Here is a 144,179-nt window from a genome sequence, read left to right as displayed (position 1 = left end):
GCCAAGGGGCTTAAGCGTCTGGGTTGCCTGGGAACCTAGCGCCTGGCGCCAAGGGGCTTAAGCGTCTGGGTTGCCTAGGGTCCCAGAGCCCCCAGCAGCCCCTCCCCTCTTATGTCACTACATATGCAAAGGCGAAAGCATACGTCCATAGATTAATTGGCGAAATTATGCAACAAGATTAGCGAAGCTTTCTCTGATTAACTGCCATTGCGTGTATCGGCACCATCACGCTTGGAATACATTATAATCAGATGGTAAAGTAGTTGGAACGTGCCAACTACTGCCTAAAGCACGTTCCAACTACTGTCTAAAGCACGTTCCAAATCATTGAATGACTGTACTGTATATGAAGGTACAGTATAGATTCCCGCAGCTAAACAAAACACGCCACCACAGAAAACAGGAACGACAGCAATTACTCATGTTGTAAAGTTAATAGCATAGCTGTGCTATGTGGTGGACAACAGCGCATTACAGCAAAATCATGTGTACTGTACGTCTATGCTCCCTTGTCTATGCCCTCACCTTCAACAACCTGCACTAACCATCATGGTGAAGTACAGTAAAAAAAACACGATCCTCATCCAGCAGTGCAATGAAACAGTGCCGTGCATGTGCAAAAGCACCGTTTAATAATTGTTAAATACAATAAAATAACGTTCAGCAAAACTACTGCACTTCCTCATTTTCGAGAATGGTATATATATCAGTTACCCTGCACACACTTCCTGCTCATTGCATCAGTTGTGCTGTGGAAGAATCTATATTTCTGATCAAGGTATGTAAACGCATTTTCTATTTCACCTGAAAACAGCATGACATGTTACTATTGCATTTTCTAGGCCTCAAATTTCCAACCACTCCGTTATACAATGGATTGTCGAATGCCATGTTAAAGATAGTCAGTACATCCCTTTCATTGATATTAATACATGAATTGTCAAAAAATACTTTCTTGCTTATACATCAAGGCAGCAATAAAACAACGTTGTGTATGTATGATTAACTGCTTTCGCACCAGACGTAGCCAACCATGCTACTCGGAGGTGCCCAATAAATCCTTACCGAATCTCAATGCTCTTAGTCATAAGTCTGAATTTGCATCTAATTAAGCATTGCCATCTGTGTTTGCGTGAAATCAATATATTTCTACCATGAACCGAAGATATTGTGTTGAACTTACTAGAAACGTTTTGATAGACCTGAGATAAGAAATATGTGGTCTGTGGATAAGGTGTCAACCCTACATGTAAATGGATTATTTACTGAAACCTAGGGGCCACTGAGACCTGAAGTCTCCATTTCAAGGAATAAATGGGTAAACTATTTGACTAATTCCTATTTGGAAAATGTTGCATGTGGGTGGAAACCATAATACACACATAAAACACACATACTGTGCACTTATAAGCCGATAGGTTAGAAACACTATTTTATGCTGCCAGCTACTGGCCTCATTATATGGCACCAATTTAGTGGTTTTCCCCAATGGGTGTAATATACAGAAATCATCGCTATGTGCGAGTTCTGGATTGGCGATTTTTGCATATTCGCGATTTACTAAATGTATACTAATTCCATATTCGCGACTTATGTAGACTCGCGGACTCCAGTGTTTGCGAGTTTACGTAGTGCCGGACCACCGACACCTGGGAGGTGCGCGCAGAATGTTGTTACATTTGAAACTGTCTGATAAGATTAAGAAAACCCTCTCAGCTGTCCACTTAGTCCCGCAGTGATCCTGCTCTGAACTCGCTATTGTGCATTTTTTTATGTTTACGTACTTGCTTGTTAACTGCCCTAATCATGGTTCTCAAGCGCCCAATGAGTGGAAAGTGTGTCTGCTGAAAAAAAAGCAGAAGTGATGAGTTTAAGTGAAAAAAGTGTGAAACTAGATATTTGTCAGTGCGTCTGTGGTAAGCGACATTTTGGTATAAACGAATTGACTGTGAGGTCCATTAAAAAGAATGTGAATACAGTCAATGAAAGTGTTGTGTCATCATGGGATCTCCCTTGCCAGTCATAATATAAGAATAGGTTTTACTCTTTCTGGCAATAAAACAGGTGTTAAGATGTTAAAAACGCCAAACAAAAACTTTTTGCAAGGAATCATGTCTGCATTAACCACATATACTTGTGGTGAACATGCAAACAAAATACATGCTCTGGTAGTATATGTATTGTCTTTGAAACTGATTGGTCCACACTAGAGACAACTTTCTTTAGAGCCTAGTCTCAAACAGTGTTAGACCAGAGGACGCCAAAAGGCGAACAGCACAAAGACAATGCACTATCAGGACATTGAGAGCTCAGGACATTGTAGCTGCTCACCCCGAGCTCTCAAAACATGCAAACAACATGCTGTGATAATATATGCATTGCCTTGCAAAAGGTTATCTGGTGTTTTAACATCTTAACACCTGTTTTTTTTGCCAGAAAGTGTAAAAAACAATTCTTATTTTTCAGTCTATGGATTGTCGGCATGTGCCACGACAGTCAGTCAAATTTTCTGGGGATAAAAATCAGGGGGTTCTTCTTCTTCTTTAGTGCTGCCTAACGGCGTGTGCGACTTCACGATGATATTGGTCCCGGTCTAGCACGGCGTGTAGAGTTTGTGCTGTTGTTAATTGTAGCCATGTTTTGATGTTACTAAGCCATGTCGTTTTTGGCCGTCCTGGTCGTTTTTTCCCTTCGATTTTTCCTTCCAGGATTTGCTTTAATAGCTGGTATTTGTGGTCGTTTCGGGCAATGTGGCCTAGGTAGTAACACTTCCTGCTAATGATGGTCTTCAGCAGTTGCCTGTCAGTGCCCATATCTTGCAGAACTTGTGTATTGGTGGTTTTGGCTGTCCATGGGATTTTCAGCATTCTTCGATACAGCCACATCTCGAAAACTTCGAGCCTTTTTGTTGCTGTTGTTGTCAGTGTCCACGTCTCTACTCCGTACAGCAAAATTGACCAGATGTAGCATTTCAGTGTGCGCAGTTTCAGTGATGTACTCAAGTTGCGGTCTGCAAGGAGTGTTTTCCATTTAATAAATGCTTGCCTTGCTTGTTCAATTCTGCTTTTGATTTCGACTTCATGGTTCAACTGATCGTCAATGATTACACGAAGGTATTTAAATCGGTGTACTTGTTCCAATTTTTCGCTGCCCAGCTTGATTGTTATTTCGCTTGTAGTTCGGCTGACCTTCATAACCTTTGTTTTCTTTTTATTAATTCGTAAGCCCCATATTTGACTCTCTGTGGCAACCTCGTCCAAGATTTGTTGTAGGTCTTGTTCTGAATCGGCCAGCAGTGCAGTGTCGTCGGCATACCTGATGTTGTTGATTTATTGTCCATTGACTTTAATACCAATGTTTTTATCTGCTAATGTTCGATCAAAAATCTGCTCCGAATAGATGTTGAAAAGACTGGGTGAAAGTGGGCAGCCCTGTCGTACACCTTTTTGTATTGGTGTTGGGTCTGTCAATTCGTTGTCATATCGGAGTTGGGCTGTTTGCTTCCAATAAAGAGCAATGATGAAGTTGATGTCGTTTTTATCTAGTCCCAGTTGTTTTAATAGAGCTGCTAGTCGGTCGTGGTCGACTGAATCAAAGGCTTTCTCGTAATCTATGAAGCAGATGTACACTTCTTTCTGATGTTCGTAGCATCGCTGTAGTAGTATCTGTAGACAGAAGATTGCTTCTCGTGTGCCTAGTCCTTTTACATGTTTTTTTATGAGCAGCTGTTGGTTATCACTGGGAAGACATGTGAGGGCTGTGTGTTTATGGGAGGGGGGGAGAGACGATGTGGATGTTATTATGTTGAGGGGGAGCGTATGGAACGGAGCGTGGGAAAAGCAATAGCAAGGTGGAAGAGAGGGTGGGAAGATTGGTTTAAGTAAAGTACAGGTGGAATTGGAGATAGGGCAGTAAACAAGGTGTTAAAAGTGAGGTCAAAGGAGTCACGTAAGAGCATGGGGGGAAGGGTAGGTTCAGTTGGATTGAGAAACTTCTAGAAGATAGGTGGGGCTAAGTGGTGAGTGGCGGGAGGGTGAGCAAAGTGCGTGAAGCAGAGACGGACGAGCAGTGAGTTGGGTTGGTAGATTATCGAAGTTAATAAAATATTAAAGTTACCCGAACATACATTTCCAGTCAGGGTGAGCATGTAACACTTTTTTTCTTGTCAACAGTTGCCTCCTACTGTAGACGTAGTTACAGAGGTGGTTGTGCAAGGAGTGTGGACACGTCTCATCTTATCCATATGTTTGAGAAATTGACCCGGGCATCGTGAGTGTGCCTTCGTGCGACAGTTCGCAACACAGCCAATGTTACCCAAGTCACAATAACCATTCCATCCATACGTTATATCTGTCAGACACCGCTGTTGCACAGTGAATACTGTAAGGGCAGGTCAACCGAATGACAGGCCGGGAGCAAGGGATAGGCACAGCTGCAAAGTAACCATATTCACCACTGACACATTATCATATCACTGAGCCATTGGCATGTACATTGTCTGACAAGCCTAAGCTCTAATAATACAAAACACGTTTTCAGCTGGGGGACGTACCCGTAATATCTCTCGCAAATTCCCTTTGAACAGAATGAAGACTGACCTGAAGTGGAGAGACATGAAGTTAATTTTCTTCTTGTGTCTTCTGAATGGTGTGCCCACTGCTGGAAAGCACCCAGAGATTCGTCGCTGGTGGCCCAGCACTCTGCCTTGTGAGGTCAAAGTGTCCCAGAAAACGAACACATCCGATGCGGACATTAAACTCTCCTGCAACAATAGAAATTTATATAACGTGCCAAAGAACATCCCAGCAAACACCACAATATTGATCTTAAGTGACAATAATATCAAGCTGGTTAAACGAGAAAGTTTTTTCGACTGTAAGGTACAGTATTTTATAACATTAACATGCATCTTGTTGTATATGTCGGGTCTTGAAAAATGTATAAAAAATAATACAAATTAAATAAAAATGGAAAAATGCATAATGATTCGAAATTACGTAAATTTATGTAATTATGCACGTAATTTATGCCAAATATGGATGTGCAATTGCAATAAGTTATGCGAATGTATGTGATTATTTTAATGTATGTAGTTACGATAATTAGGTTCGGCTTAATTGCCTAGGGTTGCATTATCAATCGGGATAATACAATGAATTGTATGGAGTTATGCAAGTGTAATGTAATTATGCTAAATTAAGCTCGGCTTCGTTGTCTAGGGTCGTATTATCAATCGGGATAATACAATTATTCTTGCTTTAACATTTACTGATTATGTCTTAGTGTGTTTATGTCAGGTTCTTATAATTAAGATTATTATGCATGGACTTAGGAAGGCACCACTCAGACACTTCTGGGTTAAGCAATTTAAATTTCTAATAAAAAAAAACATAGCATTCTAATATGCGAACTCTTATGCTTGGAATTGTCAACACAGTACTCCTGGAGATGTTATCCTCATTGATCCGTACATTTAACCCTCAATGATTACGTTTGTTAAACTGGGTAACAGAACAATCAATAAATTCCTCAGAGTAACGCGAGCATACGCGGCGATAGGAAAAAGTCCTTAAAATGAATGTAACAATATTTATACAAACAGTAATGAAGGGACCTGTTCCTAAAGAAAGAGTAGTTATCAATTAATTAATTGGCAAGATTATGCAATTAACGAAAACGAATGACTAAAATACTTCTAACAATCGTATTCAGTGTAACTCAACGGGCAGCAATGCTTTTCACGATCAGTTGATATTTAACGCACCACCTTGGAACGGCAACCCTTCTTGAAACACAAAGATAACTTTTTGGAACAATTTTATTAGTCCCGATATGCGTGTTGTGTGCGTGTGTCTTCTTTACCACTTGTTGACTTGGCGGCTTACGCGGTATGGCGTTCCTTGTGCTGAAAATACCTCGGGTTCCCAGCAGGGCCGGTGGGACCGGCGTGTGTGTGTATTAAACACACGGCGCTCTTGCCTGCGCCATTCCTCTTGGCGTTGCAGCTCTCCACTGCTGGTTGAGTTGGCGCGATGCTCGCCGTCGATGGTGCGCGATGATTCCGTCGTCAGATAGCACGCGCAGCTCACCGCTGGTCACCGTTCCTCACTCTTGTCTTGGTTCCCAGCTGGTGCTTGTCGGTGTGTGTGTGGGTCGAACCCACGGCGCTCTCGCTGGCGCTGACACTCCTGCTCACGGGCGGCTGGTCAGGCTCTTTCCCCTGCTCCGTGCTCTCTCCTTGATCGTGCAGCTGCCAGCTTCACATTGACACCCGCCCTTACTTCAGGGCTGCGCTGGCTCGGGCTCTTTCCACTGCTCCGTTCTCTCCCCTTGCTTCCTCCGTGCTCTCTCCTTTATCGTGCTGCTGCCAGCTTCACACGGGCACCGCTGGTGCCTCTCCCGCCCTTACTTCAGGGCTGCGCTGGTTCAGGCTCTTTCCACTGCTCTGTTCTCTCTCCTTTCTCTCTCCTTGCTTTTGCCCTTGGCGTGCAGCTGCCAGCTTCACACGGGCACCCGCTGGTGTCTCTCCCGCCCTCACTTCAGGGCTGCGCTGGCTCAGGCTCTTTCCACTGCTCTCTGCCCTTACTTCAGGGCTTCGCCTTGTCGTTGCTCAAATTTCGTGCTCTTCGCCTTCTTCCAAGAGGGCTTTTGCTGCGAGCTGCTCGTCGCTGGCTGGATCACTCACTCTCAAAACTTGTAAATTGTATTAGCACACCTCTTAGACAACTCTGATAGCTTAGTACTGTACAACTTATCACAATCCCCGATTCTGCAAGCAACTCAAAACATCAGGATAAATATAGAATAAAACTTTCAGCGATACTCTGTCGGTTCATGCCGAACTCAGCTCTTAACAACACATTGTCCCTTCTCTCTACGAGACATGACACCCATGGTTGATCTCGAGGCCATGCCCCGGAGCCTGCCCCTGAATTGCATGATCTCTGTCCATGCTTAAATGTGAAATTCTCTCCCCTCTTTGCACGTCTCTTGCGAAAAAAAACAGATGCCCTCTGTCTCGTTCTCCTCCTAAGGAAAGCTGTCTCAGGTGTGGACCAATCAACTTCAAGGACAGTGCATACATTATCAGAGTTATGTTTTTTGTTTGCATTATGACTGCAGGTATTATGGTCTATGCAAACATGACTCCTTGTAAAAAAGGTGTCAGTTTTGTTTCCAGATAGAAGGGTAAAAAACCAATTATCATATTTTTTACTGGCAAATGAGGTTCCAATAGTGTAAATGCTTACCCCGAGCTCTCATACTCTGATGGTGCATTGTCTTTGAGTTGTGCGCCTTTTGGCGTCATCTAGTTCATTGTCTTTGTGTTGTTCACCAAAAGGCGAACAACACAAAGACAATGAACTATCAGGACATTGAGAGCTCAAAACATTGTAGCTGCTCACCCCGAGCTCTCAATGTCCTGATAGTGCATTGTCTTTGATGTGTTCGCCTTTTGGCACCTTCTGGCAATCCCCGAATGTAAACATAAGCACAAAACTACTTTTTAATGCAGATGTGTTTGGTTGATTTGTTTACCTTCCTTGTATTTGTGTAGTGAGTCCAACTGAGTCGCAGACGTTGTCTTGGGAGCAACACTATTAATTAAGCAACTTCAACCTAACATCACACAATCTACACTCGGGTATCGAATGCCCATCTAACCACGCTACGGCAGAAGTAGACATGGTTCGCTATCCCGGCCCGGACCACAAGCTGGGGCCCGGACCACGTGGCTAGAGGCTTCGTCTCCGCGACGTGGATCTTCTTCACACCAGCACACGAAGAACCCCGAGCTACTCACGGGGCCCCCGTTATATCCCCCTGGGCTAAGGCTGGCTCCGCCCTTCGCCCCGCCCACCTTCCAGATCTCTTGAGCTCTTTCTCGAAGGCTCCCGAGAGCTCTTTTAGACCACGTGACCGCCCAGCAACCCCTGTCCACCAGTGGCGCCCCTCCAATATCCGGTCATGTGTCAGCTGGTCAACCAGGGTATCATGCCCCAACGTAACCCTGGCTGGCTGACTCTCCCTCTCGCTCCCTCACTGGGAGCCCGCACCGCACACTGCTCACGGTGCCTCCACGCTGACCAGCGCTCACCCAAGCCCCGCTAGGGCTGGTACTACACCCCGTAAGCAGGCTACACATACTGTTAACACATTATCCACCATGGCTTCGTAAGCCCGGCACCACACAGTGGCAATCACAGTCACTACATTACCCCCCCCCCCCTCCGTAGCTTCCAGCCGTCTGGCTGCCAACTCTCCCCCAAGGAAGCAACCGACGTACAAATATACAGAACATAACAACAAGTTTGCTCCAACAAACAAAACAACGCAATAAATTACCCAACCCAACTGTACAATATATATACGAAAAAAGAAAAAAAACGAACAAACAACACAATAATCGCACCGAATGAGTCTTTGAACGAAAAAAACAAGCGCACTCTCCGGGCGCTGGCAATCGCGATAGGGCATCAGTGTTCATATACCGAGAACCCTTACGATATGTGACATTGAATGAAAAATCCTGCAGGATTTCGAGCCAGCGTGACAATTGACTGGAGGACTGGTCCACACACAGCACATACTGGAACACCGCGTGATCGGACCGCACCTCGAAGTGTCGCCCGTACAAGTATGGCCGATATTGTTACACAAAAACCACAATGGCCAACAGTTTCTGGCACGTTACGCAGTACCGCTGCTCAGCCGGAAACAGCACCCTGCTGCCATACGCAACCATGTGCTCCACGCCATTTATTACTTGAGATAACACCGCACCAATGCCGGTATTACTGGCGTCCGTGTTCAAAATGAACGGCAACGAAAAGTCGGGATAACGCAGGGGAGGGGCATTAACCAGCCCGTCACGAATAGAGCAGAACGCAGCCTCCTCCTCCTCCCCCCAATTAAAATTTTGGCCCTTTGCTGTCAGGGCGTGGAGAGGTTTAGCTACAGACGCGAACCCCGCGACAAATCGGCAATAAGAGGCAAAGCCGATAAAACTGCACACCTCGCTGGCAGAGGTGGGGGTCGGCCATGTCCGAATGCAAGCAGTTTTCTCGGGGTCCGTCGCAATACCCGATTCGCTTACTATGTGGCCCAAGTATCGAACAGATTTTTGGAGCAGATGACATTTTTGGAGCTTGAATTTCAGGTCGGCCGCATGCATCTTAACGAAAACAGCCCACAGGCAATCCAAATGCTCATCGAACGTGCGGCTGAAAACAATGACATCATCTAAGGAGATTAGGCACGAATCCCACTGGAGGCCAACCAAAACCAATTCCATCAACCTCTGAAAAGTGGCCGGCGCAGAATGGACCCCCATCGGGAGCCGGTTAAACTCGAACAACCCTTGCGGTGTTTGAAAAACTGTCTTGGGCCTTGAGGCCTCGTAAAGCAGCAACTGCCAAAAACCCAACAAAAAGTCAAGGGTGGAAAAGAACCACGCGCCCACCAGAGCATCCAACAAATTCACGACAGAAACTTTGTTAAGCTTTCGGAAATCGACACAAAAACGCAGACTGCCATCAGTGCTTCTTAACAACGACGATCGGAGCACCCCATTGACTGGTGCACGGCGAGATGATATCCGCAGCCAACATTTAATCCACATGCCGCACGAACGTGTTCCTTTTCAGCTGGACTCAGGCAGTAAGGATTCTGCTGAATGGGGGTGGCATTTCCCGTGCCAATATGGTGGCTTAACAGGGACGTGCGACCTATATAAAATTTACTTTCACTAATAATGTCCGAAAACTCCCGCAGGAGCGCTCTCACCTTCACCGTTTGCCCCGTGGATAAATCGCTGCATTCCAAGCATCCATGCCTCATCCACATTCCGAGGTCCATGAGACCGAACACCGACGCCGATATTCCCCACGACATCTGCCTCCGGACATGCCGGAGACGCATGAGCGATCACGAAACCCTCCTGAATGACCGTAGTGTCCGACCCGGCATTAAGGACTTGAATAAACGGTGCCTGGTTCCGGGAGACCAGCGTCTGAGCTGCTACGAGTGACATCCCCCAACTAAGCTTATTCGAGGGACCCAACACAATACCGTCCCCCACAGTGCACGCATCGAGCGGTTTACGTTAATCGAAGGGGCACCAACATTTGCGCACCGGGCGGAATCCAGACCGTTCGGCACGCAAGTGCTTGCACCGCGGCGTTAGCAGAATACATGCAAGTCAGAGATGGAAGAAATGCCATACGCCGTCCCGACGGCAATTCCAAATAGCCTTGGTCGAGACAAATCTACAGGGGAATTTTGCCGAGATAATCAGTCCCCAGCAAGCACGGGACAGCCAGGGCCGTAGAAACCAAAACATGGCCCGACAATGAGACATCGGCAATGCGCAACTCAACAGAAATCCGACCGATTATCCCCAATGATCCGCCGATGGCGGTGAAACACAGAACATCCACCGGCTCCAAAACCCAACACCGGAGGGGCAAAATGTTGTAAATGAGTTCGAAAATAATGGTTGAAGATGCGCCGGTGTCAACAAGCATGCGAACTTCAACCCCCTCAACGAACCCAAGCACGGCCGACGACCCCGCGGTCGCTGCGATCACGCGATGAGCCAGCTCCGACCACTGATCTGGTCGGAGCGGCCACGCCTCGCGAACATACACCAACTCCCCCCGAAACCACGCGCGACCCTGACGCAAATCGGACCCCCCCGATGGGTGAAGTGAACACCGGGGCCAAGTGTGAGGTGTGCCGCGACTCGCCTTAGGAAGCAGGGAGTCGTAGGAAGGTGTACGTCCCAGGGGCCGCCGTCGAGCAACCCGGCAGCCCGACAGGACGTGCCCCAGCAGGCCGCAGTTGTAGCAGGTGACCCGTCCACTGCTGGACTGGGACAAAGCAGACCTCGGCCGCCACTGGTCGTCCCGTCACCGATCTCCATCACCCCGACGATCGCCGCTCCGCTGATGCAGCGAGCACATGGAAGACGCGGAGCACGCCACCAACACCCTGTCATGTTGCAAGGTCTGCTGCACCTGTATGCACTTGGCGATCTTGAGCGAAAACACCTCCCCGTCCTCGGCGGGAAGCAGAGTATGGAGATCCTTGGCGAGTCCCAACATCTTCTCGAGGACTAAGGCGTCAAGGCCATCGTGGAACATTTTCGGGAAGGCGGCATTCGCCAGCGCCAAGGGAACACTTCTGTAGGCGAGAGCCTACTCACCATCCCCTTTTCCGCCTCACGGCAAACTTCTGACGGGTGTTCAACGCCTGCATGAGGGTGGACCTCTTGAACAGCGGAATGGCGAGGAATGTCGCCAAAGCATCATCGTCGAGGGCGGCGGGCAGTGCCTTCAGCGTGTACGACTCCGACCATCCCGCCAAGTCGGCATTTGTGAGAAATCGCCGCTTAAATGCCACCAAATCGCCGCTGTCAGCTACAAATTATTTAATGAAGGGCAGCTGACGGCGGAGCGACTGGATGTTGATCAACGAGGACGTCCCCGCTTCAAGCTTGGCGGGCTCAGCGCTCCCCGCTGGCGGCAAAATGGCGCCCGCTAACGCGGGCAACGGCAATAGCGTTCCTTTTGTGAAATGGCGTCCGAGTCGCCCCGTCCGGACATCTCCACCGCCCCATCCTTCGCCGTCGAGGGTAGGGACCGCATCTCGACGAGAATGGAGGACGCCGCTTGGAGGAGGTCAGAGAGACGGCCGTGCGCGTCCCTGACGAGCTCCTCCAGTGAAGGCGAGGCGCTCCGCGCCCCAACTGCGCCCTGCTCTGCCGGCAGTGCCTCTGCACCTTCCTCGGCGGCCGTGGACAGAATCAGCTTGTCTTCATCATCCGACGCCCGTACATGAACTCTGCGACGCATAAACATGATTCGTCTACCGCTAGCTACAGTTTAGCAAGTTGGCCACTTCCGACACCAGTTGTAGTGAGTCTAACTGAGTCGCAGACATTGTCTTGGGAGCAACACTATTTATTAAGCAACTTCAACCGAACATCACACAATCTACACTCAGGTATTGAATGCCCATCTAACCACGCTACGGCAAAAGTAGACATGGTTCGCTATCCCGGCCCGGACCACAATCTGGGTACCGGACCATGTGGCTAAAGGCTTCTTCTCCCCGACGTGGATCTTCTTCACACCAGCACACGGAGAACTTGGAGCTCCTCACGGGGCCCCCGTTATATCCCCCCTGGGCTGGAGTTGGCTCTGCCCTTCGCCCCGCTCACCTTCCAGATCTCTCGAGTTCTTTCTCAAAGGCTCCCTAGAGCTCTTTTAAACCACATGACCACCCAGCAGCCCCCGTCAACCGGTGGCCCCCCTCCAATATCATCCGGTTACGTGTCAGCAGGTCAACCAGCGAATCATGTCCCAACGTAACCCTGGCTGGCTGACGCTCCCTCTCGCTCCCTCACTGGGAGCCCGCAACGCACACTGCTCGCGGTGCCTCCGTATTGACCAGCGCTCACCCAAGCCCTGCTTGGCCTGGTACTATGCCCCGTAAGCTGGCTACACAAAATGTTAACACATTATCTGCCGTGGCTTTGTAAGCCCGGCACCACACAGTGACAATCACAGTCACTACACTTGTGTTGTGTAGTAACTCTTGACACCAAGCAGGATTGTAGAACCACAAGGAGATGAAACTTCAGGTAAGGGCTTACGCCAGTTTAATAACACTCTTCATACAACTCTGTGTACTGCACACTCACTGACTAGTTACACTCTACACTCGACGCCTACACCCGTTATGGTGCGCGTCAAAACTCTGGCCTGCACGTAGAACTTCTTACAACTATCTACGCCCTGGTACGGCTTCTCTTGCCTACTTCTTCGTCTGCCCCGGGCAGAGGTTCACCCATCACCGCCCGGCGATGAGGTGAGACCTCTACCCCACTAGCCTTTCTTCGGCGGCGGCTGGGGTGTTCCTACGCAGGCTTTCGTTCCTATTCCCATGGCGGCCACTTCATTCTCCCTACGGCAACCCCGCCTTCGTCCCGGTGTCCCCCTTAAGTACCCCGCCGCCTCGAAGACATGACATCATCACATCACGTCATCCCACTCCTCTACATATGATATGACGTCATCCCACTACTCCTCGACACTTGCACCACTATCATGTTTTTGTCCTGTTTGTTGTTGTAACGTTCTGACCTCGTGCCCCTACTGGACATCTGTGAAAAGAGCTGTATAGCTCATCAGATTCCTACGGCAGTATAAATAAATATTCTGATGTATGGGAGTCCAATTATGCAAAATTAACATCTGTAATTTAAAAAAATCGCGTTACCGGTATTTACTTTGATCCACATTGCTCACTGTAGCTCTTAGGTTGCGCGGAAGGTACCACTCACTCAGTGGGTGGACGATACCAACAGTTTCACATGGACTTATACATTTAAACATAAAAACAACCAATAAACATCTAAATAAAATAAGTGCAACTCTTATTGTACAATTATGAACAAATTACAATTTATATCAACAGAATATGGTTACGTTTTATTTGTAAAATTGTGAAATAATGGGATATAATCACCCCTGTGGTTGATAATGGTTTATCCGCGGGTTTTAGCGGAGAAATATTTTAAATATATTTTATTCAATTGTAATTAAACTTTAAAATATACGTCTTAAATATACAAATAATTTTTTTTGGTGTGTTAACATCCCGATTGTAAATGTTGTTTTGACCAATCAACAGGCGTTAAAGAAGGAGCGTTACCACGACACACGCACAAAACTACTAACTTTTATATATAGACGTTTTACATTGACTTAAAACGCAAAGTAGCACTTGCAAACTGACCAGCGGAATTATTTTGTTCAGCCGAGCGATGTAATGAGTCAGCCTCGCACTGGGAATTACTGTGTGCACGCGTACGTGTGTGTAAAAGTGTGAGTGTGTTTTTGTAAATTGTCTATGTTTAAATAGTGTGGTGTACTGTAGCATGGGGTGTAGTGTGGTGTACAGTAGTGTGTGTACTATCGTGTATGTGTGTGCTGTAGAGTGTTGTGTACCGTACCGGTACTGCCTGGACCTTTGTGTAATACAGAAGTCCGGTGGACTGGTTCTAGCTCCAGTCATCATGAGGGGTGGACAGTTTTTCACTCGCGGTAGGAAACTAGCAAACAGCAGGAAGTGGCACTTCTTTTGAACAAAAGAATAAAGGGGGTGTGGGAGCATGGCGGTGAGGTGTGGGAAGCTATAAGTCACAGGCTACTGTGAGCTTGCCTCATCAACAAGAGGTTAGGAATGGTGGTGGTGGTGGTTGCTTACGCCTCCAGCGAAGATGAACATTAGTGGACGGATGCAGACAATGGCGATGAGTCAGACGCCTTCTAAAAACCCCTGTCCCAGGTGCTAGCTAAAGTGGCCCCTCAGGATAAAGTCATCTTGTTAGGTGACTTTAATGCCCGAGTGGGTCATGATGCAGACACTTCTGTCCAGCCCAAGGGCTTGTAATTACAAACATGCTGTTCCGGCATCGGCACATCTACACAAAATCATGGATGCACGCCGGGTGTAAGCAAGACCATCTGCTGGACTATTTAATTATGGACCAGCGGATGCGGGCCCATGTCCTTGACACCAGGACTTACTGTGCAGCTGATCTGACCACTGACCATCGATTTGTCATCTGTAAGATGCGCCTGTCATTTTTTCCACTCCGGTGGTGGGTGTCCATCTAGGACCCCATTCAAACCCACAGTGGCCTGGTCTCAACTATCTTCTTGGTTCTTTCGGTAAAGTCACGTAGAAGGGAAGTCATCTGGCCACATGGCCGGCCTGCTCTAGACCAATTCCTCGACCACATCAATTCCATACACCCAGCCATCAGATTCACCATGGAAGTCGAAAAAGATGGCAAGCTACCCTTTTTGTATGTTCTAATTAAAAGGAGACCTGATGGTTCAATGAGCCATTCTGTCTTCAGGAAAGCCACCCATACGGATGCTTACCTAAACCGGATTCCCACCACCATCCATCCCAGAAGAACTCCCTCATCAAGACTCTATACCATAGAGCCCAATGCATCTCCGACCAGGAACACATTGCCAGTGAACTCAAACACGTGCGCCAAGCTCTTAAGGCTAATGGTTACTCCGACTACACAATCCGCAAAGCCATCACTCCAACCATCAAGAAGGATCCTGTTGAGGAGCCTTTGAAAACCATCACCTTACCCTACATTGCTGGGGGTCACAAAAAAGATCTCCAAAATCCTGATTAAACACAAGATCCAGGTCCGATTCAACACAGTACATAAAATCCGTGATTTGGTCCCGTCTGTAAAAGACGTGGTTCCAGACATACAGTAGCCAGGCGTCTACAAACTAAGTTGGTAGCAGTTACATTGGAGAAACCAAACGACATGTCTCGGACCGCATCCGTGAACATAAAGCAGATCTGAAACACGGTAGGACAAACACCTCAGCCGTGGCAGATCACTGTTACAATTCAGTGGGCTCACATGGCATTGACTTCTCCAAGACAGAGGTTCTCTGCAAGCCATCTGGCTACCATGAGAGATTCGTTCATGAGGCGATCCACATATACAAACACAGAGACAATTTCAACCGAGAAGATGGATTCTGGCTCAGCAATCATTGGAAGAACGTAATAAACCATTTCGGATTTTAACTGATTGTTGTTCACGTTTATGGTGACTTTCAGAATGCAGTCCACTCACTGGCATTGACTGTGTATCTTGTGTTCTCCACAGGGAATGCATTATTTGCTCTGCTGCGGGCCTCCTGCCACCGTTCTCCCATTGACATGTTTCGTGGCTTCTACATACTATTAACATTCCCTCCCTTTGTTAATGCTACCCCCTCCCTCTGATGCTGCTAATCCTGCATAATGCATGGGCATAATATGACTTTGAAACCCCCCCCCCCCGCCCACCTCCTACGCATTTCCCATAAATATGCTAAATTCCTCTTGATATGCAAATTATTTTGTTAAGGCGCTCTTCTTCCACCTCCAACCCAGCTTATATATACGCTCCAAGCTTGGCCGTGTTTCATTCTTCACCTGAAGACGGCTACTTGCGTTGTAGCCGAAACGTCGTGAGAATGATTTTATTGTGTTTTATTTTTATTATTTTATTACTTCCCTTCTACGTGACTTTACCGAAAGAACCAAGAAGATGAATCCCTGCAGTCACGAAAGCTTTAAATCGAAATGGTCTCAACTAGTTGAGGATAGTTGCAAGTATAAGTTTCAACATTGCGTTGCAGCTGGAGTTGGCTGAGGGGAAATGGGTGAGGTTGAGTACTGTGGGTCATGCAGCTGCAACGGCTGTGCTGGGTATGCGATCCAGACCTCCCCAGAGTCCCTGGCTGATGGAGGAGGTATTCTTGCTCGTTGAAAGAAAACGACAGGCCCACTCCCATCGTTTACAACATCCAACATTGGAGAATGAGGAGGCTTATCGCAGCCTTCGCTCCGAGATTCGGAGAGCCATGCGAGAGCCATGTGGTGCTGCAAAGATGAGTGGTGGGCGTGGGTTGCTGAGGAGATGGAATCTGCCTCAGTAGTCCGCAATTAAAAATCACTTTACTTTTCATAAAAAAAGTAACTTGCAGCACCTTACCAATCACCATCCTTAAGGGAAATAATGGTAATCCGATCTCCGACCCTCAGGAACAGGTCTAGGTTTGCAGAACATTTTTGTGAGGCCTTGGGGGAGGGGAATTCCCTCAACCCAGACAACATGGGGCAAGGTGGGGACAACCCTGCTCGGGCTGCGGACCCTCAAATATTAACATAAGTAGCCACTCTTTCTGAATGGTTGGCTGAGGTGCCATCTGTGGACGAAGTGCGAGGAGGGATCCGAAGTCTGAGACCAAGAAAAGCGCCGGGCAGAGACGATCTGCTAAGTGAAATGCTGAGGGAGAGTGGCATCTGTGTGCAGACTGTGCTACATGACATCACAACTGTTTGGACCAGAGGATGGGTTCTGCAGGATTGGAAGCATGCCCTGGTGGTCCGCACAGATTTTAGCTATAGGGGCATCTCTCTTCTAAGTGTGTCAGGAAAAGATTACTCAACATCGCCTTGTCAGGCACCCTGAGGAGAGGCTTGCGGAGCCCCAATGTGGTTTCAGACCAGGGCGGTCCTGAATGGATGCAATATTCTCTGTCCGTCAGCTACAGCAGAGGTGTACGAAATTATCACAATACCTACATCTCTGCTTTATTAACCTAGTCATGGCCTATGATACCATCTACAGACCAGGGCTGTGGGCAGTTATTCGTGCTTTCGGAGTCCCTGACTCTCTGCTCACAATCATTAAGGGCCTTCATAATGGTGGGCAGACCTGGGTAAAGCTACGTGGCCAGGAGTCGGAGCCATTCCGACTCCTGGGATGTCCTCTGGCTCCCACATTTAACATAATCTTTAACCACGTAGTTCGAGAAGCTTTACATGGCTGTACTAGAGGAATTTCCTTCTGGTTCAGCAAGGACGTAGCCATGGAGTCAACATTGGGGGGGACCAAATCTTCCAGGGTGTCTGGGGTCCCAACCCAGAAAAAGATCTAAATTTTTAAACTCACTTCCTGCCTAAAATCTTTAAAAATTCACTAACACATGGGATGGACTTTTTACTAAATTTTTACAATAATGTCTAATAGTGTATTGTATTACATTGCTCTGTTTTGACTTTTTTACCATTTCTTGTTTCATTGTATGTAATGGCAGAGATTAGGGTTTGATAAAGTAAATGTATGCATTGCTTTATATGAAGACAAGTTCAGATATTGTGGCCAAGGTTTAGCACATTTTTGTTTTTATTTACCTAGCATAGCAAAACATTTTATAGCAATATTTTGGGGGGGACATTTTGAGAATATTGGGGGGGATGTCCCCCCCCCAATATATATTATAATTCCAGCGTTGTGGTACAGATACAATGGGAGGCTAATCGATGCCCGGGTGCGGTCGAGAGATGGCTCCCTATTGGTAAACCATGTTACATATTCTGATAATCTGGTGATTGCTGCTCACTCAAAGTCGGAGTTGGAGGCGCTGCTGCTGAACCTGGAGTGTGCCACTAAGAGGAGGAGTTGGAGGCCCTGCTGCTGAGCCTGGAGTGTGCCATTAAGAGGTTTTACCATCAGCCCCACAAAAATAATCACCTGCATGTGTTTTTTGTGCTACCAAACACTCCACCCCCTCAGCTCCCCATCGGTGGTGGAGCAGTTGTGGAGAGAGTGGAGAGTTTTGCATACCTGGGCAGTGTTTATGACCAGTTACGGTTTGACTGCAGAGGTCTCCGAATCAGTCGGGCGGCATTATCTTTTCATGTGCTGCGCAATGCTGTGTGGAAACTACCTAGTCTGTCGCTCTGCACAAAGCTTCGGGTCTTCTCGGCCACAATCATGCCCCCCTTCTCTATGCTTGTGAAACGTAGACCCCTCTAATGGAACATCTGCACCGGTTGAAAACATCCAAGCTGGCATGCCTACAATCCATCCTGGGTTTATCCAGGCTGGATTGTGTAAGGAGCTCAGAAGTCCTTGAAAGATCTGGACACATTCCCGTCAGTGAGCTCCTCTGGCAGGCAAAGCTTCATTGGCTGGGTCATGTGGCCCGCATGCCCAGCCACCGCATGCCCAAGCAGCTTTTGTTTGGCCGCATATAGGAGGCTAAATGGACATAACATGGGCTGGAGAAAAGATGGACTGATGGTGTCGTTGAGGATGTAGAGCTTAGGTGTACTTGCCGACAACTGGTACCAGCGGTGTCAAAATCGGCCTCTATGGAGGAGGCTCGTGATGGACGCTACTGAGCAATTGGAGACAGTCACCCTCCAGCAACAACAGGCGGCAGAGGAGCGACGATCACAACAATGAGCGGAGCGCCGGGCGACTAAAATGCAGCAAATTGACACAGTAGGGGGTACAGCTGGTGCATCTGCCAGTCATCTCAGTCAGCCAACCCATGGCACCTGGGTCTGTCCCGTGACCTGTCAGCGAACCTTCGACACTTCACATGGCCTCAAAGTGCACCTGGCCTGGCACAGGTGCCGTGGTAATGTCACCGTCACTTCGTGGTGAATGCCGGGTATTGTTATTGGTGTATTGTAATCTATAGTGCATTGTGGTTTGTATAGCACAGTGTGTAGTGCACTAGTGTGTACAGTGTGGCGCTGAGTGTGCGTGTGTGTGGTGCATGCTGAATGTGTAAGTATTGCAGGCTATGTGTACGTGTGGGCCGTGGTGGTGTGAGTGGGGGGTGTCTATGTAGATAGATCAGTACGTGCGAGAGGCTAGTAACCCCTCAACCTGGCACTTTCTCTACCAAGCACCATGGTGGAACACCGAAATAAGCTCGTGCTAGAGACCATGGGGACAAGCGTTCGTGATCCCTTGTGGCCAAACTCCATCTGGCAGAACCAGACTGAACCCCCCTCTCAGGGTTCCTCTCGGACAGGGATAGGGAACGTCCGGCCCGCGGGCCGTATAAGGCCCGCAAAATAATTTCGTCTGGCCCTGCCAAGGCAACCGCAGGCGGGACTCGAAATTAAATAAATCTAGGAGCAAACCTGGAAAAGCAGTTGCGAGTAGCAACATCATCAATACCAGCTAACATCACACGCCTCACCAAAGAGAAGCAGTTCCAGCCATCACATTAGGGGTGAGTTATTTAAATGTTTGACCAAATATAACAGGATAATTTTTAAGTTGATAATTTTGTATGGCCCGCGAATGATGTTATAAATATCCAAATGGCCCTTGGCAGAAAAAAGGTTCCCCCACCCCTGCTCTAGGAACAGAAGACTGAGATTGGCCACGTGGAATGTTCGGACTCTGGTTGCGGGGGGGAGGCTGCCACTACTCTGCCGGGAGATGGACCGGTACTGCTTGGACCTCTGTGGAATACAGGAGGTCCGGTGGACCGGTTCTGGATCCAGTCATCATGAGGAGTGGACAGTTCTTCACTCACGTGGCCTCAAAGTGCACCTGGCTTGGCATATGCGCCATGATGATGTCACCTTCACTTAGTGGCGAATGGCGGGTATTAGTGTGGGGAGCGGTAGTGTAGCAGTGAGCATGCTACCCTACAAAAGCGGCGACCCGAATTTGATTCCTGTTCATGGCCAACATCAGTGACGATTATCTGCACCGCCCCTGGGCCTCTCCTAGGTCACTAAGCCTCAAATTAGTACCTGGTGTGTGTAAACATCGCCACTGGGGAGACAAAGGCAGCCGGGCATAGTGCTAGCCATTCACCCCTTGTGTACCATACTGGCCTTAGGCACTGCTTTCTAACAGTACTTACTCAATGGTCTGTTAAGGCTATATGGAGGATCGTTGTCAGGGTGTGTACGCTTGCCCAGTGTGTGTGTGTCTGTCTTTGTGTGTGTGTATTTGTGCTCATGCGGGAATACCCCATGTGTGTGCAATTGTGGTTACTCATTGCGTCCTTTCCGACAAGCAAGCCAGCACCAGGCCTCAAGGTAAGTGAAGATAAAACAGATTTTTTTTTCTATTTATGTTACGTCATTTTATGTTTTATTTACTATACAATATTTTTTGACTGTTACATGCACATGTACAATATTTATTCTTATTTACGAGTTTAACAATGCTTCCCTTTCTTGAACCGTGATACATTTCAAAACACTGACCGTATGGGCATTTAAATACAGTCCGGGGTTCTCCTGGCTGCCATACAGCATGTTGTGACGGGAGACAGCCCTGAGAATCGCATAGCTCTTGGTGCATCACTCTTCCTGCCAAATATTTCTTGTCACATGATGAATAACCATGGGAACTGCTATCTTGGGTTCTTTGGGGTCACTATTCTCCAGTGACCGAGCACTAGGAGTGAATCAATTGTGATATCAAATAGCGTTGCCTGTAGCCATGGCTCCATACATTCTAGCACAAGACAGCAGTGCTCACAAAGGCTTTGTTTCCAACAATATGTTATCTGCTCCCTATGCTGAAGGATCAGGCGTAAGCTGAAGCTCCAGGAATAGGAGCACGGCCTCAGATGTCTGAGCCAAAGGCATTCTTCAGGGTTCAAACATCGAGAAATTACTATTTGCCCCTCCTGGAGTCCTTAAAGCAAAAAATAAGGCAGGAGTCGGTTGAACCAGCCAAGCAAGTCCTTCCACCAAACGAGCAAACTCACAGCATGATAGGCACTGGACGAACTCATTATTTCTGGCCGGGCATGATGGCAGATATTCGCGCATGGTTGGCCTCATGTGTAGAATGTGTGCGGCGGAAACCGCCAGCACACCCGGTCAAAGTTTCCCTACAGCCAATCGAGATTTCGCGGGTCAATGAGTTGGTGGTCCTGGATATATTGGGATACCTACCTTGTAGTGACAGAGGTCACAAATGTCTGCTAGTAGGGGTCGAATATTTCAAGTGGTGGCCGGTGGCGTGGTCCCTGGCAAATCAAACTGCTCAGTCAGTAGCAGAAGCTTTTGTGCATGGATATGTTATGGACAAAGGGGCCCCTTAAAAACTTCTAACAGAACAGCATAGAAACATTTCCTCGAAACTGATACAGGAAGTATGTGACATCCTAGGCACCAAGAAAGTACGCACTTCTCCACACCACCCACAAACCGATGGGATAAATCACACCATCACTTCCATGCTATGTCAGGTGGTCAATGAGACTCAGACGAACTGGCACTTATACATAGGCTGGATCCTGGCGGAATAGCGGCTAGCCCCGCATGCATCGACAAGATACAGCAGTGGGAGACGGTGAGGGAGGCGGCATGAGCCACGGCGGCTTCCGCCCATTCTGTGAATGAACGGGCTATGCCAAAGGGAGTGATGCCCCTAACTTTCATAGTGGAAGATAGTGCATGGCTACACTGCCGACAGGTCCCCTTAGGGACCTCGCCCAAACTGCACCTGTCCGTGGCAGGGTCCTGTGAAGGTCGTGGAGATTCTCAGGCCTCAATGTATACTTGTCCAATTGGGACGCCGGCGATGATATGTACAACCGGTCAAAGCCTACTGCGGACATGCCACTAAACTTGGAAGAGCACCCACTACACTCACCAAAAACTGGTTTACTGCGAACACATACACCTTCACCTCTTCACTCACCATCATCACTGCCGAGGTCGGGGAAGTCACTTTCCGCGACTAACCAACCTCAAGAAGGTTGCCTTCCTTCTCCAAGACCAACGACAAGGTGCAGCAACATCTGACCAAGCCGAACCTAAATGTCCTGGTTACCCGGGCACGGACCCGGGCAATGCTCCCACAGTGATGAACAATCACCGCATGCTAGACCACGGAACCGCAGATGAAAAGGACATTGTTCTTTCGTGCCAGAAGTTGTTCGCTAGTTGCTCGCATGTTACGGTTGGAGGGTCCGGTTGAACCCCTTGTAAGCACCGTCTTGTTTTACGGTTCTTCATTTATTGCTGTCTTAAATTCTGTTCTGCATAAACATACATTCCATACCTATACACAAAGTGACAGGACTCGGGTTGAGTTAGAAATTGCTTGTTATTGACCAACAAAAGTGTTTTTTTCGACTAGCAGGGCTACCCTGAATCCCTTGTATTCACATGGGCTGTGTTTAGTCGAGGACAACTTTTTCTTCGGGTTGGGGGGAGGGGTGATGTATTACTGATACTTACGTGATTCGAGGGTAGAAATACTTGCGTAATCCAAGGGTACAGTGTCAGGAAGACGTCACCGGGAGAGGCGGGGAAATCGGAGTAGGGTGGACGCGTGTGGCATGAGTTCGCGTGGAATAAAGAAACGTGTTGACGAAAGCCTGGTGGACCCTCTACAAATATATACACATGCGGTATTAGAATTAGGGACAATGTTAATTTGGTGAGTTAACTTGTACTGTCTTATTTGAACCATGTTTGTTATATTTGTTTGCAGGGCTCACTGAAGGAGTTGGATCTAAGTGGAAATTGTTGGCGAATGTACCATCAAAACTTACCATCCACTCACTGCAACCATAAATTCACCATTGAAGAAGATGCTTTCGTTGACCTGCTGAATTTAACTTCACTCAGTCTGAATAGAAACAGCCTCATACTCGTTCCCAAAAAGCTGCCACAAAGTCTGAAAACGCTATGGCTGGAATTCAACCACATTACAACTTTAAGCAGCGGAGATTTTTATGGCTTGCACAATCTTCAAAATTTACACTTGTGTTGTAATTGTTACTTGTCAAACGCTTGCTACAAATCGTTCAATATATCACACGATGTTTTTACCCTACCAAATCTCACTTTTCTAGATGTATCTAGTAACAATCTAACAGATGTTAAGCTGAATCTTTCAACAACAATACGAAATCTCGTCATTGGCAACAATGACATTAGGAAATTAAGAAGACAGCATTTCCATGGCATGATGCACTTGGAATCCCTGGATGTGGCCTTGAACTGCCCACGATGCATCACTGCATCCTTCCCCTGCAAACCATGTCCAAACAATGGACCACTAGATATTGACACGTTTATTTTTTCTGACATGCCACTTTTAACCCACATAGACTTAGCTAGCACATCACTCAAGAAGATCCCACCCCTGCTGTTTGAGAACAACACTCACATGACATATTTAGATCTGTCATTTAATTATTTGGGTGGTGAAATTGAAAATGGCATATTTCTAAATTACCTGCAACGAATAGAGCATTTAAATCTATCCTTTAATTATTACTTTCAAAAGTATCCAGTCGAGCTGAAACTTTCATCAAATTTTGCCAATCTCACTTCTTTAAAAGAACTTATTTTGACGGGTCTTATTTTTCAGTATCTGGGTATAAACAATTTAAATCCTCTGAAAACCCTCCTAAATCTAACGTCCATAAATTTATCACTTAATTTCATTAAGCAGGTAAATATTATGGCATTCAAGGGACTTTCACAATTAAATGAGATAATTCTCAGTGAAAATCTGATTTCACCAGAAAACAATGCAGGCTGTCTTATTCCAAAACCAGATGTATTTGTGAACACTGTGGAAAAGAATGAAGGCAGTGTTTTGTTCTTGATATCAAAACACGACAAAAAAGTCGGTGTTCCACAATGTAAGATGTATAACAAAGTCTTAGACCTCGGCAACAATAGTATTTTTTTCATACAAAAAAAATACTTCCATGACATGGGGAACATTGAATGCCTAGTTTTGAGCAGAAATTTTATAAACCAGGCATTAAATGGCACTGAATTTAGCAATCTCCCAAAACTTAAATACCTTGACCTTTCTTATAATCGAATAAGTTTGGTTTTCAACACTGCTTTTTCAGAGTTGCCTTACTTAGAGGTGTTGGATCTCAGCTATAACCAGTATTACTTTTCACTCGATGGGCTTGTGCACAGCATCAATTTTATTTCTGGTATGTCTGCACTAACAGAGCTTCGCCTGGTAGGGAATGGTATCAGAAGTCTGTCGACAGACTCTCCCCTGTACAGTAACACTCTAAAAACGCTAAACTTTCAAGGAAACAGACTTGACATATTATGGGAAGATGGAAAACATTTCAACTTATTTGAAAATTTTACACAGCTGCAAAACCTTGATATGTCTCACAACAAGATAAGGTTTATTTTAAAGAACAGTGTGTTTGTGCATTTAAAAAAACTGAAAGTGTTAAACATTAGCCATAACCGACTGACACGTATTCCTTGGGATGAACTTGCCAAACTAGAACATTTACAACAACTGGACCTTAGCTACAATCATCTGACACAGTTATCAGATGTATCAAATAGTACATCCATCACAAAGCTGATAATGCGTAACAATAATATAGCTTTAATCAGTGCAGATTTTGTAAAATCAATGCGACTCCTGACTGTTTTAGATATAAGGCGCAACAATCTAACTGCAGAAAGCCAAGAAAGGTTTTCTATTCACAATATGAAACAACTCGAAGTATTGCAACTCTCTGGAAACCCATTTCTGTGTACATGCTCCAACGTATGGTTTCTGTCTTGGATCAACTCAACTACTATTATTATTCCTAAGCTGGCTACCAATGTGAAATGTAAATACCCATTGGACACATTTTCTGGAAAGAATATAGGAGTTATTTTTTCCCTGAATGAGTCACAATGTGAGTATATAACCACTGGCATGGTATTATTTTTGATATACAATGTGTTAATTATTTTATTGATGGCTACATCATTCATCTGGGTACGTTTCCGTTGGAATTTTGCACATTTGTTCAGGTCATTTTGTCGAGGAAAAGTTAATTATAGCTATGAAAACCTCAACCAAAACTCCTATGATGCGTTTGTCGCATACGACTCATCTAATGCAGATGTGTGTGAGTGGGTCCTGAAGGAAATTCGTGTTCATCTGGAAGAGAAATCAAACTACCCCTCGCGTTGTCATCTCTGTATTGAAGGACCGTGACTGGATGCCAGGGATCAGTATTTCGAACAACTTGGCGACCAGTGTCTACAATAGCAGGAAGACTGTGTTTGTCCTAACAAAAGACTACATCACCTCCGACCACTTCCGGCAGGCTTGGAGTATGGCCCAGCAGCGAATGATTGATGAGAAGAAAGATGTAATGGTGTTTGTCATATTGGAGAGGATGCCATCGAGGTTTCTATACTCACGATATATGCGCATGCGAAAGCGCCTTTGTCCAGATTCTTTTCTGCAGTGGCCACCAAATCCACATGCCCAGCATCTCTTTTGGAAATGTCTTCGGGCTGAGATTACAAAATCTCAAACAGAGCAATACTGGCAGGTAGCCCAATAAAAAATGCACGTGTTTGTTTTTGGTTGTAAACTACAGTATATGAATTTTAGCTGTGTTACAAAATCATAATAACAACACGCTTCATTGTCCTTTACGCAACCAGAGTAAAGGCAAATCATATTTGGTTGGCATGTTAATATATTTTCTTCTGATGTATTGTCTTATGATACAAGCAGGCATTTTTATGTATTTTATGGACCTATTGTTACGAGGACATATTTCATGTGCAGGTGATGGGTTCGTGTCCTTTATTTAACGCATTGTTATTCACATTTATATTCGCCAACAATAGCAGTTATGTTTTTGCTGCATTGTTGACTTTGCAGCAGTGTGCTCTGAAAACAAGAGGCAGAATAATGTTACCTCAAGGGCATGATCTACAACTGAAACGATAAGACAATTATCATTGCCAGCAATGGCTGTCCTAAAATTGTCCCAGTGGATTATGGCCTTAAGTCACGAGAACTGATGTAGGGCAAGCACTGACTGGTGATAAGGGCCGATGTACCGTATTTGTGCCCTACAAGTCAGTCTCTGAAGAGTGAAGTTAATTTAGCATTAGTAGTGGGGATCGGACTGTCGGCTTGTATAAGATATCTCAGTACTGATAATTTTGGATACCAAGTAATTATATATTTATGGGTGCCAGATAATTATATTACTCTGAAATTAAATTCTAAATGTGATTGATTTGTTTTTGTTCTGACAAGAGCCAAGTACAGAGCACGGGCAAAAACAAGGGGAGGGGATATAAAGACATTATGTGGACAGAAGCCCGGACACAGTGCTCATGGATTAGGGGAGAGGGAGAGAAATGGGCTCACTCACTGCCCTCCTTACCTTGGGACTGCGAGCGGGAATGAGAACCTTTTATGAGGGGAAGGGAAGGCAAGGGAATAGGAACAAAAGTAAGGGGGAAAGGGTGGGGTGGAAACAAATGTGATTATGTATTAAATCATTCTACTTGGTTTTGTCGTGAATTTATTTTTGTAAATAAAATGCACATATGTATGTGCTGTATGTTGAACTTATTTTGCAGCACTGTACATATCCAACCATGCTCAGGGCCGGATCATGGTCTCCTGAGGCCCCTGGGCACATGTCTTTTGGAGCCCCCCCCCCCCCCACCACTTTCCTATATTGGTGTCTTTCTTGCCTTCCTCCTTACAAAATCATCCACTAGATCGTCAAAATATAGCTGTCTGACAAGGTATGACTATTGATATAAATGACAAAAGTGACAATGATCTGAGACGTGTTTGGCACATGCTACTCCGCAGCTCATTTTTTATTCTGCCTTAAAGGGAAAATGTCCGCTCACCCTGGCAGTTTATCACTGGCAAAATTAGACAAATCCGAAGTGCCACAAAAACATTAGGGAACAATGACTGCAGATTAAGTGCCTGCAACTTCTCAAGCAATTTAGTTAGGCACTTCTCACCCTCAGTCAGACATGAAAGACTTGAATTGGATGAGTTCGTTGGCAAAGTTCATGTCCAGGTCTGATGGAAATGCAGCGGAGAGTGCATTTACCTTTTCCACGATGACATCACTGTTAGACACCTGATCTGACATAAACAGAACTCCAAAGAGACTGTCGATTTAAAGCTTTCGTGACTGCAGGGATTCATCTTCTTGGTTCTTTCGGTAAAGTCACGTAGAATGGAAATAATAAAATAATAAAAATAAAACATTATAAAATAATTCTCACAACGTTTCGACCACAACGCAAGCAGCCGTCCTCAAGTGAAGAACAGGTCTGTCGAGACTCCACCGAGCTTGCTGGAGAACAGTTTGCATGCAAAAAAGTACACAACCTGTTGAGGGTGAGTACAGTAGCCACTGTCTAGAAACCTGCCCATTTGGCAATATACAGTTCAGAAGTTCATTGTTGAAACTTCTAGTCTTGCCACCAAGCGCTCTATCTCGGACTGAAGCTGGATATTTTTCACTGCGGTTTTTGAAAGGGACTGCTCCTCTTTCACTAAGCACTGACTTAACAATTTCACTGGAAGTGCTTTGCCATAATGCAGGGTCAGTGACCTCATAGCACCATGAATGGCTTGGTTGCTGATTTGATTCTTGTGAACTGCCCAACTACTCCTGATGTGGAAATGATGGTTCTTATATACCATTAGCTGTTGAGGGTTCGCCTTCAAAGGATGGTTCTGGGGGAGTGAAACTATTACTGGAAACTGAACTAGTGCTAGTTCCTTCCTCACAGCTGTCCCAGGTCGTGAACGGTGCGGAGAGGGTTATAGCCTACGGGAGCACTGTACTGTCCCCCACAGAGCAGCATTATTGCATGACGCGCAGAGAATTGTTGGCCATAGTGCACTTCGTGCAGCAGTATAGGCCGTACCTTTACGGACAAAACTTTGACGTGCGTACGGACCACGCGGCTCTTCAATATGCCTTACGGGTTGACCAGCCTTCCGGCCAACTGTCCCGCTGGTAAGAAATTTTGCAGGACTATTTAACGGTCACCTACAGGAAGGGTGTACGTCACTGCAACGCGGATGCGCTGTCCCGGTTACCACCAAGGCACCGGTGTGTATGTCTAATGGGTGCCGGCCGATGTGAACCATCGGCTGTGGAATTTCCATGTGCTGTTGTGGCGTCTGTCAATGTTTGACCACCCGCGACAACTGCTCCTTGAGACAATAAAATTGGTCTCATGCACACTGAATGGGGACACCTCCAGGTAGAGGACGCCTCCTTGTTAAAGTTGTGGCATCACGTTGGGACGAGGGGTAGTAAAAATGTGACAGTGGGAATGTCCCTTATAGCCCTCCATGAGGGGCTGTTGATGAGGTGGGATGAGGAGCTGCAACGTCATTGCATTGTAGTGCCGACTGCTCTGCGGGGTAAACTTACACGGGCTGTCCACGTGAAATTAATGCACCTTGGGGTGCGTAAAACTTTGCTGACACTGAAGCATGACTTCTTTTGGCTCGGGATGATGGATGACGTGTACCACATGGTTAGGGGATGCACTTACTGCACACGCCGCAAGCCGCTGCCGAGGCAGGTCAAGCCGCCGTTACAATCCATCGCGGTGTCTCGTATTCATGAGCTGGTTGCTCTGGACATCCTAAGGAAGTTTCCCGCCACTCAGAGGAAAAATAAATTCCTCCTCATCGGGGGAATACCTGTCCTGGTGGCCGGTGGTGTGGCCTCTGCCAGATCAGTCAGCCGCATCCATTGCGGACGCATTTTTACACGGGTATGTTTTGGACAAAGGGGTCCTGGAATAAGTCTTTATGGACCAGGGGCAAGATATTTCTTCAAAATTGTTAAAGTAGGCGTGCGATTCCCTGGGTACGAAAAAAATCCGGACATCGCCCTACCATTCCCAGACGGACAGGATGGTAGAGCGTTTGCAAAGGAATCTTACGTCCATGTTGTGCCAACAGCTTCATGAGTTACAGTCGGACTGAGACGGACACATTCCAGGTGTCCTAGCCGCGTATAGGATGGTCCCTCATGCCTCAACAGGATTCTCCCCGTTTTACCTCATGTATGGGAGGGAAAGTGACCTCCCCATGGAGGCTTAGTTAGGCATGGATTTGGGCAAATAGAAGGCCGGAATGCCCATACAGGTCACGATTGGGCGACTGACAGGCACGGCATGCGTCTCGAGGGAATTCGTCTAATGACAGGCCGCGAATTAAAAACTAGGAGAGCAACGGGAGTCCGGGATGTTGTATATATGCCTTTTCCAAAAAAATATACAGGTAGTCCCCGACTTACGATGGTCCGACTTACAATATTTCGATCTTACGATGGCGATATTTGGACCATCTTTTTTGACAGGCACTATTTTTCAGTTACCGTATAGTTTCTTCTTTTTTCACACACTGGTTTTCCTGCTTTAAGTTTTACCACACATATTTGGCAAATCTAGAATTAATCCCAGCAACGTAGCAAATGTGCTGTTTTATCTACATAACAAAGGCTCAGTCCCGTTCACAGCAGCCGCACCTTTACATCAGCCGTACCTTAACAACTCTTGGAATCTCCCATTTCAACCAGTCTACACAACAATGACTCATTACTAGCAGCGGTTTCAGCCGCACCACTCTACATAACAAAGGCTCAGTCCCATTTATAGCAACCGCACCTTTACATCAGCCGCGCCTTAACAACTCTTGGAACCTCCCATTTCAACCAGTCTATACAACAGCGTGCTTCAGCCGCACCGAACCTCACAATGGCTCCTCTCACCCTCAACCAGTATATATACAAGGACTGTTTTCTTGGAATTTCTCTTACTTGATGCAGCCGTCGTGCTGTGACGGTTCCAACCTGAAGACGGAAGCTTGTGTTGCCTCCGAAACGTGATTTTTATTTTATTTTTATTTTACTTTTATTAATTTAAATGTAATTTTTTTACCTACGTGACTTTACCAAAAAAAACTAAGAATACAGACTTCAAAAGCCGCCATAAAAAAATAACAGTTCAAAGTAGCTATATCTTTAACCTCAAGATATCAAAATACAACTTGAATAAGAAGCACAGATCCCTGGTGATACAGACGGGGTACAAATATCAATAAAACACTTGGAATACCTTTAGAAACAACTATGGTATACCACAAATTTTAGTTAAGCATAAACCAAATCATAATTATGAAAGTATTAGACCTCGGGTCATTCAGAAGAGATACAATGTTAAATAGGTCAATCCCATACGACCAAGATAATATGTATTCCATAGGATCAGAGCCTCACCAACTGCCTTTGTTTTACAGCAGCTAACCCAGCACATGGTAACAGTAAATCTATGTATGCAGGGGGTCGCCTCCCCTTAATATATCAAATACCACGCTGTAAACACTGCTAATTACACCGCTCAAAACGTACTTTGAGGCACTTGCAGAGTCAAAACTGCGGAAAGTGATACGGTACCAAGCTATAAGAGGTGTCAAATATACTTTTTTAACTTCCAACACATTCACAAGAGGCCACGACTTGAAAGACTGCCTGGTGAAAAGGGGGGTACGAGCAGCATCAGCGGACAAGCTGCGAGCGGTGTCTGATGACGGGGTCATCGTGCACATTGATGGAGATGGAGCCGGGCCCATCATCATTTTGCCAGCACGAGCAACGCCGACGGTGTAAGCATCGTGCCGACTCCACAACCACCCCAGCAGTGGACAGAACCTGTCGGTGCAGCCAACATAAGGAGCGCCGTGTGTATGACACGCCCACACACACGACTCATCGCCCCAGCTGGGAACCAAGGTATTCTCGATACAAGGAATGCCTCACCTCAGAGCCTGCTTAACTCAAAGAGTTAAGCACATATTGGGATAATAACATTGCTCCAAAATGTATCTTTGTGTTTCAAAAAGGGTGGTCATCTCAAGGAGGTGCGTTAACTATTAGCTGATCGTGAAAAACATTGTTCGGTCCATTGAGTTGCATGAATATCGTCGTTTATAAGTATTTTATACTCTTTGGTACTTTCGGTAAAGTCACGTAGGTAGAAAATAATAGATCACGACGTTTCGATCGCAACACAAGCGACTGTCATCAGGTGAGACAATCACAGCAGGGAAACTGCTGAAGCAGGCGAGAGAGCTGCCGTGACAAGAGGCTATATAGGTAGGGTACGTGGGCAGGGCTAGAGATGGGAGAGAGAGGGGGGCGGGGCAGCAAGATTGGTGGTGCCCGGAGAGCTCGCCAGGGGGAGAGAGATGTTGGGGGCAGAGCAAGATCTGCGGTGGAGGTGAGCGCTCGCCAGGGGGAGAGAGAGGGGTGGGGCAGGGCAAGATCGGTGGCGGACGGGAGAGCTTGCCAGGGGGGGAGAGAGAGGGGGGGGGCAGAGCAAGATCGAAACGTCGTGATCTATTATTTTCTACCTCCGAGACTTTACCGAAATAACCAAAGAGTATGGATTCCTGCAGTCACGAAGGCTTCAAATCAAGATAGAAGTATTTTAGTCATTCGTTTTCGTTAATTGCCTAACTGCACATTAACAGGAATACAATTGTATTCAGATTTTTATTTTGATCACAGAATCTTGCCTGCGAATTCAGTGAAGCTCAATAGCCAATTGATAAGCATCTCTTAGGCAAACAGGCACACTGCAGCACACTATTGTTCCAGGACATTTCGTTGATACATAATCTTTCCAATCAATTCATTGATGTCTACTTTTGCTTTGGGCATATGTTTGTTTATCACTGTTCGTATGAATATTGTCATATTATTTTTTTAAAGACTTTTTCCTATTGCCGTGTATGGTCGCTCTACTCTAAGAAATTAGACGATTGTTCTGTTGCTCAGTTTAAGAAACGTAACCATTGAGGGTTAATTGTACCATCAATAAGTAGGACATCTCCATTGCACATTAGAGTGTTTTTAGATATTAAAGTTTCTTAACGCAGAATAGTCTGGGTGGTACCTGACTAAGTTCATGCATAATAATCGTAATTATAAGAACTGTAGCCTGCGGTGAAATCTGAATTCTGAGACCTGACATGAACACACTAAAATATTATCAGTAAAAGTTAAAGTGAGAATCATTGTATTATCACAATTGTTAATACACCCCTAGATAACGAAGCCAAGCCTAATGATCATAATTACATACACTTGCATAACTTCCTACAATTACACCTTCATTGTATTATCACAATAAGTAATACACCCCAAGACAATGTAGCCAAGCATAACTAGCATAAATATAACATTAGCATAATTACATAAATTAGCATGACTTCATAAAAAAATACACAATTTTTCATTTGTACTAAACAAAAAAATATTTTTCAAGACCTAATGTATACAACAAGGACACCATGGACCGCTGGAGACAAGGCATGGTTGCATTGTCCCCAGGTGACCCTGGGTACGTCCCCCAAATTGCACCGGCCATGGCAGGAACCTGTTGAGGTGATTGAGGTTAAGAGGCTGCAGTGCGTGCATATACAGGTCGGTCGCCGGCGCTGGTTTGTGCACCCGTCATGGTTGAAGCCCAATATTCTGCCCTGTGTTGACAGTTCATCTCCACCTCCTGAGTGCCGGGTGTCTGACGTGTCCGACGAGCTGGGGCGAGCGAGCCTGGAGGTTACGCCTCAGAAGGATTCCATTGTATTGCCCGCAGGATTCCAGCGCCTGATGCCCGCAGACCCACCGGCAGCGCCTCCGGAGGACGGACCAGGGGTGACAGACCGGTTGCCATCTTCTTCTTCTTGCCTGGAGGGGCCGCGCCCGTTAGGCCATTTGCGTATTGTCCCGGGGGTCCCCAGCATGCCAATTCTCGTCCCAGCTTGTGGTCCGGCAGCGAGGACCTCGCTCGAAATGTGTTTTGTTTCAATAACCCGCCCCTTTGCCATTATCCAAATGAGTTCCGACACCGTCTGGTGGGTGGACGCAGATACGAGCCGGGCTGTGACTTCCGGTTGACCTGGGGTCCTTCCTGATGCTCGCGGGCTGTGGCACGCCGGCGGTCGTTGGACATTGTTCACTTCCTTGTGGTTCGGGTTCGTTGTTGAGGTTTATCGCCGATAATTCGTTATTCCTCCATGTTAGCTTTGTTGCGTTAGCACATTTGTGCAGTTCCCCTCTACATAGGTGATTGATGTCAGCCGGGGCTGTTGTGTGGAGTGGGATCCCCGTCGTGCTGCTGAAGTCTTCATCACTATTCTTCTCATCGTCTTCACCATTCTTCTCGTCATCTTTACCATCCTTCTTGTCATCGTCGTCATCTTCACCATCTCGGGGCATCACCAGTCAGGCAGCCTACCAACTGTCCTGACTGAGTAATGTTTGCGACAATAGATGGCCTAATTATAGTGTGTAACATTTTTTTTGTTCCTGGGTAGTAAGTGTTATTTCCTATTTGCTTATGCCTCAAAAGTACAGAAAATGGCTATTAGTCCCCACAAACTTTGCTTTTGTGACCAGGAAAGTGATATTTTGAAATTGACCTATTTTCCAGAACATTCCAGATAGATTCAGTGCTGAGTAAACTTGGAGTAACTTCGAGAACATTCTAGAACTTTCCAGTAATATAAATAGTACTATAAATACAGGAGCCTTAAGCCCATCAGTTTAGTTCCAGCTGCCTTCGTGGATACATATCTGCATTTTTCTGAGATGTCTGCGGCCAATTTATCAAGACAAGAGCGAAAAAGTACTCTGTGGAAGCATCTGCTAAGATGTGTGAGGCCTTCGGCATGCCTGTCAGGGATCAATACAAACCCTGGGCACCTCATTTCACCTGCGAGCAATACAAAAAACTCTGGAAGGTAAGATGGACAATTGTTGCTCGGAATTTGACGTTATAAAATTTGTTATGATGAAAAAATGTTTAAAGTTTTTTTAATTTTAAAATGTTATTTCAATTTTCAATGTTGTTGAAAAAATATATCATGTATGAAAAACGTTGCGAGAATCTCTTACACATTAGTCATGGGTGAAATAAATGTATTTTGTAGGATGGTACAGAGGGGAAAAGAGAGCCATGAATTTCGCTATCCCAAGAATTTGGCGGGAACCCACTGACCACGCAAGCAACTGCTACTTCTGCATGGTGGACCCTTCCAAACGTCGGACTGGCAAGAATGCACCTACCATCACGTATTCGGACCTTCCTTCACCCATCGCCCCGGTGCCACACTGCCATGAGCTCCCCGTACCCACTCCTCCGGAGAGAGAGCAGCCGTCTTTATAAGAGAGCAGCAAGTCTGAGAGCAACGAAGACGTTGTAGATCCAGATGACAATTTCAGAAGTGGAGCTGAGGAGAGAAACCCATACTACTCCAACCAAAAATAACTCAACGACTTGATCAGATATCTTGGTCTCACCAAGTCGAATGCCGAGCTTTTGACGTCTCGGCTCAAGCAGTGGAACTTGTTTAATGAAAGTGTGCAAGTCGCAGATTAGAGGAAGCGTCACCAACCTTTTTGCAGCTTCTTCACCCGTCAAGATGGGCTCTGCTTCTGCCACAATGTGACCGGTCTGTTCGAGGCAATCGGAATCGCCTGTAACCAGAATGAGTGGCGCCTCTTCCTTGACAGCTCATCCAGGAGCCTCAAAGCCGTGCTGCTCCATAATGGTAACAAGTACCTGTCTCTTCCCCTAGCTCACTCGATGCACCTCAAAGAGGATTACAACAGCATTAAGACCTTGCTGGATCCCTTGAAGTATGATGAGTACGGCTGGGTGGTCATCGGAGACTTCAAAATGGTGGCATTCCTGGTGGGTCTCCAAGTCGGTTTTACCAAGTTTCCCTGCTATCTTTGCCTTTGGGACAGCAGGCACACCAAGGCGCATTACCACAGGCGGGACTGGCCACAGCGGACCGAGTTCTCTGTGGGGGGAAACAACGTCAAGTGGGAGCCACCGGTGGATCCCCGGAAGGTGCTGATGCCACCACTGCACATCAAATTGGGCATTATGAAACAATTTGTCAGAGCTGTAGATAAGGAGTTGGCAGCCATTAAGTAGCTTCAAGACTTCTTCTCTAAGCTGTCTGAGGCAAAGGTCAAAGCAGGTGTCTTCGTCGGACCACAGAAAAAGTAAGATCCTGGAGTGCAATGAATTCCCCAAGAAGCTCACTAGTAAGGAGAAAGAGGCTTGGAACAGCTTTGTCGCAGTGGTTCGTGGCTTCCTGGGCAATCACATGGTCAAAAAGTATGTGGAGCTGGTTGAGCCTCTGGTGAAGAACTACGGCACAATGGGCTGTAGGATGTCCCTCAAAGTCCATATCATTGATGCTTAGCTTGATAAATTCAAGAAAATGGGAGCGTACTCTGAGGAGCAAGGCGAGCGCTTCCACTGGGATATACTGGACTTTGAATGCCGATACCAAGGATAGTATAACGAGAACATGATGGGAGACTACATTTGGGGACTGATTCGTGAAAGTGATTTACAGTATAATCGTAAATCTCGAAAAACTACTCACTTCTAAATCTTTTGTAGTAATTTTTGTATTACTTTAGTATAAATACATGTTAATTTTGATTCATATGTTGTTGTTTTTTTACTTTATGTTAATGAAAAGACACAAATTTGCCTGTTTTCTCATTGAAAATATGTACATTTCAAAATAGCACTATCCTGGTCACAAAAGCAAAGTTTGTGGAGAATAATAGCCATTTTATATACTTTTTAGGCATAAGCAATTCCGAAATAACACTTACTACCTAGGAACAAAAAATGTTACATAGTGTTATAAAGTGTTATTTAACCCGATGGTACTTGTTAATAAAGACGTGCCTCCAACTCTTATCATTTCCGAGTTAGTCACTACACATGCTACAACTTGCTAATGTTTTTGCCAGACGTCCCGTAAAGTAGTGAGATGCTTGCACATGGTGATCTAATGACATAATCTGATAGAGTATGGTGCTGAGGCTCTTTCGATGAGTAGAAAGCTGAATCCTAGAGTCTGCGACCGCAACACCTGATCCTCTCACACATTTTTTCGCCTGAGCCGGAGTTCCAACCAGCAGAACCTCCGATTTCCTGGATTAGGCAGCATTTCGTTTCATGCAAACTATCCGAGCACAGCTCGAGTACAATCTTCAAGGTTATCGAGGCTCTCCATATCTAATTTTAACGTCACTGCAGTGTACAATTGTGTATCATCAGAATATTAATGGAACTTGATATCATGTGTAATAAAAGGACTCAGACACTTCTTTCTGTCTTCGTGTCCTTTATTGGGTTCTTGTCTTCTCCCACACGGCACTCTGTGATAACACTGTATTTGTAGCCCCCGGCTGTTGACTCTCTTTTATAGCTTCCTTTCTCTTCCCGCAGACTCTCTGCTTCATCTACCGTAACCTCCGTTCTCTCCCTGCAGACTCGCTGCTACCCCTTTATGCAGACCCTCTTGGCTGCTACTGTATGCAGACCCGCTGCTGACTCTGTATGCAGCCCCGCTGCTGACTCTCTATGCAGCCCCGCTGCTGACTGCAGCCTCCTCGCTGCTTCGGGTCGGTCACCGCTGGCCAACGGTGCCGCTCCTCGCTCCCCCGTGTTCGTGGCGATCTCGCCACCCTCTGCTTCGCCCTTCGTGGCCTCTCCCTGTTCCTGGTTCCCCGTCACTCCCTCTCCTCTTCCGGTTCCCCTCCTTCTATAGCTTAACCCCTCTCCCCCCACGTGACCTAACTCCTCCCCTCATGACGTCACCTCCGGAGGGCCGTTTACGCCCGCATTACATCACCCTCCCCCATAAAGAAAATCCAGCCGACCTCGGCTGAATTGCAACCTGACAAGCAATGCGGGTGTAAAGGACCAACACGTAAAAAGACACGAAGCATGCAACAACAATATAACAAGAACACAACACAACACAATTTTAACGAAACGTGAGGGATTTCGAGCGAGTACGGGTAGCCGGGCCGTCCCGGACGGTCGGCAGCCCACCCGCTGAGCGGGAACGTGGAAGGGTTTTAAGGGCGACGGGAGCGAGTTCATCCGTCGCCATTGGAGGCCCGCCACTGTCCTGGTCGCGTCCAGAGACATCCCGTAATCGCGTCCGCGGAGGGATAGGAAGAGCTGCAGGTCCCGTAGGTTCTGCGGCTCCGGTCGGCATCCCACGAGCGGAACGTCCTCCTCCCTGCGGCGTCACGGCCGGCTTGTCTGTGAAGGGTACGACAGGCGCTCTCGCAAGGTCAGCAGACACAGGCAAGGGCGAGTCGGCAGCAACAGACCCCGGCAAGGCAACTTCGGGAGATGACGCATCCGGCCGCGGGGCAATGTATGGCTTCAACCGGGATGTATGCACGAACCAGCGCCGCGAACCAACCTGAACACGCGCCGACTGTGGGTTGGGAACCTCAATGAGGCGGACCGGACCTTGCCACGGTTTATGTAATTTAGGAGAGGTACCTGGCCGCACCTGCGGGCAATGAAGCCAGGCCAGGTCCCCCTTTTTCCAGGGGCACTCCCCCTTCGAACGTCGGGCACACCGCTCATTCCTGGCCTGGGCTTTGGCTGTAGCCATGCGGGCTCTTTCCCTCGCCTCAGTGACACGGCGAACGTTGTCCTGAATATACTCAGGAAGAGGCTTAACAGGTCCCCTCGCACCGGTTCCCAACTGCTCATTAATCGGCGGCACATTTTCACGGCCGTACATAAGAAAGAACGGCGAGTATCCAGTATCCGCGTGCGGCGTCATGCGATACGCCGAAAGCACCCCAGGGATATGCAAATCCCAATCAGATTGATTTTCCCCGACTGTATGGCACAGCATGGCGGACAGAGTCCGATTCAACCGTTCCACCATACCATCCGTTTGTGGGTGGTAGGGGGATGTCCGTATCTTTTTAGTTCCAAGAGCCGCACACACCTCCCCCAACAATTTGGATGAAAAGTTACGCCCTTGATCTGTAAGGAGCCTTTCCGGCGCCCCCTTGTCCATTACATACCCAAATAGAAAGGCGTCAGTGATAGACGCCGCTGACTGGTCAGGCAAAGGCCAGGCCATCGGCCAGCGGGAGAGGTACTCCACCCCCACCAGTAAATACTTATTTCCCTTAGCGGATGGCGGAAAGGGTCCCAAAATATCTAACGCCACCAGCTCATTAACCCGAGATACTTGAATCGATTGTATCGGCGGAACATATGGATGTTTAGGCGGCTTACGGCGGGCACAATCGGGACACGCGCGAACGTGACCGACGACATCTGTCGTCATGCCGTGCCAATAATAGTCTCGTTGCAGCGTCAATAGGGTTTTCTGCACCCCCAGATGTAAAAGTGTGTCACAGTGCAAAGATCTGATCAACTCGTACCGCAATGACGCAGGTACAACGAGACGCCAGTGTTCCTGTATCCCTTCCCTCCACATCAGCAACCCATCACGGAGAGCAGTTTCCGAAATACCACCCGCACCGAGTTCCTTACCCGCCTTCTCCGTTCGTTTTCGTAACGACACCAAAGAATCGTCCAACATTTGCTCCCGAATCCACACAGACCTCGGAAGACGCAAAATCCCGTCAGTCGGTCCCCCATCAACCGGTCCCGGTGTAAGCAGAGTTTCGAGAACATCCACCGCCAGCGTGACAGGCTGAGGGGGGAGCTGCATCGGTCCACACCTATGCGTCCCCGACGCACACGCACAAGGGGATTGTTGCGGCAACCTGGAAAGTGCGTCCGCGTTAGCGTGACGCACACCCTTCCGATGGTGAATTTGGAAGGAAAATTCTTGCAGCGTGTCCAGCCACCTCGCCAATTGTCCGGATGGCTGGTCCATCTTAAGAGCATACTGCAAGGCCGCATGGTCCGTGCGAACAATAAACGACCGACCGTACAGATACGGTCGAAATTGGCGGAGAAAAAAAACAATGGCCAAAAGTTCCCTGCGAGTGACGCAGTAACGGGTTTCCGCGGGAGACAAAACTCGACTCCCATACGCCACCACACGCTCAACACCACCTTTTGACTGGGACAACACCGCCCCAATACCAGTGTCACTCGCATCAGTATCCAGAATGAAGGGATGTTCAAAATCCGGATAATCCAACGTCGGTGCAGTAGCCAGTAAATCGCGCAGGCTCCGAAACGCCGCCTCCTCCGGCGGTCCCCACACAAATTTATGCCCCTTCCCAGTAAGGAGATGCAAAGGCCTGGCGATAGTAGCGAAATTCGGAACAAACCTCCGATAATATGAGGCGAACCCCAAAAACCGACGCACATCACCCACCGTGGCCGGGGTTGCCCAATCCCGGACACACGCAGTTTTCTCTGGATCCGTGGCCACCCCGTCCGCACTAACAATATGTCCCAAGTATCGAACGGAGCGTTGCAGTAGGTGACATTTCTTAGGCTTGAATTTCAATTTAGCAGAACGCATTCTGGCGAATACAGCCTCCAATCGCAGTAAATGCTCATCAAATGTGCGGCTGAAGACAATAATATCATCTAAATAAATGAGACATGTCTCCCACTGCAACCCCGTCAATACCAACTCCATCAACCTCTGAAAAGTGGCAGGGGCAGCATTCAACCCCATCGGAAGACAGTTAAATTGGAATAACCCCTGCGGCGTACGGAAAGCTGTCTTTTCTCGCGAGGGCTCGTCAAGGGGGAGCTGCCAGAAGCCCGAAGAGAGATCTAGCGTTGAAAAAAACTTAGCCCCTGACAAGGCGTCGAGAGAATCGTCCATACGCGGCAGGGGATACGCATCTGCCACCGACACTTTATTCAACTTCCGAAAATCCACACAAAATCGCAATTTACCATCCTTCTTTTTAACCAACACAACAGGCGCGCCCCACGGGCTATTAGACGGAGATATAATATCCGCTTTCAACATGTCTTCCACTGCCCCTCGAACATGCTCACGCTCAGCCGGACTCATCCGACGCGAGTTCAAACGGATAGGGGCAGCGTCCCCCGTGTCGATATGATGAGAGAGCAGCGAGGTGCGTCCCAAGTCCAAATCGTCCGAGCTAAACACATCGGAATAGCTCGATAATAATTTATGAATCGCACAACGCTGCTCGGCGGAAAGGGCCGAATTTTCCCCACATAATTCGGCGATCCAACGATCATCAACCCCTCCATCGTGTGAAACACCACCCACCAGCCCCCCGTCCGGCAGGTCACTCTGAGCCGTAAACGCCGTAGTGGCATGTGCCACAACGGTACCAGCCGGCACACACACGCTTTCAGTACTCGCATTTAACACCTGCAAAAACGGGCGCTGATCTGGACGGACAATAGTTTGCGCCCCTACCAGCGCCAAGCCGCCCGTAACTGCGGCGGACGGCGACAGCAAAATCCCAAAAGCACCCTGCCGACCCGGAACCGGCTTCCGGTATCGTAAGGGAATGAGCATCTGCGAGCCAGGTGGAATATCAACCGAAACTTCCGATAGCGCCTGCACCTGGGCGACAGGAGCCGGTCGCCCCCAGGCGGACTGTAAAAATGCCAATTTCCGGCCCCCCGGTAGTTCTATGCAATTTTCTTTGATTCTAATTAGAATGCGCATCTTAGCCAAAAAATCCGTACCCAACAGGCAAGGAACCGCCAGGGACCTCGAAATCAACACAACGCCCGAGGCCGAGACACCCCCGATAGAAATGTTAGCGTCCACCTGTCCCACGATGCCCATACTACCCCCGTTCGCAGCGATGCAGGAAGCGTAAGCCGGCCTCACGGCCCCCGGTGGGATGTTCAAAAGATGGAATATCACATCCGAAATAATGGTCGCGGACGCACCGGAATCCACCAAAATACGTACGTCCACCCCTTGGATGGACCCAGGTACAGTGGACGAACCGGTAGCGGCCGCGACAACCCGCCGAGCCAGCTTACGCCACTGCGTTATCGAGCGACAAGGCTCAGATACTGGCCTCCCGCATTTAACAACATCCGAGTCGCATAACAACGGCGATGAGTGAGGTGTCAGGCCTTGCCGGGTGTCTGGTGCGCACCGACTTGCCTGTGCTGGAGGGTCTTTCTTTGGGGCGTCCGCTGTCGAGGCCTCCTGCTGGGGTGGCCCCGGAACCCGGGCCCAGCAGTCCCTGGCATAGTGGCCCCGACGGCCGCAACGGAAGCAGTCGACGTCGGGGCGGCGCGCAACGGGCACCCCGTCCCGACGCGGCCGCACCGGCGGCGGAGCCCGCGGCCCCGGCCCGCTCCGGCCCGGCCACTGGAGCAGAGGCAGCCGACAACTCCTTCTGGCCGGTCGCATCCGGCACGTACACGGCCTTTGTAGGGTCCCACCCTACGGCCCCCCCATCGACAACAGGACCGCCCGTCCACGCCGTGACCTGTTTCCAGCGGCGGAGATTGAACTGGGCGTCAAGACACTTGGCTGCGGCCCGGGACGTGAGTTTTTCGTGACCGCACGCTGGCATAGGAATGCCAAGATCTCGGGACAACTCCAACATCTTCCCCAAGATGAGAGGTTCCAGCAGGTCAGGCTCCGTCTCCGGGTAAGCGGCCATAGCGAGTTCCAACACGGCGCCCCTGTACGCCACAGGTGACTCCTCAGGTGCACGTTGCCGCTGCACGAATCGGCGATGGGCGTCATCCGGTGGCTCGTACGCGTCCGCCATTTCCTCGAACACCCCTCACAGAGTTTTCTTCTTCGCAGCTTTTATAGAGCGAAAAAAACGAACGGACTCATCATCAAGAAGAGTCGGGAGCACCTCCAGTGCCTCAGCGTCCGTCCACCTTGCCGTACGTACCGCCGCCAAAAATCTACAGGCGAACGCACTCCAATCGCCCCCGATGAAGAATTCTTTGACGGTTGTAAGGTGACGACTGCGACTCCTTGGCTTGCTTCCGTCCGTCGCTGACTCTTCCGGCGGTAAGTTCAGCAAGGCGTCGCAACGCGGTGTCGCCAAGATGGCGGACGATCCTCGCGGCGGCCCCAAAATGGCGGCTTCCCGCCTTCCGTGGTGCGCCACGCCCAAGATGGCGTCTTCACGCCGCGTGGCCGATGGCGGCGCCATCGAAGACACTCCGGGCTCCTGCCGATCACCACCCTCATCTTCCAACGCCGCCCTTGGCGTGACAAGCTCACACAACTCAGTGATGACGTTTTTGAGAGTTGCCAGTTGCTCCGCCATCCGAGTCCATCTTAAATCCTCGTCCTTCAACGCAGATGGGTCGGACGAAGCGGCAACCTCCTCGACACCCGGGCCCTCACGGATCTCTCCCTCCGCCGAAGTGAAGCCGACCGCAGGAGGAAGATCGTCGTCGTCCGAAGATGAATCTGACGCCGGAGATGGAATATTCTTTTTCCTCAATTGTTTCGCCATGCCGTTTCACTTCTGACTCCAGTGTAATAAAAGGACTCAGACACTTCTTTCTGTCTTCGTGTCCTTTATTGGGTTCTTGTCTTCTCCCACACGGCACTCTGTGATAACACTGTATTTGTAGCCCCCGGCTGTTGACTCTCTTTTATAGCTTCCTTTCTCTTCCCGCAGACTCTCTGCTTCATCTACCGTAACCTCCGTTCTCTCCCTGCAGACTCGCTGCTACCCCTTTATGCAGACCCTCTTGGCTGCTACTGTATGCAGACCCGCTGCTGACTCTGTATGCAGCCCCGCTGCTGACTCTCTATGCAGCCCCGCTGCTGACTGCAGCCTCCTCGCTGCTTCGGGTCGGTCACCGCTGGCCAACGGTGCCGCTCCTCGCTCCCCCGTGTTCGTGGCGATCTCGCCACCCTCTGCTTCGCCCTTCGTGGCCTCTCCCTGTTCCTGGTTCCCCGTCACTCCCTCTCCTCTTCCGGTTCCCCTCCTTCTATAGCTTAACCCCTCTCCCCCCACGTGACCTAACTCCTCCCCTCATGACGTCACCTCCGGAGGGCCGTTTACGACCGCATTACACATGTAATAAAATGTGTATGGTAGGCAGGAATTTTAAGTTATTTACCTCAAGAGCTTCCAGGTCCACAAGGTCAAGAAACACAATATGCATTTGAACTTTAATAAATAAAGTATGTCCTATAAAGAAGGGTCATTGCCAAAGCATCGCATGTTATTTTTTCCCTTTTAAGTCTAGTGATATTGACAAATGTGTTTCTCAAGTAAGTAAAGCTGTTCATCACCAGTTTATAATAACTGTGAGGTGAAGTTTGTGTTGCTTGTGCTGGGACTGAGGCTGAGAATTGGATGGTGACAGTAAAAGTTGAAGGATTATTCATGAGGCAAATTACACATTTATCCTATGTAGGACTACATTATGTAAAATACTATAAACTTCTCATGACTTGCTATGTATAATCATTAAACCCCTCACGCAATTATGGGTTGTCGGGATTATTTAAAATTATTTAACCCTAATGGCTTTCTACTTCACTTTTTTTATATGTGTTCTTAACTGTATTCGGATAAAAGTTGTTTGAAAAATAGGAAGTATAAAAATGCATACATCCTTCCAAATATCAAACTCATGAAAGGGACATTTACGCATATTTAATTTTGTCGAATAAATACTGTAAATGTATTTAGGGTGGACTAAATACAGTACACGTTTGTACATCTGGGTAATCAAAAATAGAAAACTTGGATTTGTATATTTTAATTCCGCATTTAGGACAAACCACCTGAGGAGAGACATTCGTGCAGTGGCCACCGACACACTCCAGACATAGACAGAACAGTGGTTGTCAACCTTTTTTGGTTACTGTACCCCTTGTTGAATTGTTTCAACGGATTTGACCAAACATGGTTCTGAGAAACAAATGTATGAATAATGAACATCAATATTTTAACCAATTGTCCATTTTGTGAGTAATCCTCACTAGCTAGTAACTGCAAGCGAAGTAAAACAAATTCTGCATGCAGGACGTAATTTGTCCGCACTTGCCGGTTACTCAAATAAACCATATTGTTTAAAATCAATGAGTTTGAAAAGGTATTTTATATCGTTCTAGGTTCCCATATGTATTTGAATTTTATCGTAGTTATTTTATATTGGCAGATTCATGCGAGATTATTCACCAATTACATTCACGTTTGATATAATTTCACACATTTATAAATCACCTCACGGAATCCCTGGGACATTGCCACGTACCCCCAGGGGTCCGCGTACTCCCGGTTGAGAACCACTGCATTAGAACACAATTCGAGTGCCAAGACTCAGGGAACTTGCATTAATTTAATATATTTGCATGATACTCTTTGGTTTTTTCGGCAAAGTCACAAATAAATGAAAACAACTAAATTAAATCACGACGTTTCGGGCGCAACACAAGCGTCCTTCTTCAGGTGGGGACAACGTAGCGAAAGCACACACGCTTAAGTGTGTCTCAGAGATGGCTGTGACGAGGGATTATATAGTCGCGGGGCATGGAAGGAGGGGGGGGGGGCATGGTGAGTGTGGGGGCGGGGTGTGGGCTGGGAGGTAAAGTTAGGAAGCCGAGGGTGCGCTGGGAGGCAACGAATGGGGCCGAAACTGAGGCTGTGATGCAGATGGCGGAAGTAGAGAAGCAAGCTAGGATTAAGCCGCATTTTGTTATGCTGCCGGGTGGGTAAATTCGAAATGCGCAGACTAACAACGTATGGAGTTCAAACTGAAATGTGCAAGCTAAAAAACAACTTGTGGTACACACTACCATGCAATGCAATGGTAGTGTGTGAAACTAGGGGTAACAGGCCGTGAATATGGGTATGTTTATGAAAATAAATCTAAACCGGCTGTCTAGCAGTAAACTGCCTGGTAGCTAAAGTTTGACTTGGTTAATTACATCTTTCCAATGATTGCTCAATTTGAATCCATCATTACGGTTGAAGTTATGTCTGTTTGTATATATGGATGCTTCATGAATTTGACATATTTGTATTTATTTGATATATTTGTGTAGTGACTGTGAAATGTCACTGTGTGGTGCCTGGCTTACGAATCCACGGCAGATAATGTGTTGGCATTATGTGTGGCCCACTTACTAGACGTAGTACCAGACCTAGCGGGGCTTGGGTGAGCGCTGGTTAGCGTGGAGGCACCATGTACAGTGTGCGGTGTGGGCTCTCGGTGAGGGAGCGAGAGGGAGAGTTACATTGGGGCATGATACGCTGGTTGACCTGCCGACACCTGACCGAATGATATTGGATAGGGGCCACTGGTGGACGGGAGCCGCTGGGCGGTCATGTGGTATAAAAGAGCTCTCGGGAGCCTTCGGGAAAGAGCTCGAGAGATCTAGAAGGTGGGCAGGGCGAGGGGCGGAGCCAGCCCCAGCCCAGGCCAAAATAATGGGGGCCCCGTGAGGGGCTCTGGGTTCTTCAGTTGCTGGTGAAGAAGATCCACGTCGGGTTAAAGAAGATCTCTAGCCAAACAGTCTGGGACCCAGCCTGTGGTCCGTGCCGGGATAGCGAACCAGGTCTAGTTCTGCCGTAGCGTGGCTAAATGGGCATTCAACACCCAAGTGTAGGTTGTGTTATGTTATGTTGAGTTGGTAAAATAAATAGTGTTGCTCCCAAGACAACGTCTGCGACTCAGTTGGACTCACTACAACTGGTGTCAGTAGTGGCCAACTTGCAAAGCTGTAGCTAGCAGTAAACACGTCATGTCTACACGTCACAGAGTTCGTTTATGGGTGTCGGACGATGAAGATGACGAGGAGCTGATTCTGCCAACGGCCGCCGAGGAAGGAGCGGAGGCGCTGTCGGCGGAACAGAGCGCAGTCAGGACGAGCGGCACCTCGCCTTCATTGGAGGCGCTCATCAGGGACGCGCACAGCCGTCCCGCTGATCTCCTTCAAGCGGCGTCCTCGATCCTCGTCGAGATGCGGTCCCTGCCCTCGATGGGGCGACTTGGCTGCCATTTCACAAAAGGCGGGAATGCCATCGCCGCTGCCCGTGCTCGCGGGTGCCATTTTGCTGCCGGCGGGCAGCGCTGAGCCTGCCAAGCTTGAAGCGGGGACGTCCTTGTGGATTGATATCTAGTTGCTCCACCATCGACTGCCCTTCATTAAATAATTTGTTGCCGCCAGCGGTGACTGAGTAGCATTTAAGCAGCGATTTCTCACCAATGTCGACTTCGGCCGCCCTCGACGATGACGCCTTGGCGGCGTTCCTCGCCATTCTGCCATCCGAGATGTCCACCCTCATGCAGGCGTTTGACCACTTGGCCGCTATTTTCGAGCCTCCGCTGAACACCCATGAGAAGTTCGCCATGAGATGAAAAGGGGATGGTGAGTCGGCTCTCACCTACCGAAGTGCGCTCTTGGTGCTGGCAAAGGCCGCGTTCCCAAAAATGGACCACGACGGCCTTAACGCCTTGGTCCTCGAGAAGATGTTGGGACTCGCCAAAGACCTCCATACTGTGCTCCCCGCCGAGGATGGAGAGGTGTCTTCGCTAAAGATCGCCACGTGCATACAGGCGCAGCAGACCCTGCAACATGACAGGGTTTTGGTGGCGTGCTCTGCATCTTCTGCGGAGCCCGGGGCCCACGCGGACGAGGAGCCTGCTCCTGCATGCTCGCTGCACCAGTGGAGTGGCAATCATCGGGGTGACGGCAATCCGCGGCGGGACGACCGGCGGCGGGCGAGGTCTGCATCATCCCAATCCAGCAGTGGACGGGTCACCTGCTACAACTGTGGCCTGCCGGGGCATGTCCAATCGGGCTGCCAGGTTCCTCGACGGCGGCCCCCGGTACGTACGCCTTCCTACGACTCACTGCTTCCTAAGGCGAGTCGCGGCATACCTCATACTCGGCCTCGGGGTTCACTTCACCCATCGGGGAGGTCCGATTTGTGTCGGGGTCACGCGCATTTTTGGGGGAGTCGGTGCGTGTTCGCGACACGCGGCCGCTCCGACCGGATCAGTGGACAAAGTTAGCACATCGAGTGGTTGCGGCGGCCGTGGAGTCATTGGCTGTGCTTGGGTTCATTGAGAGGGTTGAAATTTGCATGCTAGTTGACACCAGCGTGTCTTCAACCATTATTTCTGACCTCATGTATAAGATTTTGCCCTCCCGGTGTCGGGTTTTGGAGCTTGTGGATGCTCCATTTCGCCGCCAATGGTGGATCATTGGGGATAATCGGTCAGATAACTGTTGCATTGCGCATTGTCGATGTCACATTGTCGGGCCATGTTTTGGTTTCCACGGCCTTGGCTGTTCTGTGCTTGCCGGGGACTGATTTTCTCGGCAAAATGCCTCTGAAGATTTGAATCGACCAGTGCTGTCTGTTTCAACGTCATATTTGAAGCGACTTTGTGTAATAAATTATTTAATTTAGCACGATCTTCCTCTGCTTTAGTGCAAAAATCCACCCATTAATTAATGTTAATGAGGGGGGGGGGCTCATATGGAGTGATGTTACGCGGGGGGTGGGCATCATGTGGAGTGACGTCACGCGGGGAACACACACACATTCTTAGCTCATTCTAGTCGTATTCAATATAGGAAGTTTCAATAGATGAATGCGGCTCCAGGAATGCATCTACTTCGTATATCGAAGTATTGCTGTATTTCTGCAACAAACTCGGACCCATACCTAACAGTAATAAACATCTGGAAGTTGACCAGCAATAGTTCATTCAAGACTAACTCTGCGAATGAGCACACTGATGAACTGGTCCACAATTTGCTTGCTTGACAATTGTTACTTTAACAAAGTGAATAGCTTGCTTTTGAATCCTTTTCTAGATTTAAAATAGCAATTTAGAATACTGTATACGGAATTTATCTAAGATGAAGGTACTTTGCAAACCCACTGGCTAATATCTCACATGAACATAGCCAACTCAGGACGTCCGCCGTTGAAGCTGCTGAACGATCTGACATGATCATGCTCATTTTTACCGGGCAGCCCTTTGATTAGTGTGAAAACCCACCACCATCCCAGTCGCTGCCCACCACTTACATTAACATTGGCTGCTGACATTTTGGCTACGCCCATTTCAAACCTTTATCAACAGTTTACGTTTAGAAGCTAACCCTTTAAAAGCTAACCCCCACTTCCTGATGACGAACGCTTGTTTTGTGATCGAAATGTCGTAGTTTTTTGTTATTTTCTTTGAACATATCTACACGACTTTATCGAAAGACCCAAAGAATATATCTCAATTAGCAACTAATTTTGAATGGAAATCTGGTGGAAGGCCAGAGGAGCTCCTTTGAAATATATTCTTCAGGAAGAAGCCATTGTTGGCTTTGGTTAGCATCCTGGCATGTGCCACTTTGTCTTGTTTTGCATTTGGATACCTAACATGTTGTTAATGGAGAGAGATCGAGATATTGGCATTCAGTTACATTTCTCGTCAAAACGTCACGGCCCAATTGTTAGCACAAAGCATCGTAATAAATTCAGTAATTTTTATCCTAATTTTGGAAATAACATTTTGCAGATTAGCATAGTACAGTGAGTACAGAGAGGTATGGGGTTCTTCACTTGCTGATATCAATTACGTCTCACCCAGTTTATTTAAATTGTTTCCCATGAAGCAAGATTTGATTCTTTAGATAAAAGTATGCACATTATATGTAAAAATTGTAAAATCGAGGTGCTGTGTTGTTACCCAAAGGTTAATAACATTACCTACACCTATAAAAACCCTGCTGTCATCATGCACCAGAGTTGCAAGTGACTGAAGACCAAGTTTAAGGCTGCACTACCATTGGGGCAAGATATATGACCATACTTCACCACGCTGGGCAGGGTGGGTTCGTGAAGATAGTGGACATTGGAAATGACTCCAGCCATTATTGAATACCTGCTTTTAACTCGAGCCATTCTTCTGTCTCTTCTAAATGCACACAAGTTTGGAAGTAGCGAGCCTAAAGGTGAACATAACGGTGCACATCGCCATGGCACAGAAATAAACATTGAAACATACCACATACACTCAATCAATTTTATTCACAATTCATCATGTTTATTATTTCTTGATTTCAATAACTCGTTATCAATCTTGTGCACATACTTCCCTAAACAAAGACCTGCTCTGAAAGGAATGTTTATGGCACTGACAGATATAAACACAAAAGCAACAATTCCAACAAATTAAAAAGTACTGGGAAATGTGTGCCCTTACAGAAAGAGAATGCAAATATTGTAATCGTATCCCATCATTGTTGAACAAAGTGATTCAGGTTTTGATATTTTTAATCAGTGCAGGCCCATATGGTGCATGTTTATTAACTTGCATTTCTCCTTCATATATTAGTGGAGTGTAATGCTATAAAACATCATGATTATATATGTTAGTTTAAAGGAGTGCTCATGTTATATGCTGAAAAATGTCAAATGTGAGTTGACAACCACCACCAATAACAGTATTCCAAAACAATGCTATTCCTAACCCCCTGCTCAGCCATCTTTGGCTACACATACATTAGCAACTGAAACATACCACTTACAAAGTATCATATGATTTGTTTTATGTTTTATTACGTAGTTTTCTATTTGATTAGAAGGCACACACTACGTTGTGAAGTTGATACAAATAACATAGCTGTGAGCGAGTGCTTTCAAGGCCCCCCAGTCATAGAGGATTATTCTTCAGAGCCACATCCAGGACAGGCAGAAGGCAGCAGGCATCAGGAACCACAGTAAAGGGTTCATACCACTACCTGACATAATTCCGCTAGCCTTTACTGTGGTCTGGGTGGCAGCAGTAGTGCCGCTTGCCTTCACTGTGGTCTGGGTGGCAGCAGTAGTGCTGATAGCAGCAGCAAGTACATTGCTTTGAAACGTGCAGGTTTCACCACAGAAGGACTGCAAGGTTATATTAGACAGCTTTAGGGACTTGTATTGCATCTCCACTCTTGTTCCTAATTGTGAAGAAAGAGGCAGAGAGGCAAACACACTCTCAGTTGGAAGAAAACTTTTTAAATAATATAACTTCAGTAGTTAACATTTATTTACGTGGACTGTAGGTATATTATAGACATTTTGATTGCATGGTGGTATAAAACTATTTCAATACGTAATTATACATTTAAGTTTCAGTCTAAAATGTAACACCTCAGAACTATGAATATATTTTACTCATGGATTGCCAAAACATATTTAAAAGATAATACCTTCAATGATTCACCAAACTCTAGCAGGATTTATTATTGGTAGGATGTCATTAAATATATATTATAATTTTAACGTACATACTCTTTGGTTCTTTCGGTAAAGTCACGTAGTTAGAAATAAAATAAAACAAATCACGACCTTTCCGGTGCAACACAAGCGTCCGTCATCAGGCGGGACAACCACAGCAAGAAAAAATGCTGAAGTGGGCGAGAGAGCTGCCGTGGCAAGAGGTTATATAGGTAAGAAAGGGGGCAGGTTGTCCCACCTGATGACGGACGCTTGTGTTGCGCCCGAAATGTCGTGATTTGTTTTATTTTATTTTAACTACGTGACTTTACCGAAAGAACCAAAGAGTATGGATTCCTGCAGTCACGAAAGCTTCAAATCAAGATTTTAACGTACAGTAATTGCATTTTCTCAGCAGTACTGATGCAATAAGGAAGTGCAATAGATGTAGTGTTAAGCAACATGTAGTGTTAAGCATCATATACGTTTACTTAGGATATGGGTATAAGTCTTACTGTAGCATACTTTATAGAAATGCAGCAATACTTAACGATGGGGGGGTGTTTTCACATGTTGTGTATTGTTGGCCACCAGGGGCCCCCAATGTCCTTGCAATGAAGTACACTGATTTACATTCACCATGCGTATGGTTACTGTAGTAATAATACGTAAACAAATAAGGATATATGTAAAAATACAATAAACTTAAGTACTTGTTAGTTTTTCCTTGCCATGGCCAATGATTTATGTATATATTCATCATGATGTACAGTACCTTCATAAACTTGTAAAAGGCGATTTATTCATGCAATTCATTATTAAATTAACTTAGAAAGAATCAACAGTCTAACATATTTTTAACCAAGGACATTTTTGAAGGCATGTAATTCCAGGCGTTTAGGGCATTCACAGAGAATGGGTGAGAACCATGAGTTTTATTTCCTTAAAACAATGCACTTACGTGCTGTGGAATGTCTGCGATTGAGGATATTGATCCTGAATAAATTATTTGGATAGGTAAGAGACTGAGTGTGTATGTGTTAAAGATACATTTGGTCCGATGAATTTCCCTTCAAGGTGAAAGAGTGTGATAACTTGACTAAAGATCACAGTGATGAGTAGTGTGAAGATAAATCATACTGACAAATTAAAGGTAGGTTTTAGCAAATGTAAAGTTTTTGAGAGATTGATTGTACTTACTTGGTTCATAGTAGTCACTAATTGAAACCAATGCTTCCATTGTTTTTGCCACTGGTGCAACTCTATACTGTGTGATGTTCACACAAGTTGAATTCTCATTTAGCTAAAGGGGAAAAGAAAACATTTACTGTAATTATTGCTTTAAAAATGCAAATAAATTGGTCAGGCACAATAAGATGTCAGGTCGCACATTACTGTGATTGGCTAGTCTGCAGAGAGCATGTACATTCACAAAGTAGAGGTGGATTTTTCCTGGCGATGTCTCCACGAGCTTGAGGTTGTCAGTTAGGGCGATTTTCTCATCACCCAAGAAGCCACTGAGCAGGTTCGTCTCCATGAGGGCCATGCCAGAGGCATCCTGGCCCATCCATCTGTGGACACAAAATCAAAGCACGACAAAGTGTTATGTCTATGCTTTTGGGTACTTGCACAACTGACAACACGTTGGTGCACACATGGCCATGGCTGGAGCCTATCCACAGCGACCTTCACCTGAACTAAGTCACCTTCTCGTTTCAAGCAACCTACATTAAAATAACACTGCACACAGTCTCTAAAAGATGTCTTTGTCTCATGTGCATGTACAAAATAGTTCATCTCGATTATCAGGTGCAATGGGAGATAACGCCAAACGTAAGTAAATTTACCAACATATAATGAAGGTTAAAATGTAGCATGAGTCAGTCTGGGTTTACTTTTGGACAATGAAATATTTAAATTATTTTCAAATTGTAATGTGCAGAGCATTCTCTAACTTCACAGACATTAAACTGGTTCAGTAGAAAATGCAAGACAGAGTTGGTTAACAGAGCTTATAATGTATGAATATTGCACACTTGTGGTAACCTTGGTTTTAAGAGTTGCTCGTTTATAAACTACTTACTTAGCTCTCTAATACCGAGAACGACTCACGAAAAACCACAAGAATCACAGAGGCCTGGCAGTGAGTTGGCATAAACAATTGTCCAAGCTCTGTGGTCTTCTATATATTAAAGTGTTTTCAGCCAATAAATGAGTTTTTACATGTGAGGGGAAACCGCAGCACTCAGAGAAAACCTACATGGTGCAAGTTGGAAACAATTTATCTTTTGCAAATGGTACAGATGGGAGTCCCCATTTCCTGCACCACCTCCTGGCAAGCCAGGGTATGGTACCTCAAAAACCATGGGAAGGAATTTCACTACATTTAAGTAATCCACAGTGTTGGATTACAGGCGTGTGCCATCACCACGTGGCTGTAGCATGGGCAATGAGTCAGTCACCCCTGAAGCACGGTTAAATCAAATCTCAGAAAATCAGCCACAGATAATTAAAAGCCATCTGTATTTGGATTGCCGTGAAAATAAACTTGACCAATCTGCTCATTCGGATGTTTTTTTAACACCCCTCAAGCCTCCTCCATACCTTGTGCATGCTGTCAGCACCACCTGCTCCCCGATGGAACCGTTAACCCCGGTGTCTTCGAAGTACACATCGAGCTCGTAGCTTGGGCTGGGGGCCGCCGAGCGAGCTCTGCGTACCACCGGGGAATCCCGCACGTTGTAGAACACGTTCAGCTGCGAAGGCACGGCAAAACTTATCAGCACGACACTCTTAATTTCATCCAAACCACACTCCCGAATGACCCCGTGTTACATGACATTAACTGAGTCGATCTATACAAAGATTATATTTGTCTATATAAAAAAAACTCAGTCACCCACTAGTGTAACCTGGTATTGACTCAGCTCATCACAAAAGAATCGGGTGGATACATGTGTGTCTTATCATAATGGGGATGTTTTAGAATGCAGCTTTTAAAACTAAACATACATTCATATTTATATATACATCATGAATAATAATCAAATTCTACTTTGGGAATCAAGTAAGAAGTGTCCCAGGTCATAAATACACTACCTACATCAATTACACTATTTGCAGGGGACAATCCCAGATGGTAACTTCAGAATAACACGATTTAATTAATCCTTTACTCAGCCACTATACGGGCCTCTAAAATGGCACCATACAAACCTAATTTATCCCAAATTCTATCTTAAAATGTAGTATGATATATTCTGGTCACAGAGCAAAAACTAAGAGTCCCATGTGGTATGCTGGATCCTTGAGAGAATGGCTGTTTATCATTACATTTCGGGGCAGCCAATACCTGTGCAATAACTTGTCCACTACCAGTTCCAGACAGAGTCACATTTAAGTTTGAGCTTGTAGAAATCTGTTGGAATAGAAGGAATGAAATGACATTAAAAACACAGGAATCTATCATCAGCGATGGTCTCTGCACTGCTGGATAAAAGTTACCAACATCATCACAATCTCTCATGCTCTTGTAATCTATTAACCCATTCAACTCCTGCACACAAGCTGATTTCAGCACTCCATATCTACGGGAGACATTATTTCTTACCTGCCACTCCATTATTAGTCTCAGCCATCATCCTTCATCCTGCCCAAGCCCACTATTCTTAACAGTCAAATTTACATATTTACCTTAGATATGTTTTCTATTTGTTTGTTCCTCTTCCTGTCTCCCAGTGTAATTCCAAGCAAGCACCTCTCCATCTTTGTGCACTTTTCACCATGAGCAGCTTCCTGTCACTCACCATGAGCAGCTTCCTGTATATCCCTGAGATTTATTGAATGCATCCTAAGTGCTAGCCATGGTAGGTAGGGTGTGGTACCTTCACAATGCGCTTGTCCGTGGCATTCATGCCGGACAGCTGCACGGTGATGGGGCCGCTCGGCAATGCGGTAGAGACAGTTAGTGAACCAGAAACTTTTCCAAACTGCCACACGGCAAACTCGGACAGAGCCTGCAGCGCCACTATTGTGTCCTGTGAACCCAAAGCCAACAATACTGTTACTTGTATTTGTTAATTTGTGGAAATATTGTACAGGCAGTCCCCAACTTATGAACATCCTCTCTTATGAATGAAATGTCACAAGATGTTGTTTTTTCTAACCATCTGACTTGCGAACGTTCGATCGTACTTATGAACCGAACCGCAGAACTATTTTGTTCAGCGAATCGATCCTCCGCAAGATGTAATGAGTCCCAGAATGCTAGAAACACCCCTTCCAGCAAGCAAGCCAACATCAGGACTCAAGCTAAGTGAAAATAAAAGTGTTTTAATGTTATTTCATTTTGTTTAATTTACTATATTCTCTTTTATTATGGTATGACATGGAAATGTACATAATTTCTTCTTAGTTATGAATGTAACAATGCTCCTATTTTTTGTTGAACCATAACATATTTTACGTATGTAATGTACAATTCGTACAATAAAAAATTGCATTTTGAGGTACGAACAAATTGACTTATGAAGAATCTCAGGAAAGGAACCCGTTCGAAAGTCGAGCACTGCCCATACAGATATATCTCTGTTCACCGGAGTAAAGGACCATTTCCATGACAAATATTTATACATCTGTAATGCGAGCAAGGATTGAGGGGGGCCGAGTCTGGGTCACGTGAGGAGAGGGAGGAGTTAGGGTCACGTGGGGGAGAGGATTTAGGGAGAGAACCGGAAGGGATCGGGGAGAGAAGATGCAGTGGAAACGGGAGGAGGCCACGCTGGGCAGTACTGGGAGGGTGGCGCGATCGCCACGTGTTGGGAGACCTCGGCACCGTCGGCCATCGGTGTCCGGGCGCAGGGGGGCTAGCGGGCTGTGGAAGGCTGGCCGTAAGCGAGGAGGAGCGGAGCAGCAGTGTAGCTGCAGAGCGGAGCAGCAGTGTGGCTGCAGAGCGGAGCAGCAGTGTGGCTGCGGAGAGCTCGACGGAGGAGACGCGGGCCTGAGCGAGGACGCCGTGGGAAGTGAGATTTACACGAACCCAAATAAAGGACAACGGAGATCGACACTGTGAAAGAGTCCTTTATTACATTGGTGTCAGAAGTGAAACGGCATGTCAAAACAGCTCAGAAGAAAGAACGTCCCTGCACCATCTTCTGCAGCATCTTCTGAAGACGACCTCCCTCCAGCGGTGACGCTACCGACGATGGAGGGGGGAAGTGACGCAGGGACGAGCGACGGTCCGGGGGTGCAGGAGGTTGCCGATTCGGTGGGTCCATCCGCGCAAGTGGACGCCGACGAAGGATGGCGACAGGTGGCGGCCCAACTGGAGGCACTGAAAGCGGTGTTGGCGCAGTTGGGGACCGCCGGAGGAAGTGGCGTTTGAAGGCCTACGTGATCGTTTGGCGACGGCGCCGACATTGGACTATCCGGAATTTGATCGCCCTTTTATTCTGGATACGGACGCTAGTGACACCGGGATCGGGGCCGTTCTGTCACAGTCCAAGGGAGGCGTGGAACGCGTGGTAGCCTATGGTAGCTGCGTGCTGTCTCCGGCAGAGACCCGCTAATGCGTTACTCACCGCGAACTATTGGCTATTGTCTACTTTCTCCGCCAATATCGCCCGTATCTATACGGCCGGTCGTGTATTGTTCGCACGGACCATGCGGCTTTGCAATATGCCCTGAGAGTTGACCAACCATCTGGCCAACTGGCACGATGGTTGGAAACCCTGCAGAAATTTTCCTTCGAAATTCACTACCGGAAGGGGTCGCGTCACGCGAACGCGGACGCGCTCTCCAGGTTGCCGCAGGGGTCCCCTTGCGCTTGCGCTTCGGGTACGAATAGGTGTACGCCGGTTCAGCAACCCCCTCGGCCTGTTGTGTCAGCTGTCGAGGTGCCCGAGGCTCCCGTATGCCCGGGACCGGCCGATGGGGTTCTGAACCTGCCGCGCTCGGTATGGATTCGCGAGAAGTTGCTTGATGACCCGTTGGGGGCCTTACAGAGTCGGGCTGCGAAGGGAACGGGGGGACTGCTGTCCGGTGAGACGCCGGGGGCCGCTCTCCGGGATGGGTTGCTGATGTGGAGGGAGGGGTTGCACGATCGCTGGCGTCTGGTAGTACCGTCGTCGTTACGGTACGAATTGATTCGGACTCTGCACTGCGACACTCTATTACATCTCGGGGTGCAGAAAACCTTGTTGACGTTGCAGCGAGACTACTTCTGGCACGGCATGACGACGGATGTCGTCGGACACATTCGGGCGTGTCCCGAGTGTGTCTATACAGGTGTCTCAGATTAACGAGTTGGTGGCGTTGGATATTTTGGGACCCTTCCCGCCATCCGCTAGGGGCAATACATTTTTGCTGGTCGGGGTGGAATATCTTTCCCGCTGGCCGATGGCTTGGCCCTTACCCGACCAGTCGGCGGCGTCTATCACGGACGCCTTCCTGTTTGGATATGTAATGGACAAAGGGGCGCTGGAAAGGCTGCTCACGGATCAAGGGCGAAATTTTTCTTCTAAATTGTTGGCGGAAGTGTGCGCTGCTCTGGGAACCATGAAGGTTCGTACGTCTCCCTACCACCCGCAGACGGATGGCATGGTGGAACGGCTTAATCGGACGCTGTCGGCCATGCTATGTCACACGGTTAACGAGAAACAAGCTGATTGGGATTTGCATATCCCTGAGGTACTCTCCGCGTATCGGATGACGCCTCATGCGTCGACAGGGTATTCTCCATTTTTTCGAATGTACGGCCGCGAGAATGTGCCGCCGGTGGACGTACAGCTGGGAACGGGGGCGAAGGGTCCTGTTAAGCCTCTCCCCGAGTACATTCAAGGCACTGTTCGACGCGTCACCGAGGCACGGGAGGGGGCCCGATTGGCTACTGCCAAGACCCAGGCCCGGAACGAACGTTGCGCTCAGCGCTTGAATGGGAAATGCCCCTGGCGAGTGGGGGACATGGCCTGGCTGCACTGCCCGCAGGTGCGGGCGGGGACCTCCCCTAAGCTGCACAAACCATGGCAGGGGCCGGTTAAGCTTATTGAGGTTCCTAACCCGCAGTCCGCGCGTGTTCGGTTCGGATCTCGGCGGTGGTACGTCCATACGTCTCGGTTGAAACCCTACGTGGCCCCGCGGACGGATGCATCATCTCCTGATGTTGCCTTGCCGGTGTCTGTTGCATCCGACGCACCTCTGCCTTTGCCTGTTGACCCTGCAAGCGCGCCTGTCGTGCATTCTACAGACGAACCGGCCGTAACACAGGCGGATGCAGCGAATCCTGCTCTGGGTGGGCCTACCACGGCGACGGGGACACTTGACCCCACTGCCCCTCCAACCCCACCACAGATGCGGTTGCGGGAGACCCCGGACTCGGGTCTCTCTGGGGAACGGGACCTTGGCGTTGACGGGCCTCCAACAGCGGCGGGCGGTTCTAATCTTGTCGCTCTTAAAACCCCGTCGCGTTCTCGGTCTGTGGGGGGGACGCCGCCCGTTCGGGACGGGCTGGCGACCCGCACGCATTCCAAATCCCTTTCCTTTCGTTGATTGTTGTTCTTGTTCTTGTTGTTTTTTGTTATCGTGTTGTTATAATCTCCGTTGTCTGGTGATGCCCGATGGTTGAAAGTTGCTCGCTTTATTTTGTTCTGTTGCAGCCAGGGACGGCTGGGTTTTTCATCAGGGGGGGGGGGTCATGTAATGCGAGCAAGGATTGAGGGGGGCGGAGTCTGGGTCACATGAGGAGAGGGAGGAGTTAGGGTCACGTGGGGGAGAGGATTTAGGGAGAGAACCGGAAGGGATCGGGGAGAGAAGACGGAGTGAAAACGGGAGGAGGCCACGCTGGGCAATATTGGGAGGGTGGCGCGATCGCCACGTGTTGGGAGACCTCGGCACCGTCGGCCATCGGTGTCCGGGCGCAGGGGGGCTAGCGGGCTGTGGAAGGCTGGCCGTAAGCGAGGAGGAGCGGAGCAGCAGTGTAGCTGCAGAGCGGAGCAGCAGGGTGGCTGCAGGGCGGAGCAGCAGTGTGGCTGCGGAGAGATTGACGGAAGAGACGCGGGCCTGAGCGAGGACGCCGTGGGAGCGAGATTTACACGAACCCAAATAAAGGGCAACGGAGATCGACACTGTGAAAGAGTCCTTTATTACACATCTATCACAACCAGAAATCTACATGTAATTTTCATCCAGTGTTTTACTTATTTTTACATCAATTTCATTGTTAATCAGTTTAGAGTATTAGATTAATAATATTTCTCGAACTATATTTAGAATATGTATTGATAAATCTTAACTTTGGAGCTTTCGTGACTGCAGGAATTATTCTTTGGTTCTTTCGGTAAAGTCACGTATAAAGAAAAAATAATAAATCAAAAAATAGCATAATAGCATACGACATTTCTTTATACGTGACTTTACCGAAAGAACCAAAGAATAATTCCTGCAGTCACGAAAGCTCCAAAGTTAAGATTGAACCACTTCTACGGGGAAGTTCCAAGTTTACCTTTTTTCTCTCTCTCTGGGTTTTTTATTCTCTCTCTCTGCCTGTTTATTTAGTGTAATTTTTTCTGTCTACACTCGTTTTTTGTCGTTCTTAGGTTCTGCTCTGTCTGTGTGTCTCCGTCCCTCTTGTTTTTATGTTTTGTCTTTCTTTGAAATTTTCACACTTAAATTCTAACTTAGCAATCATTGAAATACGTAATCGACCAGGCTATGCGTTAATTGTGTGTTGACCGACTCTCTGTGTCGTTTACATAACATTTCGATACTTTGCTAGGTTATTAAATTTTAGTGTGTTTCTTTCTCTCCCTAAGCCTGCTCACTTTTTTTTTGTACTCATTGACATGTAAATTTTGTCTCTAACCCCTCCCTCTCGCTGCCTCCGCCCTCTGTCTATTTAAGGCCACCCCACAGAGACGATCACCCCTCTCTGTACCTGTGTTGCCCGCACTGTGTATCTTGTTGATATCTGTTTGCTTATATGTCTGTCTATAATTTTTTCTGGTTAGATTTTATGTCGCTATTTCATTATACCTGATGATGATTGCTTGTGTTGCAATCGAAACGTCGTATGCTATTATTTGATTTATTATTTTTTCTTTATACGTGACTTTACCGAAAGAACCAAAGAAGAATGTATTGATAAGTTCATCTGCCTTCCCAATTTTATGTCATGGTATGTTACATTCATGACGTTGACCTAAATTTCGATTTAAAGCTTTCGTGACTGCAGAAATTCATCTTCTTGGTTCTTTCGGTAAAGTCACGTAGAAGGGAAGTAATAAAATAATAAAAATAAAAGATAATAAAACAATTCTCACGACGTTTCAGCCACAACGCAAGCAGCCGTCCTCAGGTGAAAACCAGGTCTGCCGAGGCGACAGCGTCTGAATGAAACAGCACACGTGCTTGGAGCATATATATAAGCTGGGTTGGAAGGGGGGAAAAGATCGCCTTGACAAAAGAATATGCATATCAAGAGGCATTTAGCATATTTATGGGAAATGCAGGTATGTGATTAGTACTACTCATGCACGTGCATTATGCAGAATTAGCAGCATCAAAGGGAAGGGATATGGGAAATGCAGGTATGTCATTAGCACTACTTATGCCCGTGCATTATGCAGGATTAGCAACATCAAAGGGAAGGGATATGGGAAATGCAGGTATGTGAATAGTACTACTTATGCCCGTGCATTATGCAGGATTAGCAGCATCAAAGGGAGTGGATAGGGGTAGCATTAATAAAGGGAAGGAGTGTTAATAGTATGTAGCTGCAGTAACTAAAACCACCACGTAAACAACTAAAGTATAAACTACATAGTATCATCAGTATACTAAATATACTCTACAATAAGCTGAGTTACTAACAGTAAGTAATACATTACAATTCTAAGTCGTAAAAATATATAATATGCTTCCATCTAAACTTTATTCTCTTACATCACACGAGTCTACACCGTACTATATACTGCCATAGACAAACCCAACATTAAATTACATACTGTATTGCTATAAATCACCCTAAACCTTATACATTGTAATATTGAACTACGTATTATTCTACCCACCCTAATATATATCACACTGCTGTATATTGACTATACAATGATACTATATATTACTTTGTACATTGTATTAAGCATATAAATGTTATACTATTTGTTATTATACACTGTACCATTGACCGTCATGTGAAAGATACTAAGAAGAAGCAACAAAATATGTCAATGGGTGAGTAGTGCGGGGAAACTTGCAGCGGAGCAAAGAATCCATTCCCTGCAGAGAATACAATGCCAGTGAGTGGAACGCGGTCTGAAAGTCACCGTAAACGTGAACACAATCAGTTAAGATCCGAAATGGTTTATTACGTCCTTCCAATGATTGCTAAGCCAGAATCAATCTTCTCGGTTGAAATTGTCTCTGTGTTTGTATATGTGGATCGCCTCATGAACGAATCTCTCATGGTAGCCAGATGGCTTGCAGAGAACCTCTGTCTTGGAGAAGTCAATATCATGTGAGCCCATTGAATTGTAACAGTGATCTGCCACGGCTGAGGTGTTAGTCCTACCGTGTTTCAAGTCTGCTTTATGTTCACGGATGCGGTCCGAGACATGTCGTTTGGTTTCTCCAATGTAACTGCTACCACAGAGGCAACTTAGTTTGTAGACGCCAGGGTACTGTATGTCTGGAACCACACCTTTTACAGACGGGACCAAATCACAAATTTTATGTACTGTGTTGAATCGGACCTGGATCTTGTGTTTTATCAGGATTTTGGAGATCTTTTTTGTGACCCCAGCAATGTAGGGTAAGGTGATGGTCTTGAAAGGCTCCTCAACAGGATCCTTCTTGATGGTTGGAGTGATGGCTTTGCGGATTGTGTAGTCGGAGTAACCATTAGCCTTAAGAGCTTGGCGTACGTGTTTAAGTTCACTGGCAATGTGTTCCTGGTCGGATATGCATTGGGCTCTATGGTATAGAGTCTTGATGAGGGAATTCTTCTGGGATGGATGGTGGTGGGAATCCGGTTTTAGGTAAGCATCCGTGAGGGTGGCTTTCCTGTAGACAGAGTGGCTCATTGAACCATCAGGTCTCCTTTTAATTAGGACATCCAAAAAGGGTAGCTTGCCATCTTTTTCGACTTCAATGGTGAATCTGATGGCTGGGTGTATGGAATTGATGTGGTCGAGAAATTGGTCTAGAGCAGGCCGGCCATGTGGCCAGATGACTAAAGTGTCATCTACGTACCTCTTCCATAAGGTCAGGCGTAGAGTGGCAGTCTGAAACCTGCAGCCAGGCCACCAAGATTATACGGCTTGCCAAAGATACATAAAGAAGATACACCTATTCGTCCCATTGTCTCTACCATAAACTCCCCCACTTACAAACTGGCTCGTTTTTTGTCTGAAATCCTACGGCCTTTCACTGGAAAAACCACCTCTGCGGTACTAAACTCTACTGACCTGGTATCGACAATCTAAGGGATTTCCCTGTCCCCAGACGACCTGCTTGTCAGTTTTAACGTGGTTTCCTTATTCACCAAAGTTCCTGTACCTGACACCATCGCAATCATTGAAGACTTGGTTCATCAAGGACTGAACGCTGGGGTACCCCCCCCCCCTGGTGAGACACTGCTTAACCAATACGTACTTCACCTGGAATGGAACTTTCTACAAGCAAACTGAGGGCACCCCAATGGGCTCCCCCCTATCTCCGGTTGTAGCCAACGTGTTCATGGAGAAATTTGAGACTGACGCCATCCAGACTGTCACTCTACGCCCGACCTTATGGAAGAGGTACGTAGATGACACTTTTGTCATCTGGCCACATGGCCGGCCTGCTCTAGACCAATTTCTCGACCACATCAATTCCATACACCCAGCCATCAGATTCACCATGGAAGTCGAAAAAAATGGCAAGCTACCCTTTTTGGATGTCCTAATTAAAAGGAGACCTGATGGTTCAATGAGTCACTCTGTCTACAGGAAAGCCACCCATACGGATGCTTACCTAAAACCGGATTCCCACCACCATCCATTCCAGAAGAATTCCCTCATCAAGACTCTATACCATAGAGCCCAATGCATATCCGACCAGGAACACATTGCCAGTGAACTCAAACACGTACGCCAAGCTCTTAAGGCTAATTGTTACTCCGACTACACAATCCGCAAAGCCATCACTCCAACCATCAAGAAGGATCATGTTGAGGAGCCTTTCAAGACCATCACCTTACCCTACATTGCTGGGGTCACAAAAAAGATCTACAAAATCCTGATAAAACACAAGATCCAGGTCCGATTCAACACAGTACATAAAATCCGTGATCTGGTCCCGTCTGTAAAAGATGTGGTTCCAGACATACAGTAAGTACCCTGGCGTCTACAAACTAAGTTGCCTCTGTGGTAGCAGTTACATTGGAGAAACCAAACGACATGTCTCGGACCGCATCCGTGAACATAAAGCAGACTTGAAACACGGTAGGACTAACACCTCAGCCGTGGCAGATCACTGTTACAATTCAGTGGGCTCACATGATATTGACTTCTCCAAGACAGAGGTTCTCTGCAAGCCATCTGGCTACCATGAGAAATTCATTCATGAGGCGATCCACATATACAAACACAGAGACAATTTCAACCGAGAAAATGGATTCTGGCTTAGCAATCATTGGAAGGACGTAATAAACCATTTCAGATCTTAACTGATTGTGTTCACGTTTACGGTGACTTTTAGACCGCGTTCCACTCACTGGCATTGTATTCTCTGCAGGGAATGGATTCTTTGCACCGCTGCAATTTCGTTGCTTCCTCTTAGTATCTTTCACACGACGGTCAATGTTACAGTGTATAATAACAAATAGTATAACATTTATATGCTTAATACAATGTACAAAGTAATATATAGTATCGTAATTGTATAGTGAATATACAGCAGTGTGATATACATTAGGGTGGGTAGAATAATACATAGTGTAATATTACAATGTATAGTCGACAGTATAGGGTGGTTTATAGCAATACAGTATATAATTAAATGTTGGGTTTGTCTATGTCAGTATATAGTACGGTGTAGACTCGTGTGATGTAAGAGAATAAAGTTTAGATGGAAGCATATTATATATTTTTTACGACGTAGAATTGTAATGTATTACTTACTGTTAGTAACTCAGCTAATTGTAGAGTATATTTAGTATACTGATGATACTATGTAGTTTATACTTTAGTTGTTTATGTGGTGGTTTTAGTTACTGCAGCTACATACTATTAACACTCCTTCCCTTTATTAATGCTACCCCTATCCCCTCCCTTTGATGCTGCTAATCCTGCATAATGCACGGGCATAAGTAGTACTATTCACATACCTGCATTTCCCATATCCCTTCCCTTTGATGTTGCTAATCCTGCATAATGCACGGGCATAAGTAGTACTAATGACATACCTGCATTTCCCATATCCCTTCCCTTTGATGCTGCTAATCCTGCATAATGCACGTGCATGAGTAGTACTAATCACATACCTGCATTTCCCATAAATATGCTAAATGCCTCTTGATATGCATATTCTTTCGTCAAGGCGCTCTTTTCCCCCCTTCCAACCCAGCTTATATATATGCTCCAAGCATGTGTGCTGTTTCATTCAGACGCTGTCGCCTCGACAGACCTGGTTTTTACCTGAGGACGGCTGCTTGCGTTGTGGCCGAAACGTCGTGAGAATTGTTTTATTATGTTTTATTTTTATTATTTTATTACTTCCCTTCTACGTGACTTTACCGAAAGAACCAAGAAGATGACGTTGACCTATTTACGGCAACTATATTTTTTCTAAATGTAAATGTTAAATGTATAATTAAATACACAACATATTCTGTCAATGATGATATTGTGCAGAATTACATACGATTACAAATAAAAAAATGTATATTCAATGTTACTTTATTGTCCATACTTACTTTATTGCTTAGTAGATAATTATTCATCATGAAACTGGCCTCGAAGGTAACATATAATAGGCAACCCTTTGGGCAATGGCCCTTTATCTATCTGGAATGCAGAAGGACCATTCCCTAAGATGCCACCTAATATATTGTTTTTTCCTCATAAGGCAGTGTTTTTGATGAATGTGTTGAGTTTGTTACGTGTCCTTTTGCACCACTGCCAACATAGTATAACCAAATAAGACCAAATCATAAATATGCTACCTTTCACAAAAAATTACAATCTTCATATTCATTTTTTCAAACCCTAACTCTGTCTTTTCCAGGTCTTCCTTGCAATTTAACACGTAGGCATTCGTGACCAATATCATCTATAATCGAGGTTTTTTGGGTTAGATCGGGTAAATATATAAATGTGTCGTTAAAACCCACCACCACCCAACACAGCTAACTAGTAAAGGTTGTCAGGTAAACAGAACATGCCAATTTGTCACTAGTACAGCACACCGGTGTGTTGGAGAGCCAAGCCACAACATTCACAATGCGAGTACGACATTTCGCCAGTAATTACAACTAGGCGACAGCCAGATTTGTGGAGAAGCCTAACTGTTTCGTTCCTTATACAGAGGCGTAGATGTGGTGATCACACTTCTGCGCTCTTACGCAAAGGGGGAGGGGGATTACCGAGTCAACGTACATTATGCATGTGCATTATGCGAGCCCTTAGATCTTGTCCTTCCTGTCTATTGTGTATATTAAAATAGCCGTATCAACGGCAATCCATATTGAAGTATGCTGCACTTCCTTGCAAATCCGACATGCTATCGCAGCTATCACGCAACTGCCTTCAACAAAAAAAACCCTTAAAATATCAATTATGAATTGTGTCACTTTCAATCAACTCTGTAGAGGAATGTTCCCCAGGTAGTATCGTTACCTGTGTGGAGGCATATCCTCCCAGGTGGTTCCTCTGCTGACTCAGCCAATTCATGATAGGGACCGCCTCTGCAATTTTGTTCTGATGAAGATGAGCCAGGAGGGCGTATGCTGTGGTCTCAATGGTGATGGCCGACGGCTGCCAGTAGTAGGACTCTTGATTTGATGCAGAGTCTGACCAGAACTTCAGCCCATTCTCTGGAATATAATGTACAAGTTAACGCTTTTATTTAATTTAGTATTTTACTCAAAACTCAGCTTGTCACCCTGACTCTGATGATGAGACGCATATGTCAAAACCAGCCCAAAGTTTGCTTGTCTTGATTCAATTCTGTTGAAATTATGCACTCCCAGAAGGTTATGCGGCTGATGGGTTGTGTAAGAAATTATTTCATTGTTTTATATGGAGAGACAGAAATGTGAAGGAGACAATATTATCAGGTTAACAGAAATAAGTCATTGGAATATTTTCAAAAGTTAAGCATAACACCCTATTGGGAACACACTCTAGTCGTGAGTTGACAGGTCCTCTATGACGTGCAACTAAAATATCACCCATTCAGAAGTTGTGGGTTCAGTGGGCACGTGTTGCATTAGTGCCTGACCTATTGAAGTGGAGCGGCTGTTGAGTAGGGTCAGGGCAGTATCGGCGTGGCTGCTGTTGGCGAGGGAGAGGGCGTACGCTGTGAGGGCCAAGGGCAGGCTGGCTGCCACGCCGCCACCACTCACATTCGCCTCCAGGAAGTGGATAGCACTTGAGATGTTCACATTGTTATTCTGTAATCCACATGCACCAGAATTATCATTTTGGGATAATCTAAGCAAAGCACCTTTAACCAATGTGTTCAGGTCAACCACTCTAATATACAGATCCCTAACAATGCATGCTAATCACCACTGCAGGATATTCAATAATTAATCTTACATTGTCATTGTGTTATTTGATCTCACCAAAACCCTATGCAGTCTCATGCAAAAGAAAAATGTAATGTGTAAGTTTTATGATCAGTATTAACTGCACTAAATAAACAAGAAAACAGAAACAGGATACATGCGTTAGCACAATTAGTATAAACGAATGGATCTGGAGGAACCCCGAGTTATGATCTAAGATGGGAAAGAGAAACAGAGGGAAGAAAAATAAAAACATGAATGAGAAGAGGGAGAGAAGGAGGAGGAAGAGAAAGTGAAACACTTGAGTCTTTAAGAAGAGTGCCGTTGGCACCTGCTCAAGGTAGCACTATCTAGGGGATAGAAATATTAAAGTGACCCTCGAGGCATTGAAGTCAAAAGTAAAATCAGGAACACTACCTTCTGAACAATGAAACATCCACAGAAGGGGTCCCAATTTCACCCCTCGCCTCCCACCTCATCCACAAGCCCTAATAACTGCATGTAATAACTTACACAACGTATAACCTGCCTATGCAAAGTAAAATTACAAAGACAGCCCGAGCAAGAATTATACAATATTTGGAAATAATTGAATATATATTAAATAACAGCTACTTTATTGTCACACGTTTGACCGCATAGCCAGATATCAGTGAAATCAAGTCGCATTTAACGATTTTGGGTAGAAAAAAGTTTGCCTCATAAGTAAAATTGTACAAATCAAACCCACATAAAGCGAGGTAAACATGTACTGTTCAACCGCCATACTGCAGGTTAAAACGCTTATCTTTCCACTTAGTTGCTTGAACTGCTCCACTTTGGAATACCATCCCATTGGCCTACGACACAGTCTGGATTAAAAGCATGATGATGAAGCTCGCAAGGATCATCCACTGTTTCAAAACACTTTGCTTGCTATGGATGATGCTGAGTAATTGACAGGTACATGTCCCTTTTGGTGACAATGGCAGTTCACCCCAGTCCCTCAACAATGGACTGCAACAAGGCTAAATGCTCACAAATGCTCACCAATGTCTTCATGAGTGTGTCACCAAAAAAGTTACACAAATTTGCATACGTAGATGACCTTGCCCTGGTAAAATAAGCAGCCACCTTGAATGACATCAAGTCCACCTTGAATGGGGACCTAAACACCATGGAGGGACATTTCTGGAAATGGAGGCTCAAACCAAACCTGCACAAATCAACAGTCACTACCTTTCATCTTGTGAACAGAAATGCTAAGCGCACCCTGAAAGTGTCTTTTTCTGGCAAAACTGTATACCATTACCCAATTCTGAACTATATAGGAATAAAGTTGCACCACAGGATAATCTTTGATGGCCAACTGAAAAAGATAGCCGCTAAAAAGAAGACAAAGGTCAACCTCGTCCAGAAATTGCCAAGCACAAGCTGGGGAGCATCGGCATCAGGGTTTCATACAGCAGTGATGATGCTTGTGTACTCCTTAGCAGTATACGGTACACCGGGATGAACCAGAAATAGCCAGGCTTGACTTGTTGATGTCCATCTGAATACTGGAATCCTCAAGATGGCCACAACACCCTGACATTTTCCACGTTTTTGCAAATTGCTCACAGATCCATTCACTGCGATGCTGCAACCCTCAGGGAAAAGTGAAGATAATCATGGAAAAAGTACGTCTCCCCTTCCACCAGGATCTCAATAACGTCCCTTACGACCGCGTCAAGTTATGCAAGCATTTTGGACCCATGTGCCTAACCTTCAGAAATGCAATTTCAACCCTGATGATGCTAAGAAAGCTGAATGGAGTTCACAATAAAACAAACAAATACCTCATGAAAGACCTGATGCAGAAATTCCCTGGCTTTAATATTCCATGAAGCATATGGGATACCCAGAACCACATCCATACCAGCTATGGCAGATGCGGTGACTTGATACACAAATAGAAAATTTTAACTTCTCCAGTGTGCGACTATGGTCAACCAGAACAGACCATGGAACGTATAACGGACTCAGTGCCCGATTCACAAATAAGGAGGTATCATAGTCAAACATTATACTACTCCTGATGCAATTATCTGGGTCAACCACCTTTATGTAAAATTATTTGTTGCTCTATATCTACATCAGCCATACAATGAAGACGAGATTTATCTTTGTCTCAACCAAATATTCCCATACTTTGATTGTGCATCATCTGCCTACCGTACTGTCCTCCAGGAAGGCGAGGAGAGTGTAGGCTGTCAGGCTGATGTGGCTGGCAGAGCCGCCCTGCAGCTCCCTGTGAATCACGTAGCCATGCTCCGTGAACTGACCAGATGGTGCCAAAGAGTTCAGCAGAAAGTTGCGAGCAGTGTCGATCACATTGCTGTCCACAGGGATATAACTCCGTGCCTGCAGGAAAGTCCTCAGCACGAACGCTGTCAGCCTAAGGATTTGGAAAGAGAGCGCAGGACACATGCAAACAGCTGTGAAAACTTCCGCACATCTGTGAAAAAAAGCTTTACAGCTCATCGGGTTCCTCCAGTATAAATAAAACCTTATTCTGAGAAAAAGACAACATTGAAAAATACCACTTGGGACAATAGCCCAAGAAAACATGTCATACCCTCAGAGGGTAGTCAGTATTTGCCCTCATCCCATATTTTAAGTTAAAGTTTTTGAGTTTATTTTCATTTTTTATGAGGATGAACAGAGTAACAACAAAGAAAAACAAATACATTAATTTTGGAGAGAACGACTACAGGGTTCTTCGGGAATATTGCACAACTAATAAACAAGATGTTTGACGTTCATATGTGTGCTGTGTACACACTTAGGAGAAAGATTCACATTCTGCCCATCGTGGCATTCATGACTACTGTCCGGTATATTTGCTTGGAATTATCAGATAAGAACAGTTTTTTTTAGAAAGTGCCAACCAAAAACAAGTTTACACATGTGTCTGATAATAATTATCATTCGGTGCAGGTTATTGCACATCACCTAAAGGCTATGTCTAGAACGATCTGTGAATGTACCATTGGGGTACAACACCCATTACAGATTTGTACCTGAGAGATGTGAATAAGAGGATGATGTTACTTTTAGCTATGTTTGTGATACTCTCACGTGTATTTCAGCTAAGACTGTAACCAGGAATGGTTTTCTTAAAATGTATTCTATCTACGAGACTTTACCAAAAGACCCAAAGAATATGTATTCCTGTTTCACGTTTCTGTTAACAGAGTTTGCAGCATACATGATGTGGCTGCCAAGATTTAGTATCAAGACCGTGTACAGAAACATGGGTCGATTATATGAATGTGTAATAAACAGTTTAAAAAATAAGTGGTTTCAATTGTAGTACTGCATCCAAACATTGGAAAAAATAAGCCTTCAACCATTGTATTTTGTTGGTCATCTAACTTACGTAACACAAATTAATTTTTTTCAGTTTATATAACTGTTCAATGTATTGCAATGTTTAAGATTACACAACAGAAAAGGGAAAATATTAAAAACAAAATGACAAGTAAAACAACTTTAATGAAAGCATAAAATACAGAATATTTTTTTAAACTTCATTTAATTAAACCAGTTGAGAATGAAAAATAAAGTAAAACTGAAAGACCACTGTATTAGTTTCTTAGCTGTAGGCTATTACCATGTACTGCCTTGTTGATCATAGTTTCCAAATGCACTGAAGGAGCCATCACTTCTCCTGTACGTGAGCTCTCGTTCATAGCCTGAATAAACACAACGGCATGCTTAGCTTGTTACTACAAAATTAAAATAAATACACAGTTACGGAATATAATTGCCGTGTTAAACTCAATGCTGGAAACCAACACGAAGACAGCACTAAATGTAGCATCTCTGTTAAATAGTACTTTATGTTAATTGCATAGACCCCATTTTAATATACCAAGGAACTTGAAAACTAGGTAACTGAATTATTATTTAATCTTTATTATTATGCTAAACATACCTTCCACATTTCGATTTAAAGCTTTCGTGACTGCAGGGATTCATCTTCTTGGTTCTTTCGGTAAAGTCACGTAGAAGGGAGGTAATAAAATAATAAAAATAAAACATAATAAAATAATTCTCACGACGTTTTGGCCACAACGCAAGCAGCCGTCATCAGGTGAAAACCAGGTCTGTCGAGGCGACAGCGTCTGAATGAAACAGCACCATGCTTGAAGCATATATTTAAGCTGGGTTGGAAGGGGGGGAAAGGGCGCCTTGACAAAATAATTTGCATATCAAGAGGAATTTAGCATATTTATGGGAAATGCAGGTATGTGATTAGTACTACTTATGCCCGTGCATTATGCAGGATTAGCAGCATCAAAGGGAGGGGATATTGGAAATGCAGGTATGTGATTAGTACTACTTATGCCCGTGCATTATGCAGGATTAGCAGCATCAAAGGGAGGGGATATGGGAAATGCAGGTATGTGATTAGTACTACTTATGCCCGTGCATTATGCAGGATTAGCAGCATCAAAGGGAGGGGATAGGGGTAGCATTAATAAAGGGAAGGAGTGTTAATAGTATGTAGCTGCAGTAACTAAAACCACCACGTAAACAACTAAAGTATAAACTACATAGTATCATCAGTATACTAAATATACTCTACAATAAGCTGAGTTACTAACAGTAAGTAATACATTACAATTCTACGTCGTAAAAAATATAATATGCTTCCATCTAAGCTTTATTCTCTTACATCACACGAGTCTACACCATACTATATACTGCCATAGACAAACCCAACATTAAATTATATACTGTATTGCTATAAACCACCCTATCTAACCTATATAATTCATTTTTTGTCTGTCTGTATGTCTGTCCGTCTGTCCGTCTGCGTACGCTCGCTTCCGGGGGAATTAGATCTCGGACCATGGGGTTCGCCGAGATTAAATTTTGCAGGTGGGCACGCCCCCGGCCCCGCGGTAAACTTAGGCATTTCCGATTTTTCGTCTCTAAACTTTAAATCGGACCGATTATCGATTTAGTGCGCATGCGCGAAGGCGGTTGCCCCTGGCAACGGGCGGTTGGCCCCTGGCAACGGGCGGTTGGCCCCTGGCAACGGGCAGCAACGCTGTCGCTGCGCAGTGGACGCCATTTTTAATTCCCGTAAAAAATATGCGCACGCATTAACACGCGACACTGAGGTAAATTCATCAAAGTTTAACGTCCTCTTAACTCCCCCCCCACCCCAATGTGTGCAATTACTATCATAGCGATTAGACAGTATTATTGTAGCGCGGGGGGGGGGGGGGAACGACCACAGCACCCAGCCTCGGCCGGGTGGGAAATCTAGGCGAGGCCGGAGGCTCTGCACGGTACTAGGCCTCGACACCCCACACGTCTCAGGCGACGACTTTGTGGTATAAACTCGATATACCCAGCGTTGCCCGGGGGAAAAATACATTTAAAATCTTCTGAAAACTTTAAAACATAACATACCAATGAAAATACAACTGTGTAATTTAAAATGTAAAACCGACCGCGCCAAGAATCGATTCTCTGAATCGCGCAAAGAAATTGAAGGTTGTAGATTCATTTAGAATCGCCCTGTTCCCGTTTAATATAAGTTGGTTATAGAGTTGATATAAACTGCTACGAATGGGAAATATCCGGCGTTGACCGGGGCAAAAATATTATAAAAAACTCCTGAAAACTTTAAAACATAACATACCAATGAAAATAAAACTCTGTAATTAAAAATGGAAACCTCCTACGCGCCAGGAATCGATTCTTTGAATCGTGCAAAGGAATCATCGAAGGTTGTAGATTCCTTTAGATTCGCCCTATTCCCGTTTAATATACTTACGTGTCGCCACGTTTGCTTAACATTTCCGACACACACATTCACACATTTAGCTTTTACATTTAACATACAAAACGTCAGCATGTACTGCTGTCATCATAGGCAAAACATTTATACACCCTCAACACTATCCCTCACCACTCTCCCTCACTCATCATCACCACTCACCCTCACCACTCACTATCACTCACTATCACTCACCACTCACTATCACTGACCACTCACCACTCACACTCATCCTCACCACTTACCTTCACAACTCACCCTCACCACTATTCCTCACTACTTACCCTCACCACTCTCCCTCACCAATCACCAATCACCCTCAAGCATACTTGGCGACACGTACGTTTTTAAAACGGGAATAGGGTGAGTGGTGGTGGTGAGGGAGAGTGGTGAGGGAGAGTGGTGAGGGAGAGTGGTGAGGGTGAATGGTGAGGGTGAGTGGTGAGTGGTGAGGGTGAGTGGTAAGTGGTGAGGGTGAGTGGTGAGGGTGAGTGGTGAGGGGAGGGTGAGCGGCGGTTGTTAGTGGTGATTAGTGAGGGGTGAGTGGTGAGGGTGAGCGTGAGTGGGGAGGGTGAGGTTGAGTGGTGAGCAGTGAGGGTGAGCAGTGAGGGTGAGTGGTGATTGGTGAGGGTGTGATTGGTGAGGATGAGTGGTGAGGGTGAGTAGTGAGGGTGAGTGGTTGTTGTGAGGGTGAGTGGTTGTTGTGAGGGTGAGTGGTGAGGGTGAGTGGTGATTGTTGAGGGTGTGATTGGTGAGGATGAGTGGTGAGTAGTGAGGGTGAGTGGTGAGGGTGAGTGGTGAGGGTGAGTGGCGGTTGGTGATTGGTGTGATTGGTGAGGATGAGTGGTGAGTGGTCAGGGTGAGTGGTGAGGGTGAGCGGTGAGGGTGAGTGTGAGTGGTGAGGGTGAGCAGTGAGGATGAGCAGTGAGGGTGAGTGGTGATTGGTGATTGGTGAGGGTGTGATTGGTGAGGATGAGTGGTGAGTGGTCAGAGTGAGTGGTGAGGGTGAGTAGTGAGCGGTGAGGGTGAGTGGTGAGGGTGAGTGGTGAGCGTGACTGGTGAGCGTGACTGGTGAGTGGTGAGGGTGAGTGGTGAGGGAGAGTGGTGAGGGAGAGTGGTGAGGGAGAGTGGTGAGGGTGAATGGTGAGGGTGAGTGGTGAGGGTGAATGGTGAGGGTGAGTGGTGAGGGTGAGTAGTGAGTGGTGAGGGTGAGTGGTGAGGGTGATTGGTGAGGGTGAGTGGTGAGGGTGAGTGGCAATTAGTGTGGGGTTAGTGGTGAGTGTGAGCGTGAGTGGTGAGGGTGAGGTTGAGTGGTGAGCGGTGAGGGTGAGCAGTGAGGGTGAGTGGTGATTGGTGAGGGTGTGATTGGTGAGGATGAGTGGTGAGGGTGAGTAGTGAGGGTGAGTGGTTGTTGTGAGGGTGAGTGGTGAGGGTGAGTGATGAGGGTGAGAGGTAAGAGTGAGTGGTGAGGGTGAGTGACGGTTGTGAGAGGTGATTAGTGAGTGGTGAGGGTGAGTGGTGAGGGTTAGTGGTGAGCATGAGTGGTGAGGGTGAGTGTTGAGCGTGAGTGGTGAGGGTGAGTGGTGATTGTTGAGGGTGTGATTGGTGAGGATGAGTGGTGAGTAGTGAGGGTGAGTGGTGAAGGTGAGTGGCGGTTGTGAGTGGTGATTAGTGAGGGGTGAGTGGTGAGCGTGAGTGGTGAGTGGTGAGGGTGAGTGGTGAGGGTGAGCAGTGAGGGTGAGCAGTGAGGGTGAGTGGTGATTGGTGAGGGTGTGATTGGTAAGGATGAGTGGTGAGTGGTCAGGGTGAGTGGGGAGGGTGAGTGGTGAGGGTGAGCGGTGAGGGTGAGTGGTGAGTAGTGAGGGTGAGTGGTGAGCGTGACTGGTGAGTGGTGAGGGAGAGTGGTGAGGGAGAGTGGTGAGGGTGAGTGGTGAGGGTGAGTGGTGAGGGTGAGTGGCAAGTGGTGAGGGTGAGTGGTGATTGGTGAGGGTGTGATTGGTGAGGATGAGTGGTGAGTGGTGAGGGTGAGTTGTTGTTGTGAGGGTGAGTGGTGAGTGGTGAGGGTGAGTGGTGATTGTTGAGGGTGTGATTGGTGAGGATGAGTGGTGAGTAGTGAGGGTGAGTGGTGAGGGTGAGTGGCGGTTATGAGTGGTGATTAGTGAGGGGTGAGTGGTGAGAGTGAGCGTGAGTGGTGAGTGGTGAGTGTGAGCAGTGCGGGTGAGTGGTGATTGGTGATGGTGTGATTGGTGAAGATGAGTGGTGAGTGGTCAGGGTGAGTGGTGAGGGTGAGTGGTGAGCGGTGAGGGTGAGTGGTTGTTGTGAGGGTGAGTGGTGAGGATGAGTGGTGAGGGTGAGTGGCGGTTGTGAGTGGTGATGGGTGAGTGGTGAGCGGTGAGGGGTGAGTGGTGAGCGTGAGTGGTGAGGGTGAGTGGTGAGGGTGAGTGCTGAGTGGTGAGGGTGAGTGGTGAGAGAGTGGTTAGTTTTGAGGGCGAGTGGTGAGGTTGAGTGGTGAGGGTTAGTGGAGAGTGGTGAGTGGTGATTGGTCAGTGGTGATTGGTGAGGATGAATGGTGAGTAGTGAGGGTGAGGTTGAGTGGTGAGGGTGAGTGGTGGTTGTGACGGTGAGTGGTGAGGGTGAGTGGTGAGGCTGAATGGTGAGGGTGAATGGTGAGAGTGGTGAGTGGTGAGGGAGAGTGGTGAGGGTGAGTGGTGAGGGGAGGGTGAGCGGCGGTTGTTAGTGGTGATTAGTGAGGGGTGAGTGGTGAGGGTGAGCGTGAGTGGGGAGGGTGAGGTTGAGTGGTGAGCAGTGAGGGTGAGCAGTGAGGGTGAGTGGTGATTGGTGAGGGTGTGATTGGTGAGGATGAGTGGTGAGGGTGAGTAGTGAGGGTGAGTGGTTGTTGTGAGGGTGAGTGGTTGTTGTGAGGGTGAGTGGTGAGGGTGAGTGGTGATTGTTGAGGGTGTGATTGGTGAGGATGAGTGGTGAGTAGTGAGGGTGAGTGGTGAGGGTGAGTGGTGAGGGTGAGTGGCGGTTGGTGATTGGTGTGATTGGTGAGGATGAGTGGTGAGTGGTCAGGGTGAGTGATGAGGGTGAGCGGTGAGGGTGAGTGTGAGTGGTGAGGGTGAGCAGTGAGGATGAGCAGTGAGGGTGAGTGGTGATTGGTGATTGGTGAGGGTGTGATTGGTGAGGATGAGTGGTGAGTGGTCAGAGTGAGTGGTGAGGGTGAGTAGTGAGCGGTGAGGGTGAGTGGTGAGGGTGAGTGGTGAGCGTGACTGGTGAGCGTGACTGGTGAGTGGTGAGGGTGAGTGGTGAGGGAGAGTGGTGAGGGAGAGTGGTGAGGGAGAGTGGTGAGGGTGAATGGTGAGGGTGAGTGGTGAGGGTGAATGGTGAGGGTGAGTGGTGAGGGTGAGTAGTGAGTGGTGAGGGTGAGTGGTGAGGGTGATTGGTGAGGGTGAGTGGTGAGGGTGAGTGGCAATTAGTGTGGGGTTAGTGGTGAGTGTGAGCGTGAGTGGTGAGGGTGAGGTTGAGTGGTGAGCGGTGAGGGTGAGCAGTGAGGGTGAGTGGTGATTGGTGAGGGTGTGATTGGTGAGGATGAGTGGTGAGGGTGAGTAGTGAGGGTGAGTGGTTGTTGTGAGGGTGAGTGGTGAGGGTGAGTGATGAGGGTGAGAGGTAAGAGTGAGTGGTGAGGGTGAGTGACGGTTGTGAGAGGTGATTAGTGAGTGGTGAGGGTGAGTGGTGAGGGTTAGTGGTGAGCATGAGTGGTGAGGGTGAGTGTTGAGCGTGAGTGGTGAGGGTGAGTGGTGATTGTTGAGGGTGTGATTGGTGAGGATGAGTGGTGAGTAGTGAGGGTGAGTGGTGAAGGTGAGTGGCGGTTGTGAGTGGTGATTAGTGAGGGGTGAGCGTGAGTGGTGAGTGGTGAGGGTGAGTGGTGAGGGTGAGCAGTGAGGGTGAGCAGTGAGGGTGAGTGGTGATTGGTGAGGGTGTGATTGGTAAGGATGAGTGGTGAGTGGTCAGGGTGAGTGGGGAGGGTGAGTGGTGAGGGTGAGCGGTGAGGGTGAGTGGTGAGTAGTGAGGGTGAGTGGTGAGCGTGACTGGTGAGTGGTGAGGGAGAGTGGTGAGGGAGAGTGGTGAGGGTGAATGGTGAGGGTGAGTGGTGAGGGTGAGTGGCAAGTGGTGAGGGTGAGTGGTGATTGGTGAGGGTGTGATTGGTGAGGATGAGTGGTGAGTGGTGAGGGTGAGTGGTTGTTGTGAGGGTGAGTGGTGAGTGGTGAGGGTGAGTGGTGATTGTTGAGGGTGTGATTGGTGAGGATGAGTGGTGAGTAGTGAGGGTGAGTGGTGAGGGTGAGTGGCGGTTATGAGTGGTGATTAGTGAGGGGTGAGTGGTGAGAGTGAGCGTGAGTGGTGAGTGGTGAGTGTGAGCAGTGCGGGTGAGTGGTGATTGGTGAGGGTGTGATTGGTGAAGATGAGTGGTGAGTGGTCAGGGTGAGTGGTGAGGGTGAGTGGTGAGCGGTGAGGTTGAGTGGTTGTTGTGAGGGTGAGTGGTGAGGATGAGTGGTGAGGGTGAGTGGCGGTTGTGAGTGGTGATGGGTGAGTGGTGAGCGGTGAGGGGTGAGTGGTGAGCGTGAGTGGTGAGGGTGAGTGGTGAGGGTGAGTGCTGAGTGGTGAGGGTGAGTGGTGAGAGAGTGGTTAGTTTTGAGGGCGAGTGGTGAGGTTGAGTGGTGAGGGTTAGTGGAGAGTGGTGAGTGGTGATTGGTCAGTGGTGATTGGTGAGGATGAATGGTGAGTAGTGAGGGTGAGGTTGAGTGGTGAGGGTGAGTGGTGGTTGTGACGGTGAGTGGTGAGGGTGGGTGGTGAGGCTGAATGGTGAGGGTGAATGGTGAGAGTGGTGAGTGGTGAGGGAGAGTGGTGAGGGAGAGTGGTGAGGGTTAGTGGTGAGGGTTAGTGGTGAGAGTGAGTGGTGAGGGTGAGTGGTGAGGGTGAGTGGTGAAGCTGAGTGGTGAGGGTGAGTGGTGAGGGAGATTGGTGAGGGAGATTGGTGAGTGGTGAGTTGTGAGGGTGAATGGTGAATAGTGAGTGGGAGTGGTGAGTGGTGAGGATGAGTGGTAAGGGTGAGTTGTGAGTGGTGAATGGTGAGGGTGAATGATGAGTACAGTCAATATGCACTGCTGTTATCATACCAGGTACCACCACCACAATATGTACTCCTCTCATCATAGCAGATACCACCACAGCAGTATGCACTGCTGTAATCATAGCAGGTACCAACACAGCAGTATGCACTGCTGTAATCATAGCAGGTACCACCAGTCAGTATGCACTGCTGTAGTGATAGCAGGTACCACCTCAGTCGGTATACACTGCTGTAGTGATAGTAGATACTGCTATCGAGTTGGTAGATACCGCTATAGTAAATACTAAAACAGTCAGTATATACCACTACAGTCAGTCAATACTGCTACAGTCAGTATATACTACTATACAGTCAGTACATACTACCATGGTGAGTAGCTACTAGAGTCAGTAGATACTATTATAGAGTGAGTAGATACTGCTATAGATTTTGTAGTTACTACTATAGTCAGTGGATACAACTATAGAGTCAGCAGATACTATACAGTTAGTCGTTACGAGTATATAGTCGGTAGATACTACTGTAGGCCCAGTAAATACTACTATGGTTAGTAGTTATTACAGTCACTAAATACTACTACACAGTCAGTAGCTACTGGCTCAGTAGATACTACGGTACAGTCAGTAGATACTACTACAGAGTCAATAGATACCACTTCCTCTGTTGTATGTAAGGTGTTGTTAGTATATATACCTACGAGGGGTAAAGATATTTTTTGAGGGGGGGTGGGGGAGACCACAATTTTCGGAAACCTTTTGACATCAACTATTTACCCCACACTTTCTACAATTTTTTGGACTTGTGAAAGCCGCTTATATATTTGTTGGTGGAGAAATGTACAAACAGCCCACCGGGCTTTGACAAGACCTTAGTATCTGTGTATATATATGTAAGGTTTTTAAGAAATATATTTTTCACCCGGGCAAAGCCGAGTACTTCCGCTAGTACCTTATACATTGTAATATTGCACTATGTATTATTCTACCCACCCTAATGTATATCACACTGCTGTATATTGACTATACAATTACGATACTATATATTACTTTGTACATTGTATTAAGCATATAAATGTTATACTATTTGTTATTATACACTGTACCATTGACCGTCGTGTGAAAGATACTAAGAGGAAGCAACGAAATATGTCAATGGGAGAGTAGTGAGGGAAACTTGCAGCGCAGCAAAGAATCCATTCCCTGTGGAGAATACAATGACAGTGAGTGAAAGTCACCGTAAACGTGAACACAATCAGTTAAGATTGTGTTTACGTTTACGGTGACTTTCAGACCCCGTTCCACTCACTGGCATTGTATTCTCCGCAGGGAATGGATTCTTTGCTCCGCTGCAAGTTTCCTTACACTACTCTCCCATTAACATATTTCGTTGCTTCCTCTTAGTATCTTTCACACGACGGCCAATGGTACAGTGTATAATAACAAATAGTATAAAATGTATATGCTTAATACAATGTACAAAGTAATATATAATATCGTAATTGTATAATATTACAATGTATAGCAATACAGTATGTAATTTAATGTTGGGTTTGTCTATGGCAGTATATAGTACAGTGTAGACTCGTGTGATGTAAGAGAATAAAGCTTAGATGGAAGCATATTATATTTTTTACGACGTAGAATTGTAATGTATTACTTACTGTTAGTAACTCAGCTTATTGTAGAGTATATTTAGTATACTGATGATACTATGTAGTTTATACTTTAGTTGTTTACGTGGTGGTTTTAGTTACTGCAGCTACATACTATTAACACTCCTTCCCTTTATTAATGCTACCCCTATCCCCTCCCTTTGATGCTGCTAATCCTGCATAATGCACGGGCATAAGTAGTACTAATCACATACCTGCATTTCCCATATCCCCTCCCTTTGATGCTGCTAATCCTGCATAATGCACGGGCATAAGTAGTACTAATCACATACCTGCATTTCCCATAAATATGCTAAATTCCTCTTGATATGCAAATTAGTTTGTCAAGGCACCCTTTCCCCCCCTTCTAACCCAGCTTAAATATATGCTCCGAGCATGGTGCGGTTTCATTCAGATGCTGTCGCCTCGACAGACCTGGTTTTCACCTGAGGATGGCTGCTTGCGTTGTGGCCGAAACGTCGTGAGAATTATTTTATTATGCTTTATTTTTATTATTTTATTACTTCCCTTCTACGTGACTTTACCTAAAGAACCAAGAAGATACCTTCCACAATTTACGATTTACGCAAATCGGATGTACATTATATGCCAGTGTTTCTTTAGGTTAACAGGAGAAACAATTCAGTACAAACTTGAACCTATAACCTATGTAACACAAATAGGAGTCATATTCATCATGAGCTATGTTTAATCCACTGCTGAATGAAAGCCTCCCCATACCATCACCATCCCGCATTGTCCCATGATGGTACCATCCATCTCACTCCTGCCCATGCGCTGTCCTCATTGCCCAACCTCTGTTGCGATCTCGCGCATGTTCTCTAATCGATAATCTCCCTTCACGAGACTTAAACCCAAGGCTCCTGAGAAAAGACGTGAGCTCTTTCCTGGATTCTTTTTCTGAAAGTGTTTATTTTCCTGCTCTTAACCTGTGTGATACTTTTACAATAGTTCTTGATTTCCCCACTATGAAGAAGAGCCATTGTCCAAACGGTTGCCTATATTTGTTTATTTTTATGGGAGTGTTTTTGATTAATGAGATTTTATAAGATAATAGGTTGATGCATATATTATCAGAGTATGTTTTTGTTTGCATTCTGACCACAAGTGTTGTGGTTAATGCAGACATCATTCCTTGTAAAAGGTTTCAGTTTGGTGTTTTAACATCTTAACACCTGTTTTGTTGCCAGAAAAAAAGGGGAAAACCTATTCTGGCAAAGGAGGTCCCATGATGAGATTTTGTAATTTGAAGAATTAGAGAATGATTAACCTCCTGTCATATTTATCAAAAGTTTATAAAGATGATAGACAACCAAACAATATACAATCTAGACACTTTGTGCTAATGAACCACTGCCAAGATAGCATCAATGAAAACTTGAACTCTTCAAGTTAGGTTTGTCTCACTTGTTTAATAGGACAATAATTGAGGCATAATTCTAGATTGAGGTATTTATTTTGTATAAAGATTTAATAATATCATTGATTCTGCTTTTCTTTTATAATGTCCATGGCTATTCCATCTGGTTCGTGAATTTTCCTATTGTCATACAAAAAGCAATAGTTGTTACCCTTCAAGGGTGAAAATAAATCACAGAAAAGCTTCCGAGCCACAATGGCACTGCTTCGAAAAACTACCAACAGCTACACAACTGAAACTCAACTGAAACAAAATGACCAAGGGTATAAAAATGCATTGTCACCGAACATCTCACCGCTGGCACATAGAATGATGGGTGAACCTGAATTTTTTTAATCACCTTCGAACGGGATTCAGCAGTTCACAAGTCAATTTGCGGAAGTGGGGATACTGGAATGACGAGCAACAGAATATCTGCTATACAACAGCCTACTAATAACAATTCAAACATGTTACATTACCTGAATTCATGTAATTCAAGGATTTAACAGCGATATCTGGCGTTGTCTGGTGGGACACGTCCAGATACATCCGGATGTAGATTCCCGGTGCAAAGTTGATCATGTTCTGCTCCCCGCAGCCGTACGGCATCTGAATGAGCTGGTCCAGCCCAGTGAGGGAGGGCCCAATGATGTCTCCTGCACGTTTCACACATTACCTGATGTGGTGGTTGGTGGAGCACTGAGCAGTAGCTACTGAATACTTGTGGATGCCATTGACTTACTTGTGGCTGGCTCATCTGCACCTAATTCATATAAATCGACCTATCTAGCTGATGTTTTGCACGTAATCACACTTTTTATTCAGACGTGGTCATATGCTGCTACCAGATGGCTCAATTTTCATTATGTGTTTGCTAACAACAAATAACACAATTTTAAAAGTTAACGCATACATATTCCATTTAAAGTTCTTTATTACATGGAAAAGCAATTTCCCATTATTTATCCAACTATGGCAATACTCAGAAAAATCTTGTAGTCAGCCCTGATGTAAAATCATATATAAGCAAAAACACCAATAATAGCAATCTGGATATATCTGTGAGAATGAATCGGCATGGTGCCCAATGGACATGTACCGTAGATGTAAAGGACGGCTGAACTGCTTCCTTGTACAATGTTGGGTGGGAAATTGAACACAAATGATCTTGTGAAATTTGTATTATCATAAAGGCTGAGGAGGGCACTCTCCGAGTACGTTTGTGGGAAGCCTGGGTACTGCATGATGGGAAAAACACGACACAAAAGATTACAGCACTTGTCAGACACTGAGACAGAAAATTCGTCAACAACACGGCCTTAAAATAAATAACTAATATGCTACATTTAGGCAACAGCCCTTGTTCACAGCACATATAAAAGGAGGCCAGAGAGATAACACGGATTGCAGACTGCACTTTACACCATAGGACCTAATGATAATACACAAAAATCTGATGCGCAGTTTTAAACAGGCAGATTAATAGTTACCGAATAATATACATTAAGTACGGGACAAACCCTACAATTTTAAAAATGTATTACGCTATAAACTAGTTTATGTTCAAATTATAAAATGTTGCTGTCACCTTGCATTGGTGGAAGGTTTGTTCTTGTGTGAACAAGGCACAATCCTTCCAGAAATACATTCCTGGGCCCAATCACCATTTCAATAAAATAATAATAAAAATAATTAAATAATGCTGGTAACCTACATTCCTGAGATAGAGAAGTCTGATCAAATTAATGTGAGGTACACCCATGAAACAAAAATTTCTGACAGAAGATGTTGCATGAAACTATCGAGGCATTTAGCCATTTCTCTAATGTAGTTGAGGCCACAGTGTTTGCGTGCGATGTAATGAACCAAATTTGTGTAAGTAAACTTATTGTGAATCACAAATGGTGCTCCGGGTGTATTTGCGGATTGGTTATGTGAACATACATGTGTTGCAAATTCTCTGATTGGATGGGAAGATCCCTAGTATGCTATTATTTCTAGTGTTTCGCATTAAGTTGTGAAATAGCAGGTACCTGATATTTGTGTTTTTAGAAATAAATAAAAGGGCAGCGATCCGATCTTGGAACCCCAGTAACAGGTTTGCATGTTGCTGAGGATATTTGTGAGATCTTGGAGGAGGGGAAACCCCTCATCTCAAGATAACTTGGGGCAAAGTAGAGTTTACCTTAATGGGGCTACCATGCCTCGGATATTGGAGGAAGTAGGTGCTCCCTGCGAGTGGCTGGCTAATGTGCCATCTATTGAGGAAGTGTGAAGGGAAATACAGAACCTAAGTCCAGATAAAGTGCTGGGCAGCGCTTACGTCCCAAGAGAACGGTTGAGGGTGGGTGGCAATTGTGTGTTGACATAATCACAGCTAACTGGACCATAAGACTGATACCACAGATTGGAAGGACGTAGATCCTCTTTTAATAAGGGGGGCCATAAAAATTCTAACAACTCCCTCCTTGGTGTGACTGCTCAATGTAACTTTCATTCTTTTATATTTGGTTACTGTTTTTATATGCATGGTTGCTTATGAAATTTCAACAATCATGATTTGTTTATGAAGTATTCACAGAAATTCTGCAAATTATTACTAAATGGAAGAGCTGAACTCCCACATGAAACGAAGTGGAATGAGACATTATTCCCTTTCAGTGCTCCCTTCACAAGCCATGCCTTCATGGCATGATTAACACAACCCAATTTTCAATCACTGCAGACAGCACGTGGCCCCATTGCAGCTGTATGTGAGAACATGCACGCACACTAGCACACACTTACCTTGACCAATGTGTATCCCACCACTGTGTAATCCACATTTTGGTAGGAGACAACTACAGCGAAGGAAACTTTGCCGTCAACATTCAGAGAAACCGGGAAGAAGGCAGTGGCAGAATTCTGACCGGACACATTCAAGCTTCGTTCATTGGGGGAGAGACCGTTGCTTTGGAACAGAATCGTGAAGTTTTCATTCTCCATCAGTTTTGCAAGGACCTAGAAATCAATAGGTAAATACATAATGGGAGGAATAACGTCAGGATCAGATTAAAATGATTCTCACAATAAAACATCTAAATTATTAAAACCAATTAAAGATTAACGTAAGCCCTGCAATTGCTTGTGCACACCACTGCTGGCAGAAAGGCCTCCTCTGGAGAAAGCGCTATCGGGCCCCTCTGGAGAGCACAGTTGATAATCGATTATCCAGTTTCCAACATTATCTGGCTGTCCCACGGCCGATCCGGCGAAACCGGCAAAACCGCTCTAAAGGCCGTAGCCAGTCCGGTGATCGGCACCATGTGCGTGACAAAAAAAAGTAGCCCTGCTTGATTTCAGTGTTAAATATTAAATAAAGTTCATTATACACTACGTATAATTCGAAAAAAATGAAAATACTGCATGTAAATTATTCACCACATGCAAAGTCTTCGAGATTGGAGTGGTAAGTACGGTACAGTAAATACAGTAACTTCGTACAGGGTATTTATTTGTGTCTATTTGTATGTCTATTTATGCCATTTTCACCGAATACATGCATTTAAAACACAAAAAAACATAACAACACATAAAAACATGTCATTCAAGAATGTGAAAAAAATTCGATATTATTAAATAATGATGTGATTATCCGGCGTTTTTTTTAAAATCCGGCTCCCCCTCGAAGGCACCGGATAATCGATGTAACGTTCCGGTACTACATTTGGCCTCTTCCATGCTGACCAAGTCTTGGAAGAGGCATAAGTACCGAAACGTTATTTATATACTATACATTTATAAAATTATTTTAAATTATAATTCACAATGTTGAGTGCCAAGGTTTGTGAAACTGTAAATGTGTTAATTGATCGTAAAGGTGCCTCATTGTTACCTGAGCTGTCTGTGTCTGCTTGTTGAAGACTGTTGCCTCCACAATGAACTCTTCTCCAAGAAATGTAACGCTGGGTACATTTATGGTGACTTGCAATGGTGAGGTCACTTCAAACTGACAACAATAAGCATACATTTTGATTTAAACTTTCGTGACTGCAGGAATTCATATTCTTTGGTTCTTTCGGTAAAGTCACATAGATGGAAAATATTAAAAGAAAAAGAAAAAAAAGTAAAAACATTTTTTTATAAAAACCAAAAACTCACGACGTTTCGATCGCAACACAAGCGTTCGTCATCAGATGGAGAGACATGGGCGGCAAGCCTCCAACTGCAACTGTTTATAAAGGCTTGAAATGGGTGCAGCCCAAGTGTCAGAAGGAGTGGGGACAAGTGCTGCGGGGCAGCCTGAGTGGACGAGCCAAAGCTGTGAGTGGGTGGGGCACAAGAGCCGTGGAGCCAGCCCTGAGCGGCGAGCGGTGCAGTCCAAGTGTGTCAGCAGTATGTGCTGGGCAGGCAATGCAGGAGAAGACAAAGGGGGAGAGACAGGGAGAAAGAAGGGGCAGAGATAGTTGGAGAGAGAGGGGGAGAGAAAGGGGGGGGGAGACAGGGGGCAGAGATAGGGGAGAGAGAGAGGAGGGGAGAGATAGGAGGGAGAGAGGGGATATTGATAGAGGGAGAGAGAGGGGGGAGATATATGAGGGGAGAGAGACGGGGAGTAGAGATATAAGGGGGAGAGAGAAGGGGGGGGGAGAGAGAAGGGGGGGGGTAGAGATGGGGGGGGAGAGAGAAGGGATAGAGATATGGAGAAAGAGAGGGGGGAGAGATGGGGAGCATTGCGCCTTGCTCCACACATCCACGCTGCTGACGGTGGAGGTTGACACGAAATTACAAACGAAGTCATGACCTAAAGTGGTTGTTAACATCTTTCCAATGATTTCCGAGTTCATAACCGTCTTCTCATTTGAAATTGTCTGTCTATATATGTGGATGACTTCATGAACAAATCTTTGTTGATAGCCAGTAGGCTTGCAAAATACCATCGTTTTTGAGAAATACATTGTGTAAGCCAGCCAAATAAAAATAATGATCAGCCACAGCAGAAGTATTGGTCCTACCATGTTTGAAAATGATTTCTCTAAAACTATGGTACTTTGCAAGCCTGCTGGCTATCAACAAAGTTTCGTTCATGAAGCCATCCACATATATCGACACAGACACAAATTCAACCGATAAGATGGTTATAAACTCAGCAATCATTGGAAATATGTCATCAACCACTTTGGGTAATGACTTGATTTGTAATTTCTTGTCAACCTCCACCGTCAGCATTGTGGATGTGTGGAGCAAGGTGCAATACCCCCATCATCACTACCCCCTCTCTCTCCCCATCTCTCTCTCTCGGTGCATGCTGGGAAAAGGGTGTGTCTACCTGTGCTCCTGGAGAAACAGTACCTGCCAGTGAGGGCCTAGTTTCATGTACGCATCCTAGCCTCACCTAACTTCGTTTTTTGAACTTTCCAGCGACCTCTCTAAATCTCCGAGCACCATCGAGTGCTCATCTTCTCTCCTCCACCTCTGTGAGTGCCTCCAACAACACAGGGTCGTGCTGTCTCACTCCTCTTTATCTCTTTCTCCTCTCTTCACACTCGTTTACTCGGCAGGCCTGCGGCCTACTCACAGCTCTGCACCCATTACATTTTCCTCCCCCCTCTGTTGCATCCTTCCTATTCTTCTGCTTTACTGCAAACATAAAAATCGCTCCTTTTTTTCTCACTCCTCTCCTCTCTGCTCTGTTCTCCACCTCTCTCTGCACTGCTGCTCCCCTGCCCCCCCCAGCACCCGTCACGCCACGGGACGCTCGTGACAACACCTGTTCACTGCCCCCCTCTCTCCTGTCTCCACCCTGCGCCCCCACTCTTATTTCCCACCCATCTCTTCTTGTCTTGTTCTCTCCTTTCATTCCTGCAGCTAACGAAGGTTATTTATTTGTTTATTGAACTATTTATTTATTTCGGCAATGCCACGCCATGCTGTTCCGGAGGTTCCTGAAACCCCCCAACACGGACTGTTCTGCTTCCCGCCTCCTGAGATAAAGGTGGACGACGTGATAGAAGCCGCTGGACAGTGTGTGGGGAAGCGAAACATCATCGCTGCGGCCCCCATGAACCGTGGCTACGTGGTCCTCTTCACCAACGCGGAGATGGTGGCACGTGTCATCGCCACGGGGCTCACTTTCAAGGGGGAGATATTTGTGCAATGCACACCTCTCTCCTCCCCCGCGCGAAAAGTGCTCATCTCCAACCCACCACCTTTCCTCAAAACTGCCGACCTACAACGAGATCTTGAGCGGTTCGGCAAAGTTGTGTCCCGAATAATTATGCTGCCCTTGCGCACACGGGACCCAGAAATGGCGCACGTCTTGTCGTTTAAGAGACAAACTTTCATGATTTTAAACGGCAACAACACGGAACTCAACGTGAACTTTAAGTACACTTCGGAAGAATACACCTACACCGTGTACGTGTCCACCGCGTTGCCACGCTGCTATGTGTACGGTGGCTTCGGCCATGCCCGTGCAAACTGCACGGGGAAACCAAAAGGGAAAAACATGCAGCCTGCAGTAAACGCCACGCAACAGCAGCAGCAGCGCCAGCAGCAACAGCAGCAGCGCCAGCAGCAACAGCAGCCACAACAGCCTCAGCAGCGCCGGCAAAAGCAGCTACAGCAGCAGTCGCCGCAGCCCGCGCAGCAGCAGCAACAGCAGGAGCAGCAGCAGCCGCAGCAGCAACCGCAGAAGAAGCGGCAGCAGCCACAGCAGCAGCAGCCACCACTGCACGAGTGCCAGCTGTTGCAACAGCAGGACGCTGAAGCGGCGGCCGGTTGTACAAAGCCGCCCACCGATGACGAGGATGCCGAGGGCTTCACCCTTGTCACCTCCCGCAAGCGCAGGGTAAAACCCGCCCTCGGCGGAGGAGGCCACGCGGCCCCTAACCCTGAGCGCGCGGCCACCGCCAGATCACGAGCCCTACCCAAAACTCGCAGAGCAGGACGACCAACCGCCCCCCTCGAGCGCCATCCCAGACGCCGTTGCAGGGGGTCAATATGAAGACATGCTCGATGACGACCCGCCTGAGGACAGCACGGTGGGACAAGGGCCGCCAACACCCCCGCTGAACACCGCCACAGCATCCTCAGAGCAAGAGGAACCACCAGACGGTGCGGCGCCTGAAGGCACCACACTGCAGGAAGGCGAGGAAGGCCGGCTCACCTCACCCGAAAGAAGAGCAAAAGACCCTCCACTACCAGAGGACAGCCACCCTCTTCCTAATGAGGCCCTGCCATCGCCAACGGCAAACGAGGCTTTTGCCGAGTCACAGTATGACGAGCTGGAGAACTCGGACGACGAGGTGTCAGAGACCGAAGGAGAAGACACCATGAGTGAGTCCAGCTACTCACAAGTCAACAGCAAGTTCGATTGCACACCTGGGGGCATCCAAAACTTCCTCGAGAAAACTTTCAGGAAGCGTAAAGTTAAGGTCAGGGCCCATTTCACTGACCTCACCGCTTTCCTCAAAGCGTCCCAACAAATTTGCCGTAACAGCGACAGTTTGGGTTTCTCGGCTCAGGAATGCTACCGGCTAAAAGCGTTCATGTGCAAGGCGAAGAAGGAGCTTTTCTGCCCAGAAGTAACCCAACCTCCCGCAACTACTGTTAACACTACCACCATCACCACCACAAAACTACATGATGGCTTCAGCTATTAAGGTTGCTAGTCTGAACTGTAACAGCGCTCGCAGTTACAAGAGGTGGGACCAGATCTGCCGCTTGGTCAGGGAACACAAAGCAGATGTGACTCTCCTCCAGGAAACCCACCTCGACGCCACTCTGGAGGCCCAACGCCAGCCTTTCCTAGGTGGCCGGGCCTTCTTCAGTCATGCCGAGGACAACCTCGCCGGCGTGGCAATTGTGCTCAGTTCGCGGTTTGCACCAGAGAATGTCTCCTTCAAAGAAATCGTCAAAGGTCACTTGATTTCTGTGGAATTCGTCCTGAATAAATCCAGCCTCATGTGCTTTAACGTGTACGCGCCGAGCAAGGCCCCCGAGAGGAAGCTCTTCTTCGGCGCTCTGCGGGACGCACTCGCGACAGACGACGTGGACGACGTGCTCACCGTCGTGGGGGGAGACTTTAACTGCACCCGGCTCTCGACCGCAACACTGCCGAACCTCACCCTGAATCCGCACGGCCGCTAGCTGACCTCGTGCGGAGACTGGATCTGCGTGACGTGTGGCGACTACAGCATCCAGCCCAGCGGCAGTACTCCTGGTGCCGCTGCAGCTCTCAAGGCAGGATAAGCCTTGCCAGGCTCGACCGACTGTACGTCAATGCCAGCAGCGTTAACCTGCTCGGGGACAGCAAAATCGTACCCTCCGGTTTTTCAGATCACCACCTGGTCTCTGTGCTGCTGCGAATTCCCAGAGCGGAGCAACACAGCGCCTACTGGAGACTCAACGTACAGCTGCTTGATGACACCGACTTCAGAGAAACCTTCAACGCCTTTTGGACTCAGTGGCTGCCTGCCAAAGGAAGCTTCAGCTCCCACCAACTATGGTGGGACAACACAAAGGCGCAGGTCAGGGTTCTCTGTCAGCAGTTCATGAGCCAGCATGCCGCCGCCAAGAACGAGGTGGCGCCAACTGCAAAACGAGCTGCTGGCACTCGAGGCAGAGCTAAGCTCATCCCACGACACGCAGCAGGGTGAGACGTTACTGGAGAAGCAGCGGCTTTTCAGGTCCATCACAGACGAGCAGGCACATCGTGCTTTTGTGCACAAAAAGATGCAGCACCTGTCGCAGATGGACTCTCCCTCTAAGTTTTTCTTCCGCTTAAACAAAACACCGGCCAACACCACAAAAATTTCCAGTTTGCGAACCCCAGATGGACAAACAGCAACATCTGAGAGCGAGATCGCCAAGACCGCCAGGGATTTCTACTCACAACTTTTCGCCGCCGAAACCATACACGACGAGGCTGTCCGGGAGTTACTGGACGGGGGCCCTACATTAGGAGTCCCCGAGCGGGATCGTCTGGACAGCCCCATCACGCTGCAGGAGCTCCACACCGCTGTGAAAGGGCTCGCAGCTGGTAAAGCCCCAGGGATTGACGGCCTGCCGGTTGAATTTTATGCGGCCTTCTGGGATGAGCTTGGCCCTCCACTACTACAACTGTTGATGGAGAGCCTGCAGAAGGGTGAACTCCCACAGAGCTGCAGGAGAGCGGTGGTATCCCTGCTACCTAAGAAGGGGGACCTGCGGCTCGTTAAGAATTGGCGACCCGTGTCCTCCCTCTTGTGCGCCGACTACAAAATCTTCTCCAAGGTGCTGGAAAACCGTCTCAAGACAGTGCTGGGTCAGCCGATCCTGCCGGAACAGTCGTATTGCATCCTCGGCCGGTGCATATACGACAACATCGGTACGGTCAGAGACATAATCTCCCTTGCAGAAGCGCACAACATGGACTTAGGCCTCCTCTTCTTGGATCAAGAGAAGGCCTTTGATAGGGTGAGCCACGAGTACTTGGACAAACTCCTAACGTCGCTCGGCTTCGGCCAGGCCTTCATCTCGCATGTCAGGCTCCTGTACACGGGCACATCCAGCCTGTTGAAGATAAACCAGCGGCTCGGCGCCCCTTTCCCTGTGATGAGGGGGGTCAGACAGGGATGCCCCCTCTCGGGGCTGCTGTACACCCTGTCCATTGAGCCACTGCTACGCCACCTGAGACGAAATCTGTCTGGCTTCAAAGTCCCGGGACCTGAGAACACAGTCGTAAAACTCTCGGCTTACGCAGACGACATATGCGTCGTCCTCAACGGCGCACATGACGTATCCACGCTCTGCCAGGCGGTTGCAGTGTACGAGAGGGCCTCCTCCGCCAGGGTCAACTGGCCCAAGTGCGAGGCCCTGTGTTTAGGGCCGCAAAGCGGAATTCGCTCTGTGCTCCTCCCAGGAGGAGTCATTTGGCGGGACGATGGAGTCAAGTACCTGGGGGTTTACCTGGGGAAACCACATGTTGCTCTGAACATCTGGACCGAGCTAGCCGACACAATCGAAGCTAAATTACTGACATGGGCACGCCTCGCGCCGCAGATGTCATTCAGGGGACGAGTGCTTGTCGCTAACACCCTGGCTGCATCCGTGCTGTGGCACAAGGCCAAGGCCCTCCAGCCTCCTGCTTGGCTACTCACCAGAGTCAACCGCTCACTGGCTCACTTGGTCTGGCACGGGAAGCACTGGCTCAGGCCAGACGTTCTCTGTCTGCCGGTGAGCGAGGGCGGCCAGCGTCTGGTGGACGTCGCCGCCAGGATCATGAGTTTCAGGATCATGGCTGTCAGACGGCTGCTGTACGACCGGGAGGAGCTACCCTGGAAGTCGCCGGCCCTCGCCCTGCTGAGAAATGCAGGGGGGTGCCTGGGGTAAGGAAAGGAGCTTTTCCTGATGGACCTGAGCCTGGTCGACTACACGAGGCTGCCAAGTTATCACCAGAGCCTCTTGGACGCGTGGCGGAGCTTCGAGTGGAGCAGAACACGCGCGCCCTACAACCTCGCGCAGTTCCTGAACGAGCCCTTGTTCTGCAACAACCTTTTCCAGGGAATCAGAGGAGAGAAGACCCTGGCTCTACGCCTCACATCAGCAGGGCTGCGAAAAGTCTTCCACCTCGTGCAGACCCACCAGCCCAAGTGGAAGACCGCAGCTGAGATCGCCAACACCGCAGGGCTCCGCTCCATGCTCGCTGGGGAGAAGCTGCTGCGCAACGTACTCCACGCCATAAAGGAGCTGCACCTTAAACTGGAAGCACCGGGGGATGGTGGCGGCCCTCCCCCGCCCTCCTCTTTCCCAGAGTTATGTTTCTCCTGCACCAAGCCCCCTGGCCACGGCGACTCCCGACAAGCTCCTGAAGCTCCGAGGCTGCAGCAACGTGCCCCTCAAGAGTGCCCCAAACACAGCGCTCTACACGTGCTGCGTAAAGGCGCTGCATTCCCGGGACCTGGCCGACCTACCGGACACAAAATGGAGAGACCATTTCTCTCCCCTCATTGCAGCCGCCCCTCAGTGGAAACTAATGTACAAGTCTCCCGTAGCCAAACGCTGCGGTGACCTCCAGTGGAGGTTGGCACACTGCACGTTGCCATCGGCCGTGTGGCTCAGCCGAATCTCGCCAGGGGTAACAGACTTGTGCATTTCCTGCGGTGCCAGGGAGGATCTGCCGCACCAATACTTACACTGCCAGCGGCTCAAACCAATGTTCCGCCTTTTGGGGGACATCTTCAGGAAACTGGGGGTGCCCTTCTACAACAGCAGCTTCGTATATGGGGTGCCTTACCTGGCAAACAAGCGCCATGACTTCGCCTGCGCGCAAGCGAAGATGGCGGTGTACAGAACGAGGAAAAAGATGCTGGAGGGTGATACTGACGGCTGCTCTGTACTTCCAGTGTTCAGAGGCCTGCTTAAGGCGCGGCTCCGCCTGGAGCACGCGTACCACACACACGTTGGTGATGTGCGCGTATTCTTCGAACGCTGGGGAGCCGGAAAGGCCCTCTGCACCGGCGTGGACGGCACCCTCGTGTTCACCTTCTGAAGCGCTCGCTCGTCACCGTGGCGTGCGCGATGACACCACAACCACGTGACTTTTTGTGTTGTTTGCGGTGCTTTCAGCACCACAGCGCGTGGATTTGTAACGATATGTAACGTTTGTTTTCTTTCGTTTGCTGGTGACTGTATTTCATATTGAAATCGCCTCCGGTGCTTTTGCTGCTGGCGGCAATAAAAGTTGTTTAAAAGTCAAAAGTCTCTCCCCTATCTCTGCCCCCTCTCTCTCCCCCCTGTATCTTCCCCTCTCTCTCCACCTATCTCTGCCCCTTCTCTCTCCCTGTCTCTCCCCCTGTCTCTTCCCCCTATCTCTGCCCCTTCTCTCTATCCATGCTCCGCCCCCTCTCTTTCCCCCTTTTTCTTCTACATTAGCATTGCCTGCCCCCCCCCCCCCATACTGCTGACACACTTGGACTGCGCCGCTCGCTGCTAAGGGCTGGCTCCACGGCTCTTATGCCCCACCCACTCACAGCTTTGGCTCGTCCACTCAGGCTGCCCCGCAGCACTTGTCCCCACTCCTTCTGATACTTGAGCTACGCCCATTTCAAGCCTTTATAAACAGTTGCAGTTGGCGGTTTGCTGCCCATTTTTCTCTGCCTGATGACGATCGAAACGTCGTGAGTTTTAGGTTTTTATGAAATTTAGTAATTTATAATTTTTATTATTTTATATCTACGTGACTTTACCGAAAGAACAAAAGAATAGCAATAACCATACATAAAATGTTTTTTGGATTAGATCGCGTAAATATATAAATGTGTCTTTAAAACTTGCCACCACCCGACACAGCCAACTAGTAAGGGTTGTCACGTAAACAGAACATGCCAATTCGTCACTAGTACAGCACACCGGTGTGTTGGAGAGCCAAGCCACAACATTTACAATCTGATCTTAATTTGGAGCTTTCGTGACTGCAGGAATTACTCTTTGGTTCTTTCGGTAAAGTCACGTATAAAGAAAAAATAATAAATTAAATAATAGCATACGACATTTCGATTGCAACACAAGCAATCATCATCAGGTATAAATGAAATAGAAACAAAAATCTAACCAGAAACATATAGACAGACATATAAGCAGATAGATATCACAGAGATACATAGAGAGAGAACACACATAGGCACAAAGAGAAAGAACGTCTCTGTGACGAGGCCTTAAATAGAGAGAGGGGGCGGGGGCAGAGAGAGAGGGAGGGGTTAGAGAAAATTAGCATGTCAATGAGTTGCACGACTAGTGGTAAGGTGAAAAAGTACACTAAATCAAATAAAACCTAGCAACATTTCGAAGCTTAATGCAATGCAACACAGAGGTTTCGGTCAACACACAATTAACGCATAGCCTGGTTGATTATGATCTTCCAAAAATTGCTAAATTAGAAGTTAAGTGTGAAATTTTAAAGACAAAAAACACGAAGATCGATACACAAGCAGAGAGAGAAAACAAAAAACCCAGAAAGAGACAAAAAGACAAACTTAAAACTTCCCCGTAGAAGTGGTTCAATCTTAATTTGGAGCTTTCGTGAGTGCAGGAATTACTCTTTGGTTCTTTCGGTAAAGTCACGTATAAAGATAAAATAATAAATTAAATAATAGCATACGACGTTTCGATTGCAACACAAGCAATTATCATCAGGTATAAATGAAATAGAAACAAAAATCTAACCAGAAACATAGACAGACATATAAGCAGACAGATATCACAGATACATAGAGAACACACATAGGCACAAAGAGAATGAACGTCTCTGTGACTAGGCCTTAAATAGAGAGAGGGGGCGGGGCGGAGAGAGAGGGAGGTGTTAGAGAAAATTAGCATTTCGAAGCTTAATGCAATGCAACACAGAGGGTCGGTCAACACGCAACGCATAGCCTGGTTGTGTGTTGACTGACCCTCTGTGTTGCATTGCATTAAGCTTCGAAATTTTGCTAGGTTTTATTTGATTTAGTGTACTTTTTCACCTTATCACTAGTCGTGCTACTCATTGACATGCTAATTTTCTCTAACCCCTCCCTCTCTGCCCCGCCCCCTCTCTCTATTTAAGGCCTCGTCACAGAGACGTTCTTTCTCTTTGTGCCTATGTGTGTTCTCTCTCTATGTAGCTCTGTGATATCTGTCTGCTTATATGTCTGTTTATATGTTTCTGATTAGATTTTTGTTTCTATTTCATTTATACCTGATGATAATTGCTTGTGTTGCAATCGAAACGTCGTATGCTATTATTTAATTTATTATTTTATCTTTATACGTGACTTTACCGAAAGAACCAAAGAGTAATTTACAATCTAAGTACGACGTTTCGCCAGTAATTTCAACTAGCTTCATCAGGCGACAGCCAGATTTGGCTGTCGCCTGTTAATCCTAAAAAAGCAAAGTCAATTTTAATCCCCCCACATGAGCACATTGAGTACAACGTCCAAATTCACTTCAGGGTGGGTTTTTGGTCGCGGAAATTTTGAATGAAATTCATGGCCAAGGTGCAGGAGAAAAAATGATGGAAAGGTCACAGAATAACGTGAGGCAGTGGCTGTCCCATCTACCCACTCCACGTACGACAAGTTAAAGTGTGTTACATTACAGAATCGTACGTGATGGCGACAACGAGGAGGTTTTTATCCAGCAGTAAATTAGTCAGGCCGATGATGATGATGATAAAAACAAGTAAATGTCATGAGGGAAGAGGTTTGAGAAAATAACGCATACATACCGGAGTGCTGGTATAATCCACCGATAATCCACTTGTGTTTGATATGGAAAAGGCAACGGCAATCCAGTGGGAGTTGATTTCAGGGGCAGTGGCTGTGAATGTGATTGTCTTGTCTGGCCTTTAAGAGACGTGCCATACAATCCTTTAATTTAAAAAAATATTTATATTTAAGGAACACGTTTATAAACCAAATATTTAAAGAAACAATAAAAAATGTTGAGAAACGTATTTAAAACGCCAACCATACAATCATGTGGCCCCATTTGAATGATCGCTTAAGATTCACCCAGATTTTGTTCCAATACAATAGACACTGCTACTTGGACCTAAAGAGTTGGTGAAATATAAGCAATGCCCTAACTTCGTTTAACCTCAGTACATGCATTCTGGGGTGCGATACACACAAATAATACTTACCCGAGGACACCATTCTGCCAAAACCAGGTATCCAGAAGTCCATCATTGAGTAAGCGATTTTCCAATTTCCTTGATTTTCCATTATTTACAGGTGGTTTATCTAGGAATGGGGTGCAGATGAGGAAATGTGTGGTTATACAGAACTCATCTAACCGATACCCTAGTACATGCAACTTCTATCTGTGAAATCAAGAGTATGTGAAAACGTCTGTTCTCTACATCCCATTATCCAGGATAATCTGCATTTTTTCCATCCACAATTTCAAAATTGCTTCCTGTTATCCACAAACTTTTTACATGTGTCGTGACTGACTCAGAGACACTAAGAGTAGGAGGCACTCTGTTTATTAATATGGCCTGACAGTAACACTTAGTAACCACAGTTCCCAGTCAGGACAGCTGGTAGACTGCCTGACTGGCGATGCCGAGATAGTGAAGACGGAGATGACGGTGAAGACTCCAGCAGCACGACGGGATCCCACTCCAAACGACAGCCCCGAGGTTCCCTTCCGGGCCTCCTCTTATACCGCCCCCAGCCACACCCCCTTCTGGAACCTACTAGCGGGTTCTTGGTGTGCCCCTTCCGTGACCCTTCCCTAGATCCCTCTCTGGTCTATCACCTGGCATGATGTCAGTCAGGGCCGCTGTAAGCTGCATATCCCCTTCCCTGCCAGCAGCCAGCGCTACGTGACTGATTCTATGTCACTACACATGTAAGTGTAGTCCGTCGGCAAAGTAATCGTATTCCTGCAATTTCTTCAGTTTAACACGTAGGCTTTCACGACCAATATCATCCATTATACAGGGTTTTTAACAATCAATTCCTTGTTTAACACAACAGACTTGTTCCTAAAAAATTGCCGCATTAAGCGAAAACATTTCCCCAACATAAATTATGTAATTATAAACATTGCGAAGATCATGGGTTAAAGCCAGGTATATATTTGGATCTAGGTGTGTAGATTTACAGTGGATTCCGTTAGACTCGGCACAGACCTTAATCACTGCACAACCTAATTAATACTTACTCCAGTAGTCCATGTTTCCATTAGTCACATAGCTCAGCCCAGCAGCCTAAGCAACAGACAGTAAGATTTAAACATAATTCATGAGCGAATCATTTTAAAATGATATTGTATGTCAACCTAGCCTGTGAATGTCACACATTGCAACTGTGTCAGTAATTATTTGCACATAATTCAGAGGAATCAATAAATGTGTTACTGGTATAGCTGGAGATGCAAACATTACCTCAAATATGTTGCTTGTCCACCACCAGTAATAATTATAATCATAGTATTGATATTGATACTGTTGGGAGAGACAACAGGTAAATAACGTTGATCAAAACTAACTCACCATGCATCATTTTATGCAAGGTAAGGAGGTCATCATAGCCAATATAGTTCATGAAACTTCATCTCACCATCACTTCCTTTTGCTAGATCCCGTAGCTTTTACAAAATTGTTGCCTAGACTTCTGAGGTCTGGTTTTATAGCAGTTAACAACAGGGGTGTCAAGTTTTAGCATATAGAGCCATATTGACGAACATGATGAGTGGTGCTCGATGTAGACAGTAAAACAGATAGCAGAGAGATGTGCAAGAGAGGTAAATGGAGGTTTACTCATGAGAGACATGGGGCAGTAAATGTATTAAAATAGTACTATAAAAAGGGTAGGACATGTATGGAAAAGTGAGATGGTTAATCTTCAAGGTTTTAGTGTTCAAGAATAAATCAGATTAAGCAATCAAGATTACAATAAGGCTCTCAAAACACGACAAGTTAAAGATCATTCAAATATGTATGTTCCAACATTAACAGAAGAAACAGAGAAAATGTATGAATGAAATAAATTACCTTACAATAATGAAGTGAGGGATAAGGGAAGTGAGCATCTACTAGAGTTTATAAACAGGAAAGCCATGAAAATAATGTACACCGTATCCTATAAAATGAACACATAGAAGCCAATATGGTGGGTTTAGGAATGAGATTGACAAGTTTCTAATGGCTGAACCCCAGATTGTCAGAGATGTCTCTGTTGTGAAAAATTTAACACAAAAAGTGATCACAGATTGGTGTGATGTGAGTTGCACTTCAGTATAGCCAGATAAAGGGCATAGCTAAGTTTAGATAAAGCGTGTATATGCCTATGGGATAGAGTGCATTGAAAATGGGTAGAAATATGCTTAGGCAGTTAAGAGATAACATAGTCTTAAACCCAGAATGTTCAAAAGCAAAATGAGGTCAATGGAATTTTTTCCCCATATTTCCACACAGAAATACCCCCCATAACTCATGATAATGATAGAATATTCAAATTAGTGGAAGCATGGTATGAATGTCTCTTTCGCAAAACAAGTCAAATAGCACGAGAACATGACCATCTCTCAGATGAAGCGGAACCAGTTCCAGATTGCACACTTGAACAAGTAAATATGTCATTGTGCATTATGAATAGTGGTATAACTGTGGACATCATCAACGTAGCAGGAATTATTATTGGAAATAAACCTAGCAGACGTGTCCACTAAATTTCCTATTTTATCCAGTTCCTACATTATGCTGCTGCTATCCCCATTCAACATTATGATTAATGTATTCAGTAAATATGAAATGGCTAATACTTTCAATGTAAATGTATTCATGTATCCAGTAAAAATAATTAAATATATTTTAATGTAGCTCATAAACTTCTCCTTGACTGACTTTGCTTTTAATATATATTTTGGTACTTTCTTCATGTAATCTTAGTGTGGCTGTTATATTTTGAAATGTTATTTCTAAATATGTTTTACTTATGTCTTAGTTTGTGAGAGCTTGGATGACTGAATCAATTTCTTCTGAGTCAAAGTATTTTTCATAGTCTACAAAACCCAAGTCCAATTGTAATTACAATTCTCAGATTAGCACGGTTGGCAAATAAGTGTCGTCACACAAAGCATCATGTAAACATACAACGTAGATTGTGGTTAAATAACGTTTCCAGGGGAAAAAAATAACTGGCATCCCCATACAACTTGCCCTTTCTGGCGATAGGTAGAATGCACATTTGTTATCATACAACTGCGGACATTTCGCACTTGAAAATAAATAGTCATCACTTGAATGCATCTACTGTAGAATGAAGAGTGTATGATAACAGTGACCTCCGTATCTCACCAGGAGAGAGGAGAACTGGCTTGGGTAGTCTCTAAATAAATTTGCTGGAACCGCAATGACACCAATAAATGACTGGGGGTCAGAGGCTGTGACTTGCAGGCTCACACTAGTCCCAGGTTGAGCTGTTGTTGTGCTCCACTTCACCTCCACCTGCGAAAGTGACAATTAAGTCAAGTTGTGTCCGCCAGTCAGGACAACACATGACATGTGCTAATCATTCTTGGATTCAAGGCTGGAACCCGAGAGATATGCTCAAAACCAGAATCCGAGGCTGAGTTTGAGACTGAGAGACATGAGGCCAGTCCAAGGCAACGTCTGGAAGCCTTTTAGGTCAAGGCCAGTGTCAAGTTCATCCAAAGCCAGATCCTCTCTGCTAAGGTAAATGTTAAGGCTGGTGTCTCTAAGCCAAGTCCTCAGACCAGAGTCACACCCCCTAGGCCAAGGATGAGACCTGATAAAATGTTCGAGATGATCCCAATGCCAAGGACTGGTCTTAAGGCATCAAGGTTGATGTTAATTATAACCTTGTAAGAATAGGGATTTAATTTATACAAGGCAACAATATCTCAGCAACTCAAATCACCTTAACATCACATCTCACCTCGACATTCCACTTTCTTGCTGCAGTCTAATCAAGGGAATCCACAGTTACAGCTGTTTCTGTCCATCACAAGTTGCATGCAGAACCAGCCAATAAATGGGCATTATTATGCCAATAGGCACATGATGTTGTATATAGTGATTTCCCAATGGGATAATTTATAATTGATCAAATCTGGACAATGATGCTAGTACACGTGGCCTCTTTAAAATAAAGTCACAGGGAAATTAACACCCATTATAAAGCGGTTGGCATGTTTTAATGGATAGTACACCTGCAACGTTCACTATGGCAGCCGCTATGTTTGACTTACAAAGCTCTAAAACAAGGACCAACTCCCTACCATTCGGCCACGTCTCTCAAGTGAGTATGGCACTTTAGAGAAGCAGTCCAGCATGGTCTAGCCTCACCTTGTTCTCCAAGTCCTGCACCCTCAGCTGTACACTTTCATGGACGATGTAGCCATCGTCTGTTCCATAATATACGATGATGAAGACTACAGGACCCCAGGCACTTGAGGGAGTCAGCGTAAATTGTGGAAAGCGAGCCACACCAGCCTCTAGCACCTGGCCTATTGACACGACCTGTTGAAAAACAAACCAACACTGCATTGTTAACAAGCGTGGAATTACAAATAGTTATTTTAAAATATTACTTTATTTTAAAGAGATATTATTCAACATGATCCTGTCAGCCATAAATTATAAACAAGGCATTGAGTCTAGCATTAGATAATTACATGGAGTGGTCACTAATTGCACCTTATTAACCAAAACAAGATTATTGTCTAGGTTGGGTTTAAAAACATCAGAATTACTATTTCTTTTTTAACAAGTACATTTGGTCACATGTGTTTTAAATAGTATAGTGGTGTCAATCTCTGGTTCTGTGCAAAGGCACGTTCTTGGTTCAAGTTCCATTCATCCTATCCATCCCACTGCCCCCCTTACCTCACAACACCTCACTCCCTACTAGGCCTTATGGGCTGTATTTATGGAATATAACAAGAGGGTTTTCCCCTTGCTTTCCTCAACAATTTAGATTTAAAGCTTTCGTGACTGCAGGGATTCATGAGGACGGCTGCTTGCGTTGTGGCCGAAACGTCGTGTGAATTATTTTATTATGTTTTATTTTTAGTATTTTATTACTTCCCTTCTACGTGACTTTACCGAAAGAACCAAGAAGATTCCTCAACAATGTTTAGGGATTCTAGATTTGAAGCTTTCGTGACTGCAAGGATTCACACTCTTAGGTTTTTTCGGTAAAGTCACGTAGGTAAAAAATAAAATTAAAATTAATTAAAGTAATAATAGAAATAAAATAATAAATCACGACGTTTCGGACCAAGGTCATAACTTATTACTGGATGATAGAAAGACCAAAGGGAGCGGAATATTTGAGTATGTCAAGGAATTTTTAGAAGCGTACTGGCAGTCTGTAATGTCTACTGTAGCCTGGTTCTTAAACTGAGTGAGCGTACTGGCAGTCTATAATATAGACTTATTCTTGGTTCTTAATAACCATTGCTACAGTCTACATTATAGACTGCCAGTACACTCACCAAACTTAATAACCAGGCTGCAGTCTACATTATAGACTGCCAGTACACTCACTTCGATAAAAAAAAACCAGGCTACAGTCTACATTAATGGTTATTAGTTTCTTTATTATTTATATTTCTTTTTTTATTTATTTTTCACTTTATTTTTTATTATTTTTCTATCTATAGGATGGCAAGCTACCATTCCTGATTGTTTTGATCTAGAAGAGACCTGATGGCTCGTTGGGACATTCGGTTTACAGGAAAGCCACCCACACGGATGCCTATCTAAAGCCTGACTCCCACCACCATCCAGCCCAGAAGAATTCCCTCATCAAAACACTACACCATAGGGCCCGTTGCATCTCCAACCAGCACCACTTAGCCAGTGAGTTGGAGCACGTACACCAAGCCCTCAGGATGAACGGATACTCGAACCATACCATCCGCAAAGCTGTCACCACAGCCATGCGTGGAGACAACCTTCTGAGGATCCAACCAAAACCATCACTTTACCGTACATAGCAGGGGTTACCAAAAATATTTCCAAAATCTTAAACAAACACATGAACCAGGTTCGTTTCCACACAGTATACAAAATATGTGACTTAATCCCATTTGTAAAGGATGTGATTCCTGACAAGCAATACCCTGGTGTCTACAAACTGAGTTGTGGTTGCGGCAGCAGTTACATTGGAGAAACGAAACGACATGTCTCGGACCGCATTCGTGAACACAAGGCAGATCTGAAACACGGTAGGACCAATACCTCTGCTGTTGCTGATCATTGTTTTAACGCTGTGGGCTCACACGAAATTGATTTTTCCAAGACGGAAGTACTCAGCAAACCTACCGGCTACCTTCAGAGATTTGTTCATGAAGCCATCAAGATATATAAACACAGACACAACTTCAACCGAGAGGATGGGTACAAACTGAGCAATCATTGGAAGGACGTTATTAACCAGGTAAAGTCTTAACTGAATGTGATGTTTCCATCCTACCTGCCTATGTCAGCTGTTATTTCTGACTCTCTGTGTCTCTCTCTCTATGTCTCTCTCTTAGATCTCTCATGCTCACATGTCCTTCGCATTGCACTCTCATGCCTTTGGATTGCACTCTCATGCTCACATGCCCTTTGGATTGCGCCCTTTGGATTGCACCCTTTGGGTTGCACTCATGCCTTTGGATTGCACCACCCTTCGATTTTACATTCACATTAGCATAACCACTTCCATGCCCTCGTTTAGGAGGCCGCTTTTGATTGCACTACTCTTCGATTTCACATTAACATGCTAAGCTCTCACACTAACACAGCCACTTCCGTGCCCTCATCGAGGAGGCCCCTCTCCTATCTTACAGTTACATGCTAATTTCTCACGTTAACATCACTAGCCCCAGCACTTCTTTATGACCCTTGGGCTACACCCATTTCAAACCTTTTAAAACAGTCTGCCTCAGCAGCAGACCATGCTTTCCCACCTGATAACGGACGCTTGTGTTGTGCCCGAAACGTCGTGATTTATTTTATTTTATACATACGTGACTTTACCGAAAGAACCAAAGAGTATACTATTATAGAGTTAGTATAGATACTACTACAGCCAGTACACACTGCTATAGAGTTAGTATCGCTACTGCTACGGCCAGTACACACTGCTATAGAGTTAGTATAGCTAGTACTACGACCAGTACACACTGCTATAGAGTTCGTATAGCTACTACTAAGGCCAGTACACACTGCTATAGAGTTAGTATAGCTACTACTACAGCCAGTACACAAATGCTATAGAGTTAGTATAGCTACTACTACGGCCAGTACACTGCTATAGAGTTAGTATAGCTATTACTACAGCCAGCACGAACTGCTATAGAGTTAGTATTGCTAATACTATGGCCAGTACACACTGCTAAAGAGTTAGCATAGCTACTATTACAGCCAGTACACACTGCTATAGAGTTAGTATAGCTACTACTACGGCCAGTACACTGCTATAGAGTTAGTATAGCTACTACTACAGCCAGCACGTACTGCTATAGAGTTAGTATTGCTAATACTATGGCCAGTACACACTGCTATAGAGTTAGCATAGCTACTACTATGGCCAGTACACACTGCTATAGAGTTAGTATAGCTAATATTACGCACAGTACACACTGCTGTAGAGTTAGTATAGCTACTACTACGCACATTACACACTGCTGTAGAGTTAGTATAGCTACTACTACAGCCAGCACACACTACTATAGACCTAGTATAGCTACTACTACAGCCAGTACACACTGCTATCGAGTTAATTTAGCTACTACTACAGCCAGTACACACTGCTATAGAGTTAGTATAGCTACTACTACAGCCAGTACACACTACTGTAGTGATAGTAGATACTACTACAGCCAGTACATACTACTGTAGTGATATTAGATACTACTACAGCCAGTACATACTACTGTAGGGATAGTAACTACTACAGACAGTACATACTACTGTAGGGATAGTAGCTACTACAGCCAGTGCACTACTGATATAGAGTCGATATATACAATTATAGAGCTAGTAGATATTGCTATAGTGTCAGCAGATACTGCTATAGTCTGCAGATACTACCATAGAGTCAGTAGTTACTGCTATAGAGTTAGTAGATACTACTATAGTGAGTGGATACTACTTTAGAGTCAATAGATACTATAGATTAAGTAGATACTACGATAGTCATTAGATACTACTGTAGAGTCAGTATTTACTACTATAGAGTTGGTTGATACTACTATAAAGTCGGCAGATACTTCTATTAAAGTCGGCAGATACTACTATAGAGTTAGTAGTTACTACTATAGAGTCGGTAGATACTACTGTGGAGTGAGTAGATACTACTATACAGCCTGTAGATACTACTGTAGAGACAGATACTACTGTAGAGACAGATACTACTATAGAGTCACTAGACACTACTCATTCTATTGTATGTAGGGTGTGTACATATATATGCCTACAGGGGGGTAAAAGTATATTTTGAGGGGGGTAGGGGGGAGGTCGACAATTTTCGGAAAACTTTTACATCAACTATTTATCCTTTTTGATTCAGGACTTCTTCAAGCCTCTAAATTGTATTGATGGACAAATGGACAGACAAACGGAATGTTGGGCTTTCACAATAGCTTAGTACTTGTTTATGTATATGTTATGTTTTTAAGACAAGTTTTGAAATATATTTTTCCCCCGGCAACGCCGGGTACTTCCTGCTAGTATTTTCTTACCTATAAAAGGCATGTTTGTCAATCTGTGTGTAGACGAGACTTGCGAAGGATTTGGCTCATGAACCGTGGGGTATAAGTTTTTAAAAGTTCTCAGGTACCACGTGATAAGCCCCGTGGTGAGCCAGCACGATTCTGATTTCGCATCCGTCAACTTTAAAGTAGTTTAATTACCAATTTAGTATTATTTATTTCATTACATCACTGAGCGCGCACCAAAGCACGCATCTGCGCATGCGCGATAAAGCATAGACGTGGTTGCCCCTAGCAATGCACACGCGTTCTTGGAGCGGGGGGGGGATTTTCATTCGCGTTAAAAATGCAACAAAAACACACAAGACTGAGGTACATTCTTTAAAGTGTGATGTTCTCTTCTACCCCCCCCCCACCCCAATGTGTGCAATTAGGGTCGGTAGATACTGATATTATAGCGCTTACGTACTATTACTGTAGAGCGGGTGGGGGGGGGTAGCAGCCCACCCCCAGCCTGCCAAGGTGCCACCTCGGCCACTGGGCAATATAGGCGAGGCTGGGGGCTCTGCACGGGACTAGGCCTCACCACTGCACTGTCAGGTAAGTACTATAATTATTGGTGACGACCGCTTGTGTTGCGATCGAAACGTCGTGATTTGTTTTATTTGATTTTATTTCTAACTACGTGACTTTACCGAAAGAACCAAAGAGTAAAGTCACATAGATAGAAAAATAACTAAAATAACACTCATGGAGGCTGTGGCCTGCTTCTTAATCGGAGAGAGTTTTTACGTTTGGTCAGTGTACTGGTGGTCTATAATGCACACTGCAGCAATGGTTGTTAAGTTGGGTGAGTGTACTGGCAGTCTATAATGTAAACTGTAGCCAGGTTCTTAGCCTCGGTGAGTGTACAGGCAGTCTTTAATGGTTATTAAACGCTCACTCAGTTTAACAACCATTGCTACAGTCTACATTATAGACGTCAAGAACACTCACCAAACTTAATAACCAGTCTACAGTCTACATTATAGAGTGCCAGTATACTCACCCCAATTTAGAACCAGGCTACAGTTTACATTAGTGTTTTTTTGTTTTTTATGCTTTTTTACTTTATTAATGATTATTTATTCACTTTGTTTTTATTATTATTATTTTTCTATCTACATCACTTCACCCAAAGAACCAAACAATATATATTGCTGCAGTCATGAAGGTTTTAAGTCAAGAAGTTTGCACTATTATATACTTAGCATAGCTACTACTATAGACAGTACACACTGCTATAGAGTTAGTATAGCTATTACTACAGCCAGCACACACTGCTATACAGTTAGTATAGCTACTACTACAGCCAGTACACACTACTATAGAGTTAGTACATACTACCAGACAGGAGATACCATTACGGTCAGTAAATACTGCTACAGTCAGTAGATACTACTATACAGTCCGTACATACTACTACGGTCAGTAGATACTACTATAGAGTCAGTCGATACGACTGTAGAGTTAGTAGTTACTACTATAGTCAGTGTATATTACTATAGTCGGTAGTTACTATGATAGAATCGCTACATGCTACTACTATATGCCGTTGATAACTACTGTAGAGCGGGCCGGGGGATCGTGGGTGGGGGGGTGCAGGGTAGCAGCTCAGCCCCAGACTGCCAAGGTGCCACCTCGACCGGCTGGGCAATCTAGGCGAGGCCGGGGGCTCTGCATGGGACTAGGCCTCACCACATCTATGTTTGCGGTGTCTGTATGGTGTCTGTGTGTGTGGTGTCTGGAAAAACAACCCCCTACCTCCACGCGGTGCCAGACGGGCAACACTGTCGTGAACATTGCTATGGGGGGAGGGCCAATGCCCATTGGCTTTTCCCCTCATGGCGTCTGTGACCACCACAGTGGCTAAACGGGGGCTCTGGACGGGTGCGAGGGGCTTGTATCCCCTCCACCTTCAATTAATTACCACGGGACTACGATATGAACATAAAAATGTAATAAATAAGCTTGTACCGAAGGCCCCCGGGGGACAGGCTTCTATGACGTCTCCTGGCCAAACCCCAATTGGCGGAGCCAGGAGATTGAATCTTCACCCTCAGGTCTCCTCCAGAAACAACATAAAACCACTACGGATGGCCATGTTGAATGTTCGAACGCTCACTGCGGAGGAGAGGCTGCCACTCCTTTGTCGGGAGCTTGACCGGTACCGCCTGGATCTCTGTGGTAATCAGGAGGTCCGGTGGAACGGTTCTAGCTCCTGCCACCATGAGGGGTGGACAATCCTCCACTCGGGGCAGGAGACTGCCAAACAACAGGGTGTGGTTCTTCTTCTGAACAAAAGAATGAAGGGGGCATGGGAGCGTGGCGGTGAGGTGTGGGAAGCTGTAAGCCCCAGGATACTTTGGGCTCGCCTTCCCATAAACTGGAGGCGAGGAGTGGTGGTCGTGGTTACTTATGCCCCCACCGAAGACAAACATCCGTGGAGGGATGCAGGCAAAGCCGATGAGTCAGATGCCTTATATGACCTTCTGTCACAGGTGCTGGCTAAAGTGGCCACTCGGGACAGTCATCTTGTTGGGTGACTTCAATGCCCGAGTTGGTCATGATGCTGGCACCTGGTCTGGAGTGATTGGAAGGCATGGGCCTGATCAGCTCAATAACAACGGTAGGAGGCTGCTAGTTTTTTGTGCAGCCCATAGGCTTGTAATTACCAACACGCTCTTCCGGTATCGGCGCATCCACACAACATCATGGATGCATGCCGGGTCCAAGCAAGAACATCTGCTGGACTACATAGTGACAGACCAGCGGATGCGAGCCCATGTCCTTGACACCAGGACCTACCATAGAGCTGATCTGCCCTCTGACCATCGACTAGTCATCTGTAAGATGCACCTGCCATTCTTCCACTCCGGTGGTGGGTGTACACCCAGGACCCCATTCAAACCAAAAGTGGCCTGGTCTCAGTTAGCTGATGAAAGTTGCAAGCGATAATTTCATCATCGCTTGCAGCTGGGGTTGGCATCGTCCCCCCTCCTGATGTCGAGGGTAAATGGGCGAGGTTTAGGACTGTGGCTCATTCAGCTGCAATGGCTGCTTTGGGTACATGGTCCAGATCTCCCCCAGAGACCCTGGCTGACAGAGGAGGTGTTCAGGTTAGTTGAGAAAAAGCGACAGGCCCACTCTCATCGGCTACAACATCCCACGTCAGAGAATGAGGAGGTTTACCGCAGCCTTCGCTCGAAGGTTCGAACAGCCATAAGGCACTGCAAGGATGGGTGGTGGTCACGGGTTGCTGAGGAGATAGAGTCTGCCTAAGTGGCCCGCGATCACAAATCACTATTTAACTCCATCAAAAAAGTAACCTGCAGCACCACACCTATTACCATCATTAGGGGAATAAACGGTGATCCAATCTCCGACCCCCAGGAACAGGTTTGCAGATTTGTTGAGCATTTCTTTGAGGTCCTGGGGGAGGGAATTCCTCTGCCAGGAAAACATCATGGCACAAAGTGGGGATAAGCCTGCTGAGGATGCGGTGCCTCAAATATTGGAAGAGATCACCCCCTGTGAGTGGCTGGCTGAGGTGCCATCTGTTGAGGAAGTACTGAAGGTGATCCGGAGTCTGAGACCAGGAAAGGCACTGGGCAGAGATGATCTCCCAAGTGAAATGCTGAGGGGAGGGTGGCGTTTGTGCACAGACTGCCCTGTATGACATCATAACAACAGTATGGACCACTAGACGGGTTCCGCAGGATTGGAAGGATGCCCTGGTGGTCCCCCTCTTTAAGAAGGGGGACCGCACAGACTGTAACAACTACAGGGGCATCTCACTCCTCAGTGTGCCGGGAAAGGTCCTGGCAAGGAGTATTCAACATCGCCTTGCTAGGCACGCTGAGGAGGGGCTTGCAGAGCCCCAATGTGGTTTCAGGAAAGGGCGGTCTTGCACAGATGCCATATTTTCTGTCCGTCTGCTACAGCAGAGGTGTAGGGAATTCCAACAAGATCTAGTTCTCTGCTTTATTGACCTGGTCAAGGCCTATGATACCATCAGTAGGCCGGGGTTCTGGGTTGTTCTTCGTGCTTTCGGAGTGCCTGACCCTCTGCTCACGATCATTAAGGACCTTCATGATGGTGAGCGGGCCCGGGTAAAACTACGTGGCCGGGAGTCAGAGCCTTTCCCTGTACACCTTGGGGTGCGACAGGGATGTCCTCTGGCTCCCACATTATTTAACATCTATTTTGACCGCGTAGTTCGTGAAGCCTTCCATAGCTGTACCGGCAGAATATCCATTTGGTACAGATATAATGGGAGGCTGATCGACGCCCGGGTGCGATCAAGGGATGGCTCCCTATTGGTCAACCACGTTATGTATGCCGATGATTTGGTAATAGCTGCTCATTCAGAAGAGGCGTTGGAGACGCTGCTGCTGAGACTGGAGCGTGCCACTAAGAGGTGGGGCCTTACCATCAGCCCCACCAAAACTAAGCACCATCGGACACTCCACCCCCACAACTCCCAATCGGTGATGGGGCAGTAGTGGAGAGAGTGGAGAGTTTCCCATACGTGCGCAGTGTGCTTATGACCAGCTCCAGTTTAACAGCAGAGGTCTCACTCCGAATCAGTCGAACGGCAATATCTTTTCATCGGTTACGTAACGCTGTGTGGAAGCTACCTGGTCTGTCGCTCCGCACGAAGCTTCAGGTCTTCTCGGCCACAGTCATTCCCTCCCTTCTCTACGCTTGCGAAACATGGACCCCCCTAATGGAGCATCTTCACCGGTTGGAAACATTTAGGCTGGCCTGCCTATGATCCATCCTGGGTTTAACCAGGCTGGATTGTGTGAGGAGCTCACAAATCCTTGAAAGATCTGGGCAAAGTCCCATCGGTGAGCTCCTCCGGCAGGCAAGCCTGCGTTGGCTGGGTCATGTAGCCCGCATGCCCAGCCACCGCATGCCTAAACAGCTTTTGTTCGGCCGGATCGAGGGGGCTAAACGGGCATGGCACGGGCTAGAGAAAAGATGGAGTGATGTGGTACAGGAGGACGTGGAGCTGAGTGGACTTGCCGATGACTGGTACCAGCGGTATCAAGATCGGCCTCTGTGGAGGAGGCTCGTGAAGGACGCTACTGGGCAGTTGGAGGCAGTCGCCCTCCAAGAACAACGGAGGGCGGAGGAGCAACGCTCACAACAACGAGCGGAGCGCCGGGTGGCTAAAGCACAGCAAGTTGGTACAGTAGGGGGCACAGGTGGTGCATCAGCCAGTCATCTCAGTCATCTCAGTCATCTCGGTCAGTAGACCCGTGGCACCTGGGTCTGCCCCGTAACCTCCTGCCAGCGGGCGTTCAACACTTCACGTGGCCTCAAGGTGCACTTGGCCTGGCACAAGCATCGTGGTGACGTCACCGCCACTTAGTGGCGAATGGTTGTTGTTGTTGTGTGTGTCTGTGTGTGGTGTCTGTATGTGTGTAGTTCCAACCTTCGTAGGTACTCATGTGGTGTCTGTCTGTGTGTGGTGTCTGTGTGTGTGTGGTGTCTGTGTGTGTGTCCGGCAAAAACAACCCCCTACCTCCTCGTGGTGCGGGATGGCAACATTGTGGTTGGCCGTGCCATGGAGGGAGGGCCAACTTAAATTGGCCATTCCCCTCATGGCGTCTGTAACCACCACAGTGGCCAAATAGGGGCTCTGGATGGGTGCGAGGGGCTGGTATCCCCTCCACCTTCAATTAATTACCACTAAACTACGAGTAAAATAAATGCACTAAGCTCATGCCGGAGGCCCCGTGTGGACAGGCGTCTATGACGTCTCCTGGCTATACCCCATTTGGCGGAGCGAGGAGACTGAATCCTTACCCTCGGGGCTCCTCGAGAAACAACAAAAAAACACTACGTGTGGCCACGTGGAATGTTCGAACGCTCACTGCGGAGGAGAGGCTACCACTCCTCTGTTGGGAGCTGGACCAGTACCGCCTGGATCTCTGTGGTATTCAGGAGGTCCAGTGGACCGGCTCTGGCTCCTGCCACCATGAGGGGTGGACAGTCCTCCACTTGGGGCAGGAGACTGCCAAACCACAGTGAGTGGCTCTTCTTGTGAACACAAGAATGAAGGGGGTGTGGGAGCATGGCGGCGAGTTGTGGGAAGCTGTAAGCCCCAGGCTACTTTGGACTCGCCTTCCCATCAAACAGAGGTGAGCAGTGGTGGTCATGGTTACTTATGCCCCCACGGAAGACGAACATCCGTTGAGGGATGCAGGCAAGGCCGATGAGTCAGATGCCTTCAATGACCTCCTGTCACAGGTGCTACCTAAAGTGGCCCCTCGGGATAGAGTCATCCTGTTGGGTGACTTCAATGCCCGAGTTGGTCATGATGCTGGCACCTGGTCTGGAGTTATTGGAAGGCATGGGCCAGATCAGCTCAATTACAACCGCAGGAGGCTGCTAGATTTTTGTGCAGCCCATGGGCTTGTAATTACCAACACGCTGTTCTGGCATCGGCGCATCCACACAACATCATGGATGCACGCCAGGTCCAAACAAGAGCATCTAATCGACTACATAGTGATGGAACAGCGGATGCGGGCCCATGTCCTTGACACCAGGACCTACCATGGAGCTGATCTGCCCACTGACCATCGACTTGTCATCTGTAAGATGTGCCTGCCATTCTTCCACTCCGATGGTGGGTGTACACCCAGGACCCCATTCAAATTCATAGTGGCATGGTCTCAGCTAGCTGATGAAAGTTGCAAGCGAGAAGTTCATCATCGCTTGCGGCTGGGGTTGGCATTGTCCCCGACTCCTCCTGATGTCGAGGAGAAATGGGCGAGGTTTAGGACTGTGGCTCATTCAGCTGCAATGGCTGCTTTGGGTACATGGTCCAGATCTCCTCCAGAGACCCTGGCTGACAAAAGAGGTTTTCAGGCTGGCTGAGAAAAAGCGACAGGCCCACTCTCATCAGCTACAGCATCCCACGTCTGAGAATGAGGACGCTTATTGCAGCCTTTGCTCGGAGGTTTGGAGAGCTGTGAGGCACTGCAATGATGGGTGGTGGTCGCGGGTTGCTGAGGAGATGGAGTATGCCTCAATGGCCCGCGATCACAAATCACTCTTTAATTCTATCAAAAAAGTAACCTGCAGCACCACACCTATTACCATCATTAGCGGAAAGAACGGTGATCCAATCTCCGATCCCCAGGAACAGCTTCACAGATTTGCTGAGCATTTCTGTGAGGTCCTGGGGGAGGGGAAATCCCTCAGCCTGGAAAACAACGTGGGACAAAGTGGTGATGACCCTGCTGAGGCTGCAGTGCCTCAAATATTGGAAGAAGAAGTCACCCCCTGTGAGTGGCTGGCTGAGGTGGCATCTGTTGAGGAAGTACTGAAGGCGATCCAGAGTCTAAGACCAGGAAAGGCACCGGGCAGAGATGATCTACCAAGCGAAATGCTGAGGGAGGGTGGCGTTTGTGCACAGACTGCCCTACATTACATCATACCAACAGTCTGGACCACTGGATGGGTTCCGCAAGAATGGAAGGATGCCCTGGTGGTCCCCCTCTTTAAGAATGGGGACCGCACAGACTAACAACTACAGGGGCATCTCACTCCTCAGTGTGTCGGGAAAGGTCCTGGCAAGGATTATTCAACATCGCCTTGCTAGGCACGCTGAGGAGAGGCTTGGAGCCCCAATGCGGTTTCAGAAAATGGCGGTCCTGCACAGATGCCATATTTTCTGTCCGTCTGCTGCAGCAAAGGTGTAGGGAATTCCAACAAGACCTACATCTCTGCTTTATTGACCTGGTCAAGGACTATGATACCATCAGTAGGCCTGAGCTCTGGGTTGTTCTTCATGCTTTCGGAGTCCCTGACCCTCTGTTCATGATCATTAAGGATCATCATGATGGCGAGCGGACCCGGGTAAAACGACGTGGCCGGTAGTCGGTACCATTTCCTGTACACCTTGGGGTGCGACAAGGATGTCCACCTTCAATAGCTGTACCGGAGGAATTTCCATCTGGTACAGATACAATGGGAGGCTGATTGATGCCCGGGTGCGGTCAAGGGATGGCTCCCTATTGCTCAACCATGTTATGTATGCCGATGATCTGGTAATTGCTGCTCACTCAGAGAAGGAGTTGGAGGCGCTGCTGCTGAACCTGGAGCTTGCCACTAAGAGGTGGGGCCATACCATTAGTTCCACCAAAATTAAGCACCTGCCTGGGTATTTTGTACCATTGGACAATCCACCCACACAACTTCCAATTGGTGATAGGGCAGTTGTGGAGAGAGTGGAGAGTTTCCCATACGTTGGCAGTGTGATCATGACCGGCTCCGGTTTAACAGCAGAGGTCTCACTCCGAATCAGTCGAGCGGAATTATATTTTCATCGGTTGCGTAACGCTGTGTGGAAGCTACCTGGTCTCTCGCTCCGCACGAAGCTTCAGGTCTTCTCGGCCACAGTCATCCCCTCCCTTCTCTACGCTTGCAAAACGTGGACCCCCCTAATGGAACAACTTCGCCGGTTAGAAACATTTAGGCTGGCCTGCCTACGATCCATCCTGGGTTGAACCAGGCCAGATTTTGTGAGGAACTCACAAATCCTTGAAAGATCTGGACTAATTCCCATCGGTGAGCTCCTCCGGCAGGCAAGGTTGTGTTGGCTGGGTCATGTCGCCCACATGCCCAGCCACCGCATGCCTAAACAGCTTTTGTTTGGCCAGATCGAGGGGGCAAAACAGGCGTGGCACTGGCTAGAGAAGAGATGGAGTGAAGTGGTACGTGAGGATGTGGAGCTGAGTGGACTTGCCGATGACTGGTACCAGCGGTGTCAAGATCAGCCTCTGTGGAGGAGGCTCGTGAAGGACGCTACTGGGCAGTTGGAGGCAGTCGCCCTCCAAGAACAACGGAGGGCAGAGGAGCAACGCTCACAACAACGAGTGGAGTGACGGGTGGCTAAAGCACAGCAAGTTGGTACAGTAGGGGACACAGGTGGTGCATCAGTCAGTCATCTCAGTCATCTCAGTCAGTCGACCCGTGGCACCTGGGTTTGCCCCATGACCTCCTGCCAGCAGGCGTTCGACACTTCACGTGGCCTCAAGGTGCACATAGCCTGGCACAAGCGTCGTGGCGACGTCACTGCCACTTAGTTGCGAATGTCGGTTGTTGTTGTGGTGGCTGTGTGTGTGGTGTCTGTGTGTTGGTGTCTGTCTGTGTGTCCATACTTCATAGGTAATGCTGCTCGCTACGAACTAACAATAGTCTATGACACCACCACTACCACCATGCGGTGGTGGTAGTTGTGGTGGTCTGTCATCGTGTGCTTTACACGCTTTCATTTAACTCACTCTGTCTGTCGTCGTCATTGTTGTATCCTCAAATCTTGTAACTCAATTTTAACCCACTTCCCAATGTGGTATCGACTGCAAACTTGGTATACTTATGCCATACTGATGACAATAATATATTCTATCATAAAAAAAATATATATATTTTTTTAAACATTTTTTAAAATATTTTTTTATATGTTATGTTTCGGCTTGGGTCTGATTGTCCACGGTCAACTGACGTTGGTTGTAATTGGCCACGGTCCCTTACGTTATGGCAAGCTTCGGGGCCACTTCCTAGAGTCGTGGAGTTCTTTCATTACTAGTACATTTCATAAAAGCGTGTTTTTAAAAAAGTGTTTTTAAATATTACTTATTACTATAGTAGTTATTAGTATAGCCAGTGGATACTACTATTGTCAGTAGTTACAACTATAGAGGTGGTGCATGCTACGACAGAGTCCGTAGATACTACTGCAGTCAGTAGATACTACGATAGAGCCAGTGGATACTATCGTAGAGTTAGTAATGAATACTATAGTCAGTGGATACTACTATAGAGTCATTAGTTGCTACTATAGTGTCAGTAGATAGTACTATTCAGTCAGTAGATACTACTGTAGAGTTAGTAGATACTACTACAGTCAATAAATACTGCTAGTCACTATATACTGCTATAGAGTCAGTAGTTACTACTATAGATACGACCGTAGGCTCGGTAGATACTACTGTAGTCAGTAGATAAGATACTGCTACAGTCACTAGACACTACTCAATACTCACTCGATTGTATGCAGGGTGTGTAGTTATAAATGCCTACGGGGGGGTAAAATATATTTTTTTATGCGGGGAAGGTCGACAATTTTCAGAAACCTTTTAGAAAACTATTTAGCCGCCACGTTTTATTACTTTTACATTCAGGGCTTCTTCAAGCATCTTATAATTATATTGCTGGACAAATGGACAGGAAAATGGAACGCCGGGCTTTCACAATAGCTTAGTATTTGTGTATATATGTTATGTTTTTAAGAAAAGTTTTGAAATATATTTTTCCCCCGAGCGACGCCGGGAACTTTGCGCTAGTAGGAAATAAGTGTCTAACATGCTCTTGTAACAGGTAGTGTTGGCCCAAGGTAGATTTCTGTTGTAAATCACAGAGTATTGAAATATTTGCCTGCTTATAGCTAAAAACGTAGCTTGAGTGCAAAACAGCATTACCTGGTAAGACACTTTGGTGATGCTGCTGTCTGAGCTTTTTAATGTGAAGGAAACTGGGCTCCCAACCTAAAGAAAAAATCAGAGGTTTGTAAAGGGTGAAATGATTGTAAAAACTTACATATTATGTAAGTTTACATGTTGAACACGTGAGTACATGAAGGAAAACAATTGTGGGTTTATTTTTGGAATATCAGGCTTGATTGTGCAGGGAGAAGAGTAAATTGCTCACCCTGTAAATTAGTAATGACACATATTGTGAACATAGTGTGAGTCTGTTATGATTCTATCAGGGCAAGTAACTTATGCTCCACCTGGTTATGTGTGATTTGAACACCTACTGCAGAATTCCTTTCTTTAAGGACAAGTCATAAGCAACATTCCATATTCAACACAGAAATAGACACAATCGATGGTGTCAAGTTTCAGGATTCTCACCTTGACATTGGTTTCACTGGCTGTCACGTGCAAAAATGATCCATTTTGAAAACTCACCCATGCTGATATCGAATTACAAACAACGACTTCACCAAATCGTGCCTTGATGTAAACACGTGCACACAAACACAAATCCCCTGTTAGATGCAGCACAATAAATACACCATGAACAGACACATTAGACAACGTCAATTCTAAGCAAAGCCAAAGTCACTTTTACATGAGTGAAAGATTGCCTGTACAATCAGAATCAGAATATGTATTCATACTGTAGGAAACTGATGAGTTTTGAAGCTCTTTTCACAGATGTCCAGTCGGGTAGGTCAGAAAGTTACATCAACAAGAAATATAATAAAGGTTACATGAGTAACTTAGATCAAAGTTAAGCCAGTCACAAAACATATATATGAGCGTGGAAGTACAAACATGGAGTAGTCCCTCCATTAACAATGATATCGGTTAGCGGTTTTTCGGTTCACGTTTCGCCTCCCATAGAACCCTATAGTTGTGAATAAAGTTTAAATTTTTATTAACGGTATGTTTACGTTATGCACGCAGGCGCCAATTTCAGCCAATACGAGCGCTCGTTTAGTGGGCTGAGCATGCCTCAGCCAACCAACGATGCCCATTTATGAGCGTTGACACCTCGGCTGGCTTTGTTTACATTGGTTTCTGTTTTGGCAGTGGAAACGGCTCTCTTGCAGACTCCGTGGTTTTTACTTATTTTTGCAACTTATAAGTGAATTAATAGTGGTTGAAATGGCCCCTAAAATGAATTCGCGAAAGGAAAAAGAGTAGGAAAACAATTAGCCTTATGAACTATGTTTTAAGGTAAAAAATGTCAACTTCTGGTCGTATTGGAACGGATTAATGTTTTAACATGTGTAATAAAAGACTCCGTCAGGCACTACTGGTCTCCGCTTGTCTTTTATTCAAGTTCTTTCTCCGCACCCCGCTGGTCTCCTCCGCGGACCAGCGTCGTCTCGCGCGCGCCCAGCACGTGCTTCCTCCTCAGCTCCTCCACTCGTCCTCACACCCCGCTGGTCCTGACAAGGGACCAGCGTCTCCTCTCGCGTGCCACGCACGCTCCTCTCACGTGCCCCGCACGCTCTCGCGTGCCGCGCACGCTCCTCTCGCGTGCCCCGCACGCTCCTCCGTTAGCTCCTCCGTTAGCTCCTCCGTTAGCTCCTCCTCGCGCGCGCCCCGCACGCGCTCTCCCGTCAGCTCCTTCTCGCGCGCACCCCGCATGTGCTCTCCCGTCAGTCGCTCCGCTCCTCCTCGCTCCGCACACCGCTGGCCGACGATGTGCCGAAGCCGCATCAGCCACGTGGCTGATGGCGCGGCGGCCACCCAACGTGGTTCCGCTTCTTCACTCCAACAACTCCCCCGATCTCTTCCGGGCTCCCCTCTATATTTTCTCTCCCACGTGACCCTGACTCCTCCCCTTCCGGATCATCAGATCCGGCCTTCCCATACTGCCCTGCTGGCTCCACCTCCATTCACCTCGCTTCCCATTGGAGCCGAGGTGAACGGCGGCCCCTCCCACACGCCCCCCATACCGGGCTCCGCCCCCAATACCCCGGGCCGTGTGATTGGCCCAGAGCCCAGCAGCAACCCCATTTACGCTCGCATTACATGACCCCCCCCCCCCCCTGATGAAAAATCCAGCTGTCCCGGCTGCAATAGGATAAATAATGCGAGCGACGGCATCACAATCAGGAATCACCCCAGACACAACGGAAAGTACAACGACAAACACAATTAACGAAAGGGAAGGGATCTGGATCCGGTACGGAACACCGGCCCATCCTCCGTGCAACAAGCAAGAAGAATTAAGGAATGGAAAGCAATGCACAACAATGGTAACCGACACGCAAGAACGGCAGATGCGCATAATCAGGAATGCGGTGTCTAGAGCGTGTCCGTGTTGCTGGTCCATCTGCCTGGCTCAAGTCCAACTTCAGAGAACAACTGGTAGAGCAGGAGTGACGAATAGGCGCTCCACTCCCCCTTCAAGTCCACATCCGGTTAGCACAACCGGTGACACCCAGTGTGGCAGGCGCCGAAGATCTATGACGAGAAGGAGAACCCAACCCCCTGAGGCACAGCACCACGAAACGCACATCCGCATGCCGTACACGACAGCCACCCGGCCCCAGGGTAGTGGAGATGATCGAAATCCGCCCCGCGTAAGCAGAAACCTAATAAATTCCCAAAATCGACGCGATAGATGGGCAATCATCTACATTTTAACTTAAAAAATATTATTTACACATGACAACAACATTTTTCCTGCTCTTGCCCATCAGCAGTCCTCCCTTGAGGACCAGCACAGACATCTCACGTACACACCATCTACCCACTGTCACTCTCAACACAGCCCCCGGCTGCACACCCTCGGGTGGAGAGAGCCACGCTCCCCAGCGGCAAAATTTAATTTGCCTTCGCCCAACCACAGCAACGTCCACTGGCCATCCACTCGGCCAGTGCAATTTCGGGGATGAGACAATGGCACATCGCAATGACTCAGCCACGCTCCATCCCGTACTATCCCATCACCAGTGGACACACTCCAGCATCTTATAGTCTGATGCTTTACAGACAAGGGAAGGTTCATCCCTTGGCAAGGCCAGACCCCATCGACCCCCCACGGGGCAATGTTCCCTAGCCAATATCTTGACGATATGGAGTCACACTCCCCAACATGCATTCTGAACAACTTTGGCTTACAATCACCAATAGACTGAACCCGCTGTCCAGCATGTGTCCTCACTGCCGTCCTAGCAATCACCCCGGACCCGTCGCATTCCGCTAACCTAGGCCATATTCCAATCGCTTGAACCCCCACAATATCCATATCCCCGAATAGGATCTGCAGGACTAGTTCCCCTATACATTCAATAACGTCATAACCCAGAGTGGAACAAGTCCGCTGCCCTTCCCACTGGAGGACCCGCAAGGGGAATCCCCGCCCCATGCTAGCCAGGTCTCCCCGTTCGCTGCAACGTAACAGAACCTCTACAACTGAATTTCGTGAGCCCCCGGCCCACCAGGTTAACAGTCTGCCACCGCACGACGGAACCCCGACTCCCCGAGCCATATGAGCACACGGCCCATTAGTTTGAGACATACCACGGAGTGTCTCGCCTCCGGGCTGTCAGGTCAGCCATCGGCCATAGGCCGATGTGACCACAACTCGTGCATCACCCACTCAACAATGGCAGGCGTATACTGGTGAAATATTTGCCCCAGAATAGAACCCAGCCAGCATCTCAGTCCCAAAATGCTGGTGCAATGACACGCCCCCCCTTAGTCAGACATGGGCCACTATGCTCCTGTTACTCCGATGGGCGCCAACACGCCAGCATTGCGCACAACACGCAATGCACGCACACAAGTTAGAGCGCAACACGAGAGTCAAGGGATGATATCCATAACCGCATCACCGCGGCTCGACGTGTATACTGAAAATGGCGGCGGCACGCGCGAAGTGCCCCACCGAGGTTTTCCCCGCGCGCTCAAAATGGCGGCCCCCTGCGCCGAGCGCATCCCCACAATTTCCCACGTGCGCTCAAAATGGCGGCCCCATGCGCCGAGCGCATCCCCGCGATTTGCCATGCGCGCTCAAAATGGCGGCCCCATGCGCCGAGCGCATCCCCGCGATTTCCCGCGCTAGCCAAAATGGCGGCCCAACGTGCGACCACTTCGGCAGTTTTTCCCGTGTGTGCACCCCAGCTGCCCCTTGCTGGGGGTCACAACACACATCCCCTGTCACGTTTTAACAACCCCCATCGATACGACGCATAGCCACAGCTCGCTGCGCACATCAGTCGTATCGGGGGAATTTTTAACCCATAGTTGACCAAGACACATTGCTCATACACACCAACTCGCAATGCAACCCCTGGCCACACGCAATCAACGGAAAGAGCGACGCCACTTGGCGGAAATTTACGGCCCCACACACCCTTGACAGCAGAGCCACCAACAACGCCCTCATCCCTCAACACTCGCAATTTCCTATGAACACACATGCAATCTCGTGTGCACGAACACCCATACAACCAAAAATTAGGGTCCCCCACGAATTGACCAATTTCCGAACAGGTACGCACAACTAGTAACAATCCCGAACCCAATGGTCAAAACAATGCACCGCACACCGTATCCGTACAGAAAGACAGTCTCTACAGTATGTGCAGTCAGCATATCGCGATTACAAGCAGCAAAGTTACACACAGGTTGTACATTATGCACAATCGCAAGCAGAGCTGCAGGCAGACAACACACCGTTAACCCTGTCGTACCTTGCAGCAAAAAAAATCATCAAAATAACCACGTCGCACACATCAACCCACGGGATGGTAACAGCGCGGGACACTCAACGCAACCGAATTAATAATTAACTTCGCCATCAAGATAACATCCCCATGCCGCAACGCATAAACACTATTTGACACAGAGCAAACACAAGCAGACAGCGAGTCCATCCTCACACACACACACAGCCCGACCCGTGATCCGCACGCTCGAGACATAACAAACAATCGCACCCCAGCACAAGCAAGATGGGTGAGGTGTGTGTTAGGGCCGGGTGCATATCGTCACGACTCGCCCGGGGCTGCAGCGAGCAGAGGACGGCAGGGTGGTGACTTGAGACGCCTCGAAGAACTCGGACGGTGAGCGCGGCGTCCTCTCGCAACTGCTCCGGTGTCTCGCACACAAGCCAGGACGGGGGTGCTCCCACCCCGGCAGCAGCAGCATCGGTGTCCTCTCCTTGTGGCTCCTTCCCGCAAAACAGCTGCTCAGCAGCAGGATGCACACCACGCGGCGCCTCCGAGATGGCAGCGCATGGCCGCCTCTCCGCCGCGATGTTAAAGATGGCGGTGGCCTGCCACGTGGTCGCTGGAGGACGTGCGCCGGCGGCCGTCTCTTCGTCGTCGGAAGACGTAACAAGTGGGTTATGCTTTTTCAAGTTCTCGGCCATCTTCCTCGATGTTATTTTGCCTTGAAAAAGTCCACTTCCTACTCCAGTGTAATAAAAGACTCCGTCAGGCACTGCTGGTCTCCGCTTGTCTTTTATTCAAGTTTTTTCTCCGCACCCCGCTGGTCTCCTCCGCGCACGCGCTTCCTCCTCAGCTCCTCCACTCGTTCTCACACCCCGCTGGTCCTGACAAGGGACCAGCGTCTCCTCTCGCGTGCCACGCACGCTCCTCTCGCGTGCCCCGCACGCTCCTCTCGCGTGCTGCGCACGCTCCTCTCGTGTGCCGCGCATGCTCTTCTCGCGTGCCCTGCACGCTACTCCGTTAGCTCCTCCTTTAGCTCCTCCTCGCGCGTGCCCCGCACGTGCTCTCCCATCAGCTCCTTCTCGCGCACGCCCCGCGCGCGCTCTCCCGTCAGTCGCTCCACTCCTCCCCGCTCCGCACACCGCTGGCCGACGGTGTGCCGAAGCCCCATCAGCCACGTGGCTTATGGCGCGGCGGCCACCCAACGTGGTCCCGCTTCTTCACTCCAACAACTCCCCCAATCTCTTCCGGGCTCCCCTCTATATCCTCTCTCCCACGTGACCCTGACTCCTCCCCTTCCGGATCGTCAGATCCGGCCTTCCCATACTGCCCTGCTGGCTCCACCTCCATTCACCTCGCTTCCCATTGGAGCCGAGGTGAACGGCGGCCCCTCCCAAAAGCCCCCCAAACCGGGCTCCGCCCCCAATACCCCGGGCCGTGTGATTGGCCCAGAGCCCAGCAGCAACCCAATTTACGCTCGCATTACACATGTAATTCCTATATTCGATCTAACGGTTATTTTGGTTAACAACAGTTTTCATAAAACAGATTAAAAAGTTAACCGAGGGACTGCTGTACCTGCAAATTTGTCAAGAGTAAATGCAAGTTTTGGGCAATGCAGCAAAACAACAACAATCTTAAGGCCACACCAAGACAATACAGCCCCTCGATTACATTGCGTTTTAACATTTAACTATTGATACATTGGGATGGTTCATACCTCCACAGTCAGGAAATTTGCTTCTTTGGAAGTTGGCACATCGATGAAAACAATTCCGTTCGTTGGCACTGTGTAATTGGCATCAGTTTGATCCAATATCTGAGATCCATTATTGATCCCAGGGCAACTCATCTGCTCAAGACATGATATGTACTGTTTGACTGACACTGTAAGCTTTGTCTCTCGGTCTTTTGAAGTGAGTGGCAGTCCATCTACCAGATAAAGTCTTATCTGTAAATTATGCAAAAAAAATAATGAGAGCTTGAAATTTCCTTCTTGAAATTACATTTCAATACACCACATTTTTTTTATTATGTCATTAGTATTCTTAGGTTTTTTCGGTATCAAGATACAGCACTCGTTCTGTGACGGTTCCACCTGAAGACGGAAGCTTGTGTTGCCTCCGAAACGTCGTGATTTTTATTTTATTTTTATTTTACTTTTATTAATTTTAATTTTTAACTACGTGACTTTACCGAAAAAACCTAAGAATATGAATCCTTGCAGTCACGAAAGCTTCAAATCTAGAATTATGTCATTAGTGTTTAATTTTAATACAATAATAAGTAACTTTCAATCATGTCAATTTTATTCAGACAAAAATTGAAAAAATTAAATGAATAAGTCATAACCAAAGGTTCTCTGCTCAATAAGCAATTATATTATCACGTATGGTAATGTGTTAATTGCCAAATGTTTATATGTCTGCTAGCCAAGAGAGGGCTGCAGGAGAGAGTTTGTGTAGTTTCGCTACTCCTCCACTCAAGCAGCATAGACTACAGTGGTTTACTATATGGTCCATAGTTTGGGTTACATCACCACAGTTGCAATGTGGCTTGTCTTTTAATTTTAATTCATGAAAAAGATGTGTGCAGCAGCCTGTTGATGTTCTTATGAGGTTGATGGTTACACCAACACACGTTCTCTGGAACTTGGTGATATTCAGCGGGATACCATACGGTGGATCGGAACTTGAGTCAGTGGCGAGGTACTTTGAGAGCTGAGTTTATGGGTAAGTTGTCATTGCAAGAAAACACGGAAACTTCTATTTATAGTTTGTAGTATTGCAATGTGATAGCCAGCATTGCTCATTTGAGCAATGATGGCTGTCTTGAACTAGCGGTGGACATTATACATTCTTGTGACAAGAGCCATTCTACATATTAGATTTCATTATAGCTTCTTAGAGAGGGGTACTTATTTTATTGCCCCCAGAGATTTAATAGATTGAATTGACTCAAAACATAAATGTTAACCTGAAAACTTCCAATTGTGAGTAAAGTTCTTGAAACACATTAACAATAGTTAAAATAATAAAATACTATTCTTGAAAATATACTTACATTACTTTTAAAGTTAATACCAGGAATGAATCTCCAATCCCCATGAAAATAAATTTCAACTCTGTTCTTTGAAAAAATAACCCCGGTGTTTTTTTCCATTCTCATGCCTTTAAGAACAACAACAACAACAAGCAGAATATCAGCACAAATGCGACGTCATCTTAACTGCCAACCTTTATAAAATAACTGAATACCCGTTTAAAATTCAAAACAAAGATATTTAAGTTGTGATATCATTGGAATATATGAGTGGGGTTAAGTAATAAACTATATTTTTCACCTTTGGTGAATGTCAATTCATATATTTAAAGGCTAGAGGCACGTTTTAGTTGATTTGTAAAATTTCAGCTCACCAAATCATACAGCGACACAGATATTAACGCCTGCTTAAAGCTGACAAGAAACACATCTCAAACTAGAAAAATAAATCTGGCATGTGCATTTGGATACATACAGGGGATATTCTGAATCTCCCAATGGGAAAGGGTAAGACACATATACGTGCATAATATGAAGTGGAATTACAGCATTGAGATTTGTCAAGAAGAGCAGGTTGCACCAGGAACATGAAGATGACTGTGCAGATGAAGCAGGGAAGTTGCAGCGAGTCTGTGGTAGCATCAGTGGCAATGGCCGTGGTAATGTCTTGAACTGGATTGAAATACAGTCCTCAAAATATGGTGAGATTAATATGCTTGAATATATTTGAGTGTAAATATCCAGCTGGCAACTTGGTGGACGGAAAATATTCACACGAAATGTTGAGTAGGATTAGAGAACATCGTCAATAACATCATCTTGACTGTTACAAAAAGTAAGTGGGCTTGACCAGAGGAAATGATGACTTCGTCAAGACTAATGGCCAAGGAGGTAATACACCCCAGAGGTTGACCATTTGTTGAAATAGTTTGATGAGATCAGAACATGTGCACGAGCTAGTCGGATTGTTACATTATAGATTCATGGTAGATTGAGACGACTTGATTAGTCATTGATCCAGCATAGATTTGAATGATGGAATAGGGCCCAATTTGTAATAAAAGCCATTGTATGGATAACATCATATTCCTTGTTTTTGTCACTTAAAATTATCCACTATCCATGGATACACCTACACAATTTAGTAAATATCTACAATATTGTCATACTTGAAAATATCTTGACATTACATTGTTTGGTAGCAATTAAACCCTTATATTTACACACTAAGCATTGTCCATTGACACATTAAATGCAGGTTTGACAAACAAACCCTAGGCCATAACCAATGTATACATTATTAATGAAAAATTATTTCTGTGTTGATCAAACTCATATATGCATCCACAATGCAACTAAAATTCACATTTTTTCTGTGCACTTTATAGGTTACTACATCACCTCACTGGTGGATGAATTGTTGAAGAAAATCACAAACAAATTATTTAGCAAATAATCTATATGTGCAATGGGATCACAAATATATGCACCTCCGATTAGCATGGTTGGCTACATACGGCGCGAAAGAAGTTCAACCTACATACCTGTTGCATCATCGGTAATGACGACTGAGATTGTTGAATCATGTATTTCTGAGGTATTGGCAGAAAACAGCTGCATAAGCTCCCTCCGGCGGAAAGTGAAGTATCCATTTCCATCAACCTGAAAAATGTCACATAAAAAATAGCTTAAAGGTATTTTATTTTACCAGTCAATATTACTGAAATGAATGGTGAAATAAGTGCAAATTTTAATGCTTGGTAATAAAGTCATAATCATCATCACCTATCATTTAACCATAATGGTGGTGAGGATACCACTGATGCCTTGGCCATCAATTGTCAAACTTTTGCCAGCCCTTCAAAGTCTTTGTTAGGCATTGTACTGACTTATCAGACTGTGTTATCACATTGTTCATCTGATTGATTATAGGGTCATCCTCATTCATTTTACTTCTCCCATGCTCTGGATAGCCCCTCTTTCAGCATAACATGTCTATTGCAGTTTTCTTTAATCTTATCAACGAATATTTTGTGATAGAACTGATATTTTTGCGCAATATTCTGTGTGGTATTTCTCATAGTCGTCTAAGACTTTTATCTCAAATGCTTATATCTTGTTTTGTCTCTGTATTAAAGTGTCCCTGCTTGGCAGCACTGTAGAAATAACTATCACTCGTAGCAGTCAGTTTTTAGATGTGATTGATATAATTGTATTTTCCATGTACTTTAGAGGTTTACTAGGCTTCTGGTTGCAGCAGCTATTCTGGTTTTAACTTCGTTGTCAGATCTTTCATTGTATGTGATGGTTGTCCCTAAGTATTTTAAATAATTCACTCTTTGTAAGAATGGAGAAGTTTTGCTACCTGGGCAGTGTGCTTATGACTAGCTCTAGTTTGTCAGCGAAGGTCTCCCTCTGAATTAGTCAAGCGGCATATTTTCATCAGCTGCATAACGCTGTGTAGAAGCTACCTGTCATATCACTCCATACTTCGCTCAGAATCGTATTTAACACATTTATTCACTCTCTTCTATATGCTTGTGAAATGTTAACCGATTTCAAGGAACATCTGTGCTGGGTTGAAACATTTATGCTGGCTTGCCTATGATCCATCATCGGTTTAAAAAGACTGGATTGTGTGAGGAGTTAACAAAACCTTTAAACATTTGGAAAGTCCCATCAGTGAGGTCCTCTGACAGGTGAGGCTGCCTTGGCTGGGTCATGTAGCCTGCATGCCGAGTCACTGCATGCCTAAGCAGCTTCTTTTTGGCACATCGCTACTTAGTGGAGAACGGTGGTTGTTGTTGGTGTTAAGTGATGATGTGCATATAGTGGGGAGCAGTAGTGTAGCGGTTAGCGCACTGCGTTACGAACCAGGCCACCCGAGTGCGATACCTGCTCAACACCAGTGACTATTTTCTGAACTGGTCTTGGGCCTCCCCTATGTCGACTCAGCCTCAAATGAGTACCTGGTGTGGTGTCTAAACATCGCCACTGGGGAGACAAAGGCGGTCGGGCGTGATGCTGGCCACCCACCCCCTCGTGTACCATTCCGGCCTTCATAGGTGCTCACTAACAGCACTTGCCCCTACAGTTTGTTAAGATTATACGGGGGGTCTTTGTCTTTTTTGCGCATATAAATGGTAAAACAATTCCAGCATAGGATCGAAAAACAATAGTGTTGCCAATTAATATTCTTAATTTGTCCAAGTTTCACGTTGATTTTGTTTAAACAAGTGTAGTGACGCAGTTCGGAGACTGTAATTGGAGGCATCTTCATTTATTCTTGCACACAATGGGTCTAAACGCACCCTACTTGGGTGCACACTATATATATTGTACATACAACCGTCTATTGTCGGAGGCACTTTCGAGCTAGAACAATTGGCAGGATGTCTAGCTAGCTGCACCCAGTGATGGTGAAGGCGGCGATGATGATGGTGAAGATGGCGGCGATGATGGTGGCGAAACAGCACGGTGAGGTGATCCACTTCCAGCAACAGCCCCGAACTCTCGCTCAGGGCTCCCTCTTATGCTCCCGGCATGGTCTTGCTCCGCCCTGGCCACGCCCCCTTTCTGGAACTTACTATCAGGTTCCCGGGGCTTACAGATGGACCCCTCCATGAACTCTCCCTTAGTTGTCTTCCCCCCATATATACTGTCGTCTGCTGACGTGTATACTGCCGTACACTGCGTTACCACTTTCCATTAGCAGCCAGCGCTATTAGACCAAGATTGCCTCATTTGCATGAGTGGCTTACAGTCATCAAAATGAACACCTTATCCATATACATGTTGGAGCAAAGGAGACCTCAAGAAATACTTTGTGTTTATGTAAAGGTTTAGATTGCAATTATGTTTTTCTTACATTCACATCCTTTGTAATCCATGCATTAGAGTTGTAATATGGACCAATGGTGACAGTTGCTGTGCCTTTGAAGGTCTTGCCCTGGTACCTAAGCATGTTCATAAACACTTTATGTCATTTACAAATTTTTACATAAATATAGGGTATTTAAAAAGATGGACCCAATTTCAAAGCAGTATATTTCCCGATGGCAACATGTTACAATTACACAAAAAGTTACAAACGGTTTAATGAGTTATCAAGTTTTACTAACCATTTTATAAATGCTCTATGTGCCCTCCACCTGTTGTATGGACAACATCGAGACGATAGTTGAATTCGTCCCAAACACCTCTCTTCTCACGTTTTCTGTGCTCTTCCCCTTACATAAACAGCCTGTTACCTCAAATTGTCGGTGCCAACGACGAATGCTCTTTGACATTGGCGGATCAATGCCAAAACGCCGTTGAAACGCACGCTGCACCGCAATTACGGATTCAGTTTTGCTGAACTGTAGAACGCAAAACGACTTGTGTTGCGGGGTCGCCATCTTGCGAATGACTGAGGCTAGGGGCTGATTTTGTGCTAGGAGAGGCATCTAGCGGTAATCATTTGAAACTCTATGCCCCGCCCTTTCAAGTGGTAAGAGATCCATTCATGGGCGGTTTGTGATTGCAGAGATTTAGCGATTCGGGTCCATCTTAATTAAACATGCTGTATTACATTTTCTGAGATCAGATTCTCTTGCATGATATTCAGATTTTTGCATTGTTTAAATGGAGTGTAACAAAGGTTTTAACACACAACTTTCATGAGTTTTTCAAATGAATCTTTCATTTAAGTCTGGTTGGCCAGTCCTGAAGCCAAACGTTAGCTATTCTGCCATATCTAATGTTGGAATCCACTTGGACCTTTCCCACCATCTATGCCATGGGCTCCATGCCAGCCCCATTGTTTATCGATCTGCCATGCTTTGTGCCAGTGTAGGCAGATCTCAATCAGAAGCTTTCTGATGAAAGTCAGGGAGTTGTGCTTCATCTCACCCAGGATTGGAGAAATAGTATCAGTGCTATCTCTTGAGAGCCCTATTTCTCATTTACAGCCCTCATATCAAAGGGCTGTAAATCACATCTCCTTTCAGTCTTTGGAAAAGGTGCCCACATTTGCAGATGTCCCTGTGGACACAATGTGACCCAGCACCTGGCCTACAAACAGGCATCAGTTTGCCAGTAGGGGGCAAATATTTATCATTTGTATAATCCCAATTAATTCATTTGTAGGCAAATGTGGACCATGGTCCCAGCACACAATTGTATGGCCTACTCTTGCAAATTACGTTAGATTATCTTGAACATCCACTGTAAAGCAGACCGCACACATTATTATAAAGCAGATGGTGCGTTATTACACCAACAGTAATAACCAGGGTTAATACTTCCGATTAGGACTGTTGTATATGTACGGTGTGAAAGAAGTTCAAGTTAGAAGTTCAAGGGTGGCTGCTGGATTAGAACAGTAAACCTCTGCACCAAGCAGGAAATTCGCTACTACTAGGCCATTTCACTGCCCTTGCTGTTATTGTGTCACTGTGCCTAGCCTCCAGCATACGAAGTTTGGACACCCTTGTGTCTAGAATTTTTTGTTCAGTAATAAGGGGAAATATAGGGAAATTAAAACCGTTTTTTTGGGATGGGGAGCAATTTCTTAGTCCTGTGAAATATCTCTGTGGTACTGCGAGACTGAGAATTATTGCTCATGCATCAGCCTTGAGAGTTATGTAATATGTGAACTTACCATGCAGATATTACTCCAGAGAGGTCGTCACTTCTACTGAGATCGAAGTAGCGTGGGACGTCAATGAGCACAATATCCACTAAAGATTTCCAGAGAAGAAGCATGTATGTCAGAAATATAGTAAAACACTTTGGAAGACTAAAGTATATACATTGATTCAGTAGGCGTGTTTGTGCTTTAAAGCAGAAATATTTGTATTGCATATGGTATACCAACGCATTAAAGTCCGCAAATATATTAAAATATATGATGCAAGAAACAATATATGCCATTCCAGCAAACTTGATCTCCTGCAGGAAATGCAACATTACACATGATTCCCTTCATAAACAAATCACAAACTCTCCTACATTAAATATAAAAAGTAACATTTAACAAACAGGAGGCAATGCACACGGTAAGACAGGGTGGTTGGTACAGGGTGTCAAATTAATGGTATTGGATTCATAAAAGCATCTTTAAGCTAGTTTTATAATTCCTTCAGCAAATTATTGTCTACGGATATTCTGTGACGGTATCTAATCACCATCATAAGTAGCCATGTATTAATTGCGTGGACAACCCATCATTCTGAACCTTTGAGTCTTATCCTCTCGATTGTGTGTTTTCTCAGAAATGCCAAATTCTTCGATTAGCACGGTTGGGTATGTACGGTGTGAAAGAAGTTCAACATTCATACATACTTAAAATTCAATTATTCAAATATCCAAAGCCAAGACCCTTTGAAATAGTTGTTTTTTTTATATATGAACCTTATGGCGGGGCCCCGGGGTCCCATAAGCCCCCGGCTCTCGCATAAACTGCGTTGCTACGTCATTTTATGTCTGTTGAAGGCAAACGATACGGCAATCTATTCCTCTCGACGAGCTCTACATGATGCGCTAATCAAAGTTTCAAAGTTTTGTTTCTTCTGCGCATTCGTCCTCACTGCGCTTGGACGCCATGACAACAGAATGATCCGCGCCAGTTGGGTCGCGGCGTCTACAGTATGTGCACGGTTGGACGGAGTCGCCAAAAATAAATTAATTACCATTTTGAATTCCGTTTATTCGGGACCCCGGAGTCCCGCCATAAGGTTCATATCACCACGTTATAATATATACATATATATTAGTACACATGAATTAATCCCCAACTACTGTATGCATAAATACGAAGAGCTATTGCCAGAGACATTTGCACTTTTTCTGGAGTGGTATCTGAAGCAATCAAAATTTAAGGTGCAATGACAAAAAGTGTGTTTGTTTGCCAACACATATTTAATAACCACCGTATGTATTGTATTTGGTTGGTATCTCAAGTCTAAACGTTCCATGAGTAAAATTAATGGAATAATCTGAGGCTGAAGTAGCTGTGCTCAAACATGTTGAGATTATTATAATCTGTACATCAAAATAGGAAGCTTGCGATTGGTAATACATTATTAAAATGTTGCAGTACTCACCATAGTTTCTGACTTCAAATGCATGCCAGTAGCCATTAGTTTCGTGCTTTAAAAGAAACAAATGATCAGAATAAAACATATTTACACAGCTAGACCCTTCCAATATTCGTTTTTAATTGTTAAAGCTACTGTAAGCAACATTGTGAACACAGCACAAATAGAGGTATTCTGGCTTCAACCTTCCAGGTGAACCTGTCCCAAATGTTGCGAGAACACCTCATGGTAAAGGACTCTGGATTATGACAAATTTACAATATTTCTACTACAACCCTTAGTTATGAGAGTATATTCATGCACTTTTTTAATAAGATTATTTGACTTTGATGGCCATGCCATGACACAACATTTACCCAATATGGAACACATTTTATGCATTTTCAAAGGTATTTATAGGTTACTATATGTACATAATAGGAACATTGTTATCCTTAGTTTCTGACTCACAGCTGCAGCAGTGTTGCAGCGTTGGGACATAATGTAGGGCCTCCGATCATGTATAAGTAGCTTAACTGTTTCAGAAAAATAGTCGAATTTTGGTATGGAAATTTACAGGAGACAGTATATCAGGAACATTATAGACATACGGCTTTCCTTACACTTGGATGTCCCTGATATTGTAAACGGTAGAAACAGCTCAAAGTCCTCTCTAACGGGTGGGATTTATTTTTTAATTAGCAGAGCATGACCTGAACAACCTTGTTGTGTCCACCCCCTCCAACAGGAATAAACTAAAGACTGAGCTTTGATGACCAGTATTATGAGCCTCTATTTTTAGTAGTAAAACAAATCTGGAGACATTTTTTATTCTGCTGGGTTACCTTCAGATACGACGTCACTTATTAAGAGCGGTTTAAAATCGGCATGCCCTTCCCTCATTGAATTTTGTAGGACTTTTCACAAAAGGAAAGCGGGAGTTGGTATCAATAATTTCTTACCTCTTCTGCCTCCACCTGCAGATACCAGTATCCTTCTGGCGCCGTCTCAGACAGTGAGTACTGCAGTGACACGACGCCGTTCTCTCCCTGCACATTCTGCCAGGTCTTCTTTACGTCCCCAAAAGAACTCTGAAGACCAGTAGCATCAGCACAGTTAGCCAAGTGAGCCCTTATATACACATTAGCCAATGTTACTTGCCTAAACAATGGATTATTAAATAAAAAAATTGGTCATTTAATGATTACATTCCAGAATGGTGCAATTAAAACATGATAATAATTGGATATATGGAAGCAATATGTATAAAATGAACAAGTGCATGTCCTTTACACGCAAGGTTATGTTTATAACTACAATTACGTCAGCTCAGAGAATAACAAACCTGCAGAGAGATGTTAAAGCGTCCCAAGTAAGGCAAGCGATTGCCATGGACACCAAATAATATACACTGAACTGTCTGACCCGGCTGATAGAAATATCGATCACTTTGAATAATGATGTTTAACCAATGATAATATCCAGTATACAGTGGCGTGTTGAAGAGCTCTTGGTTTTCAGACTTGCCCACCAGGTTCATCATGAACCAATCACTATTCAGCATCTGAAACACAGACATTAAACTGATCAGTACAAACATGGTAATCTACGTGATTTTTGTTTAACTTTGCTTAGTCATACTCTTTGGGTCTTTCGGTAAGGTCACGTAGAAAAACCCAAAGAGTATGAATTCCTGCAGTCACGAAAGCTTTAAATCAAGATTTAACTTTTCTTAGGTTTAAGTTCAAATTAACGATTAAAAAGAAAATATAATATTCTAGCAGCTGGATTCATACTCCTGTTTTTTAAGAGTAGAGCCTAAACAATGATTCAGTGCAACAATACATCTCGTCATTCTTGGGAGCATCTTGGACAGTATGCTCCTGCATGTGACATGAGCCATTCCCCGGGCACCATTACATTCACAGATTTCACATATGTTACTCTCATTCCATTTTTTGTTGGAAAAATATTGTTTTAAACTTACAGTTGGAAAGGTGACCATAGTCGTTGTGCCTGAAATGTAAGAAAATAAGAATACTCATGAAGTCGTTTCATCCGATTTTTAAAGTAGTATTCCTTCATTCCTCCAAAACTAAATAAGATATTAATACATGTATTTTACTAATTTATACATTATTTATTAGCATTTATATACAAACTTAAAATTCAACATAGGTGCCAGCATTGTCAACACACTTCTGTAACCTTAAAGGTACATTTTGGGCAAATTCATACAAAAAATTGTCTGGCATGTTACATAGCACCTCACAAATTTGTATCTCTAATTCATGAATGGTCCTTGTTTGCGATTTGTAAACTTCTTCTTTGGCCCAACCGCACAGAAAGAAGTCACAAAATGTTAAATCAGGACTTCTAGCAGGCCATTATGTTGGCCCTCTACGGCCTATCCATTGACTGAGAAAATGATCATCAAGCCATGTACGAACATTTAATAAAAAAATGTGATGGAGCTCAAATAAATGGTAATGTCTTCTTGGTTCTTTCGGTAAAGTCATGTAGAATGGAAATAATAAAATAATAAAAATAAAACATAATAAAATAATTCTCACGACGTTTCGGCCACAACGCAAGCAGCTGTCCTCAGGTGAAGAACAGGTCTGTCAGAAAGACAGCGTCTGAATGAACACCACCAGGCTTGGCAGCGTATATTTAAGCTGGGTTGGAGGGGGAAGAGCGCCTTGACAAAGGAATTTGCATATCAAGAAGAATTTAGCATATTTATGGGAAATGCAGGTATGTGATTAGTACTACTTATGCCCGTGCATTATGCAGGATTAGCAGCATCAAAGGGAGGGGATATGGGAAATGCAAGTATGTGATTAGTACTACTTATGCCCGTGCATTATGCAGGATTAGCAGCATGAAAAGGAGGGGATAGGGGTAGCATTAATAAAGGGAAGGAGTGTTAATAGTATGTAGCTGCAGTAGCTAAAACCACCACGTAAACAACTAAAGTATAAACTACATAGTATCATCAGTATACTAAATATACTCTACAATAAGCTGAGTTATTAACAGTAAGTAATACATTACAATTCTACGTGGTAAAAAATATAATATGCTTCCATCTAAACTGTATTCTCTTACATCACACGAGTCTACACCATACTATATACTGCCATAGACAAACCCAACATTAAATTATATACTGTATTGCTATAAACCACCCTATACCGTCGACTATACATTGTAATATTACACTATGTATTATTCTACCCACCCTAATGTATATCACACTGCTGTATATTCACTATACAATTGCGATACTATATATTACTTTGTACATTGTATTAAGCATATACATTTTATACTATTTGTTATTATACACTGTACCATTGACCGTCGTGTGAAAGATACTAAGAGGAAGCAACGAAATATGTCAATGGGAGAGTAGTGAAGGGAAACTTGCAGCGGAGCAAAGAATGTACAAAGTAATATATAGTATCGTAATTGTACAGTGAATATACAGCAGTGTGATATACATTAGGGTGGGTAGAATAATACATAGTGTAATATTACAATGTATAAGGTTTAGGGTGGTTTATAGCAATACAGTATATAATTTAATGTTGGGTTTGTCTATGGCAGTATATAGTACGGTGTAGACTCGTGTGATGTAAGAGAATACAGTTTAGATGGAAGCATATTATATTTTTACGACGTAGAATTGTAATGTATTACTTACTGTTAGTAACTCAGCTTATTGTAGAGTATATTTAGACTACTGATGATACTATGTAGTTTATACTTTAGTTGTTTACGTGGTGGTTTTAGTAACTGCAGCTACATACTATTAACACTCCTTCCCTTTATTAATGCTACCCCTATCCCCTCCCTTTGATGCTGCTAATCCTGCATAATGCATGGGCATAAGTAGTACTAATCACATACTTGCATTTCCCATATCCCCTCCCTTTGATGCTGCTAATCCTGCATAATGCACGGGCATAAGTAGTGCTAATCACATACCTGCATTTCCCATAAATATGCTAAATTCCTCTTGATATGCAAATTCCTTTGTCAAGGCGCTCTTCCCCCTCCAACCCAGCTTAAATATATGCTGCCAAGCTTGGTGGTGTTCATTCAGATGCTGTCTTTCTGACAGACCTGTTCTTCACCTGAGGACGGCTGCTTGCGTTGTGGCCGAAACGTCGTGAGAATTATTTTATTATGTTTTATTTTTATTATTTTATTATTTCCATTCTACGTGACTTTACCGAAAGAACCAAGAAGATGAATCCCTGCAGTCACGAAAGCTTTAAATCGAAATAAATGGTAATGGTTGAGCTTGTAATTAATGGCAAGATGGTTACACTATCTACATTACTCTTGGAGTGATTATGCTTTCAAACTAGGGAGTGACTTTTCAGAGACCATGTATATATCTGTCAAGGTAAATAGATTTAAAAATGTAGGGATCATTAATTTTTTTCCCATTAATATTTTTGACACAGTAAAAAATGTAAGCGCATGTGTACAGTATTTCATGTCCGTGTTAATTTATACATTCGTCTCGCTGTGTATGTGTGTTGCTTCGTGTCAGATTATGTATTTAAGCCTGTCTGTGCTCTAAAGTTTGTGCTAGGGGCTGGTAACCCCTCCAGATGAATTACCTCCAACTAACATAGTTGACTATGGTGCGAAATACGTTCAACATTCATACATACCTTACCTATTAACGTGGAAAATACCAAAATAAGATTGTGCTGTAAACTGTGGGGAAATAGGCGTCCATGACGTATTTTGGAAAAACCTCAATTGGCGGAGCCAAACTGTATCCTCTGCCCCTCAGGGTTCCTCAAGAATATAAGTATAACCCGTAAAAGTAAAGTTTCTCACTATAAATCCTTTATTTGCGTGGCAGCGAACTTAATATAAAGGATTTAAAAATATATTCGCCTGTGGAGGACGCGGGGATCAATCCCGCGACCTTTGGCATGGGAAGCGAGGGCGCTACCAACTGCGCTACTCCGCCACGGCCTGTGGATGGGTTACGCTCTGGGCTCTTATACTGTGACGTTCAACCAAAGCCAAGAATGAGTTCTATTTGAATATATGTAAAATACATTTTTTTTGCCTAAAAAGTGTAAAATTTAGGGAATTTTTTTTCACGAACATTAATTGTCTGGCACAACGAGTCTGTGTGGAAAATGTCAGCTCGATTGGATCACGGGAAGTGGGTTAAAAAACGACCGAAAGATTTGCACGGTCCTAAGCAAGCAAGCACGCAAGCATGCGAACTTAATATAAAGGATTTAAAAATAGAAAATCGCTGAGGTTGGCCACGTGGAATGCGCAAATGCTCACTGCGCAGGGGAGGCTGCCATCCCTCTATTGGCCGCTGGACAGGTACCAACTTGATCTCTGGAATACATGTGAACTGGTTCTGGCTCCAGTCACCAGGAGGGGTAGGAATTACCAAATAGGAAGTAGCTCTTCTTTTGAACAAAATAATAAAGGGGGTGTGGGAGCATGAAATCGAGGTGTGGGAAGCTGTGAGTCCCAAGCTCTTATGGGTTCATCTCCCCATCAACAGTAGGTAAGGAATGGTGGTGGTGGCTTATGCCCCCTCTGAAGATGAACGAACATTAGTGGTGGGAAGCAGGAAACGCTGAGAAGTCAGATGCCTTATGTGATGTATAAGGCAGCTAAAGTTGCCTTTTAGAATAGAGTAATCTTGTTGGGTTACTTGAATGCCTGATTGGGTCATGACATAGGCACCTGGGTAGAGTGATTGGAAGGCAAAGGCCAGATAAACTCTAACAACGGTAGGATGCTGCTAGGCTTCTATACAGCCAATGGGCTTGTAATCAACAACCCACTGTTCCAGCATCAGCAAATGCACGTAACATTATGGATGCTTGCCAGTTTAAAGCAAGAACATCTGCTGGACTATAAAGTTACTGAACAGTGAAAGCGGGCCCATGTCCTTGATACCAGAAACTACCATGGAGCTGATCTGCCGACTGACCATCGGCTGGTCATCTGTAAGATGCGCCTGCCATACTTCCATTGCGGTGGTGAGCATCCCTCTATGACACAATTCAAAAACCACAAGAGCCTGGTCTAAGCAAAATTTTTACTTGAAACTTTCGTGACTGCAGGAATTCATATTATTGGTTCTTTTGGTAAAGTCACGTAGATAGACAAGAAAAGAAAAAGATAATAAAATTAAATAACATAAAAAATACAAATAATAATTAAAATAAATTATTATTTTCTATGTATTATTTTAATTTTAAATTTTTATTAAATTTTATTTTATTATCTTTTAATTTCTTTTCTATCTACGTGACTTTACCGAAAGAACCAAAAATTTGGTCTAAGCTACTTTATGAAGGTTGCAAGTGAACATATCATTATCGTTTGCAGGTGGGGTTGGTATCGTCTTCCCCCCCTCCACCTCATGTGGCTCATGCAGCGGCAATGACTGTATTGGGTACGCGGTCCAAACTTCCCCAGATACCCTGGATGACAAAGGATGTATTCCAGTTATTTACAACTTTCCACTTCCGAGAATGAGGTGGCTTAGCACAGCCTTCGCTCGGAGGTTCAGAGAGCCGTGAATGGTGGTCATGAGTTAGTGATGAGATGGAAACTGTCTCAATAGAGCTCAATCATAAATCACTCTCATCTTTCATTCCATCAAAAAAGTAACTTGCAGAACCACACCTGTTACCATCCTGACAATGTTGATCTGATCTCAGACCCCCAGGGACAGGCTATCGTGTTTGTCAGCGTTTTGGAGGTTTCGAGGAGGGACAATCCCTCAGTCCAGATAACATCATGAAGCAAGGTGGGGTTGACTTTGCTGAGACCTTGCATGACATCATTACAACTTTCTGGCACACAGGACAGGTTCTGCAGAATTGTAAGGATGCCCAGGTGGTCCTTATTTCCAAGAAAGGGGAACACACTAATTGCAACAACTACCAGGGCATCTCCTTCCTCAGAGTGTTTGGAGTGGTACTGACAAGGATAATTTCACATCGCCTTGCCAAGCATGCTGAAAAGAATGTTACGGAAACACAATGTGGTTTCAGACCGAGAAGGTCCTGCATGGGTGCCATATTCTCTGTATATCTGCTACAGCAGTGGTTGGTATAGGGAATATCAACTGGATGCCATATTCTCTGTATATCTGCTACAGGGAATATCAACAAGACATACATCTCTGCTTAATTGACCAGGTCAAGTCCTTTGATACCACCAATAGGTCATGGTTTTGGAATAGTATTAATACTTTCGGGGTCCCATACTCTGTGAATGGCTGTAATTCAGAGACATTTCCTGTTAAACTTGGAGTTCGACAGGAATGTCCTCTGGCCTCTACATTATTTAACATGTTCTTTGGCCACGCAGTTTAAAACACTATCCATGGCTGTAGCAGAGACATTTCCATCTTGTACAGATGCAATGGGGGCCTGATCAATGCCCTCCTCTTTGTCAATCATGGCCTGTATGCTGATGATCTCATTGTTACTCATTCTGAGGAGTTAGAGACTCTACTGCTGAACCTGGAGTGTGTTAGTAAGAGATAAATCCCACAAATGCAAAGACCTTCCTGAGTATTTTACGTCTCAAATACTCCATCCCCTTCACTCCTCATGAGTGATGGGACAGCTGTGGAAGAGTGGAGAAGTTTCCATACCTGGGCAGTTTGCTTATGTCTAGCTCCAGTTTGGCAGCAGAAGTCGCGTTCCAAATCAGTTGAGCAGCATGATCTTTTCATCGGCTGCATAACACTGTGTGGAAGCTACCTGGCTTATCGCTCCATATGAAGCTCTGGGTCTTGTCAGCCACAGTTATGCCTTCCAATCTATCTGCTTGTGAAACGTGGAGGTTTTTCAAGGCACAGCTGTGCCGGTTTGAAACAATCAGGCGGTCGTCCACTACATCTATCTGTGCTCTCCTGTCACCCTGCTGTGCTACAACACAGCAGTGGAACTCTCCTATCTTTTCGGCCTGGCTTTTAAGGGTCACTGAGCTTGGCTCTGTGCTTTCAGCCACGGTCAATTTATGTCTTTAAAATACTTTGTATTGCGTTTATAAATTGTGTACCTATTGATATTATTTATTTATTTTTAAATGTATTATTAATGTGAGGAGCACACATCCTTGAAAGATCTGGACACAATCCAATCAGTGAGCTCCTGCAACAGGCTCGTCTGCGTTGACTGGGTCATGTAGCCCACATGCCGAGCCACCGCATGCTCAAGCAGCTTCTTCTTCTCTAGATAGAGGGGGCTAAATGGGCATGACACAGGCTATAAAACAGACGGGTTGATGAAGTATAGAATTATGTGGAGCTGATTGAACTTGCCGATGACTGGTACCAGGGGTGTCAAGACCGACCTGTTGAGGTTCGTGAAGGACACAAGTGAGCAGCTGGAGCCAGTCATCCTTCGACAACAGTAGAGGTGGTGCATCTTCTAGTCACCTCAGTGAGCTGGCCCTTGATTTGCCAGTGAGCCTAATACACTTCACATGGCCTCAAGGTAAAGTTAGCCTGGCGCAAGCATGGTGGTGACGTCACCACCACATAGTTGAGAATAGCGGTTGTCATTCTTTCAGGGGCACAAATAAAGACGTATTGGGGCACTTTGCTTTGCAAAATTCAATGTCTAGTTTAAATAAAGAATTTAGTGGAGACAGACCATCATTTTTAATTAGGCGAAAAGGAGCTAACATTTAAACGGAGCACACAGGCATTCACAACCTTGGAAGTACTGAATCGAGTGTTAAGGTTGTGCCCTCCTGGAGGGCTGACCATTCCTTGGTTCAACATGTGGACTGTTGCACAATTCAATTGTTTTTAAACACATACAACAGTTACATTTTAGTGTAATCGCTCCTTTACAAGTTACATTTTACGGAACCAGACTGCATTTTTGTTCTGCCAACTGGACTTTCCTCCCAACACCCCCCACACACCCAAGCTCTTACCCACACTCAGGTTGTCAAGTTCTTTCTTGATACCACGTGACGGGATGTCGAAGGTCACATTGACGAGGGTCTCATTACCAGGTCCTGGCAACAGTGAGAAGCCCATGGCAAGATCTGATCTCGTCTGTGCATACCCATACCAATACGAAAAGGTCGCAAGGTACGTGGCACTGGTAGGTGAAGGCATACAGATAATGTCTATTAGCCTCAATACAGTAAACAAATATGCATACAAGCTGGGTGATCAAATATAACATTCAAATACACATTCCAAAACTTAATGCACTTAAAAAGTAACTGTGAATGTGTTGGCAATATTCCTGGCTGAAAGAATCTGGAATGGCAGTAACAAAAACATGCGTAATATGCATGTTACTTAGCCATCACGTATAAAACATACAAATCTGTAAAAATGCCCACACATGCCCAAGAGATATTTTGTGGATGTGCAGTGAATCACTTCAGAGACACTAATAGTAGGAGGCACTCTCGTTTATTATAGCCATCATAGGTACAGGGGATAACTATACTATGGTCAGGACAGCTAGCACACTGCCTGACCAACAATGCTGAGGAGGTGAAGGTGAGGACAAAGACGGGGATGAAGACTTAGTAGCACGACAGGTTCCATTCCAGACGACAGCCCCGACCCTGAGTTGGGGCTGTCGGGAAGAACTGTTCAGGTTTGGCGCGGCATCCTTTGGAGATGTGGCCCCACAGGCCACACTTAAAACAGGTGACGGGGGCCCTCCACAATGAAGGAAAGGTACCGCTCCGTTGTTCTCACTCCAGTTGCCGTCCCGTGGCGGCTCTCCTGCGTGGACTCTCGGCGAGCGAAGCAAAGACTTGAGGGGTCTTCTGACGCTCCAGTTCGTCCACTTCCCCGAGGGACCTGTACAGGTGGCCACCCTGGCTCGCCATCACAGGTTACAATGGGCCTGGATGCATCGAGCTACCTTGATTGAAGTCAGGTCGTCCTCCGTGGTAGGCAGAAAAACGTCCATTTCCTGGGCCAACGTCAACAGTCTGTCCAGCACCAGAGAGTCCAGGCCCACCTGCTCCATCTTTGGGTATGTGGCTTGGGCTAGTGACATCAGCGCGCTGCGAAAGGCAAGGGGCGTCTCGGCCTCCCCCCGTCTTCGCATCACAAACATTTGCCACGCATTGAACGGTGGATCAAAAATTACTGCCGTTTGGGTGTACACCTGTGACAGCGTCGCCCTGTCTGCTGTGGGAACAGCATAGAACGCCGCCATGGCGTCATCGTCCAGGGTGGTGGGAAGAGCTCGCAAGCGAACATGTAGCGGTGAAACGGCGCTGAAAGGCTGCCCAGTCGCCCCCCGCAGCTGCAAACTCTCTCACGAACGGCAGCCGCTTCTTGAGGGAAGGCACCTTTGGGCGAGATGTTGGCGGCAGGTCGAATTTGGCGGGAAACGATTCCCGCCCAATCGACAAAATGGTGGCCACTCGCGCGTCCCGGTGCTTCGTCGTTTTCCGCGCTTGTTCGGCGGCGATGGTGGGGCTGTCTGCTCGCTGCCCCCGAATCGCTGCGTCTTCCTCCGGCTCCTCCACCTCCAGCTGCACAACCAGCGCTGCCTCCGTGGACAGTAGGTCCGCGAGGCGTGCGTTGCGTACACGCCGTCCTCCTCCGGACGGGGGGCAGCACGGAGTTGTCGTTCCCCACCCGCTGCTCCGCCAGGATGGCCTCTTCGGGACCAGTTACCGGGGTGCTGAATTCCGAGGCTGTCTGGAGAAACACCTCAACATCGTCTTCTTTGTCCGAGGACGCTACGGTAAGAGCTTTCCTCCTCGTTGACTTTGACACTGTAAAGCAATCTTTAATTTCCCTATATATAAAATAAAGATATTTTTTGTTTAATCTTTAATGCGTCTGGCACCAAATGTAGTCAATCATTTCAGAGACACTAATAATAGGAGGCACTCTCGTTTATTCTAGCAATCACAGGTATAGGGAATACCTATACTATGGTCAGGACAGCTAGCACACTGCCTGACCAACAATGCTGAGGAGGTGAAGGTGAGGACAAAGACAGGGATGAAGACTTAGTAGCACGATAGGTTCCATTCCAGACGACAGCCCCGACCCTGAGTTGGGGCCTCCCTTAAATCCCCCCAGCGTGGCCTGGCTCTGCCCTCGGCCATGCCCCCTTCTGGAACCTACCAGAAGGTTCTGGGCTAGACCCCATGTGTCCCCTCGGTCACCTTTGCCCCACATCTCTTACGCCTATCACGTGCCCTGTTAGCCGGGTGGGCTGCTACGTCCTCATATGCCCCTTTCTGCAGCAACAAGCGCTATAGCACCCTAGTGACCCATTCCGTGGCATTGCATGCTCTGCTGGCAGAACGGCTGCTACACCTATTCTATGTCACTACATATGTAGTAGTTGGTAATTTGCATTGTAGGTAGTAAATTGGACTCATGAAGCATTTTTAGCCATCGTTCCACTTCTTTTTAAAGCATTCAATAAAGAATGAAACTAGAAATTAAAGAACATGCAAATTACCGAAAATACAACAAGAATTAAACATTGAATTAAAGAAGAACACACACATTCTTGAAAATACAACAAGTGCTGGAAGCATAAAATTCAGAAAAATTTGATGCTTGCAAAATCATACGCAAGATGGAACAATAACATGATAGAAACCATTTTTAAATAATTAAAGGATTTTAAGCAGCTATCCATAGAATCAATTTGTATTACACATCTAATGTAGCTCTCAGAGACACCGTCTTGTCTTCTTAAGAATAAAGTCCAATGACAACTCAACATGTAACCGCGAGTGACTCTGTATACTTGGGTAGTGACACAACTCTATTCTGAGACAACATAGCTTCCAATCTCAAGACAACTCGCAGACGATGGAGACGACCTGATTCAAGGCGACGGCGACAGCGGTTCCCCACACGAAGCAGCCCCAAGCCTCCACTCCTTGCCTGGTCCGGCCACGCCCTTATTCCCGAATTCTCCTCACAGCACCGCCCTTATTACACTTTCCCGCCATTGGATCCCATGCTCCCACTCATGTGACCCTGTCAATGCTTGTCTCATTAATCATCATTAGCTCGTCCATTAGTAACCATGGTCCCAGGGAACTATACTGTCCCGCTCTCGCTCCACACTGTCACTACACATATAATCCTGAGCAACATTTTTTTTCCAAATGAGGAAATGCTCTATCTGTCATATTTGAAGCAGTGACTACTGCCCTTTGCAGGATGAAAGAAGGAAGAAAACATGAATATGCATGAGGTCTTTAATGCTTTACAAAATTAATACATACAACCCGCTGACATGGATTAGAAACATGAACATTAAAGGAAATAATGGAACAATAAAGTTAAACGTGCATAATGGTGAAGTGTATTCTTGTAACGGTTCCTTTGTAAACTTCCAAAAACCATTTAACTCAGGAGGAATTGATGCAGTCATCATCCGTCATCATAGATCAAGGCATAACTTAACCATATAGAGATATAATAAACAAATAACATTTAAAAACGGAACAGCCACACGAAGATACGTGAAGAGAGAACCAAAATACACATTACGAGAGGAGTTGTAAAAGGTGGCATACTTTCGCCAAAGTCATTCACAGAAAAAATACAATGGTTTTTTTTCAATTGCATGGGAGAAACTAAGGGATAAATATGAAATGAGTACTTGTGAACTGTTACAGCTTTGCTGATACTCTATAGTCATTGGATCATTCAATGAAAATGAATTTTAGGATATTTAAAAAGAACTTAATAAGGCTACAAAAGTTTTGAAAAAAATAAGATCACGTACAATATATGCTGTGATAATATTTTGTCAGTGCAGACATAGATAAGTACAAACACAAATTTCCTCTAATTTTACTTGTGTTCATTCAAATACAAATGGGCAACAATTAACAGTTACAAAATATAATGGAAAGACAATAACATTTTATGGGCTCATGAAATACCAAAAAATTACATTCTTTTCAGAACCTCAATACATAATATATTACGTAAAAGTAACATTCTGAGTACTGTTTAATAGTAATATATATTTAGCAGAATTCAGAGCCCCTTTTTAACCCACTGCTGGATGAAGACCTCCCCATGGGGTGTTGGTCGTGAGGCTGTCTGAAAATACTTAACCACGATGGACACTGCCGGTTGGTGAATGGGTGACCCACAACGGGTTCAGATAACACTTGCTAGCGTTGTTAGGCCGGGATTCAAACTTAGGTCACTGTGTTCATAACAAAGTGCAGTAACCATTGAATTGTGGTTATCTCTTTAGTACTGCTTGTATAATGTTATTTTTTTTATGAAAAATACATATTAAGCATAAAAAATGCAAATCATGAAAAATACATATTCAGCATAAAACATATCATATCAAGACTGCCTTTAAAATGTAATTGCTTTCAACTATCTTTCGTGAGAAAGTTATGTTTACCAGGATATTCATGTGACACATTGAGAATCTTTTATTTATGTACTCACAGATTTGCTGAAATGTGAGTTTGATTAAATATACTTTTCAACAAAAAAACTTACCTTTGAGCAACAGTGGCTGTCAGCAGTAGAATAAAGAGCTTCATCTTGCATGCGTACACAAGAACCTAAAACAACAGCAGTAAAGAAGCTGAGCAACAGAGCCAAATTTTCACTTACATTATTTTAAACTATTTTCTTTATTTTATTTCCAGCATTTCAAGCCAGTGTGAATTTTGGGGGTGGAGTGAAGTTGCCGATCATGGATTAGGTATTGTGTCCTATGCATTAGGTTTTGTGGACATTTTTTCAGACTTGCAACTGGTTATGACATTTCGTGGTCTGCCTTGAAGGTAGTCTTGATTTGTTATACACCTCTTGATTTGTTATACACCTATTAGACACTTCTATCAGACACCTCTATTAGACACCTCTATTAGACACCTCTATTAGACACTTCTATTCAGCCCCTATAGCGTCAGGGGGCTGAACGGGGCCAAGCGCCCCTGCTGAACGCTCATCCCCCTTTCTAAATTCCTAGAGTGTAGCAATGTACATCACAGCTTTTCATCACATACATGGGGAAGAGAGCTAGATGAATGCACGGTAGACAAACTTTAATCATATCATTACCCATTGTGTCTCTTTTAAAATGTGTTCAAGATGTGTGTATAACATTGTCGTTGTTCCCTGTCTCCCCCACCCCTCAAGTGTGTGTATGCCCATACATTACAGGGTTGCCTCTATAGTTCAGTGAAATTCACCTGGAATCCCGGTCTTGATTTGCTGCAATCAGAAGAGCAGTGAATGAATCACTGCCCTGAGCATTTCCAGTGCCCACCTTTTTTGTATTTATATAGGGGTTACGGAATGAGGAAGCATAGACTCTGTTAGCTAACCAGCTTGGGTGATTGCACACGCTTAGGTTCCACAAATTGTTTACTCTTAAATATTTGTTATGCAAATTATATTTGAGACTTAAGAGTATGTTGCTACATCTTTAAAAAAATCATGAGAGTCACTGATTTCCTTTGATTTGGTAATACCATCCATAATTGCAGTATATTATCAGATCATTATTTTCTTTTAAATGCAGATGGAAAATGTGATGAGTTTTGCATTGTATTGCTACTTCTACATATGTTAACATGTATTGAAATGATAAAAAAAAACATATCAAATCCCTTTCACTATGAACATTGAACATTTCTGTAAGTGACAATTGACATCTAAGGTAATTGTGTTATGAATGTTACACATATTTCTTAATTTATCATTTACAGAAATAAATTATTAAAATAATTTATGTTGTTATCAGTGTTTTGGTTACTGCTTGAGTTGCTATCGTTGATCGTTTGTTTTTTGTTCTTTTTTGTCTCCCCCTCTGTCTCTTCTTCCCCTGTGGTTCTTTTCCATTTGTAAGTCATCTTAAATGGGCCCTGGTGTTTAAATGATTAATCAATGCAAGTCAGTTACATCACACTTTGTGCAGCAGTTCTGTCTGGTGGCACTGGTTGGAGTTCTTGACTTACACTTGAAAGGGTTTCTAAGTTTAAATTCCTGTCTATGTTCTACTCAGCTTATCAGCTCTTTGTCGTCAATAAAATTATAATTCACTTCATAGTCCTCTGGAATAGGAACTCCATTTGACAAGAGCTCTGCTTCATCGTTGTTTGGTCTTTGAAGCATGTTACCTTATATAGATATTAGTATGATGTCTTACTGACATCTGCTCAACGCTTTGGAATTTACATGGTTTGACGTTGGATGGTTGGGATTTTTTAACCAAAATCTTAGTGCTGATGCAAACTTTCCTAGGATGGCAGGAGGAACATACGATGGAAAATGTTGGTTTTCAGATTATTTCTAATTATAAACGTAGAAGTAATTATATGTGCCACATTTAAACTTTCTTGTTCTTCAAGAATATGAATAGAATAACTTTGTAAGAACCATTATTATGTAGTTTAACACGTAGGCTTTCGCAACCAATATCATCCATAATAGAGGTTTTTTTGGGTTAGATCACGTAAATATGACACAAACACCTCATGCATTTTAAATGTAACTATATTAATCACTATAATAATTATTTTGAGAGTAACTAATCTTCCATAGTAATATATTTCCATAGTAATCTCGACTCAGTGTGGGAGACTTAGTCAACACTATAGCAAAGACAATTCTCACATAGCTCAT

At 45.9% G+C, this 144,179-nt stretch overlaps 2 protein-coding genes and 2 long non-coding RNA genes across 5 annotated transcripts; 2 read left to right on the top strand and 2 right to left on the bottom strand.

The window, feature by feature from the left end:
- The first annotated feature begins 742 nt into the window (after positions 1–742).
- LOC133351488 (toll-like receptor 7) lies at positions 743–25,522 on the top strand. Its single transcript, XM_061566745.1, has 3 exons — positions 743–778; positions 4,586–4,880; positions 22,883–25,522. The coding sequence occupies exons 2-3, from the start codon at positions 4,587–4,589 to the stop codon at positions 25,376–25,378; spliced, it is 2,790 nt and encodes a 929-aa protein (XP_061422729.1). The 5' UTR covers positions 743–778; position 4,586; the 3' UTR covers positions 25,379–25,522.
- On the bottom strand, positions 3,665–6,495 carry LOC133351489 (uncharacterized). Its single transcript, XR_009756185.1, has 3 exons — positions 5,916–6,495; positions 4,599–4,704; positions 3,665–4,011 (listed from the first exon to the last, which is right to left on the bottom strand). It is a non-coding gene; the product is annotated as an uncharacterized LOC133351489 (long non-coding RNA).
- An 8,313-nt stretch (positions 25,523–33,835) lies between the features above and the next one.
- Positions 33,836–35,980, top strand: LOC133351467 (uncharacterized). The gene is made up of 2 exons (XR_009756181.1): positions 33,836–33,994; positions 34,184–35,980. It is a non-coding gene; the product is annotated as an uncharacterized LOC133351467 (long non-coding RNA).
- A 13,026-nt stretch (positions 35,981–49,006) lies between these two features.
- On the bottom strand, positions 49,007–142,792 carry LOC133351427 (CD109 antigen-like). 2 transcript variants are annotated; one of them, XM_061566625.1, is made up of 34 exons: positions 142,745–142,792; positions 142,044–142,108; positions 137,489–137,658; positions 130,506–130,534; positions 129,864–130,082; positions 129,481–129,609; positions 128,546–128,591; positions 127,102–127,180; positions 125,329–125,416; positions 123,005–123,122; positions 121,482–121,588; positions 120,139–120,369; positions 114,133–114,234; positions 113,698–113,763; positions 98,799–98,972; positions 97,788–97,937; positions 95,874–95,933; positions 95,651–95,696; positions 94,623–94,722; positions 94,206–94,323; positions 83,856–83,969; positions 82,769–82,981; positions 81,081–81,219; positions 80,461–80,637; positions 69,596–69,677; positions 68,155–68,377; positions 65,673–65,844; positions 65,069–65,265; positions 54,083–54,235; positions 53,551–53,616; positions 52,803–52,954; positions 51,625–51,769; positions 51,399–51,501; positions 49,007–49,939 (listed from the first exon to the last, which is right to left on the bottom strand). In XM_061566625.1, the coding sequence occupies exons 2-34, from the start codon at positions 142,085–142,087 to the stop codon at positions 49,668–49,670; spliced, it is 4,284 nt and encodes a 1,427-aa protein (XP_061422609.1). In that variant the 5' UTR covers positions 142,088–142,108; positions 142,745–142,792; the 3' UTR covers positions 49,007–49,667. The 2 variants fall into 2 exon arrangements, with proteins under 2 accessions (XP_061422609.1, XP_061422611.1); XM_061566627.1 differs by lacking the exon at positions 142,745–142,792 and having other exon boundaries at positions 137,489–137,572.
- Positions 142,793–144,179: the final 1,387 nt, after the last annotated feature.

Source organism: Lethenteron reissneri, chromosome 37 (assembly GCF_015708825.2).
Source record: "Lethenteron reissneri isolate LAM-NWPU_2019-01 chromosome 37, ASM1570882v1, whole genome shotgun sequence".
In the NCBI taxonomy this organism is placed as follows: domain Eukaryota; kingdom Metazoa; phylum Chordata; class Hyperoartia; order Petromyzontiformes; family Petromyzontidae; genus Lethenteron; species Lethenteron reissneri.
This window is presented reverse-complemented; position numbering and strand designations above follow the sequence as displayed.

Excerpts from the sequence above, each read along its gene's own strand:
- LOC133351488 (XM_061566745.1), top strand. The coding sequence starts at position 4,587 with ATGAAGACTGACCTGAAGTGGAGAGACATGAAGTTAATTTTCTTCTTG. Across the intron at positions 4,881-22,882 it reads AAAGTTTTTTCGACTGTAAG|GGCTCACTGAAGGAGTTGGA; the intron begins GTACAGTATTTT and ends ATTTGTTTGCAG.
- LOC133351427 (XM_061566625.1), bottom strand. The coding sequence starts at position 142,087 with ATGAAGCTCTTTATTCTACTGCTGACAGCCACTGTTGCTCAAAG. Across the intron at positions 81,220-82,768 it reads TGGGATACACATTGGTCAAG|TACCCAGGCTTCCCACAAAC; the intron begins GTAAGTGTGTGC and ends CCCATCATGCAG. Across the intron at positions 51,770-52,802 it reads GTGCTGACAGCATGCACAAG|ATGGATGGGCCAGGATGCCT; the intron begins GTATGGAGGAGG and ends TTGTGTCCACAG.